A 144,179-nucleotide genomic window follows, 5' to 3' on the forward strand; every position below is an offset into this window, starting at 1 on the left:
TATATCTGTGTTCTGGTGGTTGTGTAAAGAAGAAAAATTCTTTTTTTATTAATTTTTTTCTTTATTAACTTGAGTATTTCTTATTTACATTTCGATTGTTATTCCCTTTCCCAGTTTCCAGGCTGACATCCCCCTAACCCCTCCCCCCTTCTATATTGGTGTTCCCCTCCTCATCCTCCCCCCATTACCGCCCTCCCCCCAACAATCACATTCACTGGGGGTTCAGTCTTGGCAGGACCAAGGGCTTCTTCCCCTTCCACTGGTGCTCTTACTAGGCTATTCATTGCTACTTATGAGGGTGGAGCCCAGGGTCAGTCCATGTATAGTCTTTGGGTAGTGGCTTAGTCCCTGGAAGCTCTGGTTGGTTGGCATTGTTGTTCATATGGGGTCTCGAACCCTGTCAAGCTAAGAAGAAAAATTCTAACCCAAGAATATGCTTGCACTTCTGATAAAGGGAGTTGAACATGAAACCTACTGGGCTGATGATACAGAGGAGAAAATTGATAACTCTCTACAACCTTTCTTCTTTTCACCTTTGCATACTTGTCTTGAAGCTTGAAGAACTGTCACATTCCAGAACTTGTGTAAACTTTTTGTTCAGAGTAATAAGTAGAAGCATGACTTCCTGTGCTAAATACAGCATTTATAGATATACCTTTACTGATTTTCCTGTACGTATTACATGTAGATGAGAAAATGACTAGAAAGTGGTAGGTCTGGTTATACAGCCTTGAGTCCTTGTTGGCATGTGGGTCAGCAACCAGTGCCAAAGACCAAACAAATAAATAAATAAACAAAACAAGTGATTTATACTACTATCTTAAATTCTATCCTTATTTTTATGAAGCAGGTCCAGTGATATGATAAAAATTATTTGTTAAAAGAACAATTTTATGAAAATCTTCACTTAATGGGGGATGAAGATTTCATTAACAAAAATCTTCCATTCCAAAATACCGAACTACCAGTATAATAACCATGATTACATTTTGTGTAAGAACTATTATTGTTGTTTTTGCAAATGACAAGAGAAAATCAAGGTTGTTCCATAGCTGATACAAGGTTTTAAATGTGTGTTCTCTTTAGTTCTTGATATTAGATTTTTCTGTTTTGCTGAAATGTTGTTCAGTTTTGAGGAACAGGGTGCTTAATTTTTGGAACAAAAGGTACAGCCCTTTTTTGTTTCATAAATTCATCTTTAGATTGATATTCATGTGAACATCAGCATGTAGAACAAACCCACTTAAATATAGAAGAAAAGATCTTTTGGATACAACTGGACTCACAATTGTGTCCTACCAATAGTGGTAGGCTTTCTTCCTGTCCTTATGTATATGTATTCTGTATATGTGTGTGACTGTACAGACACTGATGGTGATGACCTTGCCTGTGCATGCACATTTGAAGACCTAAGGCTTATATGTCTACCTATATCATTTTTCCATTTTAGTTTTACAGTGTCTCTCACTAAGCCAGGGAGTCCCTAGGACCTTCTGGTCCCAACTTCCCCAGTCCCAAGTACACGGTTGCAGACATATATTCCCATGCCTAGCTCTTACTTGGGAACTCCTGTTCTTAAGATCGCATAGCTAACCATTTTACCACTAGCCCATCTACTCAGTCAAAGTAGTATACTATCTAAATATTTTTTGTTTGTTTTGAAGCAGTTCCTGCATATTTTATTTAGTCTAAAATTATTGAATGATTTTTCAGAAAAGAAAATTTGGAGAGCATTGCAGTGTAACTCGTAGATAATGATTTCCCCCATAAAGTAACACTTCTTTTTGTTGTGGTCCTATTATCTTTAGAAAGTAAAAGACCAATGTATTTCTTGTCATCCTTTATATTGGTTTTCCATTCTTTATTTTACTATGATGCTAAAATTAGATTCAAGGCATTGTAATTATGCCATAATTACCATGATCATATTTTTCTGTCATTGAAAATTAGCACTGAGTTTGATTTTTCTCCAAAACTACAACAGCTGCTCTCTTTCTGTAGCTCTATAGATTAATACCAGAGCAAGCAGAAACGTAACAAGCCATCATCCTGAGCTGGCAAGGGGTGTGCCGAACCCACTGTTTCATTGAAGTTAATTGTTTCCCAAAATTATCATTTTTATTGGTAATTTTATTGCAGAGGACCTACATTTTCTCTAATTATACTGCAAGCTGTTGTATTCTTAACGTTCAGAATGGAAACTTATCTAAAAGGAAAAAGAGCTACCCTGAAACCTTGTACTTACAAATAAGATGAAGAAATAAAACAGAAGATGTAGATAATTTTGTCCACAAATTCTTGTTCTTATATCAACCTGACTTAATTATGCTTAAGCCTCATAAGGAAAGATTGTAACACCAATTCTAGTTGGTCACCTTGCTACTTTTGAGCAACAGAGGATGAGAAGAGAAATGGTAAACAAGTTGATATTTGTTAGAACTGACCAGCCTAGAGTGTGGTGGAGGATAGGAGATGATTGCTGATGTAGACTCTGGAATGCTACTGCCCTCTTCGCTAGATGGTCCCTGGCTAAAAAGAAGCAGGACAAGACATTAGCTATAATCCATTCATGTAACAAATACTGACAACTTTTTGCATACAGCTCCTGAAGATATAACAGAAGACCAAATTCCTGCTCTAGCATCACTAAGGAAGAAAATGACTGTCCATTCCAGGAACATGCTTACAAGGTTCAGTTTTATTTCAAAGCAATTGTTTGACAAACACGTTTCATTGGTTATTTATTCTTTCCTGTGATCAATAAACAATGGAATAGTTTTTATCTCAAAAACTCTCAATGTAGGAGGGTAAGTAAATATTTAAGCAGAGTTCAAGTAAGAAGGTGAACATAAACAGTCATCTGTGACATTAATATTTAGGGCGAATGTGATATGTATAGTGATCTCTAAATAACTGGTTAGTTAGGAGCCTGGAGAAATGGCCCCTTTAAAGGTTAGAATGTGAATCCTGTACCCAACTTGACCAACTAAGAATTGCTTATAATTTCTCTTCCTGGTACCTCTGAGTATCCATATACAGGACATATATGCCTATATCCAATCCTTCCCGACAGAAATATTTAAATTTTTATGTATACATTAGTATGTACCAAAAATTATATACACAAATAAAGATATGTGAAAAAAGAAAAAGAACTGCTTAGCCTTAGAGAAATAGTCCACGTTTATAGTCCAAATACCTGAGGGACTGGATCAGGAAGATTGAGAGCTTAAAACTAGCTTCATCTTCCTTCTTCCAAAGGGGGGAAGAATGAAATATTTCAGATAGAAGAGAATTTTTGTACAAAGATCAGAAATTTACCATTTTGTGTAGGCACTGGATATAAGGAAAGCAGTGGTAAAAATCTTCAGTTTGAAAAGATGTAGGAACAATAGGCAAAAAACTATGAAAGACAAACTAGAGATTTGAAAAGCCAAATCTCAAGCCAAAATGAAGTAATTATAAAAACAGCACTTGCAAGACTGCAAGACTACCAAAAAGGCCTACAGATCGCTCAATCCATGTGTATGCTACTTTGATTTTGGAAAGTTCAACAAGTAACCAACGATTATATTACAAAGCAATTTTCCATGGTATATATGGAATATTGTTTGTGGAGGGAAGCATATAACAATAAGTGCATGTATATGTGACTGTATGCACACTTGTATATGTGAAAGTGTGTATTGTTTATAAGTATGAAAAAGTGATGGAAACAGCGGAAGAAAAAGAAAGAGTAATAGTGATTAGCTCCTAGAAAATAGGTTAATGGATTAACTTGTAAGACTTAAGAGACACATGAACCTAAATTCTACAGGTTTCTACAGAACAGGAAAGTTTTCCACAACAGAGAAAGAGAAGGATGTCCCATCTGGCTACAGGTGGTGGCCACTTCGGTCTCCATATGCCCAGCTAGTGGGAGTCTCAGTTAGGGTTACCCTCATAGATTCCTGGGAGTCTACCCTGTCCAAGGTCTCCAGCATATCCAAGAGATGTACCCCCCAACCAATGTGCTTTCTTTCCCATCCCTCTTTCCGGACCATGATCCCCAGAGTTGATCCTCACCCCAGTTTCACTTCCTCCATCCACCTCTAATGTCTATTTTATTTCTCATTCTGAGTGAGATTCATGCATCCTGCCTTGGACTCTCCTTGTTATTTAGCTTCTTTGAGTCTGTAGATTGTAACATTGCTATCCTGTACTTTATGGTTAAAGCCCACTTATAAGTGAGTACATACCATGGACATCTTTCTGTGTCTAGATTACCTCACTTTGGATACGGTTTTCTCATTTTGTTCATTAGTCTGCAGATTTCAAGATGTTTTTATTTTTTAATAGCTGAGCAGTATTTGACTGTGTGAATGTACTACATTTTTTTTAATCTTCTCTTTGGTTAAGGGACATCTAGGTTGTTTCTAATTTCTAGTTTTTATGAATACAGGTTTTATGAACATAATTGAGCAAGCGTGCTACAGTGGGGCATCTTTTGCATATATGGCTAGGAACAATATAGCTGGGACTTTGAGTAAAACTATTTTCAACATTCTGAGAAGTCACTAAATTGATTTCCAAAATGGGAGTTCAAGTTTGCAGTCCCACCAGCAATGGAGGGGTCTTCTAGTGGAGGGTGGACACCAAATGCCCCAAAAAATGTTCAACCCAAAATTTGTCCTGCCTACAGATGTATAGAATAAAGATGGAGCAGAGACTGAGAAAATGGCTGACCAATGACTGTCCAACTTGAGACCCAGGGCCCATGGGAGAAAGCCAACCTCTGACACTATTATGTTACTCTGCTTTGCTTGCACACAGTGGTCTAGCATAACTGTCTTCTGTGAGGCTTCATCCAGCAGCTGGTGGAAAGAGATGAGATGTTTGAGATGTTTGAGAGCCAAACATAAGGTAGAACTTGGAGAGCCTTGTGGAAGAGTGTGGGGAAGGATTGAGGGAGGCGAAGGGGTCAAAGATGCTTCAAGAATACCTACAGAGTCAACTAACTGGGCCCATGGGGATCACAGAGATTAAACCACCAACCAAAGAGTTGGACCTAGGCAACCTCCACATCTGTAGCAGATGTGCAGCTTAGTCTTCATGTAGGTCACTTAACAATTGAATCAGGCAATGTCTCTGACTCTGTTGACTATCTTAGGATCCCCTTACTTTAGCTGGGCTGTCTCGTTTAGCTTCAGTCGGAGAGAATGCACTTAGTCCTACTGCTACTTGATGTGCGAGAGTGGATTGGTACCCATGGAGGATTTCTCCTTCTCTGATAAGGGAAAGGTTGTTTGTAAGGGTGGGGCTAGGTGGAGAAGAGGTAAGGGAACTATGATTCGCATGTAATGTGAATAAAAAGTTAATGAAAAAGAAAGAAAGAAAAGGTTGATGAATGGAGAGATTTTTTTTTCTCGGACATCAAACTTTCTTACTACCCATCACAATCTCAAAATCTCTATCTAAAGAACCAGAAAGTATTCTTCTAATTTTACTTCTATATACATCACTATAATATATAAATATGTGTGTAGTGTAAACCATACATGTGTATATGTATGTACATGTATATACAAGTTAACATGCATATTTATTTAAAACCATGCTCACAAGTAAGTAATTGAACCATATAACATGGTTATGGGGAAAGAATATGAGAATGTATCAATGTATGATAATTCAGAAATGTAATACTTAAAACTAGGGCAGCAGGTACAAAACTGTTCATTCATCTGAGTAGGATCAAAGAAATGATGCTATGAATATATTAGTACATCTTAGATATAGAGGGTCATTGATCTTAGTGAGGGGTCCTTTCATTTTGTGATTCATTTCAGACTTTGAACCAGCATTTATTCTTCTAATCTCTGAAGTGGGGATACAGGCTCTATAGTAAGAAGTGATCCCTTCTCTCTGCAGAACTGACCACCTAACTACATTTTGTGTGTCATTGGCCAAAAGCTACTTGCTAAGGCATGAGAGCCATATTTCTTTTTTCTTTCTTTCTTTCTTTTTTTTTTTTTAGTTTTTATTCAGTCTTTGTGGGTTTTACATCATCTACCGAAACTACTCATCTTCCCATCTCTCCCCTTCCAATCTTTCTACCAAATAATAATAATAATAAAAATAACAAAACAAAAGCACCTTGCTATGGAAGCTATAGTATGTGAAGGGCCCAAACAACCCTTTTCCACAAATAGCTTTACTTGTGAATTGTTCGTTGCAATGAGCCATTGGTCTGACTCAAAACCTCTAGTTTCTGCTACACTATCAATACTGTATCTTCATGTGGACTCCTCTCAAATATACTGCTGTTTACCAGTGTCATGGAGATACTGAAGCTCTGGCTCTGTAATATGAGCTCTAGCAGTTCATAGACGGTGTAGATGCTGGGTAGACCAACTCAAAGGGCTGGATCTGGACCTGGGTGGTGTCAGACTACCAGCTCTCCCTTCCAGTGCCACAAGGGACAGATCTCCCACTTTGCCCAAGTGAAGAGGGGAAGGACCAGCTCTCCATCTTATAGTAAATCATGATGGATGGAACTGGCTCTCCATTGCTCATGCCATCTTTGCCAGATTTCCACACCCACACCACCAGGACCAGGTTTCCAGCACCGTCTTAGCTAGAGGTCAGGCCAGCCCTCCTGCTCTCATGTCTTCAGAGCTGACTTTCCTATACCAAGCCACCAATATCATCTCTACCACACCCCCCAGGCAGTATCAAGAGGCATATTTCTTAATTGTTCCTGTCAGGATCCTTGAGGCTAGAGTTTAGGCACAAAAATGTCCTTTTATACATCAGAGCTGTACCTAGTCACTTATGCATTATGCACCTAGAGTCACTTATGCATTAACTACAGATTGATCTCCTACCTTGTTGTGTCCCCACCAGTCAGAAAGCAAGATCAGTAGCCTCCATTGTTGATAAGTTATGAAAAAAGGTAGAAAAGCAGTACTGCATAGACTTAGTACAGTGTATAATTAAATTCAACATGCCACAGGAAATGGGCTTTTTGTTACAAAAGCCTATCACATTTCTTAGACACAGTAACTCCAATTCTTATGTTGATCTCTCTTTCTTTCTTTGTCATAGAGTATAGATACTTTACCTGATTTTTTTCTTTAGCTGTTGCTATTGTGTGTTTACCCATGTCTCTTTGCTTACACTTCTCAGTGCCATGTCTTTAAGTTAGGAATTGCTACTAGGTATCTTGACCAACCCTGGTTTAGACTACAAGTGAGCCTGGAATGCTAGGTAAGAAATATTTTGGAATTAGATGTAATGAAATCCTCCAGTTATTGAGTTGAGTTAGGTTTTCTTCCTTTTTCATAGAACAGTGGCAATCATAAACACACACACACACACACACACACACACACACACAAGGATGTTTCTTTAGATTTCTTAGCAAAGTCTCATAATTTTTATCTCTGATAGTTTGCAGACTACCAGTTAGAGATGAAAACTCTTCACAAGTTTAAATATGAGGAAGTGAAAACATTTACATTATTTTAAAAGTTATGATTCTTGATCCTCAGTCTTTACAGTTTTTCAATAGTGAATAGAAGTGCCAGTAGTTTTATAGCATTCAATTTGGGGAGAACTTACTGACAGCCATTCTACACAATAATGTCATTATTCACTTTTTAATGAAATCTTTAGTAAAAACTTTAACACATTTTCTTCCAAGAAAATACCCATGTCAACCATAAAAATAAAGTCAAATTAAGAAGTAATAGTCTTTCATCTCAACTGAATAATTTATAGTATGAAGATATCCATTTAAAGTTATTCTTCAGGTTCAAAGATTTGGAGTATGTCCTCACAGTCCTTGGTTAAAACACTCTGGGAAGTGATGACCTAGACTATGGTATAAAATATTGCAAATTAGTGGCAATCAATATAGATAAGGTCCCAATGAATTTTGAAGCTAGAGCAAATATAATTTACTATTTGATCAAAAGAATACTAAAATAGAAACATTCAAGTTTTGGCTTAGGCAATTAAATAACTGAATAAAACTTAAAGAGCCAGAGAAGATATGATGTCAATTCAGAATACTTAAGGATTAGTTTTTCTTCTACAAAAAACTATTTTCTAGTAGCAAAGTATGATTGTGTGTGTGTGTGTGTGTGTGCGCGCGCGCGCGCGCGTGCGCACGCATGCACGCATGCTCACACGCATGCGCTTTTGGGTTGGTGTGCAGAAAATCAAGTTCATATAATTCCTGGAGATAATCTTGAAGGATTCAACTTACTATCCTCGAATAAGTCTCTTACCTGTATGTAGTGTAAAAATATTTTTCTGCACCAGGCTTTTACAGAAAAATTCTCAGACAGAAAATGAACAACTAAATGACTCCCAAAATGCTTTCAGAGACCTGAAAGATCTTGAAAGTCTGAAATGACAGTGGTAGGGAGAAAAAGGTTTAAAAGAGAATGGTTTAAGGTGTTCAATTCCCAGAGACACTATTGCTGTTTCAACAATACTACTGTCTCTTCATTACTGGTTCATTGCTTTCCATAAAAACATAAATTCTACTACTGAAATTTCATCATTTTTAGAATTTTAAAGTCATCACTTTTGAGAAAGCAAGAGTTAATGGAAGAAAGAGACCTCAGTGTTGAAAATAACATGCACATCAACCAATCATATATTTTTTTAAAAAAATGAAATAGATACATTAGACACACACACACACACACACACACACACACACACACACACACACACACCATACCATGAAAGTAAAAAAAAAAAAATCAACAGGAAACTGGCCCGGCAAAGGATGCTGGTAATTTCTGTAAAAGGAGAGATTAAAATATTATCAAGCTTACCACCCTGAGGCAATTCATGAAGATGGTATGTCCTTTTAAAGGTAAAGAAATTAATTTTTCAGCAGTTTCGCTAAAGTTAAAATTTTAAATTAAATACACTAATTATGCACAGTAAATAATGTATTGGCAAGGAGAGTTAAGCTAAGACAACAGACCAAAAGCGTAGATTAAAAACTCAACTAAATGTAAACATAAAAGCAAAATGTTAAACATAGTGGTGGTTACATAGGAGAAACAAGAAGTGCATGTAGATAAAATTTTAAAGGAAAGCAAATAGATGCAATGGAAAGAGAAGATCATCAAGTAAGTTAGAAACATTTTCTTGAATTAAACTCTTTACATCCTCTTTAAAGTTTTTGTTTGTTGGTTGTTTGTATTTATTCAGGGTCATACTTTGTAGTCTACATTGGACTCCAACACTTTAGGTAGAATGAGCCTGGCCTCAAACTCTTATAGAATGTTATCACCTTTCATAGCTTTCTGAGTTCTAGGGTCTACACCATCATACCTAGCAAAGATTTACTGATTAACACCATATGCACACATCCAAAAATGTCAAATAATCAGAAAAGAGTTACAGAGGTATCAGAATGCGAGTTTCTGTTCACACATGGATGTTGATCCAATTTCTGTACTCAGTTCATGACACCCAAAATGAGAAATGCAAATTTCTAATAAGAAAGATAATGATATCTCATCATTTTTCCTGGAAAAGATGTTAAAAATATGCATACAACATATACAAAGAATAGAGTTATCATCAAGTTTACTGAGAGGAAAGTACAGAAGCTTGAACTCAGAAAAGAAACTTACCTTTAGTGTGATCGCAACTAAGGCTTCTTCATGTCCTGCAGGTACCTCTAACTCTCATGGCCTTGCACAATTGTGCAGTAAGAGAACAGGACTTTGTGTCCCCAAGTAAGTCCGTTGTCAGGTATGTCCCTGGAGTGAAGAAGGAGCTTCAGTCATTCTCCAGCAACTGGAGAAAAGGCGTAATGAGATGAGAGAAAGGATCCAGACAGAACATTCAGTGTGTTTTCTAATAGGTAGACACGCAGTGACAAAGTTGGTCAAGACAGTTTTCCCAGCTTAGCTTGAATTCACAAATCACAGATTCGGGGACGTTGACATCAGTTGACAGGCATGATTATGGTGAGACAGCCTCATGATTTTCTCTCTCATGCATCTGAGATTCTGCTGTTCTACTTTCTGGCAATGGTGAGCACTGTGTTCTGGGAACATAATTTTACCAGTGATAATTGCTTTAGGGAGCTGGAGATTTGCTTGCTTTCCAAATTTTCTGTGTGTGGGCCAGTGAACATCTGCGTGTATAGTGGAGGAGGTTACCTGCCATATTTCCTTAGTAAAAATGTGTATATTATATGTTAACTATTTAAGTTGTTTGCAAGTTAGTCCAGGAACTTCTACTTCCACAAAATGGTGCAAACATACATTTCTTATACTTGTACTTAAGATAGCAAAAATCTTTTAGGTTACATACAAAGCAAGTGCAGGAAGACTGAAATGAAAAGGTGTATCTGCTAACAGCATTGCATTGTGAAGAGTAACAAAGAAGCCACCACACAGAAAATGCCAATGAATATAGGTCCCTTTGACCAAGAATCTCATCAAAAGTCTTTCTCCAGACAAAGAACGGGGAAACAACAGGCTTACCAAGACCCAAAACATTTGATTAAAAATGATTCTATCCAAGCCAATTATATTAGGGAGCCTTACCATCGATGGAAATTATGCCTGCAAAAGCTAAGCTACAAAATAGACCAAACAAACACTGAACACTATTTCATGAGAATGTAGCAAATTTTCCAAGACATAACTGTGTGATGTCAAAGAGGGTCTGTCAGAGACTACTAACTCACTTTCAAGTATAACACATTCTCCTTTCTTTCTGCCACCAGTGGAGAATCTTCTGGCATCCAATACTTGTACCTCAGCAGCTCCCAATGTATTGTCAACAGAGGTCAGATGGGACATCCAGATCTGTCTTCTTTGAAAAGTAATGGAACAGTGACCCTCTATCTCTTGCCAGAAACATCCACTTAATTAGTAGTGCAATAAGAGATCTGCTATTATACCAGTAAACAAAAACAAACAAAAACTAGGAAGATTTAAGTTAGTACAATGCAGTAAGTAGATTCTTGCACAGAATAAACAATATGTCAGAAAAATCCAGCAAAGATTTAAAACATCCATGGTTTAAAAAACGTGAATGAAGTTTCAGAAGAGGTTACAAACATACTTGGCAAAAATGAAAAAATTGGAACTCTCAGCAAAGCATTAGAAAAGCTCAGCTAGATCAAAAACAATGACTTTATGAAATTCATAGGCAAATGGAGGGAACTAGAAAATTTCATCCTGAGTGAGGTAACCCAATCACAGAAAAAACACACATGGTATGCACTCATTGATAAGTGGCTATTAGCCCACATGCTTGAATTACCATAGATGCACAGAACACATGAAACTCAAGAAGGATGACCAAAATGTGAACGCTTCACTCCTTCTTTAAAAGGGGAACAAGAATACCCTTGGCAGGGAATAGGAAGGCAAAGTATAGAACAGAGGCAGAGGAACACCCATTCAGAGCCTGCCCCACATGTGGCCCATATATATACAACCACCCAATTAGATAAGATGGAGGAAGCAAAGAAGTGCAGGCTGACAGGAACTGGATGTAGATCTCTCTTGAGAGACACAGCCAGAATACAGGAAATACATCGGCGAATGCCAACAGCAAACCACTGAACTGAGAACAGGACCCCTGTTGAAGGAATCAGAGAAAGGACTGAAAGAGCTTAAAGGGGCTCGAGACCCCATATGAACAACAATGCTAACCAACCAGAGCTTCCAGGGACTAAGCCACTACCCAAAGACTATACATGGACTGACCCTGGGCTCCAACCTCATAGGTAGCAATGAATAGCCTAGAAGAGCACCAGTGGAAGGGGAAGCCCTTGGTCCTGCCAAGACTGCACCCCCAGTGAACATGATTGTTGGGGGGAGGGCGGAAATGGGGGAAGAATGGGGAGGGGAACACCCATATAGAAGGGGAGGGGGAGGGGTTAGAGGGATGTTGGCCCGGAAACCGGGAAGGGGAATAACAATCGAAATGTAAGTAAGAAATACTCAAGGTAATAAAGATAAAAATAAAGAAAGAAAGAAAAGCTCAGCTAGGAAACACTAGTAGGAAAGAAATTAAAAGATCAGTAATCAAAAATATAATAACTGAGCTTAAAAGCTCAGTAGGTGAGCCTAGGATGAAGAGAAAAGAGAATGAAAAACTAAGCTGCAAGGATGAACAAATGTGCTTAGTTGTCTTATCAGAAACAAACATGTATGTAAAGAACTAATACTGAAAATGTCAGAGATAAACTTACAAACAAGAGAACCATCATATTATGTGGCTGATAAAAGTGAAGAAGATGACGGCTCCTTGGATCAGATAAATAATGGTTGGCAACATTTTACATATGTCAAGAAACACAAAATCCGGTGTTTCAGGATCCGGAGTGAACCCTACCCAACATTAGCCCACCAAATACATATCTAATTCACACAATAATGAGATTAAATATAAAGGAAAACCTCACAATAGAGAGAACCAAGAAGCAATTATTGAGTTGGCAAAAGTTTCAGATCAGAAGCCACTGATCACTTGAGGAAATGGCACAGAAAGCTCTGGTCCAAATGGAAAGAAATCAAGGGAGATGAGGTCCGCATAATTGACCAAAGGAAATTCATCAAAAAAGGCCAAACTGCCAAAGCTGGAGATGTTGCAGGGAAACCACATTACTTATGCATCACTCACATACAGTGGGAACATACATGTGGAATGCAGTGTACTACAAACTGATGAGTACCATCAACTGGAAGAAGCTTGGCATCTCCTCTTTTAAAAACCTAAGCATCCAGGTCATTTATCACCCACCTATGATATTGCTGAGCGTTTGTGTCAGATGAATGAGTACATATATGTATTCGAAAACTATATATAAATAGTGTGACTTCTTGGCTTACCATCTAAATCTTCAAACGTTCCAGATGTCCATCAACATAGAGATTATTAAACAAACTAGAATGCGTCCGAAGCTGAATAGTCCCGTGCAGTAAACAATCAACTCATGATTACAGAAAACAGGACTATATACCTGTGCTTGTAGGAACGAACACATACATACACACAAAAACAGACATACACACTGCACATACACAAACACACATACACACACATATGTGTGTGTGTATATATATACATACATATATACATATATATATATATGTATATATATATATAAATTTATAAAAAATTTAACCTTACAGGTTTTTTCCTTGTATATTATGGTTTCTAGTTTTGTGATTAACGTCCCCTTTTCTCTCCCCCCCTCTCATGTTTGTCTGTGTATACATGTACTTTTTGTTTGGCTGCTTTGTTTTGATTTGGGGGTTATTTTTTGGCAGTCTTGCTGTATTCAGGGTTTTTTTTTTTTTTACTTAATTTTATTCTTTTAACAAGTTTTAGTTGCCTATTTATTTTCTAATGAGATAGATCAAGAAAGGGTATGGATTTGGGTAGGAGGGTATGTAGGGAGCATCTTGTAGGGGATTGGGGAGGGAAACCATGTCCAAAATATATTGCATATAAATCTATTTTCAATTAAAAATAAAGAATATTATCCAAAAAAGAATCTTGATAACAGAAAGAAAACTTAGGAAATACACTCTGAGCTGTGGAAAGGGCATACGTCTTTTTGCAGCCCTTTTTGCGGCTTTTTTTCCTGAGAAAGAAAGCATAACCTGTCTTCTCTGTGCTCCTGACAGCACCCTGTGTGAGAAAGATCACTCCAGTCTATAGTAGGGCGCTTGACAAATGAGTTTGCGTAACAGTAGTAGTATCCGGCATTAGAAGTCTATTAGTCCTTGTTCTATATTTAGGCCTTGATCAGTAATTAAGGAGCTTTTAACAACCTCATTTGCTATCTATTTGGTATATCTTTTACTGTCTTCAAAATATAGGTAATGAACAGAGGCTTTCAGCTGAGAATTATTTAGGTTTCCCAGTAAATAACAGATTTTTAAAACTTATATTAATTTCTACAGTTACCATAATAATATATTAAATTGGTGAGTGAAGGCAATAGAAATAAACTTTTTGCATGTTTCTGGAGAATGGAAATCTAAAAACAAGTCATTGGTAGGTTTGTGGATTTGTGGACTCTCTCTGTGCCTTGCAGGTTGATATCTTCATGTTATGTATAACCTCACATGTTCTTTTTGCTGCTTAATCCCATTCCTTACAAAATATCTCTTCCTTTCATAGAACATCACTAATACTGGATTTTTGCTCTAATTCTAAGACATCATTAAACTTCAATTACCTCTATAAAGACATTGGGAGCAGGTTAGGCCTTCCACGTGTAAACTTGGGGTAATAATCCAATCTGTAATATATTTCAGAAAACAAAAAGTTCAATGTAGGTTTTTTAAACACATAATCAGATAAGAGTTGTTAAAAGAAGGGAATCTTAAGCAAAACAAGAAAAGGTGGAGCAATACGAAGCATAAAAATTACACAGAAGCTGACAGTGGGTAAATAAGTCTATAGTATTAGTGATGCTTAGTAATTGAATATGGCATTAAAATTGGTGGTTATGATGGAACAAAATAACAAAGATAACAGAGAGTGTCCTTAGTAAAACACGAAAACAAAACTTGTATAAAAATATAATAGAATTAATAACTAGCAGTGGAATCTTAAAATACACATAGCAAAAGTTCTCAGATAGGCACGTAACAATTGACCATGAAAAATCACACTAGAGTTTTGCTCCATTTGTCACACGGATTAACACTGGAAGCTATCCAAATATGAATAAAATGACAGAAAAGCTCATACTGCCAAAACACGTTTAACATACCATGTCCATGGTAGAAGAGACTACCAAAGTAGTTATAAAGAATCACAAAGGATCAGGAGGAGTTGGGCCACTATTTTGATGAACACAGGGTCTTAATATGTGAGAGACAGATAAATATAGATCTTCCAAGAAATAGTACTGAGACATGCTGTCACCTGTCTGGAAAAAAATAGTCTAGTTAGATTTACGTTCTATATAATATCCCCAAATAAATAGCATCTCTATTATAGCTCTGCGTGTCAATATTTAGAACCTATGGAAGAAAATATAAAGGATGTATTTATGAAGTGTGATTCCTAGGCGAGCATAGAGATATGCAAATTTAACACTGGACCTCAGATGGCCAAGTCAGGAGAAGCAAACTTTCCAGATGAGACTGGTCTATGTAGGAAGCCACTATTTCAAAAAGAAATAAGAATGATAAACAAAACTAGGCTGGTAATTTCCTTTAGGAAAATAAGCAAATGGTTAAAAATATGTTTAGAGTAAAACTCAAAAAGTAAATAATAAAAAATGTCAGTCTTAGGAAGACACATGTAAGTACTGAGAAGAAAATGGATCTGTATCTAGAATGTGTAAGACCCAGAATACCTACATGCCAATTAAATTCTGATTATGTGCAAAAAAAGAAATAGTAATAAATTTAAAAATAAATGTTGAAATGGGGGTGTAGAGCTCACTCCTCACCAAAGAAGCTGCCACTTTTCCTCCTCTTCAACCTTCTCCTCTTTCTCTTCCTCCTCCTCCTCCTAACTATCAGGAGGAAGACATTATAGAAAGCTATACTATGGAAGGATACTCATGATTGTTCTGGTTTTTCCACAAGGCTAAGCTTATATGCTCACAGACATCTATATACTTATGAAAACACATTTCCCAGTCTTAGTCCATGAGCCTACAGCAGAAGTTTTACCGTCAAGGTTCAGAAAACATAGCAGAACAGGGGGCTAATAGACTGTAAGAGCCAAAGGACCAGGAAGTCTTCTGTAAGATTGTCTCTTCTAGCTATGATGGGAAAGCAGCACCCAAGAAATTTCAATAAGTTCTAAACAACTCCAACACCAGTTGACAGTTGATGTCCCAATGTAGGTGAGGGAAACTGCACTCCTAGATGCAGGGCTACAAACAACTAGCAACGGCTGAGGTAGAAGAAAATAGTCTTCCACAAGGATGAGACCCCTGGTTTGTTATCCAATACAAAGGAGTAAACCCTGAGAACATATATGCAGGCAACACTTAAAGGACTCAGCAGTTTGTATTTTATGTTGAGTTTTAAAAATATTTATATGCAATAGCAATTGATAAGGGAGAGGAGGTGACAATATCAGGAATGGTTGACAGACATTGGAGAGGTAGGAGGAGATATATATATATATATACATATATATATACATATGTTAATAATCTGAGGAGGTAGCTTAATGATGAAAACACTTGTCTTTAGGTAGGACATGAGATGATCCTAGAACTAAGGGAAAGTTCATGATGACTTGTGATTCCAGGGAGGCAGAGAAAGGCAGGTCGCTGAGACTTGCTACTTAGCCAACATTAGCCTATTAATGGGTTTCAGGCCAGTGACAGATTCTGTGTTAAAAATCAGGGGGATTGAGCCTATGGAATGATACTCACAATTGTTATGGGACTTCCACAAGTCTTTGTATGTATGTTCACACATATTCATATGGAAACACAGAAAAGAAACTGAAAAAGAAGGAATCTTGGGTGACAACTACACATGAGAGGAAAGTAAATATTAATAGCCATTTGATAAGTGAGCATTAAAACAAGATTCACTACTGATTGCTGAAGAATAAGTCCTGGAAAAAGTGGACATGGATTCCATTTTGAGGATAGTACTGTAAGTTTACAGTTTGTAGGGTGCTATCAATACTGGGAAATAATTCTTCAATGTGAAAAGTTAATTTGCACTTTAGTCTATGCTTAGCTTTCAGTTAATGATGAAATCCCCATAGTTAAGCTAGCCGAACATCAGGAGAAAATTAGACTATTCACCTGAGAAATCAAGAATGTTAACTGAAAGCATCAGGAATGTTATAAGGTTAACAGATTTGAAAAAGAGGGAGTCATCACAGGCTGGTTTTGATTTCTGTTCACAACCAAGAAACTTATGGAATGATAAATGGAGGGGCTACCAATGTCCCCCATTGGTAAATATACTCCTAACAGGCTTTCTAGAATCCTCAGGACATATGCAGACCAAAGAGTGCGGTATCCTTCAAGAGCTTCAACAGTATGCTTCCATGAGACTATACTAAAGGAAGCTTTCATACAAGGGACATTTCCAAACTTTTAGCAGTTCTTGACAGAGAGGTGTGCAAATCAATTGCTACATAGTTTATGACAATAAGAATAGAAGCAGGGGAAATGCCCAATGGAAGAAGGTTGTGTTTTAAAGTTGTAGAATATAAAAACAGCAATTAAGATGCAAAAACTGTGGTACATTTACACAATGGAGTACTACTCAACTATTAAAAACAATGACTTCATGAAATTCTCTGACAAATGGATGGAATTAGAAAATATCATCCAGAGTAAGGTAACCCACTCACAAAAGAGCATACATGGTATGCACTCACTGTTAAGTGGATAATGGCCCAAAAGCTTGGCATACCCAAGATACAATTTACAGACCACATAAAGCTCAAGAAGGAAGACCAGAGTGTGGATGCTTCTCTTAGAAGAGAGAACAAAATATGGAGACAAAGTATGCTGCAGAGACTGAAGGAAAGGCCATCCAGAGATTGCCCCACCTGGAGATCTATTCCAGATACAAACACCACACTCAGACACTATGACAGATGCCAAGAAGTGCTTGCTGACAGGAGCTTGATATAGCTATCTCCTGAGAGGCTACCAGAGTCTGGCAAATACAGAAGCCGATGCTCCCAGCCAACCATTGGACTAAGCATGGCATTCTCAATGGAGGAGTTAGAGAAAGAGCCAAAACAACTGAAGGTGTTTCCAACCCCATAGGAAGAACAACAATATCAACCAACCAGATCCCCGAGAGCTCCCAGGGACTAAACCACCAACCAAAGAGTACATGTGGAAGGACAAATGGCTCCAGCTGCATATGTATCAGAGGATGGCCTTGACAGACATCAGTGGGAGGAGAGGCCCTTGGTCCTATGAAGGCTCAATGCCCCAGTGTAGGGGAATGTCAGGATGGGGAGGCAGGAGTAGGTGGGTGGGTGAGTGGGGGAGCACCCTCTTAGAAGCAGGGTGAGGGAGGATGACCTAGGGGTTTCCAGTGGTGAAACCAGGAAAGGGGATAACATTTGAAATGTAAATAAATAAAATATCCAATAAAAAGGGGGAAAAAGGAAAAAATGAGGATAATTAATAACTGATATTTAGTATAATGACTGCAATTATCACAACATCCTATGATTTGTGGCAATAATATATGATTTAGTTTAACATTTATATTAAATGAAAAAGGAATTTTAAGTTTGTTCTGTTTAAAAAAGTAATGCCAGCAATTGAAAGGGGAGCATGGTCTCACAGGCTGTATAAAGGAATTCCAGTTCATTGTAGGAGAAACGTGGGCTGCAGTGTAATTGCTATCCATGGACTGCATGGGCAGATTACAGAGACAGAGCGAATGACAGTGGGATTTTGGTTTTATTTAGAACACTCTCATCCGAAAAACAATAAAATTGGAAGTAAACACCATGCCATGTATTATTTCCTAACAACAAAATTTCACAAGGTCTGATGAGAACAGGACATGTCAATTCCCAGTTTAAAGAGATTAGCTCTTTTGGTTGATACATGGGCTCGTTCATGACCCCTGGCACAGATGTAGCAAAGGACTTCCTTGTCTGGCCTCTGAGAGAGGACATACCTAATACTGTAGACTTTTATCCCCCTGCAAGGGGGATGAGGCAAAGGAGAGGAGGGAATGTTTGGGTGGGTGACAGGGTTGGAGGAATGGGTTGAAGGACTCTTGGAGGTGGGATGGGGAAGGAGGGCCACATTTGGATTACAAACAAAACAATTTTTAAAAACTAGGAATTAGCTGGGTGGGGTGGTACTGGTTTAAAGTTAGAAGAATCAGCACAAGTTCAAGGTCTGCCTAAGCTACCCCAAAAGACAAAACAAAAGGAGAATCTACATCATCGTGATAGTACAGTGAACAGCAGGAACTCAAGAACAGTGTCCCCAAGCTGACTGACTGTCCCCTAAAACAGCCTTTCCTGTTGTTACCAGTTATCCATCCCCTCTTTGTCTCTGACCTGCTCTGGTTTATAGAATGCTGTCTTTTTTTTTTCCTGTAAAGCAAGTTATGAGTCACTCAGAAGGGCACAAGCCTCCTGTACATTTTTTTACCATGTGTCATCAAATGTCACACAGCTTAACAGCAAGGTATTTTTCTCATAATGATAAATGCAAAGTTGGGGGTTTTAGATTTTTATTTCTGTTAATCCTGAGACAATTAGTCAACTCAGAGAGCAAAAGCCATCTTCCATGCACAGTGAACCCCATACTACTAAACTCTCACATCTTCTAGATTAATGAAGTTTCCAGTATTATTTTAAAAGAATTTTACAATGCATATTTCAGTATCTATTTATAAAATGAAAGAGTTATGAATGTCTGCAGTTAAAAGAGATGTTTCTATTTCCTATGAAAGGAAAATTCATCATTGTGTCTGGGCCATGCCTATATTCAAATTCAAACTCACATCTTCTGACCTAACAGAACAGTCAGTAACAATGTAAGAAAACAAGGTGTTTACTTAGAGCTAACTGCATATCATACTACACTAATCCTCTCTCCCATTTTAACTCATTTATTCTCTCTGTGAATCAATGTCACTAATTTCCCCCTTGGTATAGACAAAGGAGATGGGAAAGAGCAAGAGGGAGAAGAGTGGATAAAGTGAAGGAGTTGGAGATAACATGGAAATGTAGAGGGGAGGCAGGGAGACAGAGAAAGAGGAGGAGAAGGAGGGGGAGAGGGAGAGGGAGAGGGAGAGGGAGAGGGAGAGGGAGAGGGAGAGGGAGAGGAGAGGGAGAGGGAGAGGGAGGGGAGAGGGAGAGGGAGAGGGAGAGGGACTGACTCCCCTCCAGCTATAGGGACCAGGCAGCTATTCGAGTCATTTTCCTCCAGAAATCATTTGATTTAAAACAACAGGAGTCTTTCATTTTCAACTGGAGGAAGGTGTCCAGTTTTGTTAAGCAATCAAGGAGGCAGCTTTTCTGTTCATTCTATGAACACTAAACATAAGGATTAGAAGGAAGAAAGATGGTAATTATTTGACCAAGAAAATGAGAACAAAACCAACATTCCATGGTCTGAATGTTAGATGATGGCTACTTCAGGAACTGTCATAGTGTGACTTGTCTACCACTCCTGGAAGTCTACCTGAAAGTGATGGCCATAGGAGATGGATAGAGACAGAGAACCCACATTTGCTGTTGGAGGTTCCTGTAAAAGTGAATTCTTCATTTTCTCAGTTCCTACATTCTGATTCCAGTTCTGCTCAATGCCTACAGTGTGGTGTCTCTTCCCTCCATTTGTTCATCATTGATATGAAGTTGGAAATGCACATTCTCAGCTCCCTTATGAGGAATAGAGATGACTGATGGAGTTAGTATGACATATTTATTCTTTTTTTTCTTAAAAGTATCCCAAACTTAGTTCCTGAGGCAAAATTACAGTTAACACTAAAGAAATTGTTCACATTTTTATGTCCAAGTATACACATGACATACTTAAAGACATTTCTGGAAAACAACATAAGAAGTAGTTACAGACTAAAGATTATATACTCTGGATATTTCTCCTAATATACCTGTGAGAGCTCATTCTTCCTGGCTTCTTGACTTCCTATCAAGGACTGCAGATGTGATGCCAGAGAATAATCTGTATATTTAAATGTTTGGCATTTCTCAAGAATTTTCAAGCCTTATCTGTGCCAGTTCTAAGTGCCTTATGTCTGACCGAGTATCTTCTTTCTTTCTCTCACCCAGGGCCAAAGATGAAGCTCTGACTTCAGGAGATAAAGTAATTCCCTTCCACAGAAGCTTGTTAATGATTCCTTGAGTGAGGCACCAAGCCAGACTCTACAGATGATAGATTTTTCCCTTGGAATTCATGTAATAGTGAGAATAGAGAGATTATCTTTGAGTAAAGTACTTGCTGTGCAAACATAAGCGCCTGAGTTCTTAGTTTCCTGTAAAAGCAGGTGGTGGCACTCGTCAGTAATCTCAGCTCTAGGGGTTAGAGACAGGGGAATCCTTGGAGTTTACTAGCCAGTTGGAGAATTTCTGGTTTAGAGAACGATCCTTTCTCAAAAAATTAATGTGAAGAGTGATTGCGAAAATTGCACTGATGTCAATGTTTGCTCCCAAACGCAGGAGCAAATTCCACACAAGTGCATACATGAAAACATTCCCCACATACACAGGATTTAAAAAGAAAGTCATCTAATGTGGAAACCCTGCTAGCTGGGTTCTTCTACCCACTCTCTTAGCTACCAGCAAATTCTGTACACTAGATTCAAGTAGGCCAGCAACAGATCAAGTTGGGACTATTGGCCCCTGGGAAAGGAAGGATGTGGTCTCTCAATGAAACTGATGGGATGAGTGTGCAAGGCTTCTGTGGCTTCAGGATTGGGTTATTGAGGAGTGATTTTTTCATCCAAAGATGGCCTTTCATTCACATTAGTCATCATGTCTTTATCACCAAATGTGTGTGTGGGGGGGGAGGGTTGTGTGTGTGTGTGGTTGTGTATCAGGGTGGCTTTTGTTGTTGTTGTTGTAATTGTTTTTGTTTATTTGTTTCAGACAGTGTCTCATTATGTAGTGTTAGCTGTCTTGAAACTATATAGACCAGGCTGGCTTCAAACTCCCAGAGATCCACCTGCCTCAGCCTCCCGGGTGGTATTAAAGGTGAATGCTACCATTCCCAGCTAACTTCATCATCAATGTTAGTGAGGATTGAGGTTCTGAGGGAAAAGGATAGCAATTTATCAGCAAATGTACTAGTTTACTGAGCCATTATCCTATTCTGCCTAGAGTTAAAATGTGAGTAGTTCAGGCAATCTCTTCTTAAAGCAATTTTTAAATTAATGACGGTACACATTTAGGTCAGTAATAACACAACAAAACTTTAAGATAACCCTATTCCTAGAACTTGAAGTTTTTCTAGAAAAACTATTACTAATTTATAAGTCAAGTGGTTTTAAACAACAAAATATAGTAATATCAGAATTGCATATAAATAGTGTTAGTTAATAAATGAGCAATATCTTGAACCTTGTCATTGTTCATCTGCCCCAATATCAAATAGGATAAGACAAAATAACGGAGAAGCACAGGAAAGGGTGTTAAATCTGCCCGGGAAAGCTATTTTTAGAAAGAATAAAAGCTAAGTATTTGGCACAAGGACAAACTGACAAAGAGTAATTTCGAGCAAATGACATATATTCAGTATGTGTTACCTATTATTACTATAATTAAAGGAAGTGTCTATGTAACAGATTTTGATAAAATGAGACTAAGGGGCAAAGGAGGAGGCTTAGAGGCAGGGAAATCTATTGTGCAAAAGAGAAGGGCACTGTACTTCATTGTGCCACCACAAAATGAGTAATGATCTGGGCCCACTGCAAGATATGGTGTGCAAGAAGCTGAGATGGGTTTGCCACAATCTTAAAGGCCTTTAGGATAAGGCTAAAGAGTGTATACTGTGTCCTACTGACGTCAAGAAGTCAATTACAGGGTTTAAGCTTTTTAGGGATATGATCACTTTTGTATTTTAAGATTGTCCCCAATGTGGCAGTAGTCAAAAAATTGTTAGTGAATGGTAAGGGGCAGAGAAAATGTGGGAATCCCTGTTAAGTTTAAGATAACCCAGAACCTGGCAATGCTTTTCATGTGGTGGGGGCAAGGCTTTCTCTGTTTCTCATGCTGTTCTTTTATTCCTGGGTTGATGTAATCTATCTGCCTCAGTCTCCCTTGTGGCTGGATCACAAGTGGGCACCACCACCCTAACTTAGCCGAAAATGTGACAAGCTATTTTTGAAGTTTATGTTTTAGAGAAAAGCAAACAAAATGTAACCTTGTTCTTTGGTTGCAATATTGTCTGTAACAGAAAAAAAAAAAAAGGAGCAAGGCATCATCAAACATCCAACTGCAGTGGCAGGATTGTATGAACAGCACTACTTGGTGAAGGCATAAATAGAATATTATGCATCAAAGTTAGTGAGTGTAACTGTACCTAAATAAGCAAGGTTGATCCTAGAAATGGATTATTAAATTAATCCCTTTCCAGTTTTGGAAATATTGCTGCTTGTGGACACATACACACAAACACAAATATGACTCTTTCCTTTTGACTCCAGCAAGCTCCTCTTACAGCCAAGAATGGGATAGGAGGGAGTCATTGCATTCTCCTACGTATCAACTTTTCCAAGTAACATGAAGGCTTTTCAGAGATTTTAAGTGAGGGAAGGAAATGAGACCAAGAACTGCCTTTGAAGAGGAGGTTTCAAGGGAGCTAGACATGGGGTAGGTGTGATAGCCCAAGATTAGGAGCAGGAATTAGTCAGTCTTGAGGCTTCACGGAAATGGGACAGTACCTTTGTGGCTCCTGTCAAAAATTTCACTCCCCCTCATACCTCCTTTCACAAATACCTTTAAAACAGTTTTGTAAGAGAGGGATGGAAAATATTACCTTCAATCATATATGTTTTGCTGTTATTGAAAACTTACACTGAAAGACCTTACTGAAGAGGGACATAATAATGTAACAGACCCATAGTTGGTCAAAGGGCAGAAACTGTACAGTGCTTGTCTCTAATGGAGACATCTTTATCACACTCCCTATTCCCAAGGTTCAGGGAACATTATGGAGGAGGGGGCCAGAACACTATAAGGTTCTGAGAAGGTGGGGACCTACAAGGAAACAGGGATCTCAAGATAAAGCAGCATGATCACACAGACGAATTTACAGCACACTAGAGACAACACGCACACATAAGCTAAACAAAATCTCAGCATGCAGATGGGAGGTGGACAGGAAATCCAATCTCTAGGTTAGGATCTATTGGCACCTTGTAGCTACCAGGCTGGAGCAGTCTGTTTTCTCTAAGGGTGGCCTCTGGTGAGTCGACTACACTACAGTTGAAGTCCACGTATCAAAGAGTAGATAGCATCATGAATTGTACTTGATAGGTTAAAAAAATTAAAAAGACGCAGATTTGGGAGTGGATATGGGAATTGAGGAGGGTGTGAATATGATTGAAATATAATGTATGACATTCTCAAAGAACTAATAAAAATGAAGGGAAATACTATGACTAAGATATCCTCTTAAATATTTTGAGCTATCAGTTCAATCCAGGTCAGCAGCCATTGTGTATTTCCTTTGCCTACTATACTCTGAAACTTTTCACAAGTTAACTAGAGAGAGTATAAACTATAAGGAAATGCCTTCTTTGCAAATGTGAATGTTTATAGCCTAAGTGAAAGATATCTGTAAAGCAGTCATCTGAATCACCCTTTCCAAGGCTCAGATAACATTACAGGGAAGATGGGGGAAGAACGAAAGAACCAGGCGATGGGGTGCTTGGTTTCAAAAAGTCATCTGACCTGAACATGGCCAATGTATTTATGAACTCAGTGAAACTGTGATTGGACATGTTCTGCATAAGATTTGGCCTCTCAATGTTTCATTGTGGAAAGGGGAAAGGGTTTATGGGGCCCCATCTATTCCTTGAGGATTATCAACAGTTAATGTGTCTGTGGAGGGGTGTATGACTTTTTTCAATGCTTTAGCCACTGAGAGTTACCTATGCTTCTGTAAATAACCTCCTATCTATTCACATTCAGACCATTGGAGTTAAGCTCAGTGGAATGGACACTACACACACACACACACACACACACACACACACACACACACACACAGAGAGAGAGAGAGAGAGAGAGAGAGAGAGAGAGAGAGGAGAGAGAGAGAGAGAGAGAGAGAGAGAGAGAGAGAGAGAAGACAGGAGGTAAGAGGGGACATTTTGGGAAAGAAGGCTTGTTTCCTCAGTGTAAGGGAATGTCAAGGTGTTAAGGTGGGAGTGGGTGGGTGGCAGTGGGAGCATCTTCATAGAAACAGAGGGAGGGGGGAGAGGGATGGCAGAGAGGGAAAGGGGATAATATTTGAAATGTAAATACATAAAATATCCAATAAAAATAAATTTAAAAAGAAATGAAGGATATCAGGACAGGTAAACCAAGCTGTGAACTTTGTGCTTAAAAATAAGACCTAGCTTAAAAGACCTTACTACTTCTTCATTTATAGTTCTTGTCATTCCTCTCCATTAACATGTTTTCTATTCCATTCCATTCGATCTTCTGTCCATGTATCACACTTGTGAACATTGGAAGTCTCATATCTCACACTCCACCTGAGTTTACTGGCAATAGAGATTATGACTACAGTATTCATAGGGCATGGTGGCACTCAGTAGATTTCCAAGAAGTAGCATGAGTGGTCACTGATTCTTTCTATATAAGTCAATTCTTCTTGGCATTCTAAGCACAGGCACCACACTGGTACAATTCTATATATAGTTACCAAATTAACTTTAGAATAAGTAAAAGAAAAATTAGGTTTTCACAAATCGCCTGGTTGTTAAAGAGACCATGATAGACTAACTGAACAAATTCATTGGAGCTCTTATTATATCACCATATATCAACCTTTTCAACTATAAAGTGATTGATTCCACTGCAGGAATCAAAACATTAAGACAAAATGAAAACTTATTTTAACTGTGAGTGATTAGTGCTCCCTTACTGTGGTTTCAATAAATATTTGCTGACTGTGTCACAGATCTTATTGTAAAGAACCAACAGATATCACTTCAAACATCAGTCACCTGCTCGTGAGTATAAAACATTTCAATACATTGGCTTTAGCAATCAGTCAATGCTCATGATTCTGTGTACTAAGAAATTAAGGTATTCTCAGATGGGAGGTACTTCTGCTTGCCTTGCTTAAAGTCAGTTGTTGTGAAGACCAGTAGCTCCACAGGGACTGAGAGGTCCAAGCTTGCTCTCTTGTTCATGCTTCAGGCAAACAATGCTGCTGTTGATGGATTTCTCAAAGGTCTTCAGGTCAGATGTCCTATCTCCACTCTGTGTTACTTCTGTTTTTCCATAAAGCTGTCCTTCTTTATGGGAGAATAGAATCATTACCAGAAAAAGAAAACAAAAATTAGCCTAAAATCTACCCCAGATATTTGCAAGTGGTAAGATGTCACTGCTGACACATTCAGCTGTTCACAAAAATCTTAGGAGCTGCCTTAATTCCATGGTAAGGGAGATAGTCATAATTTGAAATATAAAATAGTCAGATGTAGAGTGGGGAGATGGCTCAGTGGGGAACAGTGCTTGCAACACAAATGTGTGGGCTTGAGTTAAGATATCCAGAACGCATAGAAAATCCAGGCATATAGCATGAACAGCCATAATCCTGGTGGTCCTTCCAGATGGTAGGAATTAGAAATGAGAGAGCTTTAAGCTCCTGTGGAAGCTAGCCTGGGGTTCACAGCAGAAAAGTAACAGACACTCTGTCTCAAACAATGTGAAAAGATGACGGCCTATATCTGATTAACACACGTGCACATACACACACACACTAGCAGCACAGGTATACTGACATTAGCATATACACAATACACGCTTGTACCATATGTACATGCACAAATGTACATACACATAAATGAAATGGTCACATTGCAAAGATATGAGAAACTATTGACACCACCTTTGCAAACTATGTGCTAAACTTGGTCTGTTGTCCTCTGACAAAGAACACTACACGTCTCCTACTGGTTTGCCTCAGCAGTCAATGATGAACTAATGAAGATCTCAGTCTGGATTTCACAGAATTCAGTCTTTAACAGACCGAGACTGTAACAGCGAAAGATTTCTCTGATACTGTTCATTCTAACTATTCATTTGCTTCCTCCCAGCAATATACACACCATAAGCTTCGGATATAAGGACCTTTATCAGATAAAAATGGTGAATTTTAATTATCTTCTAAATTATCATATCCCATAAGAGACTCCCAATGTGTAGGGATTTTTCAGTACTCCATTTATTTTTGTTAAGATATTGAAACTTCCAGTTAAATTTGACAGGATAGCATCCATCAATGTTACCACACCTATAGGACTGATGTGAGAGTTCTATCTGGCAATGCAGAGCAGTAAGAATTGTTGTTAGCTCCAGGGAGCTTTCAGCCTAAAGAGGGGATTGATTTATGCATGATGATAAGTACCAGAGTCAGAATATGCAACTGCTCTGGGTTTCACATTGCGCCATGATCTATGAGTCAACACTGACTGACTCTAGTATATTTTTCTTTTTAAAGAAATGTTGTGCACAGTTGTGGTGTGTGCAGAGCAGGTGTGCATGAAGGTTTACGTGCCAGAGGTTGACATTGGGTACCTTCCCGCAGTTACTCTTGATCGTAGAATTTATAATATAATATTCTGTGAGAATTGTGTATATGCATACAATATAGTTTGATCAAATTCACCCTCTACTTGTTCGCTAGACTTATCCTTTCTTTCTAATGTTGTGCTTCATGTTTTTTGTTTTTTAACACCCGCTAATAGCAGTTTGTGGTTAATTTACCAAAGACTAAATCCCTAGTACAATTCCACATTAATCTTTTGAAGCAGAATCTTTCACTGAACCTGGATTAGCTAGACTGACTGAATAGTGAGCTCTAGGAATATGCCTAAATTCGTGTCACCATGCTTTTCTTGTACATGAGTATTAGAACTGAACTCAGGTCCTCAGGGAGGCAGGCACTTTACCAATGGTACCATCTCCTCAGGCACTACGTCCATTGTTCTAATGAGGTAGTTTATAGTATCAACTTGAAATGCTGCAAAACTAGTCTTTAAATATATTTTTCTGCTATTCTCACTCAGAGGGCTGTCTATGCACATGTAGAAATATGAGTAGTGGAATAGAGAAATAAACAAAGCCCATGGGGAAGTAGATATCAGTGTGTGTGTGTGTGTGTGTGTGTGTGTGTGTGTGTGTGTGTGTGTGTGTATGTGTGTGTGGTGTATGTGATAAGTCTCTCATTCGCCAAGTTAAAGCTAGACACTTGGAGATAAGACTGAACAGTAGCCTTAACTAAAGGCAACTCTTATTGTTTGTAAGCATATCATCTATTTTAAGCATATCATCACTTGTCAATTTCATTGTGCTGATTTTCAAATAACACAAGAAGGAGGCAGAAGTATTAGTGCCAGCGAGAGAGCTCCGGTGCTCATCTCTCCATCTGTTGGACAGCTGGACAAGGCAACAGCTGCCCATTAAAGCTCCTTTGCCTGGCATGATTACATCCATTGGCACCCAAAGCCATGTGCCAGCTGGCTCCCACCCTTGTTCAATGGACCTTATTTGGGCAGAGTATGTCTCCAGTTGTTATACAACACAGTCAGGACCCTCATCTCACTTCAAAATACCAGGCTTGACATCAAAACCAGAGAATGAATCGGAGTCATTGCTGAGGAAAATTTACTTGGGGTGGTGATCCTCAGATATGGCAAAACACTAGTCCCACATTTAACATCTCTTACTTGGAAGGTTAACATTTCTTTGTCTGCAGGGGAAACAGCACGTTTTGGATGTTTCCTACAAGTGAATGGATGTCAGGGAAAGGCCCTTTTAGTGTGAACCGATAGTGAAGGCACCGAAACTCTGGCGCTTGGGAAATTTCAAGAAAGGAAGTCTCTGGAGTCATCAGTTGTCAATTCTTAATTATCTAAAGCTCTTGAATGAACTACTTTGCAGAAGTCTAGTAAGATTATATGCAAATGAAGTTTCAAAAGTTTCCAAAAAATAAAATTATATTGAAATTTGTAACAAGTTCCATCACCTAGAGAGCTGAGCTGTGGAAGAGTAGGGCATCGTTTTATACATACACATGTGGTGGCTTCCTGGGAGGAATGTAAGAGTCATCCTTTATATGCCACAGAAAAGACTGTCTTCTGTTTCTGTTCTTTCATTTTGCCCTGTTTCCTACCTTCACGACTCAGGCCATCCCCTGCTCCAAATGTATTGTACAGAGATGAACATGACTGATAAATACCTTTACCTTGAATAAAGAACACATATTACAAAGCAGTGCATGAAAAGAGATTGAGACAACATGTTAAGGAAATTATCAGGCCAGAGAAGCAATGAAAATCCACACACGTTCATCCTGTGATAAGTACGTGCTAAGTCACTGGGGAAGTATACTGTTTTCTTTATGAAACTAAACCCCTTTGAAGCCAAGGAAATAACTTCACCACATCTATCTCATGAGCAATTCTTTTGCCAATCAATACATTTGGCCTGAATTAGCGTCCTAGGGCTGCTATTCAGCAAATGGCTTCAAAATAGACAGGCTTTGTCTCACAGCTAGACGTGTTCAATGTCTAAGATGTAGGTGTCAGCAATGTGAGATATTCTGAGGACTGTGCAGCAACTTTGGATGCACACGTCTCCCTGAAATTCCTCTGGGATTTGCGACATACATACACATATACACATACACATATACATGTATATATTTAAATTTCCTTTGCCTGTGGATGTCATCTTCTGATCTCTGCCTTCATCTTGCTTTGAGGTTTCCAATGTTCTCCTCTCCAAACCTGAATTTTTTTTCTGATATGGACACTAATTGTTTTGTATCAGGCCCTACATACATGATTACATCATCACCAACAACTATATCCAAATAGGTAGAACTTTACTGATGCACTTATATGCCACGGACTATGCAAGGCACTTCTGTCAGTGTGGGAAAACACGTCATAGTGAAGAAAAGTATAACCGTTCATCCTCAGTGCACAGAGGAGATATTCAGTCCTTAAGTAACATATGTACCTTCTTACAGATTGAAAGGCACTTAAAGGTTTAAAGAGAAAAGAAAAAAACTCACCTTACTCAAAAACCTTGTGTGGCAATTTTATCCTCTTTTGACTCTATTTTTTTTCACAAGGAAATTAAAATACAGCCTCACTGGCTCAAGGTGAAAGTGGAGTGTGGTAAGGATTTTTCTGTAAGCAGCCATGTATAAAGACAAACAATTTTCAGGGGAGAAGGAAGTAAGGAGGAGGAGTAAGAGAGAATTGATTCAAAGAAGGGAAAATACTTAGCACTACCAAGAAGGTAGTAGGAAGGTGGCGGTTGTTTCTCACTCGCTTTCTTCAGGTTACATGTGGCTGTAATACAGAACAGAAATACTGTGGGTGGCTGTCTATATGCAGGTGATGGCAGGCACAAGATCAGGCAAGAGCCTGTGATTGGTCAGTGAAAAGGAAAGGTGGGCTGCGAATTTTAGAGACAGGACAGAGAGGATGGAGAAGGGAAGGAAGGAAGATGGAGGAAGAGAAGGACAACCGAGATTGTGTGGCTTTAAAGAGTCACGGGCAGCTATGAGTATCCTATAAGGGATGGATTGTCACGGGACAATTTGTCTAAGTGGGCAGCTCCAAGTATGTGTGGATGGTTTGTGGAGTGAGAATGTACGGATATAAATCTGACTGATAATTTACAAGCCTCTAGAGTTTTGGTTTCACTGGGTTATAGAGATTTGTGACAGCTAACTACGAGATGGGCAGTCACTACATGGGGCTGGCCATGGAGGCAGCGAAGCTGCCACCTGAGCCAAAGAGTAGCCGATGCTAGTATGAGATGGTGCTTCATTTTTTATTATTTAACGTGACAAAATGCAATTCAAAAAATCCTGTTTCCTAGAAATGCACTTGGCCCTCCCTTCAGCAGGGGTGTGAGGGAGAGCACCAAATGTTAGGGTTTGTCTACCATAGCACTCTTGCATTGGTCTTCACACTGTTCCTAGAAAGGAAATGATGGTAGGTGAGTTAATTAAAGAGGAAATGAAGTTGAAGTTGCTCTGTGACACTGACAATGCTGCTGAATACCCATTGTTGTTCTGTGACCTGATCTCAGAAACCTATCTGTGAACCTGTTGACCATATAAGAGGGCTTAAGATGTCCACTATGCACCATGTAGAGGCACATTACCAGCCAATATGCCCTCTTCCAGTAAGGACACATTAACATTAACTTAAAATATCTCCTCCTTTATTCTAGTTTTGATGCTAGGGATGTCCACTTTTAATTTTTTAATCACAGTTCCATGGTGGAGGATTACACATTGCCCTGATCATGTTTCTCTGTATCCATCTTCTTCTATGCATTCACTTGTCTGGCATTTGCTGAACATGTGTGTGATAATTTTACTCACTAATAATAAAGTTGTTTGATATGAATTATCTTGCAATCAGATATATAGAGTTGTAAAGTATCTAGGGAAAATATTTTCTATTATTATAAATTTAAATCATTTAAACAGCAGCTTTATTTAGACAAGTTAGTTATTCAATAAAAATCTCTATATTGTATTAACAGGGATAGAAAACAACAATAAGATACTATACAAGTGCTAGACACATAACTACTCTAAATATACACTAAAGAGTGTTAATAAACAACCCCATTGGGCTTTGTTAGAAGTCCTACTGAAGACATATAATTTAGGGCAAAACGTGATGGATAAGCAAGCAAGGGGTAGTCTGAAACAGAGATGGCTGACGAGACTCATTACCCAGAGTATAAAGGAGAAGAAAGACCCAGATGAATGAGAAGACACAAGGAAGAAGAAAAGGGCTTGAGATACAGTTGGCATATTAGAAAAAAACAGAATCATAAAAGTAACCCAAACCAATAGCATAGCTGCTATGTATCCTGAGAATAAGAGGACACAGTGCATAGGAGAGTCATAGTCAGAACTGTAGATAAAGGATAACAGTTGCTAAAAGAACAGAAAGGAGAAGGAGAGCGTATGTGTGAAAACTTGTTAGAATACTTTGGAGATCCCATGATATCTTGAAACAAAATTATGACTGCAACGCTCTAACTATGTGATGAGATTTAGAAAATTGAAAATGTTATACTGATATTTTACTAGTAATTGGATATACCCTTGAGGATAAAGAAGATGCCCAATATGATTGATGGATAGTTGGAAATGCTATCTGGTGAGATAATCACTGGAAAGGTATATAGCTGATAACTAGGAGGGTTTGGGGGGTATGTTAGCTTGGAGTTTTCTATAAGACACCTAGACATCTATGTCACATCAATGATTAGATATCCAGGTAGGGATCTAGATCTCACAGAAAAGATTTAATTTGGAAATATGAGTCTGAAATTTATAGCATCTGAGGTGTTAATGAATACTCTAACACATAAAATATTAAAGTGGAAGCCTCAACCAAGAAGGCACAATATGCCTGAGTTCTAATGGTTTAGATGTCAATTACAATGATTGGGACAGGCTCTATCCAAAGTCACAGTGGGCTCCAACTGCATAGGTAGCAATGAATAGCCTAGTAAGAGCACCAGTGGAAGGGGAAGCCCTTGGTCCTGTCAAGACTGAACCCCCAGTGAAGGTGATTGAAGGGGGAGGGAGGTAATGGGGCAAGGATGGGGAAGGGAACAACAATATAGAAGGGGGAGGGGGAGGGGTTGGGGGATGTTGGCCCGGAAACCGGGAAAGGGAATAACAATTGAAATGTAAATAAGAAATACCCAAGTAAATAAAGATGGAGGAAAAAAAGATATGAAAAAAAAGAAGAAAAGGGAAATTGAGAGATTAAGCAATTCAAAGAGTTGTCTCAAGGAGGCAGACATCAAGAGTATTCAAAGTTTGTTGGATGTTGCAAAGATCACAGAGTGCATGGAATTGCAGGATTAGGTATCAGTGCAGTTCTATTGGTTGCTAAGAATTTACATGCAGAAAAAATCAGAACAGAATGGGAGATAAGCAAATGGTAACACACATGCAAAAATCTCTTAAAGCACAGTAAAAAAAGAGGAAGAACAAGAATAGCTAGAGTGGAATAGCATGTTTCTGACATCATAGAAGGAACCTTTCTGCACTACCATTTGATCCAAATTACTATTCCCTCCAAAAATCCCACCAGTGTATCACATTAGACAATACAAACATTAATAACTGCAAATGTTCCTAACTTTTGAAAGAAAGCTTAAAGATTAAAGTTAGTATAGTAAAGTATTTGCTACGTTCAAGAACTACCCACAGGAAATGGAGGAACTGTTTGACTGGAGGTCTAATCAGAGTAAAGGCCAAGGTCTTGAAAAATTGAATATGTGATATCCTTGTGAACAGAATGACTAAGTGATCAAATTGGGTACAGAGCTCCTGGTAAGGGACTCTCCTCTGACTGGCCAATGAAACCACCAATACAGAAAATTCTCATTAGAAATGATTAATCTAGAAAGTAGAATGGTCCAACAGTTAGAAGCCCCTAGAAGGTTCATTGTAACAGTCAGTATTGAAATGATCTTTCTCACCACGTAGTGCTAAGAAATTAGTATGAGACCAGAAGGAAATGATTTAAATCCAGACAGAGTAAAGATGAAAGTGACTTGTACCTTAAGTTTCTCAAAAACAGTGTATTAGGTTGATTGCTTAGCAATAGACACCGGGTTACTGGGTTTCAAACCTGAGGCTGGGAAAGTTCGAGAGTTTTACTAGGTTGGTGATCTTCGTATGTGCCTAACTTTAAGTGACTCTCCAAATCTGTACAAGAACTAGTGTGTACAACACCATGCTTGGTAATCGAACATCAAGACCTTCAACTAAAATTAATAGGGCTAATAAACAGTCATACCCCATATGCCTTGAAATTTGTGGTTGTTTTACTTGATGCTTAATATTACTAAGGACAGTAACCATTCACATTAACTTAATGGTTAGTGTTTTCAAAGGTTGTATAATACTTAGATCAAAACAATCTCCAGTTCACAGAGAAAAATAGAGGTGGACAATGAGTTGATTGAGATTGCATATCTGATAAGCACATCATAGGCATGATAAGCAAAAATAAAGCTACTTATCAGTATTTCTAGTGGATGCATTCCCAGCAAATAAGGGGTATTTGGGAAGGAGTTTCCATTTCTAACAAAGCAGCAGGGACTGGAGAGCAGAAAACAATATTCACACATATTCTCATCAGAATCAAAGGAAGATGTATATTTAATGGTGTCTCCCTTGAAAGAAGAAAGGTGGAGGGGGGGAGAGGAAAATATGAAATGCTGCCAGTTTGCTCCAAAATTATCCTTTTAAAAGATATTCTGTAGAAATCTCAAATGTCAAGAATAGCTGTGTCATGAGCCAGTGAGGTGTTTCTTCCTATGTAGAAGATCCTTAGCAAGTGGCAAAATTACATAAACTGGTCATTTCACTTTTTGTATATTTAAAGTATGATTTGAGGCTTATGCTATGGCTGGGCTCTGCTTGCTTCTCTTCAAAGAGCTTTGATTGGGATCATCTGTTTAGACTGCTCTCTTTGATAAAATCTTACAAGTATCTACAGTGCCCCAGTGCTCCCACATTGAGGACTCTGCCAATACTTAAAACTGACAGTTTTTTATCAGGTATCCGTTCCTCTTTGTCTGTCTGTCTGCCTGTCTGTCTTTTCTCTCCTTCTCTTCCTACCCCCCATTCATCATTATCATTTTTGGTCTTTGTTGTTCTTGTTTTGTTTGTTCCTCAGCCTTCTATAGTAGAAAAGAAAATCAAAGTGAATACACTAGGACAGGCACATTATTTGGTTGATACAGAGGAGGCCACCTTAAGTCATTCTGTAGCTTCTGAGAAGCTGTGCTGGGAGAATTCTGAGAGTTTCCTATGGAGACTTTTAATTATAAATTAGCAATTTAAAATAATTATTAAATATTTTAAGAAAACTTTAATATAGTTATTTTTAGTATTTTAAAAATAGACTTAGAAAATGCTCAGAAACCTTTAGAAATTATGTAGCTAATATTTTATAGATGTAGAGCAGGAGGAACAGAAGTTAATATAGGAATGGGGCTAGGAATATATCAGTTTAGGATACTGCTAGATCATTTTAATCCCTGGCTATCCAATTGGATCAGTTTTATTCCTCCATGTTCTTGATAGCCTGTCACCTGCCATATATGGATTTAGCAACTGATACAGAAAGTATAGAAGAATATATATATATATATATATATATATATATATATATATATATATATGGTTTTTCTGTTACTAGGCATGAATAAAAGCACTGAGGAAAAGAAGATGAAGGCGCTCGCTTTTCCTTCACAGAATTTCAGTATAGTAGTAGGAGAGGTGTGACCATCACGAATGAGCCATGTAACCCAAACACATTGAATCTCTTGCATAATTATTGTGGTTTTTCCCATCATCAGTGCATAGGGCTGATGATGGGAAAAACCTCTAATCTTCAGAGACAGCTAAATCTTCATCTCTGTCCCTAAGAATTTTCTAATATGTAAATAATTTAAATATTACCACAATAGGGATACAAGATTATTTAAAAGAGCACTTTCTATTGTTATTAATAATATTATTATGTTAATTATAATCTAATGTATTGCTGAATGTTGAAACAGAAATGTACAGAATCATGTGTGCTCTAGAGCAGGTAACAAGGAACTGTGGAAGAAGGAAAAACCTTGTAATCCCCAGGCTGTTCTGAAGAGTCCTCAGCTCTCAGGAAGGGCTTTAGAACTACTGTCAGGGATCAAATGACAGAGCAGAGTACCGCACTTCAACCACAACTACTCCCTTCAGTTCCACCCTTTATGTTTGAATTGGGATTTTTATTTTATCTAGGAATTCAGTGCTTTACAAAGTACAAAGACACAAATCTAACTGACCCTTTAATTTTCAAAGTTAGGAAATTTGAGATCAAGAAGTTAAGTATCTTGACTAGGTTCCAGGGCTGGTTAGAAGCCATTTGGAGTGAGGGAAGCACCCTGCTTCCTGTGTGGTAGCCTTTCCACTAGGCTTCCTCCCTTCCTCACTGGAACTCATAGTTCTTTGTCAGAATGTGAAAACCAGTGACCCTCGTCCCCACACATGAGGGTGGCAGATCTGTATCTCCTACAGAATAATTCACCTCTTGAACCATTAACAGAGCTAGACTGACTTTCACTGTGAGTTCTGTGCAATAGGACAGTTTCCCTATTCCCGGAAGAATTCTCTGAATTTCTTCAAAGTTGATATCTTAACAATGAGAGCACACCCATTTCAGGTAAGCTGTTAAAGGTGATACAGAAATACATATGAGTAACATTGCACAGAAGGAACAGGTTGAATTTAGGAATATATGTGTATATCTATATACATATGTGTATATGCATGGAAAAGAGGCCATAAATTGAAATACTGCAAGGGGAGGGTATATGGGATGGTTTGGAGGGAGAGATGAGAAGAGAGGAGTAATGTAATTATATTTTAATCCTATAAATAAAACAATGACTGGAAAATATTGTTTTTACTTCTCTAAATACAACAATCCCAAGATCACAATAATCAAATAAAAATAAGAGTAACTTATGAGGTCATAATCAAACCATGCACACTCCTACAAATGTTCTTAGGAAATTGTCTATGAAAATGAATATACAACTTTAGGCACCACAGTCAACATGTGAGCATGGCATTATCTACAATAAGATAGAAGGCTATGAAAATTTATTCTTTTGTATCCTGTCATTTTGTCTATAGGTGATCATCTGTGAACATGATAATCCATGCATGAGTTTTACATTTAATCTTGTTTGTTGGAACATATAGACTGCCATGTGTAAACACATGCAAAATTATTAAAATTGGCATGTAAAATGTTTCCAGAAGACTGTGTGTTTAAACATTCACTCCAGCTATAGACACTCTATGGGGAGATGTGGGACCTTTAGAAGGTGGCACCTGGAGGAAGAATCAGGGATGTCATGGGGTTTATAATTTGGTTCCACTTTTGGGTTTGTTCTTGTTGTTGTTTTGTTTTGTTTTGTTTTGTTTTGTTTTCTCCATCTTTATTAACTTGAGTATTTCTTATTTACATTTCAATTGTTATTCCCTTTCCCGGTTTCTGGGTCAACATCCCCCAACCCCTCCCCCTCCCCTTCTATATTGGTGTTCCCCTCCCCATCTTCCTCCCATTACCGCCCTCCCCCCAACAATCATGTTCAGTGGGGGTTCAGTCTTAGCAGGACCAAGGCTTCCCCTTCCACTGGTGCCCTTACTAGGCTATTCATTGCTACGTATGCAGTTGGAGCCCAGGGTTTGGGTAGTGGCTTAGTCCCTGGAAGCTCTGGTTGGTTGGCATTGTTGTTCATATGGGGTCTCGAGCCCCTTCAAGCTCTTTCAGTCCTTTCTCTGATTCCTTCAACGGGGGTCCCGTTCTCAGTTCAGTGGTTTGATGAAACCATCTCTTGCTTCCTGATCAGGTATGATGTGAACAAGCTTCTGTAGACACAGTTGTGAGCTGCTCCGACTGTTATGCCTACTCATCATGGACAGGATCTCCTTAAACTAAATCATACATCTTTCCTTCTTTCAGTGGTATTTTTTGAGAGGGACATTTTATTATTGCCGTGAGAAAAGTTACATATATAAACATACAGATGCAAACAAGTACATTTTATGAATGATTATGAATAATTACCAATGACCATGAGTTCTTTTTAGAATTCTTTTTATAGGACCAACTTTTAAAATAATGGGGTTGTTTTTGTCTCTGGAATGTTGTGTATTTTAATCATTTTCATCCCCCTCTCCCAACTCCTAATAGATTCCTTACTACCTTCCTTTATAATCAACATTGTATTAATTTTTAATAAACAACCAAGCTATGCAGTCCAGTTTGTGTTAGCTGGTTGCTCTTGAACATGAGGCTTTCCCCAGAGTGTGGTTGATATACTCAATATCACTCCATTGAAGAAAACTGAGTTTCTTCTCCTAGCTGCTATCAATTGTCAATAGCTGAGCCTGAGGCTATACATGCCATGGGCCCTGGGGGAAAACCACCTACTGTTATCAAGAAAACTTTTTAATGACAATTATAATTTTTAAGAACATAAGGTACTCTTCATTTATTTCCAAAAGTAAGATGAATTTAACCTTTGTGCCATAATCTACAGACCCTTTGATATAGAGTCCAGAATGTTTTTTTTTTATCCATAACATTAATGGCTCTCTGGGGAATAGAATAACTTGCTCTTCTGACCAGGAATGAAATGGGTTATCATGGCAAATACTAAGTACTGAGTACAATAGATTTACGTTGATCAAATATTATGGTTATTTGGATGGAGAATCTCAGAGATTTCAAACTCAATAGGGAGATGATAGATAACCTTTATCTCTAAAGGTTTGTATGTTTCTCCTTTAATACTCAATATTTGATAATTTGATACAGTATTTAAAATTAATATTTTTTATTTATAAATTGTAATTCATGTGGACATAGCACATAAACATTGTCTTCACAAAACTCATAAATGTTTTAAATTTATTTAAATTCAGAATGCTTTAAGATTGATGATAGCATAGCATTTTATGCTCAGCTTCTGAATAAGGTAAGATTGCTGCCTTTCACTCAAATCATTCAATAAATGCCTATTAAATAGCAATGAGTGCTGGACACAGTTATAAGTATTGGCCATACAGCACTAAATAAAGGTGATGTTCTCGCTCTCAAAAAGCCTACATTCTAGGTTCCTCAGTGCATTGTTTAAAAATTGATAAAGACAAAATTAATCACTATAATACATAATTACAAGTGACAGAGAGGCAAAGTAACAGTAGCTTGATGGCATGGAACATAAATAAAATTAGTCAGTCATGAAAAATCCAGAAGAAAACTCATCCAAGTCCAAGACTATGCCTAACATAAAGACCAAGAGTTAGAAGGAAAAGGAAATGCTAAAGAAAAAAAATGAAATTTCCTCATGGCCAAGCTATCACTAAGATGAATTATAGCACAGAGCCTTATATACCATGGTTGATGGCTTTGATATTATTTATAGTCTACACATAGTATAATAATCAGCACAAGTCTTTTCTTCAAAGTGTTCTGAGAAGCCACCAAGGAGTCTGAATGTGAGTGTGACAAAGTCAGCTTTATATTTGCACAACTGTTGCCTCTACTTTTGCCAACAGAAATGAGTTATATGAAATAAACTAAAAAGCAAGCCGTCCACTTTCATTTTGTTACAAAAAATCCTAACAAGGTAAGATGATACAGAGAATCCTGGAGCTTGAGATCAATGTGAATTCAGCTACATCTGTCTGGGATATGAAGTTGTCAATGCTTGCATTTTACAGCATAAAGGAAATAGGAGCTTCAGTGAGCAACTCCAGTCTTCTCACAGGAGGATTTATATAGCTGCTGTCAGATGAAGATATCCTCCGTAATGGCCTTAGTGCTACTTCATTAATAGGCCACTTCTGTTTTCTGTTATTGTTTCCTACAATCTTACCACTCTGTCTCCCATTCTTCTCTATGAAATAAGGACAAAATATCTGTCTTAGTTCACCAACAAATGAAATATTATATATGCGCTTTTAATCTTCATTGTTAATTTGACAGCACCTCTCTGTATACCTATGAAGTGTTTCTAGAAAGTGTTCTTTGAATAAAGATATATCCTCAATGTGGCTGACACCACTCCATGCACTAGAATCCTGCACTGAATAAAAATGAAAAATATGTCTAAGATCCAGAAAGGCTATACCACGGTACAGCTTTTAAACAATGTTCATGTGGGACTAGATTTGTAGGTATGAAAACATGCATGATTAGGAATTCACAGAGCCTTGTGCCAAAATTACGGAGACATACTGTTGCAAACGGTGGTAGGATCAGAGTGCCTGCAAGGATAATCCTCAACAACACCACTGTGTAATGATGTAAGGGTGGAGCTTAAATTTTAAAGGAAACCATAATATGTGGGAGATAACAAATCAATGGATTATCTGCTTAAGAAAGCGGCCAACCAGGAGTGAACTAGTCCAAGATAGATGCTATATCTGTTATAGGTAGCAGATCTGAAGAGGTTAGGGCTCTCCTCACCCTTCAAATCTGACACAATTCCATGACAAGTCCGACATGATGGACATGAAACTATCGAATCTAGTATTTGCCCATCCAGCTTTCAGTCTTGTTTGTCCTAGTATAGTCTTGTTATACTTTCACCCCTCCCGTTTGGGATAGGACTGCTTACTCCATGGCAGTGTGTGTTGGATGGATATACTTTATTCTGTTACTTTATAGGGCTTCACAGTTTAGAGATTGCTTTACATCATTTGAACTTTTGAAAAGTATTGGCCCTGTAAAAGACTCTGAGGATTTATAGAGGCAGACCAAGAACTTCTTGCATAATAAAATGAAAAGATCTTATGGGGAAGGATTATTAGTGATCAGAAAGTGTGTTAGGTGAACAAGGAGATTTGTGATCTTGACTGTCAACATGAGAGGACTTAGAATCTCCATAGAAACACTATTATGAGTGTGTCTGTGAGGAAATTTGTAGAAATACTACAAGGAGATGAAAGGCACATGATGATTGGGAGCCTCATTGTTCCTTAGAATGGGTATCTACACTGAACAATAAGGAGGAATTGAATATTGCTAGCAATTTTCTTTACATATCCTTGTACTATGGGCACCATGTGACTAGCTACCATCCCTTTCCCAAAATGATGGACTGTACCCCCTTAAACTATGAGCTATTTAAACTGCATCTTACTGGCTATTGGTCACAGCAATGAGAAAGAATAATTAAACCAGTATATTACATACTTGACATATTGCCAGATACAAAAGCAGCATTAATTACTAATTACTATATGTTTCTTGGAATTAACTGAGCTTAATTTTAATTTTAATACAAATCATTAAATACAAATTATGCAAAAGTAGATGTGTTAAAAATCTTTATTTTTCTATTTCAAATGGCCATATAAAATAGATGTCTCTAGTTCTTCATTGTATATGACACAAATAGACCTGAACCAATGATTATTTTACATGAGGTTAAAGTTTGACTATTACTCAACAGAAGAACTCACCTTTTATCATTTGTATGTCTTTTACTTTTCCTCACAAAAGTCCTTTTTCAAGAATAAAATGTCTAGTGAAAATAAAATTAATTACTTTAAGTTTAATTTTTATTAAATTATTTATTTACATTCCAAATGTTGCCTCTTTCTAGTCCCCCCTCCATGAGTTCTTCACCCCCTCCTCATTCTCCTTTGCTCCTGAGAAGGTACTCATCCACCCCCAACTCACCCCTTACCAGCGTCCCCCTTCCCTGGGACATCAAGTTTATATGGGATAAAGTGCATCGTCTCCCACTGAGGCCAGACAAGGCCATCCTCTGTTACATATGTGCTGGGGTATGGGGACATGGATCAGCCCATGTATGCTCTTTGGTGGGTGGCTTAGTCTCTTTGAGATTCCAGGGTCCAGGTTAGTTGCTATGGTGTTGCAGTCCCCTTCAGCTCCTTTAGTCCTTCCCCTAGCTCTTCGATAGGAGATCCTGACCTCAGTTCAATGTTTAGTTGAAAGTATCTTCATCTGTTTCAGTCAGCTGCTGGTAGAGCCTCTCAGAGACCAACAATGCTATTATCCTTTCTGCAAGCTTAACATGGCATCAGTAATATTGTCAAGGTTTGGCGCCTGCACATGGCATGGATCCCAAGTTGGACCAATCATTGGATGACCTTTCCTGCAGTCTCTGCTTCATTTTTGTTCCTGCATTTCCTTTAGACAGGAGCAATTCATTGGAAAAATAACCACTTACATTGTTCTTTTTCTTAAAATAGAGGGGAAGCCATGTTCAGTGGGAGATTGCAGCTTCAAAGCCTTTGCTCCATCTTTGGCTTTAACAAAAGGAAAGGACCTGAGTTTGCAAAGGGTAAAAAGTGAAGGATGGATCTAGGAGGAGTTAGGGAAGTAGTGGGGTAAAATGATTAAATACACTGTATTCACATATAATGTTCTCAAAAATGAAAATTTATATACATATATCATATATATTATATACATGTAATATATCACATATACTATATACATATATTATACACAATATAATATATTATACACAATAATATGTAATATAAAATATATATAGTATATATATTATTTGAAGATCTCAAATACTTTTCCTCTTGTAGGGGTCAAAAAGATATGTCAGACAAAGCATCTACCAGCTAATGAGTAATTACTATAGATGAGAATTTAGTCCATGAGTAGAGTGTTTGCCTGGTTTAGCATGCATCCAAGTAGGAACCCTGAGAGGGAAGAATGAAGGGAGAAAAGTGAGGAAGGAGAGAGAAAAGGAGGGAGAAAAAAAGTGGAAGAGGGAAAGAGAGTTTGGGGTTTTTTTTTTTTAGTTTAATACTATAGAATTTAGGGGAACTGTGATTTTATTAATCAATTTCAAGGGAAAAGGCAGTTGTTTGTACAATCAAGGTAAAACAAAAACAAAAGATCCAAATCTCCCTCTTTGTTCAAGAGTTTTGATTAAAACATGATTAACTTTCTCATTTCAGTTGACACAAAGGACGAGAAGGGATGGAATATTTTAAAGATGTATGTGAACATATACATTATATATGTATGTATGTATGTATGTATGTATGTATGTATGTATGTATATGGGGTGGGTTTATGTGTATATATGGGTGCAGGTATCTGAGTAATCCAGCAGAGGGCATCAGATCTCCTGGAATTACAGTCCTAGGTAGCTGTGAGGTACCTAAACATGGGTGTGGCACCTTCTGCTAGAGTAATGTACTTTTAAATGTTGGGCTGTTTAGTCCTAGCCACAATTTTGGAAGCAATAATCTAGAAAAGAACTTTAGACAAAAGAATTCTGGACAAAATGTGTGCCCTTCTTTGAAAGAAATCTAAGCAAACTTAATAGGACAGTTGTGGCTGGAATTTGTGGTGTAGACAGAGGCAGACACTGTCTGAATCTCATTAGTAGGCAATGGTGACAGAAGCCTCTCAAGCTGGGGGCCTTGAAGCCTCTCTGACATCTTGTTACTGGCTCACAATGAGAACTTTATAGCATAAAGGACAAAATACAAAGTTCTTTGGTGAAAGCTCACCCTCATACTATCTTCTTAGTCTCTGCATATTCTGAGATGCATCAGTATCCAGTGACTTCCTTTAGGCAGATAGACGGTGATGGTTTAGACCATCATGGTTTCCTTGGTCTAAAAGCCACTCTCATCTACTACAGTTATAGTCACACAGCAAAACCATCTCCTCACACACAAAAAAAATATAATTAAATTTGTCCGTTCTTTCTTTGTTAATAGCGTTTATGTTTATCTCAAGGGGATACTTGTTTTTTGCAGCTGTGCCTACTCAGAGCATGAGTCCCTCCCAAATTTAACTATAAATTTTTTGAGTAAAGACACATTATAGACATCTTTGTAACCTATACAGACAGTTGGAACACAAGAAATGTTCAATAAGTCTCAATTACTTGGCGATGCGACTTGTTAGGAAAGTGTCAAAACTATGTGAAGAAGTTCAGAAAGCTGTTTGACTGTTCTCTGGATGTCTGCCCTACCTCAGTCACCATCTGTGTCAAAGAAGCTCTAGCTGGATGGAACATGAGAGGATTAGCACTGCAATTAAGCCATAGCATAGTCTCAGCCAAGGAAAGTCATGAAAAAAACCTTTAAATTCCCTTGAGCTCTTGAAAACATAGCAAGTTGATTTTTCATTTTCGCCCCTTGTTCCTGGAGGATTTGCTTCTTGCCTGATTGTTCTGACTTTTATGATTTAAAATAATTGGAAACTCAAAAAGTTTGGATGAATTACATATTTTTTAAAGACTATATGCTATTAATCCAGATTTGCCTCACATTTTTCTACTTTTTCATTTTTCTCCTATTTTCACATTCATTCATATTCATTCTCTCTCTCTCTCTCTCTCTCTCTCTCTCTCTCTCTCTCTCTCTCTCTCTCTCTTGCACACACACACACACACACAAGAACCTCATTTGGTATATACTTTAGACAAGGTTTGAACTCAGAATTATCCTTCCCTTAGCTTCTCAGTTCCTGAGATATCTGCTGTAACATTCTCCTCCTCCTTCTTCCCTCCCTCCCTTTCCTCTCTCCTTCCCTCCCTCCCATCCCCTCCCCCCTCTTTCCCTTTCTCCTGCTCTGACTCTCTCCCTTTCTTCTGTCCTTCCCTCTCTCATGAAAGAGGTAATAGTAAGCTACCAAAATCCTACACAAGCATTTCCTAAGAACAAAAACACTGACTTTGAAACAGTGAAAGACATTCATTTCCATGTCACTGAACATTTAAGAAAAATACTACGTTTAACAACAACACAGCATTTGTAATTGGCTAACAGATTATATTTTGATTTCACCAACTGTTCAATATCTCCTTCCTTCCTTTCTTCCTTCCTTCCTCCCTAACTTCCTCCATCTCTCTCTCTCTCTCTCTCTCTCTCTCTCTCTCTCTCTCTCTCTCTCTCTCTCTCTCTCTCTCTCTCTCTCTCTCTCTCTCTCTCTCTCTCTCTCTCTCTCTCTCTCTCTCTCTCTCTCTCTCTCTCTCTCTCTCTCTCTGTCCCTCTCTCTCTCTCTGTCTCTCTCTCTCTCTCTTTCAAAAGGTTTCTCTGTGTACCCTTGACCATCCTGGAATTCACTAAGTAAACCAGGCTGTCCTAGCTTCACAGAGATCTGCCTGTTTCTGCCCCCAAAATGCTAGGATTTAGAGCTTAAACTATCTATAGCTACCATGTATGGCTATTAATGTTATAATAAGTTATTCTTGGTCTAGCATTATATTGTGATGCTGTGTACTATATGTCTCCTCATGTTCTTACTTGTGAATGGTCCCTAGTCCATCCTGATTTTTTTTCTATCACTGGCAGTGTGTGTGTGTGTGTGTGTGTGTGTGTGTGTGTGTGTGTGTTTGTGTGTGTTATGCATATGTGGGCACATGTGACTATCCATATTTCATATGTAAAGGAGAGGTCAGTGTCTCCTTCTATTTCTTTCTTTTTTAGAGTCTCAGTGAACTTGGGAGCCACTGTTTCAACTGGGGATCTGTCTATCTTTACTTCCCAGTGCTGGAACAACAGATGATCATCACTGCTCCCAGCTTTAGATGTAGGTACTGGTGATCTTAACACAGGTCTCTATGCTTACACATTAGGTCCTTTACTCACTGAGTCATCTTCCCAGACCAACACCGACACTTTTAAAGAATACTACTTTTTGTATACAGCTCCTCAGTTGACCTTGTCTCATTTTTTTTTTTAGCAACTAGATTTCATTTACACATTTTGGACAGAAACATCCCCAAGCAATGTCAACACATCTCATTAGGAATCACCTGGTATCCGTTCATTCCAACTGCAGCATTGTTTTCTAACAGATAATTTAATAAATGCAATCAGATAAAAAGGGACTTTGCAGTGATGAAATCTGACACCACACTTTATCCAATTACTCAAACTTAGCATTACCAACAGCTGAGTATTTTTAAAAAAATTTTTTTTAAGTAGTTCATTTATTTTAACAACTTACTTGACACCCAGGAAAATAACACATTATGAGAAAATGCATGAAAAAAGTGACTTTCATGTTTGTATGAATAAATATTTATTTGACACTCAGAGCATAACACAGAAAATAAATTTTGTTGATGTTCAATTAACTCTGACTCCTTACTAATAAATGACTCGCTATCAACACTTACATATTCCTAAGATCTGTGTGCAGATTAAAAGAGCAAGAATAAGTTGGCAAAGATCAAAAGACTCTAATTCCTTGTTAAAGACCAGTTCCCTTCTGTCTTTGCCTAGTTATTCAGAAACAACAGCATCATGGGTAATAAACATTGGAAAGTCATTGGATGAAATTTATGTTGAATGTTGGAGACAAATTCTATTGGTAACACCTTATTAAAATAGTAATTCAGAGACAGAATATGTAGAAGGCTGTGGGACTAGAAAATTGAGGTGAAGAGTAACCAAGGCCCATGATTAAAAAAAAAATTCACTTGACCTCACATAGTCACAGCCTTCTAACAAGCCACACAGGCTGTTCTGGATGCAAGTATTTTTAGTGACTACCTCAGCTTGCAAGCCATAACACCATTTTTCAGAGAAAGCAGGAAGTTCTATTTCTCTGTAGCTATGAACATAAAAGCAACAGCTATATATAGTACTTTAAGAAAAGCCTCCACAAAAGCACCAAACTTCCTTTCTTAATCATTTTTGAAGTTCTAGATAACCTTCCTTTTTTGGCGGGAATCTCATTAAACAAGTTTTCATAGTAGATGCGATGAAATGGAGGTCAGGATGACATATTCAGAGCATTTCCCACAAAGATGATGTACTGGGGAGCCAGAGAAACAAAGGGAGCTGGCAAAGTCACCCACCCATTCTTCTTGAGCTGGTTAAATGAGAGTCTCTTTCTTTCATATTAGGTCTTCAGTACACCTCACCTGCTCATGTAAAGCTAGAGAGTGGGAAAAGATGTTTTGCAGTTTTCAATATTGTTTATTACTGGAAGTGACTGACTCACTTTAGTTGACACCCAATTAGAGAAAAGATGGATGGGTTGAAAAACACCTTTCAAGGAGACTAAACCATGAACACAGACAAGTTATTGGAGTCTAGGGAAATGATTCGCAATGCCTAATAGAAGTCAATCATAGAGTCTGTAGTTTTTTACCTCTCCGCCCTTCTGAGAGGACATTTCCCCCTCATTTTATTTCTTGCCTTTCCTCACTTCTCCATGAGGTAGTAGAGTTTTTGGGAGTAGAGATCAACCTTTCCGACTGCCTTTGACACACAGGGCAGAAAGCAGGCAGAAACTTAGACTCTGCAGTCAAGTATACTTAGATCTGAACACGGGTCCTCATTTTGGAAATGTTTGTGATCTTAGCCAAACAAATGCCCCAGTTTCTTTATCTGCAAAACTGAAACAATATAACTGTCTCACAGAAATGTATACAAAATTATTAGACATAGGCAGCTCTCATGATGCCTGTAATGCCTATTATTCTTAAGGGCTTCCTAGTCTACATTGTGGTGACTGTCATTGTCATCTCCAACACCATGGCCTTCTTCAATCGTTTTTGAAGAAGAAAACAGAGGAAATGAATGAGTTTGAAGATTTTAATATCTTATTGTCACTTTTTATTTCTTTAGAAGTAGATCTTGATGCATTTCCTTAATGCTAAAAAACAGAACAAACAAAAAAAGACAACAAAACTTATTTATCAAGAGACTTATTTGCTAGAGGTTTTTTTTTTTCAAGAGAGAATGTGAATTTGCATGAATGAAGTACTAAGAAAAATGTCTATGCATCCCTACCTCAACAGCTGGGCTAGCTGGGCCAGCTGGACAAGCTAAAGGCCTAGAGCAAACCAGGTAGGGGATTGCCACTTGTGGTTTTGGAAGTCTACTGATTAGTTTCTTTTTGCTAAAGGCCCCTACTATGAAGTGTTTAGCACTGTGCCTTCCTTATTCCTAAGAATATAGATACTAATTTCTTAGTATGCTCTAAGCCCCAGGTCACTCTATCTAGACTACAGATGCCTCTAGAATAGGCTTTGCGTCTTTTCTGATCCAAGTATATTGCCTTGCCTGGCATCTAGAAGGGAGAATTACCCGAATTAGGGTCTGTCTACCTTATCTGTTCTCAGTCTCATTTTTCTGTTCCTCTTTCATCACGGAAGAGTCAAATACATTGGAATAGAGTCACCAATGTAAATAAACCCTCCTAAAATATGCACGTAAACACACACACACACACACACACACACACACACACACACACACACACACACACACACACACACACACACACACTTCAAAGGACAAAGAGATAATCAGTTCCAAGAGGTACTGGGGTAACATTATGATGTTTAGAATCTCTCCTCAAATGAGCATGTAGTAGCAACAGGATTCAAATGGACTCTAGGTCCTCAGCCCTAACATGGTTCTTCTTCTACTGAAGGACTTACAACCCTGGGTGTTCTTGATCTGGGGAAGCCCCAGACAGGTGACTCACCACAGAGAACTACACTGTTTCCACAAGAAGGATCGCTTGCAGTCTTCTCTCAAGCCTTTCTTGGTGAAAAGTACAAACACCTCCTCCCCTTGTCATTTACAGATCTCAGGGGTCTTCCCCTTTTTCTTTCTCCAACCCTAGTTTTATAATGTTAGTTCATTTTGGATACTAGTAAAATGCATAATAATTCTAAGAAAGCATAGTCTATATCCAATAGTTGATAGATGAGTCTTCCATGTTGTTGTATTGTCCTTTGTCTCCTAGATTAGATTTATTCTTCCCAAAAGAACCCTTGAAAAGTGTTTGTGTTTAGGCTAATGATTGATGAATATTAGGTCTAGGAACAGACACAAATTACATATTGAGATCTTGTGTGTGGGCATGTGCACTTGAGGAAATAGATAGGATCTTGGTACCAGGCATCATGCAACCCATTATATAATACTTTGTGTGTGGAGGGGGGGTTTGCACACGCGCATGCAAGCATGTACACATTCGTCTTATTCATCTTTGTGTTTCTCTCTGTGCTGATCACTATCTCAGTGATCTTTTGGGCAAAGGAAGAGATAGGTTTAGTGATGGAGACATGTTGTGGGATATGCATGCCTTGACAAAGATTTCTTTATTTTTATTTATTTTTTATTATTTTATTTATTTACATTTCAGATTTGATCCTTCTTCCTGGTTTCACCTCTGCAAACTCCCTATCCCATCCTCCCTCCTTCCTGCTTCTCCACCCATCTACCCACTCCATCACCACCCTAGCATTCCCCTACACTGGGGCATTGAGCTTTCATGGGACCAAGGGCCTCCCCTCCCATTGATGCCAGATAAAGCCATCCTCTGCTACATTATGCAGCTGGAGCCATGGGTCCCTTCATGTGTATTCTTCAGTTGAAGGTGTCTTTTTAAAATTGAATATCATTAATTTGTTTTGTGATGGATCCACGCATGGAAATGATACATCTTGGGCAATAGAAGTAAAATAACCAATAAAAAATAAAATGAAAGGAAAGAATGAAAAAAAAGAAATTTACCTTTGCAATTTGACCAGTTACAAGTCTCTACTTTGACTACTGCTCTTCATAGAGAGACGCCAAACCTCTCTTGCCAAGGATGAAGGTAGCCATAGTCTATGGGTGTAAGCCTAAATATTTAGATGGCAATTTGACGACATGTGGTTTAGCAAAACAAGAGTAGTTGATTCCTTCTTCTCTGACCTCCTGAGTTCTAGGCTTTTGACAAGGTTTACAGTAGCAGACCTGATTTCATTACTATGGAAACCTCAAGTCCTTTTGCTTCTCTCCGTGGTGATCACTATCTCATGGATATCCAAATGTCATGTGTTACTCCTATAACCTTCATGCCACTATTGTACCAGCTAGCAGACCTTAGCTAGTAGGTCTGTAGATTACAGAGTTGACTACAGGGTTGCCATTGATGGTTTTGTCTCCAATAGTGGCCCGCGTAGCACTACAGAAGTTATCCACTTAATAGGAAGTTATGAGGTTAGTTCCAGTCTTGCTTTTCTATATTCTACAATAGAAATGTATTTTATCTTCAGCAATAAAGTCTTCCCATCTAATTCTGATTGGCAACCAAGAGCAGTGGTAATAGTTTGTGTCATCCAGAGGGGACTCTAGGATCTTTCTGACCTATGGTCAGAGAGATGGTAAAATATCCCAGATAGGGTATTGAGTTTTTAATTTACTAAGCCATGTCAGCTAGGGAATCATTATGCCCTTGCAAGTGCATGTGCATACAAGTGCATACCCCAATTTTTAAATTATATTTTAATCAGTTTAATAATTTTAAATTATATTTTAATCAATTTTAATTATATTTAAAAAGTGTGTTTCTGTTGAGGTTTTATATATTTGTTTGGTGTATTTTAAACCCATACCCACTCCTCCTCTTCCTTTACCTTTTCCCAGATAACCACTTATAGTCGTAATTCCTACTAATCCTTCCTTCATTTTTATATCATATGTTTATATATGTTCTGTTATCCTTTCTCTAAAAAGGGTTTCTTTTTATCTCTTCTTTCATTTGTTGAGAGGGGGATGTTGAAACAGGGTTTCTCTGTTTAGGCCTGACTGTACTGGAACTCTGAGACCAGGCTGGCCTCAAACTCAGAGCTCTGCCTGCCTCCCCCTACCTAGTGCTAGGATTAAAGGTGTATGCCATCACCAGCAAGCTAAAGAGAATTTCTTAAGGGGTTCATTTAATGGATGGTTCCTTGGATCGTGGAGTATATGAATTAGACTATGAGTAAAGAGAGTCAATGTTTGCTAATCTATATGATGTGTTCTCTTTTGTTTCACATGCCCTGGCTAATGAATTCATGTCATCTGTCAGTGATCATTTGCAGATATAAATCTGGAGGAGAATTCAGGTTTCAGTGCATTCTGGGTTGTGGTGGAGACCAAAGGGATGCTTAGAAATGAGAAAGAACCTCTCTATATTTTATTGTCTACAAAGGGAGAGCTCATAGTCAAGAAAGGTTTTCCAAGTCTAGCCTTCCCCTTACTCTGACCTCTAAGGATCATCACAACCTTGTTCTGAGGACAGTCTGGCAGGGCTCATCCCTCTCTCTTTGCTTACAAGGACTGCTTCAGGAGCAATAACGATGATGTCTGACCACACTGCTAAGAATATTGAGCAAAAAGCTTCCCCTGTGCAGCCTGATGCTTTCAAATATCATAATCCTGTCATATATAACAGTGGTTATTCCTGGAGTATGTGGGTTTGTGGTATGTGGTATGGGATAGATGTTTCAAATAATAACTATTCTAAGAATATACTCCAAGAAGAAAAGCAGTTGAGAGTCAGCCGAAGCAAAAGTCAATTTATCTAGAAATCAAAGATGCTACAGGCTTCTCACTTATAAACCATTCCTAGACCAAATATGCATCATGCATTAGCCTAAAACAAACACATTCTAAGGCCCTGTGTTGGAAGGATGAACTAATGTAGGAGAAAAAGGACCAAGATGGAGGACTTATACTCTCTCCTACAGAGGGACATGAAAACAGTCTTCCGTTCAGTGGTATTTCTGTCTAGTAATCCCAGTCTTGGAATCTACTCTCTATAGAAATTTCAAAAGTAGTTTCTCGTGAAAAGTAATTAGTGAGCCAGATTTCTTACTCTTTCTATTTATTTGTAGAAAGAGAGTGGTTTGTGTTTATTTATTTGTTTGTTTATCTATTTATTACTTTTGCAAATATTGTCCTCCTTCCCAGTCTCCCCTCTGTAAATACCACATCCAATCCCTACTTCCCTTTGCCTCTAAGAAGGTACTCCCCCACCCACTTACCCACTCCTGCTTTATCCTTCTAGCATCCTCCTTCACTGGGGCAACAGGCTTTCACATGACCAAGCACCTCCTCTTCCATTGGTGCCAGATAAGGCACTCCTCTGTTACATGTGTAGTAGGAGTCATAGACTCACCCATATATATTCTTTGCTTGGTAGTTTCATCTCTGGGAGCTCTGAGGAGTCTGGTTAGTTGATATTGCTGTTTTTCCTATGGGGTTGCAATCCCCTTCAGTTTCTTCAGTCCTTCCCTAATTTCATTTCTCATAAATATTCCTGAAATATATCTTTCATTTCAGGTATTGATGAACTACTTTTGAACCTGAAAATTAAAAACCTTAAATTCTTCAGACATCAGTCTTCTAAAGATAACTGAAAAAACACATGGGGGGACTTAGTATATTACTGAAGACAATGCACTGAAGTCAAGACTCAAAATACCCAACAGAAATGACTATTCTGCTACTAACATTGTGTAGATTCTATATTTTTGTCAGATTACGTACCAGTTTTCTGTCAGATTCTTTTGCTTGTTCTGAAACCTGGCTTTTAAATTCTGTCATCCCAAATTACTCGGACACTTAACAGATCCTGTGAGTCAGTAAAATGGAAGTTGATAGTCTGTGTCAAAGAAGAAGACAGTGATCAGAACCAGGGCCACACATAGCATAAGGATGCTCCAAAGATCCAAAGAGCTGAGTTACCTGTTCTAGAACCAAGCTTTGGGTGTATCATTTTCAAATGACAGAAAAAATGCTTAGTTAAAGAAAAAACAGGAAAGTATATCATTTACGTCATAGAGGTAGAATTTAGGTGTCCTTGTGAAGGAAGAGAGACAGCTGCTTTGGGAATAACTGATGAAAAAACCTCATAGTCATAGGGAGGTTTAGAGAAAATGATGTTTGGAATGGAATGTATGTGGTGAGTACCAGCCGACATGCTCCCACCTGCAGAATGCAGACTGCTTGGCCACTTGGTGGAGGTGTTGGAGAAGGTATTATGTATCACCATAGGGTTGAGCTCTGTGACCTGACAGTGCCTTTGAACTCTGAGATATTGTAAGCCTACAAATTTATATCTAGCCTATTTTGGCTGAGGAGCCGTGCAATGTAAGGTGGAACTTTCAGTAAAAGAAAAACAAAACCCAAAGAAATGGTCTTTAATACCAAAGACTAGAATCACTGAATGTTATAGCTACTAGAGAACTTACCAGAGGTCTCCTCAATTGCCCCTCACTGTTCAAATGCTCATGCACAGGCCTTGAGAGTTTGAATGACCTAAGCAAACTGACATCATGTTGGAGTTCAGATTTCAAATGAGAGTTGAGATAAATATACATATGTTCCTCAGAACGCTTCCAGGAAACTCTATTTTAAGAAAGCTGCAATAAATAATCCACTCTTCTAATATTTTGTTTCCTTGTAAAGCACACTTGGCCCCTTTTGTTCAATTTATCAATGATCCATGATAATCAAAGAGTTGAGAAGCTCATTAGAAACTGTCTTCATGTAGAATGATGCCCTAACATTTCAGAGAAAAGTTTGGGAGTTTGTTCAAGTTTGTTTTTTCTCCTGATGTAATAAGACAGTCTAAGCAAAAGAAACTTAGGGGGTTAAAAAGGTTTATTTGATTTATACTTCCAGGGTACAGTCCATACTTGAAAGTCAGAGTAGGAACTGAAATCATAGAGAAATACTACTTACTGGTTCAGTCTCTGGCTGTCTCACCTGACTAATGATGGTATCACTCAGTGTCCTGGGTTCTCCCACACCAATTATTAACTGAGACTGTTTTTCACAGATTAGTCTATGGTTATATCTGAATGAGGAAAATCTTTAGTTGAGTTTCACTGTTCCACAGTGACTCTAAGTGCTATCAATAAAAACAATAAACAATACACTAACCAGGACAGGAGTGAATCAGGAAATTAGCAATATTTTAGATTGGCTTCAGACAATCATTCTTAAATTTGCCTGGAAAAGCAATTGGTAGCATACTTGGGGAATGGAAATGAAGCAAAAAATCTGATTACAGGTAACGGTCATCCCCTCTTGGCATAAAGCCAACATAAAAGCCTTTTAATAACTTCCCATACCCACAATGGGGCAGAGAATAGAGGCTTTACCAGCAATTTCAGAGTGTGAGAGCTATGAGAAAAGTCCCTACCGCAAGCATTTTTGTGGATTTGTAAAACATCTAAAAGCAGTCAGAATATCTATGATGGGATAATCTTGGAAATATCTTTAAAATATCAACTTTGAAATAAATTGAGAAGATTACACAGAGTCCTTAAAGTCTCTACACTAGAGGGAAATGGTCAGTTTGTTCTGAGTCCCATCATTCTACTGTGAGCTCACATCTATAAGCACTGCGCTATGAAGCAAATGCTACTTTTACTAACTTTCTCAGTCAAAGCATATATTCCATAAATAATCAGCATGAGTAGAAGCCTGTCACCTGAAAATGACCAAAGCTCATGTTTCTCAACAGGAGAAAGGACAGGGAAACTCCCAGGTAAAACATAAGTGTATTTCATTGAACTTTCTGCATCAGGAGGAAATAATGCATTCAAATTCATCTTTAATGTTCTACTATAGAGAAGTTCAGGATTGAGATCTTCTATAATTCATCCACGTTTTCCCATGATACACCACACACTTCCCAATTTGAAGTTGAACTGGGATTCTGTGTCATTCCCTCATGATATAGACCTATAAATTCATCATATTTTTCTCCTGCAAATACACCCATTGAAAATGGTGTGGGTGTGTGAATGTGGGGTATACAAGTCAAAGTATAATTTTAGAACTGTATCTTTCACATTAGTAAGAAAATTCACTTTGCTTACCCAGGATTTAATTTGTTTAAGTGGAGTGAGAATGTCTTGCATTGGTGAGCAATACTGCCTCCAGAAGACATGGGTTATTAAATGACAATCTCAGTACTAGGCATTCGAGAATGAGGTAGGCTAATGTCATTGGTCTTGATTATCTGCCATAACTAGATTGTAAAAACTTTGGTTGAACACACCACATACTTCAGGTGCAGTGCCTAGAGAAAAAAAAAGCCTTGAATGACCATGAAACTTTTCCTGTCCGTCAGCTTACACAGTGCTAGAAGATGCTGTGTAGGCTGCTGAGGACAAACAAGGAGGGAAAGAAGAGGAAGAAGAGGAGAGAATAAGGATTCCTACAAGAGGCCTGAAGCAAAGTTTGCCATGTGTAAGTATTTAGTTAGGGATATAAGTCTACAGTATCAAAAATTATTTCTTGTTGGTTCTTTCTACAAATTTGAGAAATCACTCGGATGAGTCAAAGTGAAGGGACCTGTGGCAGTTGAATGCTCTGCAGATTCAGACAAGGTTTTAGCTCTAGGAGGATTTACCAATTAACTATAGACTGGCACCAGTGTTACATGTATTCCTGCTTAGACCTGCTCCCCTGTAAAATATCATGGAATATAATTACATGGTTTAATTGAATATAACACCATTTAACTTGGTGAGTAATTTTTGCAATATGTGTAATGTTTTCTGTCACTCCCTATTCTTTTCAATGCAGCTTAATTTAGCCCACAGTTTTCTACCACTACAAGCTTCAGAAATGGGTTTTCCCCGGTCTCTGTGTTTGTGCTTAATTGCAACTTCATGTCTTTGAGAAAGGAAGAGAAATGGAGAAAGGAGGGGGGAGGTGGAAGAGGAGGGACCACAATACATATTACCATTACTATTGTGTATAACTTTTGTTTTTAATTTTTGGTAATTAAACTCGATAAAGATTATATGAATATATACTCTAGAGCAGAAAAAGCAACCAGTGAAGAGAGAAGAGAGAAAAAAGAATAAAAAGAAAACTCATAAAGACCTCTAGATTTAGCCAGTTGTCCTAAGTCTTTAGGTTCTTATTGGCAAGGAGGCGGGGCCAACGGGTCCTGTATCAGTTGAGTGGGAAAACTCCTAAATAATAGTAACGAAATGATCAAGAATAAAAGTACAACTTGAATTAGTGTTTCAGCTTACATTTAATTCCCTTGTTACAGACAGCTTCTCTTACTGAGATTTAAAGACGTGCAAAATGATGCTTTGTGTTTTCTTCGCAATCAGTGGTCAGTGACAGAAAGTCCAACAAACTAGAACAGAACAAGTTCTTAACTTTTAGTGGGAAATTCCATCCTTTCCTTAATTTTGAGGAGTACTGAACATCCATATTTATTCAAATTTAGATAAAGGAATCCATAATAAAACTGAACATGATAAGACTGTATCATTTAACTTGGTAATTAAAAAGCAAACCTCCTCATAGCCAAACTACAAAATCAATAGACAAGTCCTTTTCTTGATCTACTCAATGTGCCTGGTAGATCCTTGTCATTTTATAATTTGTAAAGAGCTTTACAGTTTATAAAGACTTTCTTGTCTGAGAAGGATTAAGAGATAGTCTGACTATGACACATCATATATACCAGGGAAGAGAATTAGATAAAGCTTTTGGAACATGAGTTGAGGAGCAATTACACAATGATTGTTGAAAATACTAGAAATAAGCAAGCCAAATCTAGAGTAATTAGTTCTAGTCCACATTAAAACTATAGATCGACAGCTATGGTCAAGATCAAGATGGAAGAAACATAGAGTGATATTAGGGTCAAGGAAATTAAAAGAAAAAGGAATTCAAGAAAATTTGTACTTGAAAATGGGATATATAGCAACTTGGGAAAATGAAGTCTTTTTGACAAAAATTCTCTTTTGACCAAGAATCAAGACTATGAAACCTCCCTTGAGAGTGGGCTTTGGTGAATTGCCTGGGTACCAGGGCTGCTGGCAAAAGTTTTTTTTTTAAACCCCTTTTTAGTCCTGACTCAGGATAAGTTTGCCAAACAAAAGTCACTATAATAGTAGATCCCAGCCCTCGAGGAATCTATTTTTAGGTGTTATTTCTCAATGACATAAATTTTAACCCATTGCATTTTATATATTTCCTGCAAATAAAACTTCCATAGGACTTATACATACATACATACATACATATATACATACTATATGCATGTATGCATACATACATACATACAAATATATGTCAATAAACACCAATACTAATATTATTCATATTCCCTATTTGCTTTATCCTGGTCATATTCCTTCATTCAAGGAAGTCAAAGTAGGAACTCAAGGCAAAAGCCTGGTAGAAGGTTGCTAGGTGTCTTGCTTTCTAGCTCACTAACAGGCTAATGTTTAGCTAGATTTGTTATATGTCCTTGTACTACCTGAGTAGAGATGGTACTGTTCACAGTGACTGAGTGCTTATTTATCAATTAATAAGCAAGATATTTATATATAAACATGCTCACAGGCTAATCTGGCCTAGAAAATGCATAACTGAAAGCTTTTCTCTCAGATGACTCTAGGCTATGTCAAGTACTCAAATAGAGTACTTATATTATAGACAGGCAGAAAATGGTTAATTCAAGGCCAGATGGGTCTACATAGTAAGATTCATGCCAACGAGGGCTACATAGTGAGATTCTGTCTAAAGTGTGTGTTTGTGTGTGTGTGTGTGTGTGTGTGTGTATGTGTGTGTGTGTGTATAGAGCAGACTCGAGAGAGAATTTGTAATACAATATTATCTCTTATTGTGTGCTAGATTTTTCCCAAAATTTCATTTCCTTATCAAATTGCCATTGATAATTTTTCACAAAAAATGAAGAGGGGTGAACTAATATATATTGAACCTACACTTTTTACAGGTCACCATAATGAGTAGGATATTCGTTGAGTAAAATTATTTATTATGAGCAAGCTGACAGCTCCTTAGGAGCTCATAAGTGACGAAGACACAGTCACACAACTTGTGATATATAGAAATAGGAATTAAATAATCTCTGAAAATATGTTAGGATTTCCCCTGGACCATATCCCTGGCTACCAAGGCATGACCTTGAACACTAGCCATGTAAGGGAGAGAGTTGCCAAGGGACTCAGTAATTCCAGACATGAGTGAGTAAAGTCACACTGGCTGAGGGGCTTGCAACATTGCAGCAACAAATGATCAGCAAGCATGGGAGCATGAAATGGAGAACTCAAACTCCACCAGAGTCTGCAGGCTATGGAAAGTATTTCAGTTCTCATGAGGATTGGTCAATAATTTCTCTCAGATTATGATTTCAATGATTTAAGATGACTCTTTCCTTCAGTTTCTGCTCCACTCTTTGTCCCTGTATTTCCTCTTGTGAGTATTTTGTTCCTCCTTCTATGAAGGACTGAAGCATTCACATTCTGGTCTTCCTTCTTCTTGAGCCTCACAGGGTCTGTGGATTGAATCTTGTCTATTCTGAGCTTTTAGGCTAATATCCACTTAGCAATGAGTGCCTACCATGTGCGTTCTTTTGTGATTGGGTTACCTCACTCAGGATGATATTGTGTTGTTCCATCCATTTGCCTAAGAATGTTATGAAGTCATGGTATTTAATAGCTGAATAGTACTCCATGGTATAAATATACCACATTTTCTGTATCCATTCCTCTGTTGAAGGATATCCGGGTTCTTCCCAGCTTCTGGCTACTATAAATAAGGCTGCTAGATCTCCCAGGACTAAACCACCAACTAAAGAGTACACATGGAGGGAGCCATGGCTCCAGCTGCATTTGTATCAGAGGATGACCTTATCTGGCATCAACAGGAGGAGAAATCCTTGGTTCTGTGAAGGCTTGTTTCTCCAGTGTAGGAGAATGCCAGGATGTTGAGGTGGGAGTGGGTGGCTGTGAAGGGGAGTGTCCTTATAAAAGCAGAGAGAAGGAGTATGGGAGAGGAGGGAACAGGGAAAGGTGATAACATTTGAAATGTAAATACATAAAATATCCAATAAAAACAGAATAAAGGAGATGGCTCTGAGTACCAAGAGGAGAATGGGTGAAAAACTAATGGCATGGCTTGATAGAACCTTAGGATGTTGGTGACTTGTCCTTACTGTAGTCTATAGGGAAAGTGTATCTTGGTGCAACTACAACCAAGCAAGTCAAAGACCTGTATGTCAAGAATGTCAAGTCGCTGAAGAAACTGAAGATCTCGGAAGATGGAAAGATCTTTAATGTTCATGAATTGGTGAGTAAAAATGGCCTTCTTACCAAAAGGAATCTACAGATTCAATGCAATTCACATCAAAATTCCAACACATTTTTTTTACAGATCTTGAAGGACAATCCTCAACTTTATATGAAAAACAAAAAAAAAAAAAAAAAAAAAAAAAAGCTAAACCGATCCTGTACAATAAAAGAACTGCTGTTGAAGGTATCACCATATCACCATTCCTGATTTCAAGCTGTAGTACAGATCAATAGTAATAAAAACTGTGTAGTATTCTTACAGAAACAGACAAGTTGATTCATCGAATCAGTTGAAGATTCCTACAAATATTACTTTGACAAAGAAGCCATACAATAGAAAAAAGAATGCATCATCCACAAATGTTGCTGATCTAACTCGATGTCTGCATGTAAAAAAATGCAAATAGATCCATAATTATCACTCTGCAGGAAATTTTTTGCTCCAAAACTTTTAACTATTCAAACAAGACTGAAGAATTTACAAACTTTGCAGTGACAAATTTGTTGTCTGATAATGGCATATATGTTTATTCTTGCCATCCCAGTGTCAAGGAGCAGAAACTACATAATTCTATTTTCAATGTTACAAAGATATGTGTTTACATGTTTGAATATAAGAATGTGATTGCTGTACATTTGCTTGAAATCAAGCTGTGAATTTCAAAGACAAAACAAGGAGACAAAGAGCTATCTGTGAATCTATGACTTTGGGAAAAATTGAGAATGAATGGAGGAAATAATAAACTAGAAGAAATTGTGAAGCACCTATCCAGAGGAGAGCTATAAATAAGTACACTAGTGTATTTCCAGAATTCTGGATATCTTAAAACTAAGAGTACCTTGTAGCATCCAATATCAGAGCAAATGGTGCGACTCGACATTAGGGAACTTAACAGTGTGCGGTATAACATTTAGAAAGAGGATAAGAAAGGCTACATAATAGGAATGAGGAAGGACCCAGTGCATGTAATAGACCTGACGTAAATTGTGATGGAATATATAAATTTAAGTGATTTTCTAGTTCCAATTATGTAATGGATTTTTTAACATTTAGTAATGAAGAAGTGTAAAAAATATATTTGACAGTGAAGATGTAAAATCTAAAGTGAAGTTCCATCACTTCAGAACAGCTAGTCCAACAGTATGAAAATTCATGGCGAAGTATATAGTTAATTTTGGCATGTGATTTTTTTTTGTTATTTGTATGTCTTTTATTAAAGTTTATGAAATACACTATAATAAATTGAAAGAGACACTAGGAAAGCCTCTAGGGCTTCCATGGCCAACAATTATTTAGATTAATGCTCCCCCTCAAACCCATTACCCTTCTCCCTCCTTAAACATTTTCACTCCCAGTCTTCTCTCTCTTCCATTTCATTTATCCCTGCTCTGAACCAGATAAGAAGACCCTACTGTTGATGATACCATCTACACACTGACTGCATGATATAAAGAAATCAATCTGAGCTGGAAACTCTTCCCTGGACTATCTTTCATGGTTCGAGAAGGCACTAGGTATAGTTCTGGTGGAGAAAAAAAGCACCAAATGTCATACGCAACTATTAACTCTATGGACTAAAGGACCATCTTACCAGATAAAACATGCATACTTGTTCAGTGGTGGCAATACTGTTGTTTGGAAAACCAACTACAGGATGAGTTCCATCCCACAGCATGGAATCTCTACCTGGTATTATAAATCTATTTTCAAAAACAACATGAGATGAGGCCATAAGGCACTAGTTCAGAAGTGAATCTAATTACCCAAATTGGCAGAGTGTCAAGATATGTTTTAAATATTCATGTTGTATTAAACATGTATTCTCTATAGGAGAATACTACTCTCTGCCTTAATTATAAATGGATCTATTTCCTGTGAATGGCAGTAAATGCAAACACTCATAGCAGCACAGGATGCTGGAGATGAGTGGTGAGTGAGTGTGCATTCCCTTTGAGGCCCAGAGAATATTATGGAAGAAGTGGTGGAAAGAATATAAGATGCAGAAGTCAAGAAAGCAGCTGCAAAATGCCATCTTCTGGGAAAGACACAGTCATTTCAATTATAAGTCCACAGCACTTGCAGAATTCTGTACTGAGTCGTGCAAGTGAGCCTAGTCCATCAATAGTCACACATGGGTACAGGAAAGGCTCAAGGGGCTTTTATCCTCAATGGGGAAACATTTGGTAGTGATAACTTCAGGGAGAGCGGGACTTGTTGTCTTCAATGTACCCATAGGTGATTCCATAAAGTTCTAATGGATGCTGCTAAATCAGTACTCCAGAGGATCCTTGTTCCAATAGATCACAGACATACACACACGCACATGCAGATGTGCACACGCACACTTGGACGTGAGAGAGTCATAATTCTGAGGACAGGATTGGTAGAAAGGATGATAGGAGTGGTTAAGACAGGTTGGGAGGGAGAACGGAGAGGGAGTACAGAGAGAAAAAATCTAAATGAATTGGACATGTACATGAAATTTGTAAAGAAAAAATAAAATTGGCAAAAGTCAAAAGAAAACCCGCCCAATGTTTCTTGACTTATTTGTCATTTCTGTTCAACCTTTTCCAGAAACTTGAAAATTATATACTATTTTCCAATTATTTTAACTTTTTGATGATTTTTTGTGAATTTCACATCATACACCCCAATCCCATTTATCTTCCCCACCCTTCAGACACACCTTCCACCCTTGCCAACTCTCCTTCAGTAGAGGGAAAACAATCTCATTGTAGAAGCTGTAGTGTGTCAAAATGCCCCATGCTGTACCCTTTTGTCCACACTTTCTTGCTTACAAATGTTCATTGCAATGACTCATTGGTCTGGTAAGAGATCTCTGGCTTCTCTCTTACTTATCAATACTGGAACCTCACTGGAACTCTTCTTACATACCCTGTTGTTGTCATCGAATGGAAGTCCTGTAGTTTTAGATCTTTAGGAATGGCCCTTTTGTGTACTCCAGCAGTTCATCTATGGAGCAGTTGTTGGGGTAGGCCAATTCAAAGCCCTAGATCTGGGCATGAGAGGTATCTAAGTCAGTCAGCCCACCAGTTCTCCCACTTTCACACCCTGGGGCTGGCTTACTGACAACTTGGCAACCAGGACCAGCCCTGCTGCCCAGGGAAGGTTCAGGGCCCACTTTCATCAAGGGATATGGCCAGTTCTCCTACTCTCATATTCCTGGGGTCACCTCTCCTATCTGTCATGGATAGTAAGGGACAATGGGAGGGGAGTAGAACATCACTCCCTCATCTGTACCACAAGAGGCAGTGTGTGCTCTCCTTCCCTCATGCCCTCAGGGCTGGCTCACCTGCAACCCTATCATCCAGGGCCAGCTCTATTGTGCTGCCCAGGCAAGGTGAAGGATACTTGCTTTGCTGAGTACTGGAGATGGCTAGGAGTAGGATCAGCTCTTCTGCTTCACACTCACAGGGTGAGCTTTGTGTAGTGCTCATGTGAGGGGTAAAGCCAGCTCTGCATGACCTCAGACACCAACATATCCCTAGGCTGCAGCCCAGACCAGGGACATCTTCCCAGTGTTTTCGTGGTAATAGACCACTCCTGCTATGGGACTATGGACCCAGACATGGCCTGTGGTAGAAGCATAGGCTAGGACTCCACCATGGTCCTAGGTGTAATCACCGGCTACTCACATCAGGTTGCTTCTCACTACCCTCAAGTCTCTAGTTCTGCCTTTCTTCATTGTGCTCACATCCTTCTGTTTCTCTTTCTCTTCCATTTATCCACCACTTACTTGCTCCTCTAAGTGGTACCCAGGGTCTCTGAGTGTTTGGTATTGTCTGAGGAGTGCTCTGGTGCATTATGGAGTCAGACAGAAATCATCTTTGGCATGGTCTGTCTTTACCTCAGAGGCCCGAGTGGCACTGGATCAGTGGCAATTTCAGGCTTGCTCCTTGTTTGGGCCCATGCAAAGGTCATTCAAGTTTACTCCTGCCCAGGGACCCTCAGTTCCAGGCTGGGCGCTTCCAGTCTATAGCTCCTTCCCTGCCTCTGGAGCCCAATGGGGCTCATACTACATCAGATGAGTGGTCCTCCCAGAATAGCTTCCTTTCAAGCCCCTTGGTGTTAGACTGATGGTCATCTCGGGCTTGCTTTTTTCAGGAAATGTTAAATGACTAATCTTTCAATTGTTCACAGGTCAGAACACTCAGTGTAGCTATAGCCTCTCTACTCTCTTCCAACTACTGAATAAAGGACATGTGACACAGAAGCTACACCCACAATTTCATTAAGGGCATATTTCCCAACTGACTTAAATACAATATTTTCCTGAAACCAAAGACATACAAAGAATTAAAAAAGGGAACAGAACTGTATTACCCTATCAATGAAGGACAAGCATTTCCATGACTCAAACCCTCATTTATGACAATACTTATGAAAAGACATCTAGTAAAGGGATTTCTCTACTTAATAAAGATCTCAAAGGAAATATACACAACATCTCCTGGATGAGAGATGCTGTCCTTTTACAATTGTGATTAGACCTCACACTTCTCTTCATCCTGTAGCTGGTGATTCTAGCCTGAACTTTAAAAACAAGATAAAAGAAGTGTAAGACCCATGCCGGAGACAAAAACTTAAAAATCTAAAACTGTCCTTTTGGAAATGGCATGGTTGGCAGAAGAAAATCCAAGGAATCTACCAGTTCCTAGCACTAACAGAAAAGTTATCCCTCTTCAAAGTAGCCTAAAACTCTGCAACCAGTCCACCAGCACTTTACAGTTTCCATTCTCATCAACATTTGTTGTGAATAGCATTCCACATGGTTCATTCTAACATTCTTCAATGTGAATATGCTAAGAACATTCTCAATCTTCCCATTCCGGTTCCTTTTCTAGAAATAGTTTCTTCTTCATTGTGTAATTTTCCTTTTACAGGTTCTTGTATGTGAACAGATAATCTAATATTTTACTTAGAAACCCACTGTGTTAAATATCTAGATTCAAACACTCCACCTTCTGTAGAATGTAATTTAACCATGTTCTTTGGCACTCCATAGCAAGTGTTGCCTTGCTTTAACAATGTGTTCTTCATTTCCATCTGAGATTCACCTCCTGATTTTTTGTCTACCATCAGCAATTTCAAGGGATCCTGGGCATTTCTTACATATTTATAAAAGAAGCCTACAGATGATGTCATTATGCATGTGAAGGCAGGAACAAGACAGAACAAGGCCTTCATTGGATGAGAAGGAAGGATGGGCAGGAGAAAAGTTTTATAGAGATGGAGGAGACTGGAGTAAGAAGAGGAAAGCAGCTGGGAGAACATGGAGGTGGACGTTAAGATTCCTCTCCATACATTTACAGTCTGATATGAATAATCTTAAGGGATGGATTGTACAGGGCTTTGTATGTCTTGGTGGGCAATTATACATTATCAATTGCATCAGAGGTTATTGTGTTGAGTGTTCTTTCACGTGGCGATTTAATTGAATTCAAGAGAGTATGTGGTGGCTGGAGACACTAGGCCACCATGGAACTGGGATATATATGTCTGGCATGGAGGCAACCTGCCTTGGGAACTAGATGGGTAGAGAGATTGTTGCCAGGTTCAGAAAGTAATCATTGGCAATGTGATATGGGATGGAGCAAAACAGGTGAGATGCTTTACTGACCAAGATGAAGATATCTACCAGATATCTGGGGGCACTATGGTGGCGGATCTAGTACAGGATAAAAGACAGCATTTATTTTAATTTTATAGCAACAAAAGCCAACATATGTTAGACTGTGCTAAAGCACTTTCCATATTCTTGACATGTGTTACAGTGGAACTCACTTGCTGCCATCAAAATTCCAATTAGTTTCTTAGTGTTCTCACAACAGAATACTATACACTAGTTTACCTCAGTGGCATGAGCTGACTTTCTGAGCACTAGGGGCTGAACATTAGGTCACAAAGCACCAGTAGGGTTAATTTAGCCGCAAGGTTTTCAAGTGTCTTTCTGCACACTTCTATGTGGGGAGCAACTCCCAAATGTCTTTCCTTGGGTCAAAATTCCCTCTTTGTAGAATGATACTAATCAGCAGAGACATAATTCCACCTGCTTGCCATCCTTTTTTACACATTTGCTTCCGTAATAACCATATCTCCAATTATACTCACATTTTGAGATCATGGACATTAGGGCTGTAGTATTAAGACTCAATTTAGTACATCACAGGAGAGTAACATTGTTTAGCAGGTGATACTGAAATGGCAGTATCATATATATATATATATATATATATATATATATATATAATTTCCTATTTCCTGTTAGGAAATTCATCCTTTAAAATGTTGAATAACTACAGTGGACTAAATCCACAGAAGGATAAATAAAGGTAAATTTAAAAATATAAAACCATTAGATGAAAACATCTTGAATTTATCAGGGTCAAGTTTTCATTTATGCAAAACAGGAGAACAATCTCATGACAAATTACACTTGGTCCATTCATACAGCAGGAACTAGTATGTATCGTACCACCAATACAGAGTTTATATGTACTGCTGGAGTATACTTTTGTTTAAAAATGGTATTGTTGGCCTCTTCATAATTCACTACTGTGCTTTAAGATACTTCATAGCATTACATATTATAATATGTAGAAACACATTAGTGTTATTCAGACTCTTGTAGCTAATCCACAGTTGTTGATATTAATCATATGTCTCACTTGGTGTAGTAAATTTACTGATCCTACTTGTTTTTGCATATCTCATAATGGTCCAGTTTACACGGAAGCATTTGTAAAACTAAGTATCACAGAAATGCAAAAATGAAGGGCTGTATTAAATGACTAAGAAGTTATTAAATAGTGGCTTTGTGATAGTTATCCTGTGTGACATGGGTAAGTAAAGGCCATAGCCAACATCTTGTCAGATTTTATAGTAAACAGTGTGTAGAGCAGACTGTAGATATCAACCACCCAGCCTAGAACTGGGTGTCCTGTCTCCACACCCAGTTGATTACAAGCTTATATCTGTGTTTGTTTGTTTGTTTGTTTGTTTGAGACAGGATCTTACTATGTAGCTCTGGTTGTCTTAAAACTCGCCATGTAGACAAGACTAGCCTTGAATTCACAGAGATCCACCTGCCTCTACTTCCCCAGTGCTGAGATTAAAGACATGAGCCACTGCAACCTCAAATGGTAAAGGAAATACTGACACAAAACAAACTAACAACAAGAAGACCGTGAACCAGGGCTGAAGAATCAATACAAACAATGTGAACCCCAAGGGTAAAAGGCTTAAACATAGAGGATATTAAGACAGAACACTTGAAAAACAAATACCCTTGCTTCTAAACCAGCTCCATTACTGACAGTGCTTCAAATTTGGGGAAATAAATAAATTCTTCTGAGCCTCAAGACCAGTTAAAATGTGAAATACTATTTTTTCTTATTAGATTTGTGAGGGTAAATATAGATTAAATGAGATTAATTAGGTAATTTATCTAGAGTAGCATGTGCAAAAAGGAGAATGAATAAAAGTTTTCCACAGTCTGGTGGATTTAGAGACATGACCATTATCCAAATACCCTTCCTGTCAAGTTCATTACTCCCAGAACCCTTACCACCACATCAATTGTAAAACAGGACAAGATATAGACATTATGCAAGGTAATTAAAAAATGTAGCCAGTCATTCCACATGTAGAAAAGTTAAGAATGATTTAAAGGTGAAGTGCATTATAAGTGTTTCCTAATGTCCAACAATTTATAGCAAGAACAACATTAATGACTTGGGTTTGTGTATGTGAAAATGCTTTAAAGTTCATGCTCTTGGTTGGACTGGGATCAAGAAGACAGGTACTGTTTAGGCAGTCGCCAGAGGAAGTAGAGAGGAAAAGGCATCTTCAAAGGCATGCTGGTCCTCAGGCACTCAAAAACAGGGCCGGTATTCTGTAGCTCAGTGTAGCTTTCTATTGTAAATATTTCCTCAAATGAATCACAAGGTTACATACAGAAGGTGGATTGATACTAACTTTCAGAAGGTATTTCCACCCTGACGCGTGTATATGTGTGTGTGTTGGGGGGGGGTATTCTTGTTGAATGATTCTTGAACAGACAGAATGCTTTTTATTAAGGAACCCTTCAGCCCTCACTCTGGTGAGGACATTTTGGTCTCATTGAATTGCTAACCTGTTCTTTTCATCAGTGGCTGTTTCCTTCTTGGCTCAGTTTCAGGTCCTGATCACCAGTAAGGGGATCCTTTTGATAGGTGGCCAAGGCCATGACAGAGTTTGTCACAGATGATTTGGTTTTAAAGTATGGTTTATGAATGAATAACAATTTTTTAAAAGCACTTCCAACTGACCTGTTCTTTGGTCTGGGAGTGGGAAGTTAAGCAAGAAGAACAGGGGCAATTAGAAAGAATAATGAGGAATACATATTTCAGAAGATGATGATGTGTCTAACAGTTGCTTCTTATACTCAGTGGATCTCCCTTACTCTGGCCTCATTCAGTCTGGAAACATCATATCCAACAGTACAAAACTATTTGCAGTTTCCTGGGGACACTGTGCAATATCCAAATCTTTACACAGACACTTACTCTGGTTGTATTAGAATTCTGACCCTTCACTCATGTCTGATTTCAGCTGTGAGGCTTACTCTTTTTCTTCTTCAATTAGCAATACTAATAGTGTCTTCCTTGAGCATTCAGAAATGCTAATCTACTAGACTGTTTGTTTATTGGACTGCAGGACCTTATAGATATCTAGAGATGCAAAGATCCACAGAAAGTGTTTCATGCACTTTTGTGTTCAACAGTTATACTAGAATATTTTAATATAAAAGTTCTACGAACTAGAAAATAGTCCTATTATGTAGAGTGCTTTAGTATTTCTTAAAATACGAAATACGATTCCCTTAAAAACCTGTACTCTTATGCCTGGCTTCAGATTTCATGTTTTAGGCAATCTCCCTTGGGCTTTGGTGGGAACATTTGAGAAGCAATGACAAAAACTTCTGGGATTGCTCACCTCTCCTATTTGATATATTTTCTCTATATTTGTATTAATGCAAATGGTAGGAAATACATTTAGTAAATCCACACAGTGGTGTTATTAACATCTCACATATGAGATGAAAATTCATATTTTTCAACTTCAACCAAGATGAAGTAGGTAAACATTTACCATGTGTACTATGAAATGATGACATTAGATAACAAGACCTGTTCTGTAAAGTCCTGGGTCTAGATCCAGCATAAAATGGTGGAAAGCAAATCTGGTGTATGTGGTTGTCTGTCACATAAAAATTTCCATCAGTTAATGTGCCAAGGTGATCTTCATAGTGTAAGCATCAGCATTACAAGTTAGATTTGATCAACTCTCATTTTGTAAACTATTAGAGCTGACCATGAACTGAAAACTCTACTAGTCCAAGGATGGCAAATGTACATGCGTATATGGGCACTTTATTTATTTATTTATTTATTTATTTATTTATTTATTTATTTATTTATTTTTGAGATCCTGATAGGCATCACTAATCAATCCCGAGAGCCTCTTATCACTAGGAGTCATTACAGATACAGGACATTTATCCAGGAAGGCACATCAAGTTTAAATGCTGGCAAAGATAAGATCATCAGTCTTTGATTGACTCCAACCTTAAATCCAAAGAACTCAGTGACATTCTGGAGAGGAAGATAGAAGGTTTTTAGCCATTTCTAAGGTGAAACATAATCTTCATAGCTCATTTATTGTACCCTCACTCTTTAATCACTAATAAATATTGTTCGTAATATAGTGAAAATAGTTCATAAGGCAATTTATATAAAGCAACCCTAGATGTCAAGTATTTTAACCTTTACAACACTGTCAAATACAAATTGCTTGCCCCATTTTGTAAATAGGAAAATCAGTCTGTAAGACAGAGCTGAAGAGCAGGTGCCACATAGTTTAGTCTGCTAGGTGTTTTTAAAAATAAAATTGAGATGACATTTAAAAGTCAGGCAATTCTGTGTGAAAATATGGTTTCAACACATTTTATTTGAGAGTAATAGTAAGCCTGTTTTTCCATGTGGGTACAATTTGTTCATTCTTCATAGAGACTACGTCACTTCCATAACTGTATCCAGTGTGCCACAAAGAGTAAAGAGTGAAGCTCGTCTACAATTCACTAGAACCGTTTATTTTCACCTGCTGTACTTATTTGGGACTGCATGTGAACAGATTTAATATTAACCACTCCAGAGTCCTGCAAAGCAAACTCTGCTCTAGCTTTCTCCTGTGGCTTTTGCTCTTCTCTCTTATGTGCACACTTTCTGATTCTATTCCTATATTGCTGAAACAATGAAATTGCTATAGGTGGAGGAGGGGTAGGGCTCAAGGGATGTAAGGCCTATAAGCATGAGTGTTGCTACTTGAGGGCTTTACATGAGATAGTTACTACCTCACTCTGGGTTTCTTTCTTCTACTCTCAAAGCACTCACCAGGTCATATACATATATTAAAAAAAAAACCCAGAAACACAGTAGAGTGCTATGGAAGCTGATTTATGCTTAATTATACCACTAATTTGTGACAAGACATAAGAATGTATAAATAAAAAAACCAATAAAATTAGAAAAAAAAAGATTTCTCACTTATAAAAAACATGTTTGAGTTAACATTGATTATTAAAGTTCTGGAATATTAGGAAGATCTAGATCTGTTATTTTCTCTGCAAAATCTGTCATTCTACTTAATTTTCTCAATAGGAAAGTCTTTCATTAATCAAAGAAAAAAATGTATGTTCAAAAGCTTTGTTGCAGTGGTTGAACATAATCTTGTATGAACGTTTCATTGCAGTACAACTATAAGATCTTTGTATGTAGAAGGTTCATCTGTCTGATATCTGCACTAAAGTTCATATAAAGGAAAAACAGCTAGTTCCCTCACCCAGAGACCCCATTCATACACTAGGTAGAAAGCCACTGGGTGGCTTTGGAGAATTTCCCAGATGACTGGGGCAGAATTGGGAAACCCCCTGCTGAATGTCTGAGTACAGGGCCTCAATTCACCAAAACTTCACAGAACTTTCGACTCAGATACACTACTTCTATTATTCTCTCTGTGCCCATCTTAAATTGCCCTCTCCCACCCTCATCATACCAACCATGTCAGAAACTCTGCCAGTTCCCACTTGTCTCTTGGAAGGGTGAGAAGGAAGACTATTTTATCTAATGATAACAAATCTCAAATTCAACTTCATAACCACACTGAGCAAGGCTGATTCACAAGAGCTTTTTTTCTGTATGGGCAAAGATCAATGTTAAAAGACAAAGGTTTGTCACAGGCATTAGATGGTCAGCCTTGGTGTTCACTTAATATGACAAATTTCACATGAGACTTTAAATAGACATAATGATGGGGAAGCTGCAGGTTTTAGAGATATATGTCCACTATCTTTTAATACTGAATTATCTCATGAATAGTAAAATACCATTCAAATCAAATCAAAGACCCTACTAAGTAGATTCATAGGCTATGCTAATTCTTATTTCCCAGGGCATTAAAAAACATGGGACTAGTTGGATAGAAAAAAATTATTCTATTTGTGTTTGTTTCTGTTACTGCAAAGTCATCAAGGGAAACTGTACCTTCTGGTCCACCAACATGAATATTATTCACCCCAAGAATAGGATGTAATTTACCAAACATTCAATGGTTTATCATGGACTTACTTTACATAGTACAATTTTCATGCTGTTTTTATCTCTTGATTTATTAATAAAAGCCAAGAAAAACTGACTAAAAATGGTAGAAAGTTTTGTTGTCTTCAATCTTCCCACATTCTATAGGACTAGGAATAGAAGTCATTGCTGTGGATGAAGAAGCACCTGCTATTCTTTGCCTTCCTGCATTCTCATTGTAAACTTTATTGAGATATGCTTTACATGAACTTCAGCTTGAGAATCAGAGGGCACGCCCATGGGAGAGGGTATTTCCACAGCCGCACAACCATCCTTGCGATGCTACTTTAATATTATCATGTTATCATATTTTTCTGCTAACTAGTGTGTTTTTCCTTCTTACAGAGATCAGATCTCATTTACAACACACATCTCTTAATATTCTTGCTCAGTTAACTTCTTATACTTGAACAGAAGCATAACAAAAAGATGTATGGGTTTGGGGTTAAACTTTGCTCCTAAACTGAAAAGGGTACAGACTATATAGAAGCTTATGTATGTGATATGATTAAACTTATAAGCCTCTCTGCTACCACCTACCAAAGAGAATAAAAATAAATATCAGAAAGATAGAGGGCCACAACAGAACATACGCATAAGAAGCCATGCAAATCTTTTTTAAAAACAATTAAAATCTTTTTATTTTCTGCTCCAGATTTTATTCCCCCCTGGTCCACCCTCTGACTATTCCCCATCCCATACCTCCTCCCCACACCCTGGTCTCCACGAGAATGTCTCCACGCCCTAGCACCTACCACACCAGGCCTCTAAATTCCCTGGGGCCTCCAGTCTCTTGAGGGTTAGGAGCATCTTCTCTGACTGAACCCAGACCCCACAATCCTCTGCTGTATATGTGTTGGGGGCCTCATATCAGCTGTTTTATGCTGCCTGGTTGTTGGTCCAATATCTGAGAGATGTTGAGGGTCCAGGTTCTTTGAGACGGCTGGTTTTCCTACAGGGTTGCCCTCCTCCTCAGCTTCTTCAAGCTTTTCCCTAATTCAGCCACAGGGATCAGCAGCTTCTGCCCATTGGTTGATTGCAAAGATCCGCATCTGACTCTCAGCTGCTTGTTGGGTCTTTCAGAGGGCATTCTTTTTTTTTTTTTTTTTTTTTTTTTTTTTGAATTTCACAGAGCTTTATTGGGTAGGACAGAGGGCCACATTTCTACCTGTTTACCCACCAAACATTTAAACTACTATTGCTCTGAGATCCCTGGTGATCTTCATGATCTCCATTGGAGCTTGAAGAGAGTATGACCAGGAAAGCTCAAAGCTTCTTTCCTTAAGCACAGGCAATATTATTTACAGTTCACCTTCATACTGGAGATGAAAATCATACTGGAATTTATCTCTAAACCAAATTTACTTTTCCTTCTTAAATGTCTTTGCTACACAGTTTCACTTTTCTGGTGACTTCTTGTTCTTAATTTCTTGGTGTATACAATGTCTTCATCCTTCTTCAGAGTTTTTGCATCTTTCTTGGCCCTCAGAGGGCATTCTTGATAGGTCTCTTTTTGTGAGTGCTCCATAGCCTCAGTAACAGCATCAGGCCACTTTGGACCTGTTGCTGAACCTCCTTTTCCTCAGGTGCTTCTCCATTTCTATCCCCGCAGTTCTTTCAGACAGGGTCAGAGTTTTGACTGTGGGATTGCACCCCATCCCTCACTTGATGCCCTGTCTTTCTGCTGGAGGTGGATTCTACTAGTTCCCTCTCCCCACTGTAGGGCACTTAATCTAAGGTCCCTTTATTTGAGTTCTGATAGTCTCTCACCTCCCAGGTTTCTGGAACATTCTGGAGTGTCCTCCTACCTCCCAAGGTTTCCTGTTTCCATTCTTTCTGCTGGTCCTCAGGGCTTCAGTCCGTCCTCCCTCTCTCCCCCTGCCCCATACCAGATCATGTTCCCCTCTCATCTCCCCCTGACCCTTTTTCCACATAGTTCCCTCCCTCCCCCCTTGTGATTGCATTTTTCTCCCTCCAAGTAGGATTGAGGCATCCTCACTTTGGCCCTTCAGCTTGTTGACCTTTTTGAGTTCTGTGTATACATTAGGAAATGTTTTCTATTGAGAAAAATATGTAGGTTAGAGAAACACACATCTAAAAATGCAGAGTATCTAGATTATCCTTGGCCCTTCTTCCTTCTCCTGAGAACAAATAAAATTTAGATACCACAGAATCCTTTGTGACTCTATGGCAATTCTGGACAATGAGATGTGAGTACGGGTAAAGTAGAACATTTCCAGGACCAGCCCTTGCCATCTCCTGAAGGTTCTCAACACATACTCTCATATTTTCCTCTTGCTCATTTAACGGATGCAGAAGAACCCCAAAGAGGTAATCACGTGGCTAGGGACGGGCATTCCTATGGCTTTGAGGGAAATCTAAGAAACCAATTGTATCTACAATAAGCTCTGATATGAGGACATATTTGTTGTTCTTGTTCACTAGATCACTGAGATTTCATGATTGTTTGCTGCTCCTCAAACATCAGAGAGAATCTAATAATTCAATGTTGGATGTTTCCATAACAAAAAAAGTGAAATAAAGCATTAATTAGCAAGCAAAGGTAATCAACAAGGCTAATACAAGATAGAAGTTTAGGTCATTTGATTATGCAAAATGTATTGTTTCATTCCAACTTGTATGTGTGCAGAGTAGAATTTGCATGGCTAGCAAACCAACATCTTATTCAAAAACTGTAGAAAGAGAATCCTATTACTGTACATTGGATATACACTGCTGCCTTTGGATTATGTTAACACTCAAGGAAAAATATATTTTGTATGTGAAAATGAAAGAGAAATAAGGCCAGAAATATGGTTTTTTTTATTTTTTTAAGTTGGAAAGTTTAACAATACCAGGCCTTTACAAGTCATTAAATGGAATAGCAAGGAGAAACTTCTTACTAACTGAAGAGTACAATGATAAATATGTTTCAATCAATCCATTTAATCCTGAGGACCTCATTAGCAATGACTAAAAGGTAGAGGTATAAAAACTAAAAGTAATTAATTTTATAAAATGTATCTGAGGACTCAGTCTAGGAAACAGATTGGGGCATTTTTATACATGGAATTGACTTATAACTTAGCAATTAGAAAGTAAAAAACTGTTAGAAGTAGCACAATGATGTACATTCACTACTCATTTAAAAGTGTAAGTCCTTTAGACTTAATTCATCTTTAGGATTTTAATCTTAAAAAAGAAACAGGACACAGATTGTACATTAAGAACAATATATACTGGTACTGATTAAAATGTACTTGAAAATAACTATTGTTAAACGAAAGAAAGCATGCAAGGATAGAACCAAAGGTCATTGAGTGTGCATGGTGTGCCAACACACACACACACACACACACACACACACACACACACACACACACAGAGAGAGAGAGAGAGAGAGAGAGAGAGAGAGAGAGAATTTTCTACTAGTGACCAGAATTGAATCCTGAAAAGAAACTTTCTCCAATATTCACATTAACGAGACCTCATCGGACTGATCTGGAATGTCAAGAAAACAGTGGTCAGTGTCTGAACCCAAGGTCCTCGAATCATGACCTAAGATCTGAAAGCTAAGCAAAAAGGGTACTTTAAAAATGCCACTGGGACTCATTCTAAGGAAGGAGGGAAGATTCCTCCTTCAGAGGTATGCCAAGAAAGAACTTGAACCATAAAATATTCACAACAAAAGATTCAGCCAATTTCATCAAAGAGTAGAAGCTGGAAAATCTCTTCCAAAATGTCCCAGTTGGTGCAACAAGCTATGTTTTTACACCCTACATCCATCATGGGACACAGGCTGCTACAAAATAGGTAGTGTCCTTAAATGGCATTTGTTGAAGGAGCATGAGCTGAGAACTATCAGTAACTGATGCTCTTGAAGGAGGTCTGGGAGGAAAACCCAAGCATATATTGTAACTAGTGGTTTATATTTCTTGTACATTTCTCCTTCATAAATGATATTATTTGTTTTGATAAACCATGCAAGGTCTATTTATTGTATAATTGCTGTTGGGAGGCCGGCAGGAAGATTAGGGGCAGGCACCTTATCTTCGTGGATCATCAGTCTGTGAGGGCAGACATCTGGAAGAATGGTGAAGCCTGCACATCATCTGGAGATACAGTTTCTTTGAACAGAACATTAAACTGCCTTGTAGGGAGAAGACCAGCATATATTTTTATTTATTTATTTATCATTTTATTTGTTTACATTTCAAATGTTACCCCCCCTCAGTCTCCCCTCCATAAACCCCCCCATTCTCCTCCTGTTTGCCTCAAGAAGGTGCTTTCCCACCCCACCCACACACTCCCATACGTTATGTTTAACAGGAGAAATGAAGTTGACTGTTGGAGACCATAAAGGATCAATCTGTTTGCTCCTTTTTAATTTCCATTTCCCCTTTATCAAGGACAAGAGAGCCTCATTTCCAGATTCATTTTTAACTGAGAAGAAACATGGAAGAGCCATTTTATAGCTATGTACTTGAACTAACATACGTAAGGGTCTGGAATACCTAGACAATTCTTTGAAAGAAAGTGCTCAACCCATCATAGATGATGATGATGATGACGATGACAACAATGATGATGATTGTGATGATGCTGAGAGCATTTTTTGTGAAATTACTGAGAATAAGAATTATATTTTGGTATGAACAAGAAATAATTAGCCTGCATTATGCTTAAAAATATTGTGATACATTTCTAAAGCTAGGAGAGTAGATAAAATTATCCAGAAAAGATACATAAAGACAAAACATTTCCAACTTCAAAAAAGAAATCAAGTGAAATTGAGACACATATGAATCCTGGAGATATATTTTGTATATAAATGGACAGATAAAGCCAGGAACATAAACCTTAGTATCTCCACTAGCCTTTGGTGCCAAGATCGTACTTTAGATTTTTTTAACCTATTAGTCACTTTCCTAAACATGAAAACCTAGTGTTCTTATATACCTTAGGACTTTAAAATGTTAATATACTTACTTTAAGTCTTCCATCCAACCATACCACCAAAGGCTTCAAAAGGTACTACCTTCCAGAAATTATATAAGGGGTATTCTATGGTCCCCTCTTCAAAGAAAATCTTAAATCACAGCTACAGCATTGTTTTTTAAAGGCAGAATGGAGGTGTCTTTATAGACCATAAAGTTGTATTGATTGCTTCTCTCATCAGAAGAGAAAGATAAAGCCAAAAGGGTGTTGGGAATATTAAGATTTAAAAGCGTAGTACTTTACCTCCCCCTCTTCTCAGAACTGAGTTTTATTAGCAGATGAACTTTGAAGTATCTCAAGGGGAGAGCAGTAGTAATGGATGCTGAGCAAAACCAACAAATGAATTTCCCAGGTTGCACCTGAGTGGGAATGTCCCCAACATGCACAAGTACTAAATAGCTAGCAAGCATACATCACCGTAGATATTTTAGAATCTTTTTCTTTCCTTTTTAGAGCAAAGCAGGTGTTTAAAATAATCACTTGCTCAAAGGCCTAGAAATAGGAGAAAGCCACAGTTTCTCTGCTTTGAAAAATCAATTGCTCAGAGGGGGAAAATAGCAGATTAAAATTTTATGCCATAATTTTACAATTGATCATCAGTGCCATGGAGGGCATACTACGAAGTTTATTTTCCAACCACTGGAAAAATGAGATGTGTCTTGAAAGAGGGTATTTTTAGCATAAGTGACTGTGTGGTTAAATATAGATTTTGTTTCACTTTCTTCCAACTGTGAATGTGATTGTGTTCATATGCTTGGGAAATTTGCATATAATGTATGCTATTTGTATCATAGCCAAATCACTTGAATTCAAGCTACACTGCTGGCTGAAATGGAAATGTTGCCCACAGAGATAAATATACTTATCATTCATTTCTTAAGGCTCAAAACCCAAAAGAATATCTTCCGTAATTTGTGAATTCACCCATCTGGCAAATTTGCCAATAATATTATCTAGTTCTTCCTTCTAGAAAAGCCAGCTGCTGGATAAGGAGCAATAATTGTGGTCCGCAGCTTGTAAGAAAACAGAAGATTAAATCCAAAATGTTTGCATATAATATTCCTGGGAAAGTTTGACGAAAAACAAAACTGCTTTGTGAAACTTCATCAAATTTCAGTAGTAATGAAGGCTGGCATATACTTTAATTGAGATATTATTTACACACTATAAAATTCACCCTTGCAATAGAAATCATTTATAGTTATTTTTACTATATTCACAAGTTTGAATTGTAAGTTCTATCCAACTATAGATATTTTCATCATGTTAAAATGTACAGCTAATAATGAAAATCAACTTGGAGGTTCCTAAAACAATGAAAAAGAAAATATCCACAGTTCTCAAAAGAATATACTCAAAAAGTAATATGAACTGCCTCTCAGGATATCTTCATGACCTTGTTTCTTCTTGCACTATTCACAACATTTCATTTGTAGACTCTGCCCAGTTACCCACTACAGGTGAATTGATACAGAAAGCATGGTGCATATGCTCAATGAAGCTTTGCTCAGCTGCTGGGATAATGAAGACCTATGATTTTGGGGAAATGGAGATCATCATGTTAAGTTAAATAAGAAGTCCATAAGATAGATGCACTATATGGTTTTTCCCATGTGTAGCCTCCGGGAAGGAAAAGGGGCATGGCAATGTAAAGAACAGGGTGCTATCAGAGATGTGGAAAAGGAAGTAAGGGTAAAGAGCATCATGCCGTGTAATGGGGGGAGTAGGTAAGACTGAAATAGAGCATGCATATATGGAAATGTTATGACAAAGTAGCAGACTTAGTATAATGAAAATTCAGGCCAGGGTTGGAAGCAGTTCAGTTGATCTGAGTACCTGTCTAGGTACATGAAACCCTAAGTCCTTTTCCCAATATTGTATAAGTTGGGGTGGTGGTGCTTGACTATAATCCATGTGTTCAGGAGGTAGAGGCAGGAGGAGCAGCAACTCAAGGTCATCCTTGGCTACACTTTAAGTTTAAGCTAAAGGGAACTACATGATACCCTGTGTAAACCTTTTAAAATTGAAAAAATAAAGAGCAAGGCAGCCTTTGCTAACAGTTCCTTCTCATTTGGCCCCTTCCTCCAGCCTCTGGACACTACTTATACACCTTGGCAGCACAGATTTGCTTTCTGCGTGTTTCACATAAATAGGGTCATATACTCTATGACCATTTGTATCGGGCTCAGTTTAGTAGCCACAAGGTCTGGATAAAGTAGCTGAGCTGGTGAAGGGGAAACAGATTGTTCAGGTTACAGGGAATTTTCTTGGCATATCCAAAATGAGAACTGTTCAGTGAAGCTAGGTTTAACAGGCCAGTGGCTGTACACTTACTAAAGACTTCAATCTCAAAGGAGATTTTAATCTCTCTGCACATGTCAGCAGACTGAGAAAAGTGTTCGTTATAGGACTCTTCTTAGGTTGGTGTGAAAGACAATAAAGAAGGTGTGGGTTAGTTCCATGGGGAACAGGAAACAGGAGCTCCCCGCATAGCACGATCACATGACAAAATATAGTGTCCAAACTGCCGTATGATGAGCATGGATTCTAAGAAACCTAGGCAGCTCTGTTCCTGAGAAGGTGTTTTTGGAGTTGAGGCTCCCAAAATAAATGTTGAACAAATAGCTGACAAATACATTTGTGTCCAAATCTGAGATTGTCTGCCTAAACACTGTGCTCAAATATTATTCTTCCTTTACCTGGATTAAGTGACTGTTCTATGTGAAATAATGAATTAACATTTATCATCCACCCAAGGTGTCTCTTCATTACAGCGCCATCTCTGAGTACTTACTCTTTGCTCCATGGAATCTGTTTTCTTCTAGACAGCAAAGAGTTCTCTTAAGATTATTCAAATATTCCTTGACATATCTCAGTGTTTTTTTTAAATTCTTAAGTAATTTACTTATGTACAAATCCAGCTTGGTCATAGATTATGGCTGTTCCAAGACAACACAGGAATCACTTTAATTGCAACTTGTACAATAAAATATAGTATCCGTCATACAATAGGTATTCAATGGTGATTGTAATTGTACTGAGTGTAATTGAATTGAATTCAGATTAACAGATTAACATGTTGCTTTGAAGGGCTTGAAGTATTAACAATTTGATCAAATAAAATGAGTGAACTCTAAAAAACTTACAATAAACTTGACCTGTGGGAGAATACATAAATTATCTTTAAAACAGTAAAGAAAATAATTTGACAAATTACTGTCTGGGTTGTGGATGGAGCTCAGTGACTCAATGTTTGTTTTGCATTAATGAACTCTGTTTTCCATTCCTAGCACAGAAAGAATATATGTGAGGAGTGTGTGTGTGTGTGTGTGTGTGTGTGTGTGTGTGTAACAGAGAGAGAAGTTTGAAAGGTAACAGTAAGTAGTGATCATTCAATTACCATTTACATCTGTTATTGACAGGTATGGATGTCCAATAAGGTAAATGTATCTTATGAAGCCAAAAATAACAACACATTCAACAAAAAACAGCATATTCAACAAGTGGTGCTGAGAAAATTGGATATCCATATACAGACAAATGAAACTATATCCTTATATCTCACTATGAACAAAAATCAACAAAAATTATCAGAGACTTCCATATAATACAACTCACAAAAGAAGAGAACACATTACGAGAGATAGATCTACAATAGCTTTCTGAATAGAACATGCTCACTCAGGAAATAAGGCTAAGAACCAGTAACTGGGACCCCCTGAAATTAAAAACTTTGCACACAGCAAAGGAAACTGTCTATTGAGTGAAGAGGAAGCCTTCGAATAATCACTACCTATAGTAAGCCAAGAACTTACAAACTACATATAAGAAAATGAGCAACCTAATAGGTAAATTGTGGAATACAGTGGAATTGAGTAGAATTGTCAAAAGAAGGAATACTATTGGCTAATAAACATCTTTAAAAAGTTATATATTACTAGCTGTCAGAGAAATGCAAATTTAAGTTTCTTTGAAATTTCATTTTTACTAATTTAATATTATTTTATTTTTTATTAGATATATTTCTTTACTTACATTTCAAATGTTATTCCCTTTCCTGGTTTCCTGTCCATAAGTCCGCATCCCCTCCCTCTCCCCCATATGGGCATTCCCCCCTCCACCCCCCTTACCGTCCCCCCCCAACATTGCCCTGCACTGGGGTGAGATTTTCATCTCAAAATTGTCAGAATGGTTCTTATTAGACAAGCAATAACATAAGTCAGAGAGTGCTGACTGCTATTTCATAAAACCTACATTTAATTCAAGCCCCACGGGGCAGCTCACAACTGTCTCTAACTTCAGTCTCAAGGGATCTAACCTCTTTTTTTGACCTCCTCGGGCACCAGGAATGCATGTTGTTGGCATATATAGAAATATATGCAGGCAAAATGTACACATGCATAAATAACAAATTTTAATAAATAAAGCCAATAAGAACTGTTGTCAAAAATACATATGGATGCTCGTCCATGCTGTGTTTACATTAGCTAAGAAATAGAATCGACCTAGAAACCCATCAGCTTATGGAGGATAATGAAGGGGCGATGCATGCACTCATTGGGATTTTATTCAGTGCTGAGAAATATGAGATGGGCAGGAAAATGGGTGGAACTAGAATACAGTGTACTGAGTAAACTAACGCTAGCCAAAAGAGAAGCTCTATAATTTTTTTTCTCTCATATGTGGAGCCTATCTTCAGATTTTTAGATTTCTATTTTTGAGTTGAAGTATCTACAGATGCCTGGAGGCAAGAAAAGAGGTCTGGGGAGGAATGAGATGTTACAGGAGGATAGTACAACACATGTCAGGTGAAAATATTGAGGGGGCAGGGGTAGGATGACTAATATCAAAAGGTTTAAATAGGTGTGGCACTGGGGTAGCAGAAGAAAATAGTGGGCATAGGAGTTTAAACCAAAACTAAGGGAAATGAAAAAGCGCAACAGAAGCGTACAACTTTTAAAACTAACTAAAATTCTAAAGACCTCAAAGTGAGGTGCTATGTATAGGTGGATAATGTTCCAAAAGTCACAGCTTTGTAAACACAAGTCCCAGGTATACGGCCCAGGCTCCTGTAGTGTACAGGTCAACACTCAGGCATAAGGACAGGGAAAACCTCACATAAGCTGAACAATGGGAGGTTAAGAGTGGTATCTTTAGAGGCCCCACAAGAAAAACAAAGGCCCAAGGAGGAACCACTTAGGCTTTGCCTCGGAAGAACCCTTCAAATGTTCAATGTGACAGGTGATGGAAGAAGAACTCAAGAGAGGCTCCAAAGACAATAGAAGCTATTAATAGCCATTACTAAAGTTACACCTATTGCTGAAGTCACAACACAGTTTCGATACAGAATACAGGGAAATAAATGTGGAACCCTATTGAAAAGCCCCTCTCCGCTGACAAGAGTTTATATCACCACAAAATTGCTATGCAGACTGTAAGCTGAAAAAAATCATTAACAAATTTCTTGTTGCGAATTCTGTGTCTGCTAGACAAGACACTTGCTGCAACAGTGGTATGACTGTTTTGAGGGTGACTGACCACTTTTTATTAAACTTAAGTCCTATTTCATGGGAAGAAATACAATATGACACTGTAAACCTTGTCAAAAAGCTTATTTCTGGAAAACTCACAGCCCCATAGAGGGAATTCACTGCTAGTATCTTGCTAAATAGACATATTTTCACACTGCCATCTAAACATTCATGTTCATACATGGACTAATGCTGTGCTCAATGCTTGACTGAGAAGAGCTTCTCTTTGCAATCATCTATGGTTATGAAGAGACTTACAACTGATCAAAGTACATAGAACAAATGACACTCCAGTGCTCAGTCTTACGTGGAAAAATTATTTCACCTCCTCCAAGCCCCGAGGAACAGTGCAGAAGAGGAACTAGAAAGAAAACCAGAGCAGAAGGAGGAGAAATGTGCTATAAAATGCTCTCTTCTGTGTACGATATGACTCTTTATGTCATGACCACATGGAAGCTCTGTATAAAACCAGAAAAAGGTTGTGTACTTCAACCTTCCAACACAAACAAGAAGGATGGAATCCATGATGCCCACTTTTCCCTGTAGGGTTATTGAGAGTGAGCAGTTGTTAATAGGGGCAGGGGTATAATTTCACAGGCAAGCTGCCTATGCTATTTTAAGTTACCCCATCTACGTTCATACATGCAACTCCAAATAGATAAAATTAATTAAATAAAATAAAACAAAATAAAATATAATGTGTTATATTAGGAGGAAGAGTAGTGAAGAAAGAATTTAGAGGGCAAGATAAGTGGTCAGAGAGTTAATAGGACATGAATGTGATCATTATACATTGTATATTTGTGTGAAATTCTTAAAAAGTGATGTTGTTAAAAAGTTAAAGAGAAGCAAGAGAAAAAGACAGTGTCTGTCTTAGAGAATACAGTTCTTCTAATTTTAGAAAATGTTTTCATCGTACACACTTTGTCTCCATTACACAATATTTTGAATTACTGCAACCATGTTTGAGAGGGAAAACTGCCAAAGCCAGATAGGAAACCTCTTCAGATGGTCTATGTGACCTTTGTGTGTGAACCACGTAGTTAAGCCACCAACAGGGCTTTCCAAAGGCCCTGATAGTACATTAGTGCCTAAGACAACAGAAGAACAAGAATATGGGCTATCTAGATGGCAATAAAAATCTGTCAGATTATGGCAATATAATAAATGCTACAAATAACTGATATTAATGTTTGAATGAGACACCAAGCTCTCAAAATACTATAGCAACAATCAAGACCACTACAGTCATCTAACTGTTTATAGAAGGCATCTTTTTCAATAGACATGGTCCAACCAGTGTTGATCTCCTGATTATTTGTGAGCCCTCTTTTTAACTTCAAACTCAAATATCTGAAGGAAATCAAGAAAATTATGTAAGAAATTTTTTATCAGGAGTTTGGAAAATAGGTGTCCCAAAGACTAGTCTATTCCAAGTACTAGTTTCATCTTTCAGAAAGAATTGCTTATCCAAGAGATAGGAATGTTATGTATTAGTCAGTGTTTGGAAGAGGAACAGAACCAATGAAGGAAAATAGAGCAGAGAGATGTTTGTCATTGTGACACCATCATATACAGTCCAAGGCTCAGAAGCCCCACATTCTGTCTTCTGTGAAATGAAGACTTAACTATTATATTTTATTGTATATAATGTCATTTAAAAAACTTCTGGGCACACTTGTAAGGGTGTTGTTGTTGTTGTTGTTGTTGCTTTCTCTCTGGCCTTGTCTATAATAGATTATCTTGATTAGGTCAATTAAGAAGGTAACACACTCTTTACATTCCCAGGCTTGGGTCCAGGGCTGCATAAAGTACAAAAAGTTATGTGGACTATTTGAGTTCCCTCTCTCAATTATTTGGCATTTTGGCGAAGGTCACCCCCATTGAACACTGAAAGTCACCTCCAGGGTCTCTGATACTTTCTAGTACCCCCATTCTCCCTCACCCTGCCTCCTGGCCAGGCTGCATATTTCCATTCATTCTTCTAGTCTCCTGTCCCTCTCTCCTTCCCCTCCCCAGTACCTGATCCCATTCCCCTTTTCTCCCACCCAGGTCCCTTCATCACTCTGCCTTCCATGATTATTTCCTTTCCCCTTCTGAATGGGATTGAAGCACCCTCACTTGAGCCTTTCTGTTTGTTACATTTCTTACCATCTGTGGGTTGTATCCTAGGTTTTCTGTACTTTTTGGCTAATATCCACTTATCAGTGAGTATATACCATGCATGTTGTTTGGAGTCTGGGTTACCTCCGTCATGATACTATTTTTTAGTCCCTTCCATTTGCCTGCAAAATTTATGGTGTCCTTATTTTAATAGCTGAATGATATTCCACTGAGCAACTGAACCACATGTTCTGTATCTATTCTTCATTTGAAGGACATCTATGTTGCTTCTAGCTTCTGGCTATTACAAGTAAGGCTGCTATGAACATTATGGACCACATGTGCTTCTGGTATGGTGGGCCATAATTTGGGTATATGCCCAAGGGTGGATTATCTGGGTCTACAGGAAGAACTATTTCCAATTTTCTGAAGAACTGCCAGATTAATTTCCAGAGTGGTTGTACCAGTTTGTAATCCCACCAATAATGGAGGAGTATTCTTCTTTCTCCACATCTTGTCATCATGTACTATGACTTCAGGTTTTGACCTTAGCCTTTCTGATTGGTGTGAGGAGGAACCTCGGGGTCATGTTGATTTTCATTTCTCTGATGACTGAGGGTGTTGAACATTTCTTTAACTACTTCTTGGCCATTCGAGATTCTTCTGTTGTGAACTCTCTGTTTAAGTCTGTATCCCATTCTTACTTGGGTTATTTGGTTTTTGAAGGTTAACTTCGCGAGTTCTTTATATGTTTTAGATATTAGCCCTTGATTGGATGTAGGGTTAGTGAATTATTTTTTTCCAATCTGTAGGTTGCCAATTTGTCCTATTGATGGTGTCTTTTGACTTACAGAAGCTTTTCAGTTTTTTTTTTATTATTATTACTAACTTGAGTATTTCTTATTTACATTTCGAATGGTAGTCCCTTTCCCGGTTTCCGGGCCAACATCCCCATAACCCCAATCCCTCCCCTTCTACATGGGTGGTCCCCTCCCCATCCTCCCCCCATTACCGACCTCCCCCAATCAGGTTCACTGGGGGTTCAGTCTTAGCAGGACCAAGGGCTTCCCCTTCCACTGGTGCTCTTACTAGGATATTCATTGCTACCTATGAGGTCAGAGTCCAGGGTCAGTCCATGTATAGTCTTTAGGTAGTGGCTTAGTCCCTGGAAGCTCTGGTTGCTTGGCATTGTTGTACATATGGGGTCTCGAGCCCCTTCAAGCTCTTCCAGTTCTTTCTCTGATTCCTTCAACGGGGGTCCTATTCTCAGTTCAGTGGTTTGCTGCTGGCATTAGCCTCTGTATTTGCTGTATTCTGGCTGTGTCTCTCAGGAGCCGATCTACATCCGGCTCCTGTCGGTCTGCACTTCTTTGCTTCATCCATCTTGTCTAATTGGGTGGCTGTATGTATATGGGCCACATGTGGGGCAGGCTCTGAATGGGTGTCCCTTCATCTCTGTTTTAATCTTTGCCTCTCTCTTCCCTGCCAAGGGTATTCTTGTTCCCCTTTTAAAGAAGGAGCGAAGCATTCACATTTTGGTCATCCTTCTTGAGTTTCATGTGTTCTGTGCATCTAGGGTAATTCAAGCATTTGGGCTAATAGCCACTTATCAATGAGTGCATACCATGTGTGTTTTTCTGTGATAGGATTACCTCACTCAGGATGATATTTTCCAGTTCCCTCCATTTGCCTATGAATTTGATAAAGTCATTGTTTTTGATAGCTAAGTAATATTCCATTGTGTAGATGTACCACATTTTCTGTATCCATTCCTCTGTTGAAGGGCATCTGGGTTCTTTCCAGCTTCTGGCTATTATAAATAAGGCTGCTATGAACATAGTGGAGCACGTGTCTTTTTTATATGTTGGGGCATCTTTTGGGTATATGCCCAAGAGAGGTATAGCTGGGTCCTCAGGTAGTTCAATGTCCAATTTTCTGAGGAACCTCCAGACTGATTTCCAGAATGGTTGTACCAGTCTGCAACCCCACTAACAATGGAGGAGTGTTCCTCTTTCTCCGCATCCTCGCCAGCATCTGCTGTCACCTGAGTTTTTGATCTTAGCCATTCTCACTGGTGTGAGGTGAAATCTCAGGGTTGTTTTGATTTGCATTTCCCTTATGACTAACGATGTTGAACATTTCTTTAGGTGTTTCTCAGCCATTCGGCATTCCTCAGCTGTGAATTCTCAGCTTTTTAGTTTTATGAGGTCCCATTTATCAATTATTGGTCTTAGAGCCTAGGCCATTGGTGTTTTGTTCAGGAAATTTCCTCCTGTGCTAATGAGTTTGAGACTCTTTTACAGTTTTTCTTCTATTAGATTCAGTGTATCTGGTTTTATGTTGAGGTCCTTGATCCACTTGGACTTGAGCTTTGTGCAAGGTGATAAATATGAATCTATTTTCATTCTTCTACATACAGACTGCCAGTTAGACCAGTACAATTTATTGAAGATGCTTTCTTTTTTCTAATATGTGTTTTTGGACAGGCCCAATTTAGGATCCATCTGCAGTGGGGCGGGGTGTGTGTGTGTGTGTGTGTGACACTGTTACTGATGCTTGATGTGCTTACAGAGAGGGGCCTGGCATGGCTGTCTTCTCAGAGGACCTACCAGCAGCTAACTGAGCCACATGCAGATAGTTATACCAACTATTGGATGGAAGACTAGCTATTGGGTGGAAGACTAGAAGTTGAGGACCCTATGGCTGAAGGATTGAAGAAGCTGATGGGGCGGGCAACCCCATAGGAAGACCAGCTAATCTCAAATAACCCAGATCCAAGGAGCTCACAGAGACTGAGCCACCAACCAGGCAGCATATAACACACACACACACACACACACACACACCACACATATATGCAGGCTGGTGCGAAGCTCCAGGCACATCTGCAGCAGAGGACTGCCCGGTCTGACCTCAGTGGGAGAATTGCTTAATTCTTAAGATACCCTAAGAAAGGGTGATGCCTAAAGTGGTTGGGGGCACTCTCTCAGAGGCAAGGGAGAAGGTGAATGGAAGTGAGGATCAGGGGAGGCAATGACTGGAATGTAGAAAGAAAGAAAGAAAGAAAGAAAGAAAGAAAGAAAGAAAGAAAGAAAGAAAGAAAGAAAGAAAGAAAGAAAGAAAGGAAGGAAGAAAGGAAGAAAGAAAGGAAGAAAAAGAAAAAGAAAGCAGAATGTTAGCTGTATTATCTAAGGTCCTATGTTACCTGACTATAGATCCTATATGGCCAGATGCCTCAAATGCTTTTACCCTGTAATCTGTCTTGGCAACATTATGTCCTAAATTATATTCATGATTTTCTTTTTGCTGATGCTGGGGACTAAATCCACGGACCATTATGACTGGCAAGCTTCCTTTCATCGAAATATATACCCATCCCCATATAATCTGTTTATATTACACAAAACATATGCATCTTTTTCTGGAGTGTATGACCTAAAAGATTATTTAGAGCTTTACAATTGGCCAAAGTAGCACAGAATATTCATTTGAAATTTGGGCTCGACAAAAAAAAAAAAAAAAAAAAAAAACCATTGTCAATAGAGATTTGATAATATGAATAGTTACCCATGCCCTCTGTTACTCTCGTGGATAAAAATGAAGACTTCTCCTGACAGATCAGTAGAACTCACAGATGACAGAGCAGAGAAGCACATTTCAGGCAGGAGAGTAAGGATTCCTGGTAAATGCTGGTGTGAACAACGTGGTACATTCACCTTGAATCTGTAAGTAGGTCAGTGAAGCCAGGAAGAACAGAACAAGAGTGTTGATTGAGAAATGAGATGGCACGTCTGCCGCGGCAGAACAAAAAGGTTTTCATATGCGGAAAATGAGTGTTTTCAGGGTCTAACATTTCTGAAGCTGCAGCTCCACTCATACTCCATTTATTCCTCAAGCAACTCAGCACCACCCTGCTCAGAAGACTGTTCTTGCCTCTGGTCCCTCTGCATCACATCTGTCAGATCCTGGCTCTTTACCAATTGCTAGACACATCTTTGCAAATTATCACCTCCTAAGAAAGGAGGTGTCTTGTAATTCAATCTGAAATAGAGTCAGCTCTTTCTTTCCTACTCTATGTTGTTTTCTCCTTTGCATTTGCCATGTAAAATTGTCTTGCTTATGGATATATTGATTTATTTATACCCTACTTTTAAAACTCTGTAGGATAAAACTCCGTAGTCAAAAGAATCTTTTTTACTTGAATTACTATTGCATTTCTAACATATTTAACAATCACAATTGCCCATCAAACATTTGTGAAAGGAAGGAAAAAGAATTGTCAAAGAAGACCAAAGGGTCCAATTTTAACTTTGGAAGATAATTTTGGGTGTGATATATGGCCACTTTGGGGACTGACATTTATTTTATTGGAAAGTAGTTCCAAAAGCCTTGTGGTATATTATGTGTGTTGTGGGAGTATTTTTTTGTTTGTTTTGTGTTTTTTTTTTCAGAAAAGGATATTTCTTTCTGTTTGTGACATTATCCCATATTTAAAAGACAATTGTTGGCCGTATTATTGTATTTACTGATGACATGGAAGAAATAATATGAAGAATTTAATAGTTTTCCTGATGGTGATAGAGTATTGTTGTGAGGTTAATGCTCATGGGAGTTTCCACTTTATGAAAAGTAAACTCGAATGCCTAAGTTTAGGAGTTGAAGAAAGAGAATTCGTCTCTCTCCTTTATTTCTTTTGAATTTGCCATGTCCCTTATTATAAACATAGAGGTTTATGCAATGAATGAGATAATAGTCAGTATTTGGGTCTACTTTATGCCTCCCAAACATGATGATTCATTAATATTAATGCAGAAGTTCTTTCAGAATTAGAAGAACAATGTGTTCCCCAATGGACCAAATCTCTGTAATAAAATCTGTCTGTTATCAGACTTCCTCCTTTATCAGTCATCTTGTGCCGACCTCCTCAGTAGAGCACACACCCTTGATAGGGACACTAACAAGCGTGAGCAATGCTCTTTGATTTTCTCTCTTTTCCTTCCAAAAAATAAATGTAAAATTTGAGCAAATTTAAATCATTCATTTAAGCATTAGTTCTTAAATACTACACTTTCCCTCTCCCAATCATGATATCTAATGTGTTCTTTCCTTCTTCACAGCTATTAAGGGGAAGAGTTGAGCTTTCTACTGATGTGTCAGATTCTGTTCCTTGCACTGAGTATGAGTTGTAATTATTAAAAACGCAGGTCAGTGCATCAGAAGCTTCTGAAGACTGCTGGAAAAGGCTATCTGGGGATATTTACTCCCCCTACTCCATTCACTTTAGAACACCAGCATCTCTAGAACTTAGAAATTGAAGTGGTGAATAGATAGACTATGATAACTACAGTTTGGGTTAATACTAAAGACTAAGAGAATGAAGACCGTCTTAGGGCATCTTTGGGAGAGCCCAGTGCTGGCTTGGTACAATCACAAACTAACTATCACTTTAGTTATGTGATCACTTTCTTTATGTGAGGTAGAAAGAATATTTTTCTCTGAATCCATCCAGTGGTTAAGTAGACATGTAAAAGATCTCAACATGTGTTATCTTACATAAATGGCAGAAAAATTCACTGGGTCTATGGAAAAGTAAACACTAACCCAAATATCATTATTTTAATGCCATTTCATAAATCACATTATTTCTCTATTTTTCTTTTCATATAGATAATAAATATTAAATAAGCATACATATCTAATTGGAATTTTTGAAAATGCTAACTTTGGGAAAAAAGCATTTCAGTTTATCAGGCTCAATTGGCATCGAAGAGAAGTAAACAGCTATATTAACCTAGAAATTCATGTATTTTTCATTTCAATGGGGGTATCACACTGTCCACTTAATTTTCAACTTAGGTTGCTATAATAAAAATATTCTGATAAAACACAGCTTGATGGAATATATGGTTTATCTCAGCTTGTAATTCCAAGTAACAATAAATGTTGTGAGGAAATCAAGGCAGGAACTTCAATCAGCTAGTCACCTCACAATCACAGTCAAGGTCAGAGAGAAACTGATCATGCATACTTGTTTCATGTTTGTGTCTGCTCAGTTTCTCCAGTCTTATACAGTTCAAGACTTCCTAGCTAAGGAATGGTACCACCTACAGTGGGCTGAGTCTTCCCATATCCATCTATTTAATTAAGCTAATCACTCACAGACATATCTACAGACAGACAGCTCTAGACCTCTCATTAAGACTCTTCCCAATGCAGGTATAATTTGCATATTTATAGTCAACTCTTTACCTTGTGTGAATGTATCAGAACTCTATATAAGATCTCTGAGACATCATTAAGAGATTAGACTTAAAATGAGTAAGTAGGGAAGGAGCCACGCTATGTGCAAATGCATATGATAGAAAATATATTCAATAAACAAATATAAAACATTGTCCTAAGTTTTGGATTAGATATAATTATCCATATAGATTATTCACTTCCCCTCCCCAAATCAGCGTGATCAGAGAACAACTTCTCCATGTCCTATTGTAATTAACTTTCTAATAGTAAATCAAAAGGAAAGAATATTGGGTGAAAAACTCTCTTACCATGTGAATAGAAGTCCCAAAGCATGTTTGCTTTGTAGATGTATATTACTGGAATACAGACCACACTCTCTGCTAGGTCTAGCAAACAGAATCCACACAGCTGAAGCTAAGCTCAGAAAAAAAGTGCGAGGAGTCTCAGGCACAACCCTCAGTTGGCTAATTTACAAAATCTTCTGCTACGTCATTTTATTCATATGACAGTTAAGGATAATAAATCATATCTCACAAGCTTTTGTGAGAATTTAAGGAGACAGTATTAATAGAGTTATTAGCATAATAAGAGGTAACCATCTATAAATTTCAACTTGGCCTTTTAGGAATGAGGGTAGTGATTCTCAATTTACATGTCCAGAAACAATATTGTGGCATCTACATCATAAAAGCCCTAAGAGCTTAAGCTGTGCTCCAAACTCTTTTATCTTGTTTCTAGAATCCTGAGACAAAAATAAAGACTTTGGGGCTCGGTGCTTGTATAAAAAGAAATCTGTCTATGCCCATATTTTCCCAAGGAGAGTTCTTTTAAAATCTGTAGAAAAAAGTCAGGGAGTTGAATTCTACTCCATTTCCATCCTGGCAAATGAATGAGTGTATGTCAGAAGCCTGCCTTACAAGAATTTGACAGGAGGAGCTTGTGTACTATTTGAGTTACTAATGGAATAGCAAACAGTTCCTACCATTTACTTTGTACTTTGATAATGTCTTGGTTTGAAGGGTCACACAGGCCTTTCCAAACATTAACTTATTTCCCCTCTCTAACATTTTGGAGGGGTCAGAGAAGGTTAACATGCCCTTTCATTCATAGATGAGAAAACTGAGATCAGAACAAGGATGGTGAGTTTTCTACCAAAGTCATCCAACAAGCTGATGTGCTAATCGTCCAGCTGCTTCTGCTTGTGGACAGCCCAGAGCCCATACAGAGACATACATTCAAAGGCATATTTAGATGGTGACTGAAAACTTCCTGCAAATTGATTTTTACTTTTCTACCTATCTCAAACAATGCTTAAAACAACACAAATGTATGTTGCAAAGGTGACTTCTCCAGACCATGGAACTAAAAGGGGAATGAATAACTGCACATATAAGAACAAGACATATTAGCTGCAAGCAAATGTACTTATTGTATGAAGTGTGGGTCTGAGGGATTCATTTGCTTTATGTTTTAAGTATGGTGAAACATCATAGGGAAAATATATATACACTTAGACTGGATTTTAGTGCTTCCAAATACAGGAAATGAACTGATTTAGTTAGGGATCTTTCATTTGTCTTCATTACCTTTTGGTTCCATACAGAGATGTGCTACACATTGTGAAGTGGAGGCAGAAATCTTAAAGAGATCATTTTTTCATGTAATTATTCACAGTCATCTTCCCACTCTTCAGAAGGAAATCTTTCCCTTGCAGTCCAGGCCCCTGCCCCCTCACCTTGTATCTTCCTTTATAGCCCATCTACTTTTACATATTGTTGTTACCCTCGTGCCTAAGAGTGAATTTGTCAGTACACAGTACAATCATGTAGAGCTCACAACACAGTTACTTGATTGCCAAATGGATGAATTTTTGTTTTCCTGCCTACCTCACTCACTCTTTTAGTAGCAGGAAATCACATTTGCAATTGTAAATTTATGTGTGTGCCCATATCATCTCCTAGAAAAATCTGTGAAGACAGGATATTTTTGATGGATCATAAAAATATTTATTACCTACATGATGCTTAGCACAAATATCTTGAGTAGTTTTAATGTTTATTGATTGATTGATTGATTGATTGATTGTGTGGTGCACATGTGCTTTTGAGTGTGTGTATACACACACACACACACACACACACACACACACACACACACACACACACACAGCTATGCCCATGCTATGGTTTACATGTGGAGTTCAGAAGACCAGAAAAGCATTTGGGGAAGTTAGCATTCTACATTGCTGAAGTAAGGAGTTAAGGTCTCTCTTATTTCTGCTACTGCACTGTTTTCCAGGCTATACTTGGACCAAGAGCTTCCAGTTGATTTTCTTATTCCTGTCTCCCATATTGCTATAAAAGGGCTAGCCCTAAAAATGGGTTCTATCACATCCAATGTTTAACATGGATTCCAGGGCTCCAATACAAGTTGTCAAACATTTACATGCATCTGTCTGCCCTGATATTTTACAGTGGAGAAAAATCGATTAGGCAGCTTCAACAAGTTCAAATAATGAGAAGGTAACAACACATCAATATTTGAATATATATATATATATATATATATATATATATATATATATATATATATATATAGTGTGTGTGTATGTATAGTTGAGCAACGGATTATTTTACCATGTCCTAGATCTTTCCAATATAAGTAGTTTACAAAGCTCAACAAAGAGATTCTTATGATTCTGAATGATATTCTACATATTCTTAGATGCTTGAGAATCTCACTGTCTTTTAAACAGATCCTTCTTAAAGACAAACTATGATCTATTTTTCACAAAAGTTTGAGGATTCTAGTATTAATGTTTGTTAATTCCAACTATCTCTCCATCCCAATTTTTAGTAACTTATTAGACACTATAGGTTGCTGTCTGGATTATTTCTCGTTAGCTGGCCTCTCTGCTTCGCCATTTCTTTCCCCAGAGAAAAAGACTAAATGTGAAAATAAACTCAAGTCCTAATGAAATAGAATAATAGAGATTCCAAGCTGGTAGGAAGCTTTCTATGGTCAGCTCTGCCAGAATGAATGGATAAATTACCTTGAGTGTCTGGCTTCTAACTCAGTAATAGCACAGTTCCCTCAGCATTCATGCTAAAATCATATTCTGACTCTTAACTTTGCTTTTAAATGAAGGATAAACATAACTAACATGACTTACAAGTTTGAAAATCTGTGCTCCAGTGAATTCTGTGTCCTATCTCTTGACACACGAGTTATGCTTGTCTGTGAGTCTGCCTTCTTGTTGAAATATGCATTCATTTAAACTCCTGCAACTGAGGGAGAAGAGTTACTTTTATATTGACCTCCATAATACACACATAATACTTAATGATAATGGGTAAAGTTCTCTTTTCCGTTCTCTTCTGTTGGCTTTATGGAAAAGGCTTTCTGCTAGTCTGTCCTTGACAAAGTCCTTCTACTTGATAATGTCCCTTAGTAATGAAAGAGATGGCAAATTCTGGGTAGGAACGTTGAGCATGTGAGAAAGCAGGACTGAATATCATATCACTTACTATTAGAATTCTATTAAATTTAACAGTGACCTTTTATGGAAAATGAGAGGCATCACATTGGCAGATAAAACTTAACATAAGAATAGCAAGACGTAAATGTGCATATACTTGAAGCAAACATTCTAGTAACACAAGGAATATAATTATATGACAACTACTTTATAATACATTCAATGATTCAAGTTTAGGAGAGAATGCCTTCCAGTACTTTTCTTCTCTCCTAGAATGACACATCTGCCATCAGCTCTTTGGCCCCACCTTGCACACATAAACACTCATTTGAAAGAGGGCAAATGCAGAGATCCCATGGTCCATGTGTTAATGTGCTTCCCTGTCATTGTGACACCTAAGCAAATCAATTAAAACAAACTTGGAATTCGGAGATCTTCTGCCTCTATTGACTGGCTTCATTACCATGGGCTTATGGTGAGGCAGAATATCATGACGAAAGGGGCACAGGGCAGAGGAATACTGGCCTCATGTTGTCTGAAGACTAAGGAAAAAGGTGAGTAGGAGGCAGGGTACACCCTTCAAAGGCAATCACTTAGTTTTAAACTGCCGTCACCTAAGTCATACTTTGCAGTCTTTATCACATATCAATATGAAGTAACCAATGGAACTGTCTGTTCATTAGGTCAGAGCCCATTGTGCTCTCAATGTCCAAACTCTTAATATTGCACTGCAACCTAAGTCTTCAACACACGAGGATTTTGTGTGGGGGCGGGGGGGTGGTGAACATTTAATATTCTCACTGTAGCAGTTTATCGGTGAGACCATATTCACTAACACCTCAAATCATCTATATGAGCCTATTGACTGTTCACAATTTCATACTTATATTGGTGAACATACTTTATAGTCTCAGAATATTCTATCTTCCTACCTGTGTCCTAAACAATTCCCATGTCCTTATTCAGAGACATGAGCTGAGGAAATTTCCATCCTCACGTATATTGTCTTTACTTATTCATTCCTATCAGCCATATGTACACTGAAAATACTTTCTTTTTCTCATTTTCACACATCATTTCGTTTATTTTCTTTTCAAAAAATCTGTTTTCAGCTTATCTCAATTTGTCTCTGGAGCTCTATGCAATCTGGACCACAAAAAAAATCATTTCAAATAAGGTCACTAAAAACCTGCATTTACTCAGTTCACTCAGTTGGCCTACAATACACTGTTTGACACCTTGATAACCCCTGTCTCTTTTAAACAGTCTTCAGTTGACATCCAGGAAGCCACTAATGCGGCTGCTTTCCTACTCCAATCTCATTTTCATTGTCTATGTTTGTCTCCGGTACTTATACTAGTTGGGGGAACCCCAAGTGTCTATTTGCATAGCTTTTCTCTTTATTTAAACTCAGTCTTCAGTGGCCTAACTAGATGTAAAGATGTAAATTCTATCTCCATGCTAATAACTGCTATATTTACATCTCTAGTTCAGACATCTCTCCGAAACACAGACTTGTATAGACTCTGTCTACTTAATTTCTCCATCTGGATGTTTAACAGGCATCTCAACTTCAGTGCAGCCAAAACGAAACTTTTAATTCCATGTATCCTTACTTAGCTTTTGTCACAAACTTTCACAGCACAGCTCATGATAACTCTACCCTTCTGTTGCTCAGAAAAAAATCTTGGCATCACCCTCTTCTCTTTCATTATCTATCCAATCCACCAACAGACCTGAACCAGAATCAATGCACAATCTGACCAGTTCTTCATTAACCTTCCAGTACCATCATTCATGCCCTAGGCTATCCTCTAACAACATCAATTTCATCCTTCTGCTCTGGATATTTACATTGCATTCTTAAAGTGAGATTTGAAGTAGTCTCTTTAAAGTGATAGATTATATCACTCCTCTTTTCAGAAGCTTCTAGCACCTTCTCATCTCGTTAAAATGGCCTAACTGGTGTGTCCTCTCCTAAGTCTCTGATCTCAGACCTCACTTTCTAGTGCTGCCTTTCTGTTGGGTCACTGCACTTCTGAATACTTTCATTTCATCTAAATTGTATGATGCCCCACCACTCACATAATATGCAAATGAATGTCATTAATATGAATGTCATTGTATGTTATTATATATCCTTATATATTATATGAACAGCATTATACATTTGTCATTATATATATGGTATACATATATAATTGTATGTATGATATATGTATGCACGTATCTCCTCTTTGAGGTAATAAAATGCATCAGGGCCTATTTTTAAGAATAACACATCTATCATTTTCATGGCACAATTTACATTTTCTGTGATTCATTTCCACCATTTTACAACTATACACATAAGATGCATATATATAAATGCACAGATGCTTTTACACATGCCTGTGTATACACACATATTCATACACACACAAAGAGAGAGAGAAAGAAATAGAGAGATAGAAAGACAGAGAGACAGGCATATAGAGAGAGTATATTTTAACCGGGAGAGTGAAGAGAATGTGTATAAAATACAACAGATAGTATGAGTACATTGCATTTATCTATCTATCTATCTATCTGACTGTCTACATATATACACACATATACGCTGTTTATTATTTATATCTCCCCTCTAGAATGTAAAAGCCATAATGATAGGAGTTTGCCCACTATGTTCTGAGTAGCTGAAATACTTTCACAAACAAAATACACTCTCAACATTTATTTGTTAAATAAATACAACAATAGAACTAATTAAAGAGTTGTACACAACTTGTATTTTTTATGTTCTGTTTATATTTGAGTAGTATTTTTCTGAGACTTATAAAATTTATTCCACAAATACTGATTGAGTACCCCAGCCCCTAGCCCTTGAGCATGGAGAGAAAAGACAGACATACAGATGAATAAAACATATGTTGTAGCAGACAGAGGGAATTACGTCTACAGAATGTAATTCCCCACGTGTTCAGCTGTTCAGGTTTAATTCAGATGTAACATATGTCTTGACCTTGCAGGCATAATTAAGCATCTTTTCTACTTTATTCTCATGATTACCCAGGGGTCTTAAAAGAAATAGCCCTTGATAAGGAGTTGACAAATATTTTTAAAATGAAAAACTATAATTTAAATATGAAAATTTAGCCACTCTGGATTACCCATTTCAGTATAAAGAAAAAAAAAAGAAGAAGAAGAAGACTGAAACTGGTTTAAAAGACTGTAGTCTCTCCCACAGGAACATTCTCTCTTTTCTTATAAAACCTATACTCCTCACTTTGACTTCTCTGTGGGTTTGAACTCTGTGAAAACACGTTGTTTCCACTATTACTGGGATTCCAGTACCTTGCATTATGGTTTGGCTTGACAGATGTCTGGTTGGGACAATTCATTTCTGTACCTGGAATTCTTCTTATTTACTTGATCTACAGTAAATGTTCAACACAGCTTTGCAACAAAAATAAATAGAGTCTTGTCGATCTTGTTTTTAATTTATTTCCTCTAGCAGACAGGCTTTCCTCAAAGGTTATATTCAGACAGACATACTGTCCAAAACAATGTGTAATTGCTTTGAGCCTTTCTGAGAAGTAAAGGAAAAAATAGATTAAAAACAAGCATATGAAACCCTAACCCAGCACATATCACATTAGCATAAATATGAGTATAAACATATATTAAAATTGATCATAATACTGAGCATGTTCGTGAACTGATAAAGGATTCAAATTATTGAATGGATTCTCTGCCATAGTCCCAAGTGTTTAGGAAATATGAGAGATACATTAGGTTTGAAAATGCATCTCCACAATACCAAGTACTAATTGAGGAAGACGAGTCAATTATTTCCAGAAAACTGAGGTTTTACTGTACATTTTGGATATCTGAAAACTCACCCAGTCTGAAAATTTCTAAGTGCTATAATTCTCTGGAAACTGAGAATCATTTATTTTCTCTTATTTTTAGGATCATTTATGAGAATTCATTTAGCATTTGGAATTGTCACAGAAGGTACAGCTTCATAAAGGAAAAAGAAAGTTCTTAACAGATAGGAAATACCTAGAAAATAATCCCACGCTAACAAGTATTTGCATGACAGCTATCTGTGTCAAGCTGCCCCTTCTCTCACTTAGTACTTACTTCTTTCTCTTTTATGCCCCATTATTCAGTCTTCTGCTCCTTAAATGTGTTAAATCAACCTTTCCAGGCTTCATCTGGTTTCTATATATGAAATCGTGTCCTTTTGCTATTGTGACTTTAACAGAATCCTGTATGGGGGTTGTTGACATACTGTGAGACCCAAACACTGCCATAGAGACCACTCCAGTGTGGTAGACTCTCTGTCAGACAGGAAGTGATAGGATCTCATTCAGAGCCCTGTTCCATGCAACTTAACCTAGTTTCATGCTGATAGCTCTGAAGGTTTCACTGCTCACCCACAGCACCCTGTCTATTCTGAAGTGAGGCTCATTGTGATAACTAAGAAATGTTGAAAAGGGTACAGAGGCCATGTTCAAGTTCATATGGTAGCTACCCCCAGGAGTATTGTCAGAGATAGATGGCTCAGTATTTGAAACATGAAACTGATAGCAATGTAAAGATGGCGGTGGAATGAATGGCAGAGGTACTCTGCACACAGTCTGTGGGTCTATTCACTTCTTCCATAGCAGGAGAACACTCTCAAAAATATTTGAAAGTCTGAGGTGAAATGAAGGGTAGGAGAAAGTGTGTATGCAAGCCAAGCGTGAGAAAAGATAAGATTAGAGGAAAGTAGGAAGAGGAAGTTACAGTAACACTAACAGTAGCCATGTTGAGTGAGTTCTGAGAAAAAAGTGTAATAAAATCAGCCTTCTATGCAAATCACATCTAATCCATTCCACAACCCTATGTCTTATGTATTCTCATTTTCATTTTATTAGTGATAAATCTAAAGCCTGGATTGGTCTTGAGCTCATTTGAATTTGTACAACTGTAAAATGAGAGAGGCTAGATATAAACTCATTCTTCTCCAGTTTTTGATTCTATGGCCATAAAGACAGGGAAAGAACTGTTTCTTTTAGAAAGGGGCTATATACATATTATACAAGCACACACACCCATGCACTCAGTTGTCCAAGATACCTTCAAAGCTCTCCTTCACATACCCATCTAAGCCTTTCTTCTTCTGCTTTAGTTTTATATGACTTAGGTGTGAGAAGAGTTGAATCAACGTGGGATTTTGTCATAATACTCTGGCAGCTTTCCAAATGCATGTGTTTCCATTTGCTTCTTGATAGAATGGACATAGTATTTTTTAAAGGTAAATACATCATTAAGCCTGAAAAAAGTAGAAGAAATGGCACTCCTACTTTGGAAGCTGTTGGAAACTAAATAAAATGACAATGAATTGTAAAACAATTCATTTCAAGAATATAACCTATTGACCATTCATCTTTCTATAAAAATATGTTCACACACATTTGCTTTATTATTTGTAAGTATATATTAGTATAAACTCTATGTAGATCAGTGGTAAATGCAATAGTGCCTGTTCTGCTCACAAGACAAGGAAATGTGTGAAAGGTCACAATATTTTTATGAGAGTTTAAAAGAAAACCCCAGGGCAGGCAGGCTGTTAATCTGGGCATCAGCCTAGAAGAGGAAGAGGGATATGAGGAAGAGGAAAGTCATGCTGCTTGCATTAAATCAGTGTCGAGGTCAGCCACATAGCAGGAGGAAGAACTTCAGAGAAAGAATAAGGTAGCCAAAAAGTACTAGAGAAAGCATACATAGGCTCTTACTAGTATCTGAAAAATAGATGAGAAGAAAAGGGAACCATTATACTTTTCAGATTCTGGACAGGTCTTACAAAACCCCATGTCTACTCATAGGAACTACACTGGGGGTTGGTTATATGTAGCAAATGTTTCTTCAGAGATTGAATCAATCCATCATGTAGGGAGACTCATTAAGATTGCAAGTAAGCAACAGGAAGTCCCTGAAACTGATCAGATTCACTAAACCCCTCCCTTCCAAGAGTGTATACTAAATAAAGAGTGCTGAGAGTTAGCCTGAGATCAAAACAGTTGCCTGGAAAAAGCAAAGACCAACTAAGCAGCTTGACAGACACAGACAGAAAGATTAAAATCCAGCTGAGCTGCTCAGCAGAAGCTCTAATCAACTGAGTCACCTGTAAATAACATTCTCTAACCTGTTGGGCTGACTCCAGAATGTACAGTGTGCTTGAAGTATCTCACATGTGTGATATGTCACCCTTGCTAGGGTGAGCTTTGGTGACACTGCTGTCTTTGTGTCATTTCTAATCTTCTAAGTAAACTCTCACCCACGTTCCTGTAAGGAATCCCAATATAAAATTAAAGACACGTGCTCCACTATGTTCATAGCAGCCTTATTTATAATAGCCAGAAGCTGGAAAGAACCCAGATGCCCTTCAACAGAGGAATGGATACAAAATATGTGGTACATCTACACAATGGAATATTACTCAGCTATCAAAAACAATGCCTTTATGAAATTCATAGGCAAATGGTTGGAACTGGAAAATATCATCCTGAGTGAGGTAACCCAATCACAGAAAGACATACATGGTATGCACTCATTGATAAGTGGATATTAGCTCAAATGCTTGAATTATCCTAGATGCACAGAACACATGAAACTCAAGAAGGATGACCAAAATGTGAATGCTTCACTCCTTCTTTAAAAGGGGAACAAGAATACCCTTGGCAGGGAATAGGGAGGCAAAGATTAAAACAGAGGCAGAAGAAACACCCATTCAGAGCCTGCCCCACATGTGGCCCATGCATATACAGCCATCCAATTAGGCAAGATGGATGAAGCAAGGAAGGTCAGGCAGACAGGAGCCGGATTTAGATCTCTCCTAAGATACACAGCCAGAGTACAGCAAATACAGAGGCTAATGCCAGCAGCAAACCACTGAACTGAGAATAGGACCCCGTTGAAGGAATCAGAGAAAGAACTGAAGAGCTTGAAGGGGCTCGAGACCCCATATGTACAACAATGCCAAGCAACCAGAGCTTCCAGGACTAAGCCACTACCCAAAGACTATACATGGACTGACCCTGGACTCTGACCTCCTAGGTAGCAATGAATATCCTAGTAAGAACACCAGTGGAAGGGGAAGCCCTGGGTCCTGCTAAGACTGAACCCCCAGTGAACTAGATTGTTGGGGGGAGAGTGGCAATGGGGGGAGGATGGGGAGGGGAACACCCAGAGAGAAGGGGAGGGGGAGGGATTAGGGGGATGTTTGCTGAGAAACAAGGAAAGGGAATAACATTCAAAATGTAAATAAGAAATACTCAAGTTAATAAAAAAAATTCATTGAGTCATCATCTGGTTGGGTTTTGTATCTGTACTTTGGTCTGTTATCAGTTCTCTATCTGGAGTGAGGAGATGCTTGTCCATGTCTCCCCAGGAATAGTGTTACCTAAGTGAGAATTCTGGGAAAGAATAAAGAATGTTTTTAAGGTTTGGATAGTTATTCCTCCTACCTATTTAGCATGGCTTAAAGTGAACCCACTTTCCCAAAGGACAGTCAGAGAATGACCCAAATAGATGAATCCTTTTACATTTTGGGTAGCATACAATATTTGGTCTCCAATCAGACCAGAAAAATACTTTTCCCTAATGACTGCTACAACATTCAGCCTTCTGAAGGGTAGCCCTCAACTAACTTAGGATTTGATTAAGAATCAGACCCGCACCCCCAACAATTCTGTCAACTTTTGGCTTTAAGCCCAGGTAGGACCAAAGAAAATTCTGGCTTGTGGACAGAAATGTAAATCAAGGTTACAATTATTAATTTTCTTTTGAATGGGCCTAGTTTCTTCTTTCTTTCTCCTGGGTAAGGACGTCAGGTGTGGTAGTCTGGGAACCTTTTCAATGAACTTATCAAGGGAACCTCAAAATTGTATCAGTGTGCTGCATCAAAGTTTGTGGAAGTAAGGAAATCATTTGTCTGGAAAGTGATGTGAGGAAGGAGGACAATAGAATTGTCTCAGAGAAGCAAAATTGTGGAACTTTGAGTAGAGAAAGTATTTCATCCAGCTCGTTGCAGGAACAAGTTAATAGAGAGTTTAACTTTAAAAACCCTCGGCAGAGATACGAGAAGCCAGAGAGAGGGCAATTTAAAATGCCCAAACCAAAGTCTATTAGAATCTCTCAATAGACTCACAAGAATATCTATCTATTAGGCTCCTCCTTCTAGTTTTCTTTCTTTGTTTTCCTACAAGACTCCTGTGGGAAGAAATGTGCCCAAAGCACATTTTTCAGGCCCTTTGGTAGCTGTAGGACTGCCTAGAATCACAGTGTGAGCTGCAGTCTGTGGCCCCTCCCTCCAGATCACTTCTAGAGAGGGATCAAAAGGAGAAATGTAACCATGATTTGGTTTTTAGGTTAAGTAATTGTAAGTACATCTTTCTGCGATGCAAGTCCTATATAAATTAGAACTGCACTATTGAAATTGAGCCAACACAATGATAGCGTTCATGATTTTGGGCACAGCATAGAATCTTCCTGAATTTTATCATTCCCTGTCAAACATGAGAATTATAACACCTGCCTCTAGAGATCAATGAGATATTGAGCCCAACTTACTACTTATCCCTGAGCCCAACTTACTACATATATATTATAAAGGAATCTTGTCGCAGCTGAACACCTGGTGTCATCTCACAGGGGTGTGCACAGAACAGTTGTATTCTGCTCTGCTGGTGTGACCTAGAAGATTCTGTGTAAGTAACAGTATATAATATATGGATGTATTATCTATGACACAAGTAGAAATCAGAATATAGCATACCACTGTAATTATGCTTTAACTGGACTATAATATACATCACCACTTGGCATAGACCCTTTGAAGTCCAGCACACCACCCTGCCTTGCAGGAATGTATGCCGTTACCACCAGAATAATCATTTGGGCCAGTGACACATTCCCAGCAACATCTATTACAGCAAGTAGGGAAGATAATTAAGAAGAGATTTTGATCATGCTGACTTGTGGTGAAAGCAAGGTATCAAGGGATATTAATGTAGAGACAATCAAGTTATATTAAAGTCAACCACTAAAGCTCCCTTTAATATAGGGGTCATGAAAGCAGTAAAAACAAAGCTACTCTTAATTTTGGAAGAAAAACAGCTATCTTTTGGTCTCTGACATAATGTGACAGGTAAACAATGTACTAAGACAAGTCAATCTATGCAATACTTTTCCTTTCTCCTTTGCATTCTTTAATGTGTAACAATATCCAAGTTGCTGTTGCTTTAAGAGGTTTACTCATTGTGCTGATTCCACAAATGTCTGGTAAATGCCTAGCTGACATCTGCATGACACTGGGCTGATGGACCTTTATGATCAGCTGTTCTTAGCATAGTATGGATGATAGAAATACCTTCTCCTCAGCTATGCAGTGTTTAGAACCAGTCAGTTCAACAAAGTGGGCCTTGAAGCAAGGAAACATACCTTGTCATGAGCACGAATAATTAAGGATAGGTGTGTGGTTAGCTTAGAATTAGATTTCTGGAGTAGAAAATTCCAATTCAATAGTTAGTGTGGATTCACCTGAGTCCGTGGAGGAAAGGATGTTTTCTATAGGGGGAAAAAACCCTATGGAAACAAACAGATACGTTGAGGTTTCAGGAGTGGGGATAAAATATAGCTCCACACTATCTTGATATGCTAGGAGGGTATGAGAAAGATTTAAGTAAAGCTGGGCTGGTGTTGTGTATAATGTTGAGTGATATCTTCCTTATTTGGGGGAAAATAGGAAGTCTGTCTAAATTTGATGGTTAATTTGCATCTTTAACGATGTTCCGATTGGATGCTGCATGAAACTGAAGGAGTGTGACTCGAGGTCAGGGCAACCAATTAGAAGGCTGTATTCCCCAGAAGGAAAACCCGTACAGTCTCCTCTGAGACTGACAGGAATAGACTGAATGGAAGAGGAAGTAAACAAAGAATGGGGTGTTTCTTGAGGCTACACGTAGATAACTAAGATCTAAAACAATATTTGGAAAAATTGGATGTTTTTCATTGCTCCTATTTAATGACAAATAATAAAAAAGATTGACTCCATTAATATATGAGATACATGCTTTCTTCTATGTATAGTTAAATTAGTATAAAGTAAGTCATACTTGAATATGGTGAAACATCTTGTGATTTGAAATATTCACTCCTGACTAAGTAAAGATAGTAACTCTTTAGTTTAGTTGGGGAATCTACATTTTTGAATTTGGGGTTTAACTCAAAGTAGGTTTTATGTGCTTATGCCAGTGTCTCCATTTTATTTGTCTAAATATACTCTGCTATACATATAAAGCCTCAAACTGAAGTGACTGGCTATCTGTTTATTGAAACCATTAACCTCATGGGTGGCACAAAGAGTGTTGATGGTAGGAAGATGGCTGGATTAATAAGTAACAGGACATCAATAAGTAAACAGGGAGATGTTGAAGGCATAGATTTGTAAGCTTTCAATAAACTATAAATATTGACATCCTGTAGGAAATGAAGGCTCAAAAAGACCAAGTAACTTATGTAACTTATTTCTGATCATAAATGAAATAGGATTTGTGTCACTTAATAATTTAGTGCCATTTACCCACATCATAATGTTAAAACACTTTCTATAGTTAATAAACTGATAGATGGTAAAAATACTTTTGTGTTTCTTTGGCAAACTAAGGAAATGGTAAAATAAATATTAAGGAGATAATGACAGTAACATCTGTGTGTCTATAAGAGCTAATTTCAAATGATTTTACATCCAAGTAATAATAGGAACAAGGGGGAAAGGAAGAGAATAAGAAAGGGCATCATTGGCATCAATAACTAAAAAGGGGGAGGGGAGAGAAATGAGGAAGGAAAGGAGGGGAAATCTTATTGTCGGTACATACAGATATTGTATCATTGACTATCTACTCAGTCTTTATATATTTTTGCCTTCATTTTACAAAGAAGAAATGTTTGACACAGAAAAGGCCAAATACATTCCCAGCATAATTTGTGTTTGAATGTTGAAGATACAAGTATAATTGGTATCTTAATTATTCCCATAGACACTTCCCAAATTTGGAAATCAGAACTGTGCCTCAATAAGTCAGCCTGACTGCCTTCGTTCAGTGGCAGTGAAAGAGGTTTTGTTTGCTTGTTTGGTTGGTTGGTTGTTTTTAATTCATTCCACAGGATAGGTGCTTGGGTCATTAGAATATTCCCTTGTTTCACAGTGCAGATAAATAATTTTCTTCAAATAATTCCAAATGTTATCCTTTGAAGAAACTGTAGTCCTGGGTGGACATTCGCTGAATCCTCTCAAGTTTTTAAATGTATGCTTTTGAGTGAGTATACAAGGAAAACATCCTACATCAGATCTGTGGTTGAAGCCAGCAGGGCAGAGCGCTAGTGCTGACATGAAGAGTGTGTTTGCCATTTGTACTCCATAATAGATAGCATCTTCAAAGGATAGCAACTGTCCAAGCAGGTTGAGTTTGTCCTAATTATAATTCTAGCTCAACTATTCATCATTTGAATACAGTCACTTTAGAATTTATTGGTGCACATTCATGTAGGGTTGGGTTTTTTTCCCCCCATTTATATATCTCTTAACCAAGAACTATGTAGTGGGTGCTTTTGGCTTGCAAAGGCATTTCTGAAGCATTGCATCCAGAGATTAAGATGGACCCACTTCCCCTCAAATTGACAAGGTTTAACAGACTATTTCTTTGTGAACATAAGTAGGTTATGATAAGACATTACAGCCATTATTGTAAAATTACAATGTAACCCACTGTTTCCCTTTTGAGAGAGAGAATTGCTTCAAGAGGCCACATACCCTTTATACCAAGCCTCAAACACACAAAACCAAAATATGCACTGAAATTACCCCCTTGGCTTCAATCCTAGTAGACCCCCAAACCTGAAGGTTAGCCACCATATTGAGCTCAACCTGCAACAGTCAAATGATAGTGTGTCCATAGGAATAATTGTGTTTTTCTCAGAGTCCTTTTATTTGAGTTTATTCTCATTTGTGAAGTATTGCTGAAATAGCTAACTTAAACAAAATATACTGTTCTAACATAAGAAAGTCTCATTACATGGTAATTGCATTTTTTCCCATTCTTTCTTTTCCCATCTTCTTCTTCCTTCAACTATATACTACACTACCCACTGGTTTCAAGACCACAGAGCCAAGTCCTTCTGTAGTTTTACCTCCCTTCCCCTTCTCTTTCTCTTTCTTCCTTTTCTTGTTCCTCTTCCTTTTTCTTTTCTCCTCTAAATATGCATTAACACTGCCCCATGGTTCAAGAACACCAGATTTATGTCCTAAAGTAGTTTTCCCGCTTCTCTCCCTTTTTCTCCTTCCTCTTCTCCTTTTCCTTCTTGTTTTGACATCAAGAAGCCAATAAAGCTTAGAAATACATTGAATAAATTGTTTATTTTATATTTAAACAAACTTATTTACCCTTCTATTATAAAATAGCACCTACTGTTACATTATAGGGTGAAACATGTAAGAACAGAGACTAAGCACAGTTCATAGAATCTTCTTCTACATATTCGAGCCATAGGGACAAATGTAAAGAATGGTGTTCATTAGGCAATGAAAGTTCAATAATCGTCTTATGTCTTGCAAAGAGGAGGGAGAGGGTCCTTAGAAAAGATTCTCTCTTTCTTAAACCCTGGTGGCTTTTCTTCCAATGGAGACCAAAGTGTTTGAGGACACAGTTGTATGGAGATCAAATGATTCTTAGAAGAACTTTCATAATCAGTACTGTTAAGGTATCCAATCTGTTTCTTTGCCAATGAGACTGTTCTGAATTTCCAGAAAATGGAAGAAGAAAATGTTGGCAATGTGCTTGAGGAGGCAAAGAGGGATTATTTGTTTGTTTGTTTTCCTATTCTTTGTGTTTAGGAAAGAAAGAAAACTGAACTTAATGCAAGCAAATGATGCCAAACAGAAACTTTCAGGCTATATTTGCAGAGTCCACATGAGATGACCTGACCCTTGAGTGCCCTGACCTTTCTCTACGTTATCACTCTCCATGTTAAAAAAAAAAGTACACAAAGTGATATTTACAGTTTTCTGACATGCTATGATTCTATGTGGACACTTATTTTGTGGTAGCACAAGATCTAGGATGCAGTCAAGATTATAATAAAAAGGAAAAAAGAGAATATAAATTAATACCTACAGAAGACCAATGGGAATGCTTTGCTTCTATACCTCTAATTCTTACAATAGTGTATGAGAATAAGTACTCACTTATTTATTAAGAAGTGAGGAAAGTTAATCTCAAATGGTGCTTTAAATTTGGCTTTCTTGCGACAGATTTTGTTACAGCAATTTATATGATAGTGTTCTATCAGGAAATTAATCTGAGATTTTCCTCTGTATGAAAGAAATGAGCGGGAGTTTAACTGAGGGGAAAGAGTAAAGAGAAATAACACCAAGAATATTAAAAACTATGTAGGAAATCATTTTTTGTTTCTTGGACTTACACAGAATATGTATATAGCTATAGTTTTAAAGAGACATTCACACACATGCACATGCACACATCACACACACACACACACACACACACACACACACACACACACACAAATCCTATGCATTATCTAACAGAAAATCCAATAACCAGGCAAGAGAAAACAGGGAAATCCAAGAGAGACCCTCAAAATGATATAAGCTATTACAAGTATCTTAGATTGCATGCCAGAATTTGAAGGGAAGATTATATTCCTAAACACACATACATTTCAGACATGGAACTGAGAAAAATCAAGCCTGGATCTGACCTGAAAGATTCTTCCCTGATAGCTGGCTTTCATACTATCAGAAGGTGCTATGCAAGTTGATGGAGAGAAGTAATTGGTAGTCCTACCCCAATGCAAAACCCATACACGTTCATAATCTGCAATGATGTCAGGACAGAGAAGATATTTACAGGAAACCACAGTGGTAATTTTACCTTGGTGGTAACAAACAGCTATCTCAGCCTTAGGGCCTATTCAACAAGGAACTTCATACCTCATACCTTCATAGTAAATCTAGCCAAAATTCCATCCATGGCTGGAAAAGTCTTAGATATAAAAGAAGAACCCATTACTGTCAGTTTTCTTAGCCAATATAATTTTAACTATTTCTACCTACCTATCTTTATACCCATAGATAAGAGTAGTTCTTAACCTTCACCTATTCCTTTTGTGACAGATAGAGGGTATTCAGTTGGCCAAGATGTAGTGAATAAATAAACAGTGGTGTGGAATATGCAATACCAATTGGTGTATCTGTCACAGAACTTGTACACCAAAGGCTAATGAAAAATTGTAGAAGAGGGGCCATAGCGATTCTAAGAGCCAAGGTCCAGAATATCTGTTGATAGATAATCTCCCTGAGATATGACAGAGCAAGTTGAAATATGGTTTTCCAAAGCATAATGGCATCATTTGGCATGCTAATAAGGCCAAAATGTTTCTATAATCCCACCCATAGAAGAAGAGATACAGGTGTTCAATGGCTGCTGACAGGGAGAAACAGTTCCTCTAACAACAAACTCTCACATAGATTTTCTAATTCCAAGTTGTTATTCCTGGACACATATAAATACAAGCAAAACTAAGAGAAATACGGCTTAATATACTATGTGCATATATGTTAGTATATGCTTATATATGTATATATATAAAAATATGTATGTGCATATATACAAAAGTAAGTATATATATATATGAAATTATATTATTTATATATGCGTACACACACACACACACACACCCATACACACACTAAAATAAAACTATTTTAAAAGAACAGGTTAGGGTAGGAAGAGAAGGCAAACTGTGGTACCCACACACTGGAAGCCCCAACTGATATTCAAAGGAGGTCCTTCTTGAGTTTTCCCAGATTAAGTCAGAGGGCCAATATCTATTCAGGTAATTATACAAGCAAAATTGTTTTTATGAATTCTTTATTCCAATTATTCCTATGGTAAGAATATGACTGATTTGTGTTATTTACTCATTCATACCTTTCTTCACTAATTTATTCATTCACACAGAAACATGTAGAGGATCCCCACTACATCTTAGAAAGCCTATGGAGTACCCATATGACCCACTCATGATGACGTTTATTCTTTGCCATCTGAGGGCATTGCATATCAGTCTCATGAATGTCTTAAGTAAATGAAGCCTTTAATGAAGTGGAATATATACCTTTTACACTTTATGTCAAATTGAACATGAAATTAATCTCCAAGTAAAATTTTCCTCATGGCAGCAGAAAAGTTCCTGAAGGACACTTGAAGACACTTGTATAAAGAAACCAGCACTCCGCCCTACACACACACACACACACACACACACACACACACACACACACACACACATCCTGAATCACACTTTGTGGGTAGAACTAATTAAAGAATATCACTCACTGTCTCATCTCCTCTGTGTGATGGATTTGATTCTGCACAGAGGCCAGAGTATGGCTTGGATTGCTTCTGAATTTGCCTTTGCGCAACTGTCAGTTCAATACTTCTCTGCCACCATGAAAGAAAATATCCTTACAATGAATAATAACCTTTTACATGAAGAAATTCTAAGTGAAATAGATTATAAAATAGGGACTGAGCTAAATGAAAATGTCATAATGGGGAAAAAGTCTTGCCAGTATGCTTCCACGAGGACCTTTGGCCCAGCATCCATCAATATCTTAGGCTTCAAATGGGCAATGTAATTAATATGACATCATTTGCCGAGACCTCAATGGTCATGAAAACCACAGTTCAGAGCATCCTTGCTAGCAGAGAATATAAACTAAGTATCTATAGTTAGAAATGTTTACCAAAGAGAAGCTAGGCTTTTAATCAGTCTGAAACATGCTGCACTAAGTAGAGGGACCTCTACATCTATTGTTTTACCTGAAAAGAGAATGTGATTTCAGGACCCCATACACTGACCTACCCTGTAACATGAAGCTAAAGAGTAGAATTTATTTAGTGTGAATGAAAGAAGAGAAAGCTGGCATTCAAAGACTGTTAAACAGCTTCAATTATGCTAATCAGATTTCTTAGAAGCACCCAAATCAACAAGCTTCTTTGCTAAGAATGCAAAATAGAACCCTCTGGAAAGCAAGCCATTGCTTATTCATTCATTCTCCCACAGCAAGGTCTTAGGCACCCACCATCTGCCAGACACTTCTCTAGGAACTGGGAGTAAAGTTATAAAGAAATGGAGAAAAGGCTTTCTTCTCATGGAACTGTCCTGATGGAGGGGAAAAAAGCTATTTCAAGTCTATCATGAATAACTCAACATACTATTAGATCTTGGCAAGGATTATAAGAAAAATAAAGTGTAGTGATAATACTTTAAAGAACTATGAGCATTGAAAACTATAGCAGGTAAACATCCATGGAAACCTACAGACAGATAGAATTGTCACCAGCAGCCTAACTCTGGTTTGTACGTGGAGCCATATCTTTCGGTGTGTAATCATTTACGGCAATCAACTGTTCCCAACTTTCCTAGTGCTTCAATACGGTTCTTCATGTTTTGGTGACCTCCAACCCTAAAATTATTTTGTTGCTATTTCATAACTCTAATTTTTATACTGTTATAAATCCTCATGTGGATATAGGATATATAACCTTCAAGGGGGTGACCCACCAGTTGAGAACCACTGTGAGTTCATGTTGCTAATTTGCCCAGTTATTAGATACAGCTTAGACGATACAGGACCTTACAGAGCAAGGTACAGATTAGCAACCCATACAGCTGGCAAAACAGAACTGAGATGTCATTGCGTCTTTGACACACCCAAAGCCATAAAGTACTGCTTCCTTATTCAACTGTCCTGCTCACAAGAAAGTAACCTGAGCCAGTCACTGCTCTCCTGGGAATCTCAACCCCTTTTTTTCTACAAAAAAAAAATGTTCTTGGCATCCCCATAGAATCCTTCTCAGTACACTCCCTGTAGCTCTATGAACCCACTGTTTAACGTGCAACTTAAATGGAGAGCCAAAGAACCTCTGGCCTTGAAGATGCCGGCAGGTAATGCTGTCTTGTAATGTTTCGTTTTATTTGTTTAGGCTAAAATAATTAAATCAATTATCCCTTTACACAATAACCAGCAAGTAATTTTTGAGTGCGATGAGTAAGGGAGTGTGGAGACCAAACATGATGGAGAAAGAAGATAGAGGGTGAGCCTGAGCATTTTGCCATGAATAAAGAACACCCTCCCTCATTGACACCAGGCAGTGGCTTACTACATGGATTCCCTGGATTTTAAAGGTTTTGCTTGTCAATCTTAGGACCCAATTACTGATTGTCAGGAATGTCTTAAGAAGGTGAATGATTGGATAAGATGCAATTAGAACACTCATTGAATAATGAACATGTCTCCATTTTCAGCATAAGAAAGAAACATGAATTCACCAGATTAGAGGGAAGGAAACCACCTTATTCTGAAAATGAGCAAGCAGGAGCTCAAAGTAGCTATGAAAATAGCTTAAAATTATTGATTTCCAGTAAAGCAGAACTAGTATCCAGATCCCTTGATTGTAGTTCCTAGAGTTTGCCATGTGTGCAATTCAAGTATAAATAAAGGCATTTAATGTAATATTTACAGAGCATCCCTGATTTATTTTGTACCACCATAATTCCAGCAAATAATCGATTTGTGTAAATGATTAAAAACAGGTCTTACAGCCCCATGCTGGAGTCCAACTGACCTCAGGTTGAATTGCCCCCCTTCATGTCACCTAGGAACATCTAGACATGGAGTGTGTACAGCTAGTAGAGTGCGTGAAGCAACGTTGAGACCAACTGAACAACCTTTGTGATTATAGCTAATAATATTTGAATTGCTCCAGGCAGCCATCTTAAGAGACACTTATACAGAATAGGAAAGAATATCTCACTGGATAATATGACCTCACTATGTTCACATAGTTAAAAATTAGGGAACATTGCTATTCCCCAGAGCATTGCTCTGTCCAACCCCAAATATAATCACTTCCCCGCCACATTTCATAGAGATTTTCATCTTTTTTGTGTTCCTTCTCTGAACCTGTGCAGCTTTAAAAGAGGTCCTGGGAAAGAAGTGAAAATGAGAACCTCAGCGGCTTCTGCTGTGATCTATAGATTTCATTTTTGTGAAGCCTCTTTGTTCTCCCTTAGGGTGAGTGAGTTAGTCATTCCCACACATGGAGTTCTGCTGCAGCCAGGAAAGGAGGCTAGAATCAGCTAAGATCTGTTTCTTGTCTCTTTGGGGCTTCAACCTGTCTAACTGTAGAAAAAAAAATTTCTTATGAGATGCATACATGTAATTGAAAACAAAACTAATTATGCTAATTAAAAGTTGCTGAGTTTTTGGAACTCAATGAAAGACTTTGAAAAGTTGTGATAATTTCACCAAAATAAACGGTCCCATTTAAGAATCAAAACTCTTTCACACTGTATTGTGTTTATAATGGCTAGTAGCCCATTTCTCTGGGTAGATCTTCATGGGATGGGATGGTTTATTCAGGAGCAAATGCTGGTCTGAAGTGTGTGGTTGACAGCAGACTGTCATAGACCAAGCATCTCAGCATTAAAGGTGAAGAAGACATAGGATAAAATAGATAATTGCTATTCAAGAATTTGATTTGTGGAAAAAATGGCATATTAGTTGGGATAAATATTATTGAATTTGTATTTAATTATATTTGCAAGAGCTGGAATTAAAAAAACACACTAGTAAGGTGAGGGTCAACTTAATGCCCTAAGAAAGTCAGTTGAGCTAAATTGAATGACTACAATCATACCACTGCCATTGCTCAGAGTGTCCACTGACTCTGTGCTCTACATTCTGTTTCAGATTCTAAGGCTTCATAGTATATAGGGAGCTGTTTCTTTAGGATCAGTTCCTTAAGACAAAGAAATGAGAATTCCCATCCTTTCTGGGCCTACATTCAGTAACAAAAAGAAACAGCTACTGTAGGCTACTGTCAGCTCTCTTATTACCAGAGATCGACAGTGCCTTCACTTAAACTAACATTGATCCTGAGTGTTCTCCCCATGTTCAGGTAGGAATTACACTAGTGATGGTGAGGAATTTAGATTAAGACACTATGAAAAGTTACAGAGATTCTAAAAAGAATGAGCAGAAGCAGCTATAAGCTTCTTCAGGAGAAATCCAGAAAATATTTAAGGACAAATATTAAGGACAAATACATGCCTCTGTGGTATTTTGAATGGCCTCGTCATACTCATACATTTGAACACATAGTCATCGGGGAGTGGTACTATTTGAAAAGGTTTAGGAGGTGTGGCCTTGTTGGAGGAAGTATGTCCTGAGAGGTAGGCTTTAAGGTTTCAAAAGCCTATCCCATGTAGCAGCCTAGACCTAAAGATCAGGATGGAAGTTTTGAGCTTCTTCTCCAGCTCTGTGAATGCTATCACACTCTGTCATGATGATAATGAACCTAAACTATGAAACTGTAAGCAAGTCTCCTATTAAATATTCTCTTTTATAAGCATTGCCTGGGTCATGATGCCTCTTCACAGCAATAGAACAGTGACTAAGAAAGTTTTGAAGTTGTGGGAAACTGTTTTCTCTATTGACGTGTTTTAGCCTACATACCTCACATTATTTATGTAGGTACAGTTTTGAATTTTAAAATAAGGTGTGTTCTTCATTCCCATTCCTGGTAGTCATGTAGTTAAATGTTGTAATTGTGTTGTGGTTTATATGTGAGAATTTGCATGCAAGCCACACTGAAGTTCATTAGCTTCCAATAAGCTAAACAAAATTCCTTGAACAATATCTGATATTTTGGGTAACTGGTGTATCAGTATAAATTATGTAAATATCAGATCAATTCCTTAGACTGGTGACAAAAATATAGTGATGTTCTTTCTCATCAGGAAGAATTAGCCAGTTGGTTACAAAGCAGCCATATTTCCAGGACCCCAACTAATCATTTGACAATCATCCTGATTATATATGTTTGTAAATAATTGTTATTTATGAGACCCACTGTAGGATAACTGTATCTTTAAAAAGAATACTGGATAACTTGATAAAGTATATCCCTACAGAAAGTATGTATGTGTGACGACTTGCCAAGTTGACAGATTACCTATGTATCAAATGGCCCTGGGCATTTCTTTTTTATTTTTCTTCTTTTATTGGATATTTTTTTTATTTTTATTTCAAAGGTTATCTCTTTTCCCAGTTTCCCCTCCAGAAACCCTCTATCTACTCCTGTTTCTATGAGGGTGCTCCCCTCAAACCACTTCCAGCCCTAACATTCCCCTACACTGGGGCATCGAACCTTGCCAGGACCAAGGGTCTTTCCTCCCATTGATGCCTGACAAGGCCTCTTCTGGTATATATGCAGATGGAGCCATAGGTCCATCCCTGGGTACTCCTGGGGTGGTGGCTTAGTCCCTGGGAGCTCTGGGGGGGGTCTGATTGCTTGACATTATTGTTCTTATGGGGTGGCAAACCCCTTGAGCTCTTTAAGTCCTTTCTTGAACCCCATTCTCAGTTCAATGGTTGGCTGTGAGCATCCGCCTCTGTATTTGTCAGGCTCTGGCAGGCCTCTCAGGAGACAGCTATATCAGGCTCCTGTCAGCATGCACTTCTAGACATCAGCAATTTTGCCTGGGTTTGGTGGCTGTATAGGTGATAGGTGATGGATCCCCAGATGGGGCAATCTGTCTCTGGACGGCTTTTCCTTCAGTCCACATTTTGTCTCCATATTTCCTCTTGTGAGTATTTTTGTTCCCCCTTCTAAAAAGGACTGAAGCAGTCACACTTTGGTCTTCCTTCCTTCTTGAGCTTCATGTGGTCTCCGAATTGTATCATGCATATTCCAATCTTTTGGGCTAACATCCACTTATCATTGAATGCATACCATCTGTGTTCTTTTATGGCTGGGTTACCTCCCTCAGGATGATATTTTCTAGTTCCATCCATGCCTATGAATTTCATAAAGTCATTGTTTTTAATGGCAGAGTGTAAATGCACTACATAATCTGAATCCATTGCTCTGTTGAAGGACATTTAGGTTCTTTCCAGATTCTGGCTATTATAAATAAGGCTTCTGTGAACATAATGGAGCATGTCCTTGTTATATGTTGGAGCATCTTTTGGGTATATGTCCAGGAGTGGTATAGCTGGGTCCTCAAGTAGTACTATGTCCAATTTTCTGAGAAACCTCCAGACTGATTTCCAGAGTGGTTGTACCAGCTTGCAATCTCACCAACAATGGAGGAGTGTTCCTCTTTCTCCACATCCTTGACAACAACTGCTGTCACCTGAGTTTTTGATCTTAGCTATTCTGACTGGTATGAGGTGGAATCTCAGGTTTGTTTTGATTTGCATTTTCCTGATGACTAAAGATGTTGAACATTTCTTTAGGTGCCTCCCAGTCATTTGGTATTCCTCTGTTGAGAATTCTTTATTTAGCTCTGTACTCCATTTTTAATAGGGTTATTTTGCTCTCTGGAGTCTAACTTCTTGAGTTCTTTGTATATATTCGATATTAGCCCTCCATGGTCCCATTTGTTGATTCTTGATCTTAGAACATAAGCTATTGGTGTTCTGTTCAGGAAATTTTTCCCCTGTGCCTATGTGTTGAAGACTTTTCCCTACTTTCTCTTTTATTAGTTTCAGTGTATCTGGTTTTATGTGGAGGTCTTTGATCCACTTGGATTTGAACTTACTTTTTTAGAGTGTTTTCCTTCATAACAAAATAAAATCATAACACATGTCACGTAAAATCACCAGAGAGAATTCACAAGCATGCTTCTTTTTAACGAATGCTCAAATCTCTGTTTCATAAAGAAATAATTGTTGGAAATAATAATAGGAAAGAAAGGAAAAACCTAATTTATAATTTCTGAGTGTGGAATCTGTATTTTTTTTTTGTCCTCTGCATTTCTTTGTAAAAACTCAATGATGGTGCCAGCCTCCAAGTGTTGTATTAGGAACACATTAAAAACAGGTATGCAAATTAAGTCACACAGCCTGTTCACGGAGTAAAGATTGAATATTAGTCTCCTTACTTTCTTTCCTTTTCCTTGCTCCAGTTTTGAACTGATCTAAGCAGAAGACCGTATTAACAGCAGTTCACAGGGGATTCTTAGGTCAAGACCATTTGTTCAGTGCTCATTCCCAGTGCTTAGACTTCTGTATAGACTGGAGAGTTGTCCACCACAGATGAGCTTCAGTTTTCCACGTATGTTTGACGCACTCTTTTAGAGTTTGGTTTAGACTAAAATTCATTTCCTGCATCTGACATAGATCTTTGTTGATAAGAAGAATATATAATCTCATATTTCACATGTGTGGCCTTACAGGAAAGTTGAGAGAGGGAGAGCAGTAGAGAGGGAAAGAGGGAGAGAGGAGAGAGGTATGGAGGGGGAGGGGGAGAGGAGAAGGGGGAGAGGGGAAGGGGAAGAGAGGAAGAGGGAAAGGGGAAGGGGGAGAGAGAAAGAAAGAGGAGGAGGAGACGAGACAGAGACAGTGAGTTTATGAATCTGAGTCATTTTTTTTCCAGACTCCAGACCTGTCTAGAGAAAATATCACCCCTTTTCTTACTGGAAATGCTTGAATGTTCAAGCTGCTACTGAACAAGGCTCTTGTCTGTTGACTCCAGCCCGTCTTTATCTTGATTCACTCTGCTCTCAGCAACTTGACAATTTCCAGTCAAATTAATTAGACTAACCAGAGAGTTTATTTTGCTAGGTACTCTGCAAGATTTTAGCAAACACAGTGAGTAATCTGCTCCACTTTCAATCTGGGACAAGATAACCTTTTCCAGAAAGCTGGCTGATTTTCTTTTCAAAGCCAAGTTGTATTGTACAGTTGAAAGATCAGTTAGGGATTTCCAGTCTGGTCGGAAGTTTGGTAAATGCATGCTAATTTTCATGTACAGGACTGACTTGGACTTCCCTCTTGTAAGGAGATTCTGTTTTGAAGCTGGCGGGAAAACATTTTCTTGATGATTACAAAAAAAAATAATAATAATGCATTCATGTATTTTAAAAGTGAAGGAACCAGGTGTGGTGGCATGTGCTGGTAGTCACAGCCACTCAGGAGACTAATGAAGGAGGATCACTTGAGACCAGAAGCTCCAGACTAACTTAAGTAACGTAGTGAGACCCCATCGCAGATATGAAATGAACAAGTAAAATGAAACCATTTTCAAAATGAAGATTTGGTGGAAATCACACTTCCTTTCAAACCTGAACCTGCTATATGAACTTCCTTAATAAAAATCTTTCTTTTGTTCTTTCATAATTACTTGCAACATAAATGTTAAGCACCTGCCAGACCTAGCATTAATGCCATAATTCATTGTCATACCATTTCTATTCATCATTCCTAGAAATGTATTGGCATCCCCTGGGAGAGCATTTGAAGAGATTCTCTAGCCTTCCAGGATGGTGTTCCTGGAATCCTAATGCAGAGCCTTGAATTTTTGACTACTCTAGCGACCTAGTGCCACAAGATGCGTGAAAGCATTCAAGAACGTATATGTTGGGTTACTTAAACATTTTGATCATAACATCTGGCATCCAGAAAAAGAAAGCAAATAGTGACACAGGTTCTCAATGTGTCTACTGTTTGATGCTTCAGGAAGTATGCCCTGGGAGTCCTTATCACTATGATAATTGCCTTTTGTTACTTTGTTGTTTTGTTTTTTTAAATTTGATTTAATTTTTGTTTTTAGTTATTCACTTTACATCCTGCTCCTTGTCCCCTCCTAGTCATCCCCTCCCACAATCCTCTCCCCGTCCACCTCCTCTTCTCCTCTAGGAGAAGGTAGGGGACCCCTGGGTATTCCCTCATCCTGGCACTTAGGCACATTCTCTTCCACTGAGGCCAGACAAGACAGTACAGCTAGAGCATATCCCATGCACAGGCAACAGCTTTTGGGGTACACCCTGTTCTAATTATTCAGGACCTACATGAAGACCAAGTTGCATATCTGGTACACATGTGGCAGGGAGAGGCCTAGGTGCAGCCCATATATGTTCTTTGGTTGGTAGTTCAATCTGAGAGCTCCAAGGCTTGTTACTTTGTTTTTATTTTGATTCTTTCACATGGGGAAGCAGAGTCAGTTTATGTTGGTAGGCTCTTACTGACAAGCACTGAGGTTAAGACGTCAGTACTTCGTTTGTTATCTCATGTCGTCTTTGAGATGATTGTTGAGATGTGTTGCTGTTACCACGAGCCTCAGAAGCCTGGATGACTTGTCAAAGCTTACTCAGCTGTGAATATCTAGGGCAACCTGTCAGAAAAAGGCACAGCTATTATTTGAGCCCAAGTTTGTCCACTGCCTGTACTTTGCCAAATCTGTATTCAGTAGGAAACAAAATAACATACTATTTAAAAGAAAAAAAATATGTCGTGTGTCCAAAGACATTTGGGAAGTGTGCAATAAAAATAAGTAACTTGTGTTTTAAATATAATATTTTTGGAAAATATTTTTACTGAGATTAAAATATCATTAACTTCACCAATTTAACCTACGTAATCCAGTGTTTCTTTCTTTGCTCACAGAGTTACCATGACCAACTCACTCAATTTGAGCCCATTTTCATGACATCAAAAAACTCCATGATAGAGTGTCTTAGAAGTGAGTCAGGAAGGGCTTGTGTCCAGATTGTACCCCAAATATTTCATCAGTAAAAGCCCGTCTATAAGCAACCACTCACAGGACTAACAAGTGCTGGAAAATGTTACTTGGAATATTTTCAGCTCATCATTGTGTGCTAATTTCTTAGCTTTTTATTGGACCTTGGAATGGCTGGGCTGCTCTTTGCTCATCACACTGACCCAGTGTTCACTTTATTTGAGGCATCACAGAGGAAACACAGACTACAGCCATAAAGCCACTGTAAATACAAAGGTTAGCTCATGCTGAGCTTGTTTCTAATGTTTCTGCTTATTTAAAGCCTCACTAGGATCCTAAGAGGATGAATTTGGAAATATCCTAGGGGTGAGCTCCAACCTCCATATTCTGAGGAGGTGGATTACAGGAGTCACAGGGTGACTTTATATAAGCAGCACTTAAGAGTCATGTAAATTCTGGGAAACAATAAATATCTGTCCTCCTTTTGAATATACATCTGACTGAGAAAAAAGTCTTTAAAAGATGATAAAGATGATTCAGTCCTAATTCAACCAGGAAAGAAAAAGCTAGAGAGGAGAAATTGTAGAAGAAGCCATTTCCAGATATGAATATTGAGTCTCTACATCAAATTGAGATGTTTCATAAGACTTATATATCATACACTTACTAGAAACAAACCCACATTTAGGGTGATGGATCATTTGGACTTAAGGATGTTGGAACAGGAAGTCATGGAAAATAGGTGATCACCTCATTGTTAATCTCTTACTCATTAATAAAATGCAAAGAACAAGTGATAGTGAGTGCCCATCCCCTGTTGATATGTCTATAACACAACCCCTATAGTTAAGGTGTAGAGAGCCTCATAGAAGAAGGGGCAAAAGATTATGGCTCTCTGATGAGAGATATCATTATGTAGAATGACAGAAAAGCTGTATTCAGAAAAAACCTCAACAATAGAGTTACCTGAATAAGACTTCTGTAATGACCACACCAGTTTACATGCCAACAGGCATGGGTAAATTTTATAAGACCTCACTCATATGATGAAGATGAAGAGCTATAGGCAGACAATGGCTGCTGACAGGTAATTTAGGGGGCAGCTATACACACAAGAAAGGGACAAAGAGGATGAGTGAATAAATTGGTTTTCGTAGTAAAGAGTTGCCTAATATGTTATCCAAAACGATAGGAAAGCCCTTAAATGCATGCACACATAAGCAACAGTAAATGAAATCAGTATGTTGCATTTGTGCAAACACACACACACACACACACACACACACACACACACGCTCACACACACACAAAGAGAGAGGGGGGTAAAGAGGGAAATGGGGGAAGGAGAGAGAGAGAGAGAGAGAGAGAGAGCAAGCAAGCAACAATAATTACAGAAAAGATCATGAGCTTGAGAGGGAGCAGGGGAGTACCTGGAAGGATTTGGAGGAAGAAAAAAAGAGATGAAAATTATGTAAATATAATACTCATACAAGTGAAAATTTTCATATGAATAATGTGAGAATAGAAGTGGAAAAAGGACTAAAACTCCCACTTTAGCTTTTTCTGGTTTTTCTTAATAGATGTCGCTGTTGCTTCACTTGTTTTTGCTATGGTGATATACCTAGAAATCTTGATCTGCAATTGAAGTTTCTTCATACTGAGGGGACATAGATCCTGTATTCTGTAAACGTCTGCTTTTGAAGACAGCGGTTCGCACGATGACTGATGCTGGAACATAACCTACTCCCTGTCAAGCCTCTACAGCTATTGGTCCTTGCTATCAGGCTCTTCCCTCCCATCAATCACCTTAACACAATATGGGACCACATCCTCTTCTGTTCTAGGAAATGTGGCCACTCTCTTTGCCTGCTGAATTGAGGAAATGCAGGTGCACGCACACACACACACACACACACACACACACACACACAGAGAGAGAGAGAGAGAGAGAGAGAAGACTATACAAATACATTCTAATTTACCTCTATTGCTATAGTTCAGTGGTTTTCAACCTGTAGATTGTGACCCCTTTAAGGGTTGAACAACCCTTTACTGGGGTCACCTAAGACCACCAGAAAACAGGATATTTATAGTGTGATTCATAAGAGTATCAAAATTGCAGTTATGATTGGTAGTAACAATAATTTTATGATTGGGGTTCACCACAACATAAGGAAATGTATTGAAGGATCACAGCATTAGGAAGGGTAAGAATCAGTGCTATAGATAATGTATGTGAACAGTTATAGGACCTCATTTCTCCCTCATCTACCAACACCTGGTGTATTGATACAGAATGTTAGACTACATCTAGCTATACTGGAATACCAGGTATTAAATTTGGGAAAAGAAATTTATATTCTCCAGGAAACTATTTCCTCATTTGGAAATTGGAAACGGTGAGATTCCTTCACTGTGCGATTATGACATCATTCATTTTAAAAGTCTTTACAACTTGTAGTAAGCAATGAGGTTTTCTTTCTTAGTCATTCGTATAGAATAGACTTAGCAAGAATAAAAAATGAATATATTATGTGAGGGGAAGAAGATCTCTGAATTCTACAATATAATATCCAACCCTTCTCTGGTGAATTCTAAGTAGCATTTCATTGCAAACTTCGTTTTGAAACCTTTATCTCTTGTGCTCAGTAAAACCAAACCCTGGCGCTTTCTTCTCTCCCTCTCTCCAGTTCTTCCATATCAACTTCTTTGGCCAACCATATCCTCTACACAATTTATTAATATAGGAAGAACTTCAGGTCTTGACCTCAAGGAGCTTCTTGGATCTTCTCTCCTTGACATCCTAACCCAATTACTTGCAATTTTAAGTTCCTGTCAAGATATCCAGAATTTACATATCTAGTCGGAAGTTTAACTTCCTAGGTTGAAGAATGTTATTATGACTGACTTATGGGCTTTCACATTAAACATCTCCATGTTGAAAACCATGACCTACTTTTAAAAAATCAAAACCTTATTGTTTTTATTCAAGAATTTCCTCTGCCATCCCCATTAATAGACAAAACAGTTTATCACAATTTACTTATACTTTCTCTAGTTACCCCGACTGGAAGCCTAGCATGAATCTTCCAACTCTAATGCTGCTCTTCTAATGAAAGCCCTCAGTACTTCTAAATTGAGCATCGTCATTGAGGTTCTCTAGTTGACTTCACACGCTCATCTTTTTCTACTCCAAATTTACTTCCTTGCTGAAAACCTTTAAGAGTTTGCCATTTCATTTTGTGGAAAGGCAATTGGCAGCATGATGATGAACCAATGTATTTTATTTCCCAGTTGCATACAGATTGAACTCTTCCTATTACTCAATAATTTTGACCTTCTTTTGGATCATCAGACATACAAACATATGCTTTCCTCCCGCAGCCCTCTCACTTACCTCACATCGCCCTGATTCTCCCCTAGACCCATCTTCACTTAGTAAAGTCCTAATCTTAGATCTATCTTACTCCTTCATTGAGAAGATGCCTTGCCCTGAGTCCTGCACCTATAATAATAAATCCTTGGGGTTTTCTCCCCATGAGAGTTTGCATTTTGCATCCATAAAATTTACAATGTTTCTAATTAGACGGCTTTACTGTCCATTTGAGAAAGCAGTGAATGACAGAAGATACTGTTCTGCTAACATTCCTGAATATACATTTCCCAGTATAATTCCTTGAAAACAGCAGGCTTTTAGGACCTGTTTAGGAATGAGTCAATTAAAAATAATATTTTATCACCTAAAAGGTAGACATGTTGCCCTTGAAATAACTGAATGAAAAAAAATGGAGGATAATTTACATTCATCATTTGACTTCTTGAATCAAATAGATTTCAACATAGTTTTTTTTTTTTGTTGTTGTTGTTGTTAAAGAAGGTAACCAGTGAACAAAAAACTGAAAAAACTAATGAAGACAAACCTTCATTTAATGTAGGTAAAAAAATCAATAGCTCTAGTAGTGACAGAAATATGGCCTTATAATAGAGAATCAGAATACAAGAGGGGGTTTTATTGGCTATAAATTAAGATTGGGTCAAGCCTGGAATACCCTGGACAGGCATTAATATAGATGTTTGCTGCACTGGCAGAACTAGGGCATGGTGAGAGTTCAGTGATATTTTAGATCTCTATTATCTTCCTATTCTACCACCATTGAAGAAGCACTTCTTAGAGCTGAAAGACATCATGAAGATGGTTGACAGCAGAGAAGCCATCTTGTTTTGCTGAGTTGCCTCAACTTTCTTATTTTGATTTTCTTAAAGATTCTTAGTCTAGTTGACCAACTTTGTTGCTGAGTGGCTCGAAACTTCCCTGGCAAACCTCTCCACTCTCATTATCCCTAGGACCTTCTTTGAGGCACGGATCTTCAGAATCTCATGTTGATTCTTACCTTTACTCCACAGTATGACAAACTCAAATGCCTGCTTAACGTTTTCTTTTCTGACTACCTTGCATCAAACTTAAGGTAGTACCTTTCCTTCAGATGATATGCCATTCATAATAGTACCATCTGCTCGTTCTCATCTTTAAAATGGAAAAATATATCCACCTTGCCTTATTTGGGCTGCTCTAACAAACGTGCAGTTTAAGTAATTTATGTTTTAAAAAAATGGACATTTATTTCCTCACAGGTTTCAGACCTGGAAAACCTAAAATCAAGTTTCAAGCAGGTTCTGTGTCTGGTGAGGGCCAGGTTTCTGCTTGTAACATGGTAACTCGAACACTATGCTTTCACTTGGCTTAGTGCAAAGGGATCAAATGGGCCTAGGAAATTTCCTCCAGATACTAATCTCAGACATGAAGGTGGGGACTCTGCCCTTCTGAAGGCCCAACCTCTCATTGTTATTGTTTTGAAAATCAGGTGCCAACATAATTTTGAGGGAGCACAAAGATCAGATTAAAGCCATGGGTTGGCCTGTTTTCTCGTTTATCAAACCTGTGACAGCAAGCTTTTTTTACAGGCTTTTAGAAGACCTGCCTCTAAACATCGAATTCTTGAGTCTATCTGTCAATTGCTGAGGCTTAGGTATTCAGAGATTTAGATTGCTTGGATTTTATGAAAGCTAGAAAGTGATCAGTCTATGAATGGGCTCAGGGATTCTCCCTTGGATAATGCAGCATAGCATTTAACAGTGAATTAATTTCCAGTTGTTCAAGGTGCCATGTCAAAAGCAAAAACCTGGCCCTTTCCAGACACAGAACTTCCTTGACACTGGATCTTAGGCTTTCCAAATTTGAGACCTGTGAGGAAATAATTTTCTATTTTTTACATAAATTACCCAGTTTGCAGTGCTTTGTCAGAGCAGCACAAATGAAGTGAGGCGGGTCTCTTTTCCTTTCCGTTTTGTTTGTTTATTTATGGCTTTTAAAAGTCAGACCCATTCCCACTATCATGCTTTGGCTTCCATTTCTCTTATCATCTATAAGGCCTTCCCTATCCCCACTAACCTTCTCACCTAGAAAGTTCCCACTTTAAGCCACCCCCAAGGCTGTATCTCTAAGGAGACTGCTCTTGTTTTGCTGAACTTTCTTCATCTGTGGCTTACCAGCTCTCTGAGACTACAGCTGTGAAGAAATATGGTAATTTGTTTTATAATTTGCATAGCCTAGGTGATTCAAAAATGCCAACTCCTTTCATTAACATAGAGTTAAGATGTCATGACTAACCATTTCATGATCTAGGGAAATTCCAGGGGCTTCTCACTATCACTAAGATAACTGAGAGCTGGGAGTAGGTTATGGGCTTGTGCCCTTCTGCATGTATGCTGCTATGGATTCTTCATGATCTACGTTATCATAAGACCTTATCACAAAAATGTTTCCCTTTACAAAGGTGCTTAAAATATTTAAGCTGCATTTTTCTCACCTGTAAAAGGTGAAGCTGTAGAATATTTCTTTTGGTCTTGTGAGAGCTAAGTGGTCTACTTCATAAAACGCACTCAGATTGCTTACTACATAGCAAAATCTCTCTAAACATCAGTGGTGGTCACTGTTGTAATCAGTAGAATGAATAGATAAATGGTTGTCTGATTTTCTTCTCACGGGCTTTGGTTCTGAAATTGGTTTTTGGTTCATAATTTTGGTTTCATAATTACATTGAACAGGAGGTGCTGGTTTTTCTTGCAAAGCCAGCCCTGAGAGAAGCAGAGCTTCCCGGGTTTTCAACACACACACCCCATCCCTCACCACATTGGCTCATGTTATTTCCTTACCAACCTGAGTCCTGAGTCTGGTGCACACAAGAGTTTGCTCTAGTATTGGGCGTTTTACGACTTTGGATAAGTTTTTGTTATCCATCCATCCAACATTACAGAAACATGGGAAGGTTTTCAAGAAGCTTCAAACCTCGTCTACCATTCCAACTCCTGAAGACTACAGATCTGAGGTTTTACCTTTCCAAATACCTGACAACACTCAACTCATCTATTACAACGCTTCTCACATTGGCTTTCACTTAGCATATGGTCTTAAGTATGTTCTCTTGCTTTTCACAGCATCATAGTTCATTCCTTTTGGTAAAGATGTACATGTTCCATGGCTTAGATGTATCACAGTTACTTAAATCATACGTATTGGCTTCTTCCATTCAGATATGATAGATCTGAATTACAATCCAGAAGGCACCTACTCGAATTTCCAGGTTCTTATGTCCCAGAACAAAGAACTAAGCAGAGAATACATCCACAGTAACAGAAATGGGGATAGTTTACTGAGAAAAAAATTACTTCCTAGCAAAGCCAGGAAGTAGCGTGAGAGCTGGAATAGCTTAGCTACTCAGTAGTGAGAGGTTAGAAGAAAGGAGAGTGAAGCATGCCTTCTCCCATTTGTACACCCCATGCTGTTTTACACAGAGCACTTGGCAGGGGAGTTAGGGAGGGGATGTCTACTCTTTTTTTACTGCCATTCATTCATTTCATATGTTATTAATGATTCCTCTCTCATCTGCACCCTATTCTCCTGTCACTCATGCCAAATTGTTACTCTAGCAATGTGAATTTTCCTGTAGAGAACATTTCCTTCCACATCATCTTCTCTCTTTGTCTTTCCACCCTTTCTTCCTAAATTCTCTTCTCTTACTTCTCATTGCAAAATTATGAATGCTGCTTTTTCTCCTAGAACTTATATATCTTAACAGTAGAATTTATGATCTTTTTGTTCATCTAAGAGAACGGAGTCCATCGTGTGAAAACACTGAGGTCGTTTCTTGACTGACTTCTAGTTTTTAAAACATTTTCTAGAGACATGGTAATTGACTTGGTAATTAGTCTCCAGCCTTCTCTATTTTGTGTGTGTGTGTGTGTGCATGTGTCTGTGTGTGTATGTTTGTATATGTGTGTGTGTCCATAAATAAAAACATTAAACCTTACTAAGGCAACTATCTGTGCACTACTTTATGTATTTTTTTTTTACTTTATAAATGAGTAAACAGGTTCAGAACGCAAAACTTGATTAACTTAAAAATCATCACTCAGTAAGGAAGTATAGATCAATAATGGTATGGTTTTCTAGTATTTGCGAGGTACAAGTTTCCATCCCTAGAAATACAAAGAAAAAATCATTAATTAGTTCAGTCAGGAATTAAATCGAGTTAGGCCAACTATGAAACATGAGAATTAACTCTTACATTGTACAAATAAATGCATGGACTAATTTTTATCACAGAGAGTGATATCTAAATGCAATTGGCAGCCTAACATTTCTACAGACACTGCTAGAAAATTCTCCTAGGTCATATCTAATCTAGAACCAGTTAATTAAAAAAGAAAGCTATAATGAAAACAACGTTCTCTCTAAGAAACTAATCATGGCTCTTTATAATTTTGTGAAAAATGAGTCAGTATGTTAAACTCCGAACTCAAGCTCAGAGGAAAGACTATTACTCAAAAATGTCACTTACTCATCTTTCTGCTTAGACACTGGGAACTGCCCTGGCATTGTGATGTGCAGTACACATAACTGCAAATTTTACTTAGCAATTCATGTGCTGAGGAACAACTGTGTTATACTGTTGTACTCATTGGGTGGGCTCAGACATGAGCCAGTTTCTGAAATATGAATGGTAGCAAGCAAGTTATATAGTGATTTAGTGAGTTCTGATAATGTGATTAGTAACTAACTGAAAGAAAATATCAAGACAAGAGAAGAGAGGTTAAAGCATCAAAGATACACAAATTTGAATGTATTCTTGACATGAGTAGTTATTGTCACACCAGAGTCTTTATAATACCTATAGGAAAACCCTAATTTTTTTTAATAATAGTGGTACAAATGGATCTGTTCCAACCCTATATTTTTCCAACATAGCTATATGGAAGTCATTTTATGGCTTCACATTAGAATCTAATCCTTACCACCTAAATACTTTATTTAGGCTAAATACTCTTGCAATTAGATGGATGTATAGCAGATCATACACACACACGCACACACACACACACACACACACACACACACGATACATATACATATACTTGGATTTTTTTCTTCTTCTTGACTAATCTATAAGAAGACAAAAGAGTCCTGTGGTAAGCACTCAGTTGCATACTCTCTACCATCTAAGTCCTGTCTTCCTCTAGTCTCTAGTTAAAGCTAAACAAAGCCTTTCCACAAGTCCGTTGCTATTTTCCTAGATTTATGTATATCCATTTTCCTTAATATATACATTACATTCCTTTTACTCCACTGAAATGTTCTCTGTATACTTTGAAAAGAATCATGGCAGCTGCAAGCTTCAAATATAATAAGAGTTTCTTAGTGCTCTTATAATGAGGTCATAGATAATATTTGCAGCATTGTTTGATATAAGCTTTACTCTCACTTTCATCCTCTAAGTCATGGCTGAAATCTTTCTTCTCCTCGAATATGTTAGATTCTCTCCACCCTCCCCAGAGATGTTATACATGCTCTCTTGGCTTGGGCTCTATACTCTTTTCAACCTTACTGTTTTAATCTCTATTTTCACTGCTTCATGGTCCAATGAGCTTATGCTATGTTTCCCAGGTAGCCCACATCACTGCTTTGTAATATTATCTACACTACGTATATTGTTCTGATGGATGCCCCTTCCATTGAACGGTATGACACATAAAACGAGGATTTTTTTCTTTATAAATATCAATGTGTGAGACATAATTACCATATATTTGGGAATTTTCTACATACTTTGAGGGAACAATAGGATTGTTCTTTCTTATTCCCATATGTTAGGAAAGTCAATGTGGACTTGGTAGGTATATGGTAGGTAAGATAAAACACACCACTTCACGTGACATGGACAGTACACAACTCACCATTTTTGTTTTGATTTTTGCCATTTTTATTGCCCTCTTTCAATCTGATTCTATAATCTGGTCCATGTCTGAACGACAGTATCCCATAAAAGAATCCTACCTACCCCAATGCCGCGATGCTAGTAATGGCTTGGATGACACAAGAAGAGAGAACGGGCAATGGCAACTTCACTTTCTAATAAGTAACTGCACTAAAAGAACAAAGAAGGAGGAAAGGAAATCTTTCCTTAAAAGAGACTGCGAGGTAATGTTTTACAGAAAGATCCAGGAAGTACTGAGGAAAACAAAAGAGGGCTACTAAATAGAGCATGTGAGGCAATGACAGAAAATTATAAGCAATAATAATGAAAGGTCGATAAATGTTCATCTCCATAGCACATTAAGTGCTAGGTCCAGTGCAAGCATGAGGCAGAACCACTCTGAACTACTTTTTCAAGATGCTATGCTGACCATCATAGAGTACAGTAGGTTCAAATGAAGAAGAATCAAGAAGACAAATGATAACAGTATTCTACAAAATGTGCATCTCTGTCTAGGAAATGTGAACGGAAAATTCACAGGAAGAAAGGGTTCTTCTAAAGGAATAAGACACCGAGATACAGAAATAAAAGAATATGCAGATAAAGAATGTATGCAAACATACAAAGGATTAAAGAGTTGTTTTGCTGATGCATTGATCCCAAAAAGGGTCAGCAGGCACTATACCAGATTTAATATGTATTGTACTGTGTGGAGGAACTGGATGACATGTGTATACAAAGTATACACAAGATTTAAAATGTCTAGTCTTATCATGCAGCAAATGGAATGTATATATTGCAAAGGCTCAGCAGGTCTACTGTAGGCATTGTTCTCCATCATGCCATAGTGCTTTGTATGTTCTCATTGCACTACTCCAAAATTCCTGAAAGCATGGTATCATTCTTGGTCTAATATTCTTTTATCTTTGTGTCTCTGTCTGTCTGTCTGTCTCTCTCTCTCTCTCTCTCTCTCTCCCCTCCCCCTCTCCCTCTCCCCCTTCCCTTCCCCTTCCTCTCCTCTCCTCTCTCCCTCCCTCCCCTACACACACACACACACACACACACACACACACACACACACACACACACACACACTACAGTTACTGTCTTACTAAGTTATGCTGTGTTTCCTTTCTTGGAGTTGCACATGTGAGTCCTGGTTCTGGGAATATTGCACTTGTGTCTCTCTGTGTCAGTGTTTTTCCAAAGGGGCTTTTATAAATGCCCAGAGATATTTCTGTTTGTTACAATCAGGTGGAAGTAATATTTCTTTCCTGGAGGTCATAGCCAGGGCTGTTGTCAAACATTCTATAATATACAAAACCTCTCCCTTTAAAAAATTACCTAGCCTCAAATGTCAATAGCACATGGTTGAGACACTGAGCTCTAGAGAACTCAACTATTTATCTTTCAGACTTACATGTCATGGTCACTACTGGGGCATCTTCTTTGATCTTGCTGATTGTAGTAAACAGTTCAGGTCAGTCTACATTTCTATCTTTCAGCAATGATCACAGTTGCAATTAATTAATTTTCTCTCTAAGCATCTATACAGCGTGATCAAAAGGGTAGTTTCAAGGCTGTGCAGGGATAGCTCATCTAAAACATGAGGATTAGGAAAATGGTCAAGGTTCACAGAGAAATGGAAACGTTTCATTGCTTCTCTTTTCTGCATAATGTGCTTTCAGTGGAAGTCCTATATTCTTCCTCCCCCTCCTCCTCCTCCTCCTCCTCCTCCTCCTCCTCCTCCTCCCTCCTCCTCCTTTTTTTCCTAAAAGCACCTACTCCAATTTTACTTTGATGATTTTAAAATGCAAAGTCCACACTGGGATTTTCATTTTACCTCTGGATTTTATATTGTCATGTCTGACAAATATATTTTTTAAATATGATTTTTTTGAAACCCAGGCCTAAAGACATGTGGTTCCAGCATGCTGGAGATGGAGGTAAAAGAACCCCTTGAATCTAGACATAGGAAACAGCCAGGGTAACATACTGTAAGCCCACATAAAGGTTGATTCCTTTATTTATATTTAACCTACTCTTTTGTTTCCCTAAAATGGTAACATCATGTAAATGACTTTGCTGTTTTCTGTATCCTTTTAAACTGATACTTCAGTAGGAAAAATCTTAGAATGAGGACAAAAACAACTAAATTCTATAGAGAATTATGCCTATGGAGGAATTAAACAAGACAATGTACAGGCTCCGATTCCATTCCGCAACACTAAATTCAACTCCACTTTTTCTGTACTTTTTATTCACTTCCCACATTGGTTTTTAATGCTGAATTATTGTGTTATTTGCACCGCTAGAACAAAATGCCATAGACTTATATGGCATAGACTTATATGGCAAAATGCCATAGACTTAAATGGGCAGCTTATAAACAATTTAACTTCTATAGTCATGGACCCTGTAAAATCAAAGATCATTTTACCTATAGATCTGGTGTCTCTTGACTTTGTGTCTATGCTTCTAGTCATCTTGTTTTCTGTGTTATTACAAGATGAGAAGGGTGGGAGGTTTCTCTGGCATCACTTTCCTAAGTATTGATCTCATCTATGAGCCTAATTTCCTAAGGCTCTAAAGCAACTAATCATTTCCGCAGAGTCCCAATATCCCAAACCTCTTCAACTAGAACTGCACAAACATTCAACCCACACCACTTAATTTAGTCCTTGTCCTTTCTTATGTTCTGGATCTTAGAAGAATATTCTCTAGTCCCTATAGCATGTCAAAGTTAACTTGTCACCACAGTCACTACAACGTACTCTAAAGTGGCCTTACTGATATTTCTTCTCAATAAATAGTGAAGTCTTTGAGATGAGAGATGATAGCTTGAGTATTTTTACCTATGTCATACACTGCTAAAGCTTCCAGTATGGACACAGATGTCAGAGGTGTTCACTAAATGGCACATATTTATTCGAAAGACTCATCCTATTTTATGTCTTAGAAAAAGTTGTTCGCCAGTATTATGATGCAACTTTGTGCATTTTGAGAACTTCTTCAGTTCCAAGCCTCTGATGAAAATAGATGAAATATAGTGTATGTATGCTTCGAACGGACATGCAGAAAAACAACTGAATAAGAAATATATAAAAATGTACCTCCTCAATACATATCTCACAGATATGTTTCATATAGCCCAGAATAGCCTTGAGGAATTTACTGTAAAACTACGATTGTTCTTGAATTACTGACCCTCATGCACCCACCTCCCAAATTCTGCAATTAGATTGAAGAACCACCACAACCAGCTTCCTTTCTTTCAAGTAAAAGAATTCCAGTGTTGGCAAGTGTAGCTCTATAGCTGTTCTCATTTGTGTTCTAATGTACATTGCCAAAATGTCTTTCCAAAATCAATTCAGCAATAACAAGGTCTTTGAAAACCAACTGATATCAATGTCAAACATGGTTTTCTATCAGTTTCAAAGAACTAATCAGATATATCATAAACTATACCTTTATTTTCTCTTGCTTTGCTACATCTTCTCCCTGTACTTTGTCTTTTGTGGGAAACATATTAAAACGAAAGTACTAGTTTCAGAGAAAGCTACAATGGCAGAGGAACACGTCCTGCTTTCCGACATCAGCACAATATGTAGATAACAGAAATCTCAGTTCTTGGAAAGTCTTGGGGAAAGAATAAAAATGTTTTCATACAACATATAACTCTTTTGTTATATGTTTTGCTGTGGGTATTCTAATACTCTCAGATTTATCTTTTACAACACAACATGTTGACCATCACTCAAGGATCGGGATAAATAACGATTGCTGGGGACTCTGAGCTTTTGCACAGCTGTTGCCAGTTAGACCTCATATCTGAGTCTCTTCATTCAATTAAACTTTACCAGTATGTTTGGGGCCCCTACTATATACCGGCTACTTATATTCCAGGCAGTAAACATGTAAAAAGCACCATGCTTGTCCAGGCAGGGCTCATGATCCAGAAAAAAATGAAAGTCACCCACACAAACAACTATACAGGGGTGGAATATTACCTTTGCCACCAAATACCACAGAATGATGGGGGAGGAAGCAAAGGGAACTAGAATGCCAAGACAACATCATAATCCTTGAAAAGAGTAGCAGAGTCCCTGGCAAAGCAACAGCTAAATGTTAAGTAAATGCTCTTTTAAATCACACTTGATCGAAAGGCTTTATTCTAGGGTGGTGTTATTGAGAGGTAGTAGGATTTTTAAGAGGTGGAGTTCAGACCTAAGATCATTGGGGCATGATCTCTCTCAAATAGGAGAGTAGGTTGTTTTTGCCTTTCTCACTTCACTTCGTGGCACGTGAGCAGGTATGCTTTGTCACATGTCTAGAACGTACCTTACCACTGGGCTAAAAGCAATATGGGCATATGACGATGGACCGTAACCAGTGAAATCATGAGGCAAACTAAACCTTTGCTCTTTTATAAGTTGATTATTTCAAATTCTTGTACAATCATGAAAAAGGTAAGTTGACCAGAGAAGCAGATAACACAATACACAGAGTAATCTGGAAATAGAGAATATGGAAAAGCCAGCAAGAAGACTCAATAACGTGAGGGATTATTTGGGAGAGAGACTGGGATTGGGAGCTAGAGCTCAAGTTAGTAAACAGTGCATCCTTCTATTTTATACATGTCACAGGGAAGATGAAATCTCTCAGCAGTGTTCAAAGAAGCCATTTAGGTAGCACTCTGAGGACAGAGCTGGAGAAGACAACACAGGAACCGAGGCCATGGTCTACAGAAGACTGGGAAGAGAGGTTGTCGCTTGAGAGAAGCTAGCATGGGAGACAAAAGAGACTGCATCTCCACAAAACTTTCAGGATCCCAACTGGGTCTCTTGTTGCTTAGGGCACATAGGGAAGCACTCTTGGAGTCATACAAGAATTCACCCCCTCCCTCACTGTATATCTTCATGGACAGAACAGAGTATCAAGACTTCCTTGAACCCAGAAATAAGCACATTGAGAATTAAAAACCCAATGGTGAGACATGGAGCTTTCAGATTTCTTAAGTAGTATAACCTGGTTGGCTTCCAACCAGTGACTCAATGTCCTATTGCTATTTCTTTTTCATTTGAAGAGAAATAAAAAATTATTTTGGCCCATGAATTGTCAATTTCCTGACATATGCTTACCATATACGGCATGGTATTTTAAAATATGCATAGTTAAATTGACCTAGGTGATACAAGTACTACATTGAAAAGTTATATATTAATGATTATTTCACTTTTTAATTATTTGGCTTCTGTTTTGTTTTGTGTTGTTTTGTATTTGAGGCAGGTTTCTCCTGTCTCAAACTCTCTCTGTAGACCAGGCTGGTCTTAAACTCAATCTGCCTGCCTCTGATTATCAAGTGCTGGGATTAAAGATATGTGCCATCATTGTTGATCTGAGAGGATTTTTAAAATCAATTCTGTTAGCATTCTTCTTCAATATTATTACCAAGAATAAGGATGCTTTACAATATGAATGAAGTAATTCATCTTATGCTATTGAAAATGGATATCTTGACCAATCCCTCTCAACTGATTACTACTGGCAACTGCTGGCTTGCTAACTAAGGATTTGACTATTTCAAATTTCACGTGTGAATAATATCACGTCATTTCCTTTTGTTTTTCTATGTATTTCACTTAATACGCCACCCCTACTTCTGTCTGTGCTGTCACAGATTGCACAATTTGTTTCTTTCCTTGGGCTTGAATAATAATTAGCAGTTATACTTACCACATTTTCTTTAACCATGCATCCATCAGTGACTTCTTGGGTTGTTATCTTTCAGTTACTATGCATCAGTCTGCAGTGTACATGGGAGTGTAGGTGGTCTTTAATATGCCAGTCAGGGCCTTTGCAATAAGTTTCTATCCCACGGTATGTCTGCTAGAATGCAAGTTAGATCTGTTTTTACTTGATTGAAGATCCTGCAAATGATTCTATGTTATCTGTCAGAAGTAGACTTCCATTATCTTCCTAGAGAAAAGTTTCTAGTAGGGTGCCTGGAACTTGTATGGGGCCCATCATCATGCAATGAGAATCTGACCCTTGCTCCTGTCCTTGCTACATGAATCTCCTCAAGCATGCTCTTTAAACTGTGCAATCCTCTCTCTCCTCATCTACAAAATACAGATGTAAGTTAATGTACAGAAATTCTAAAGCCCTTAGTTCAGCATGGAATACGTAGTAAACAATAAGGATTCACTGACAAAACTGATCAACATCTGTTATACATCTTATATTCAGCTGACTTTTACCCTTCCTGATTGCTCTAATACCTGTCATGGATCCTCTGATCGACTTGATCCACATGATCTGGTACTGGCTTCCATTACAAGGAAGGAAGGAAGTGCAAAGACACTAAACACAAGACCTGATCATTTCACAGCAAATACAAACTAACCCTAAGAATAATGTCTTCCGATTAAGTTTCAAGTGCTTTACATTGTGTCACTGAGTCTTGACTCCTTCTGGTCTACAAGTATTTACTCTTTTTCTGTGATCTCCTAGTCCCTGTGATAATCATAGTGATCCAGATCCTGAATTCATTCCTTCATCTCCTGTTAGCATAGTGAATACAGCTACTTAAGTTCTACAATAGAAATTACTATAGAGGCTGACCCAAAGTAAGTTCTTGCTGGATGACTTATCAACAGCAGTATTGATAATAAATTGTATTCATTCTAATACAATATAGTTCAGGACTGCTGTCACAAGAATTATGGTTATTGGGCAAACAGACTGTATTCTTTAGGACCAAGTGTTGCACAAGGAGTCACACATGCCAATTTTAAATCCCAGTTCAGTATGATTCAGGCAGCTCTCTTAATCTTTCTGAACTTCAGTGTCTTTATTTGGAAAACACAGTCAACAATACTGGCCTTGAGGTGTTATTTTGAGGATTGAAAGTGCATGGCTTAGAAACTGGCACACAGGAGGAGCCCAATCAATGGTGGCAATTATGTGAGGCTACAGGGAGAGGGAGAGCATCCATCTGAACTGTGCAAGTATGGTAGGCATGTGGCTAGGGCATCTCCCCAGCCAGAATTATGGCTAGAATAGCCTGCTGGGTCCAGACACACTGAACACAGAGTTCTTTCTCAGACTGGAGATCTTTGCTGGCCTTTCTTTCTCTGAGGAACTTGGGAGGAAGAACAGGTCCTGGCCCTGCAAACTGCTATGTTTCTGCGGCTGAGTCATGTTGACCAGCTCCCAGAACAACTTGTGCCTGTGTTGTTAAAGCACAGAGGTCCTCAGGCGCCATGAAAGCCAGGTCTGCCTTTTTATCCGCCTGCCTACAAAGGCCAGGATCCCACACGTGGGACAGAATGTAAACACACTCCCCAAACCTCTATTTGCTCTCAAATTGGTCAATGTTTCCTGTCCACCCCTTAAACAGACTCCCACCTTCTATTCAGCTTCAAAGAGTAGGAATGTAAATGAGAGAACTCTTCAGGGGTGGCGGATACAGAGAGAAGGTTTCAGCTGTAGCCCAAGATTTTCAAGACTATCTCTGACATTTTTAGCAAAACATAAATAATAAATTTTTGTTTTGGAAAAGTAGGAAAATGTTAGCATAGTATTAGCAATCCTATAAAATAGAAGGATAGTGACCGAAAAAAAAATCACATAAATAAACAATGGAAGTAGGTTTGTCATCTCAACAGGAAAGTAAATAACACAGGCATGTGTTGAAATATTCACAACTCCCAAGCCTGTTAGTTTTAATGACATCAGAAAACTGTTTACAAGCTGGGAGTAGTGGTGCACACCTTTGATCCCAGCATTCAGGAGGTTAAGGCAGATTGATCTCTGAGTTCCAGGCCAACCTGATCTACCAAGTGAGTTCCAGAGCAGCCAAAACTACATAGTGAGACCCTGTCTTGAAAAATGAATAGAAATAAATACCTGAATTAATAAAAAAAATTAGCAAACTGTTTAAGTATACTATATAAAAAAGATTATGAAATTGAACACAGCACAATTTTAATTATTAAATACATATGAAATAAACTGCAAGACCGAAAAGGTTCTCTAGGGATTTTCATGTTTACATATATATATATATAAACATACAATAAATGATAATGATCACTCAAGTTAGAGCATGTTTTAAAATACAATAGTATCACATTCAGGCACTTTTTACAAAGGAAGCTGTAAAACATGGAAATTCAAGAATGACCTGGATAATAAAGAATCAGAGAAAGAACTGGAAGAGCTTGAAGGGGCTCGAGACCCCATATGTACAACAATGCCAAGCAACCAGAGCTTCCAGGGACTAAGCCACTACCTAAAGACTATACATGGACTGACCCTGACTCTGACCTCATAGGTAGCAATGAATATCCTAGTAAGAGCACCAGTGGAAGGGAAGCACTGGGTCCTGCTAAGACTGAACCCCCAGTGAACTAGATTGTTGGGGGGAGGGCAGTAATGTGGGGAGGCTGGGGAGGGGAACACCCATAAGGAAGGGGAGGGGGATGTTTACCCGGAAACCGGAAAAGGGAATAACATTCGAAATGTATATAAGAAATACTCAAGTTAATAAAAAAAAGAATTATCCTTCCTAAATCTCATAGATATAGGCATCATGTAGTCAATCAAATCAGGAGGAAGGTAAGTGAGAGAGTTGCGTTAGTTGCAAAATGGGAGAACAACATCATATACAAAATACTATAAAATTCTTCCAGATTCTTAGTTACCACACTAGCTCTAGCTTATCCTTGCTCTCTGTTCCTCAGTCCATGAATTGGTAAAAGGAGGTTAATCATTCTTCCACCCATCTGTTCACTTATTCAAACACTTTCTCAGGGAACAAAGAAAGAGCAGTGGGTGAGACAGACCTGAGTCATGTCTTCCAGAGACTTGTGCTCTTTCAGAATACCAATCAAATACATTGGCTAGTGTCAGGAACATGAGGAGCAATGGACAGAGTAAAGAGGTAGCATAGGCTTCAAGGTCCCTAGAGAAGGCATCAGGAGGTAGGTCATTAGGTGAGAAAGAATGTCCTTCTGGTAGTTAGTCCTGGGCAGTGTCCCAGCAGAGGGAAGCCAGGAAGCACCAAAGTGCTGTAGCACAAAGGGGTAAGGGGGGAGGACACGGTGGCGCCAGGAGTGATGAAGCATAAACTTAGTGTTTTTTCCCCTACACTTTAACCAAGGTCCACCCCACAGCCAGTCAGCAGGCTCAAAATGCTTTCAGAGCACTTGAGAGCTAAAGTCCAAGGTCTCTGCCCAGGGAGTGAATTGATGGAATTTAAGGGCAGCATCGCCTTGGAGCTTTGAAGGTCCGCTGAACAACTATTAGCTGATCCACTTGACAAACAGTGACGCAGTCACTAGGTATGTTTGTGCCCAAGCAGGTGACGATTTTCTCTCCACTGACTCCAGTCAAGGACTTTCTGCTTCCAAATTTCAGGCACCAGGTGACGTTGGGCACAAGGGGTCAGGTGGGGAGTGAAACAGGTCATGCTCCAGGAAGGCAGCACGGATCTGTACTCTGCTGACGCTTCTAAGAGCCGGCTTTGCGTCCATGTGTCAGGAACACGTTCATTTGAAGCCTAAGGAAACTATGCTGATTCATCAATTTCCAAACCCCATGGAAAAATAACCCATTGTTTAGCTTCAAATATATTTTCCTAACCCCTACAAGGAGAGCCATAGTTCAGGGAGATAAACTGGGATAAAGGTGAGACAAAATGAAGCAATTACTGTCATCTATAATTATAAGCCATATCGTTTATTGTGTGCTAATAGCTGCAGTTCCAAGCAGATGTTATTAATTAGTGAAGTAACAAGGTAATTTGCATTCATCTCATTTCAGAGAAGAATTAAAACCAAACCCAAACCCCCTCAAATCCAACATAGGTAATTCGGTCTCACTGTTTTTTGATTAGTGGATGGGGAAACTGAGGCACAGAAACAATGGGTTCTATAAAAGCATCCTTCCTTAAAGCTTCCTAGAAAGTAGATTATCATCTTGGGTAACAGTGTATTTACACAAAGTGTGAAGGGGCTGGCCCAGAATCATGATAGCATGGAGACAGGGAGATTGGTTAGCCCAATCTGCCAATATCCTCAGCAGTCATTCTGGACCTCTGATCTAATCTCTCTGAGTTGTTCTCTTATCCACAGCACGGGAATCATCAATCTCTGAGCAATGTGATTGTTTTATAGAACAAATGGGGAGCATGTGTATCTTCACAGCAGATAAAGCTTGTGAGATAAAGGGACTCTGCCCAGAGTTTAGGAGAAGTAGTATTTCAGAGGGGGTAGAAATGCCCTACATTAACCTACCTTGTGGCTAGACGGGTAGATGGTTCTAAGAGCAAATCTGGAGCCACAGAAGCAGAAGGCAATTGAAATTATCTCAGAGATAATGTCACAAGTTCAGCAGGAATGAAGCCTGAGTAAGGAACCCATCAGGATCATTGTCCCTTAGAAGTAGCCAGGCAAAAGGGACTAGAGCAGAGAGAAGTGCATATGGACTTAAACATTCAATGATTTGATTTTAGAACTAATGCAATTTGGTGAAAACATTCAAAAACCTACTTTTCCTGGTGACTATCTTAAGAGACAGATGTCTTCATATCTATAAGAAAGCAACTGGCAACATCTATTAAAATCATATTTGCCAGCATATATATCTATTAATTTACTAATATATATTTATTAATACATATTGGTAAAATTGTAGAATTGTGTGTGTGTATGTGTGTAATACATGAATATAAGACAAACATTAACAGCCCTGGTACCAAGAGATTTGTAACATATTCCCTTTGTTTGTTATTTTTTTTGAAAAATATAAATCAAAGACATGATCTTCCAAACCATTCCTTGTGTCTCAAGTATGAGGATACTCACATCAGCTGTACTCAGATGGCATTTAGCCAGAACCCTGGAACCCAGCCTCCCTCACAGTGTTCAAACCTCCTGCCACTTAACTCTCCATGGATGTACCTCTTCATGTCTAAGCCACCTTCTCAGATGATGGGGTGACTGTGGTGACTGTGTTTGAATCTGAAATTTGGACCACCCAATATTGTCATCCTAGAGAGGAGACATTGAAAACGTAGCAAGGCTAAGCCCTCACATTTGGTTTAAAGTGAGGAATCTGGCTGACATCTCGGAGAAATGCCCTTGACTTCATTATCAGTCTCCTAGTCCACTACATTGTTGCTGATGGGGCCAGTTTGATGCTTTGTTGAAGCACTAAGTTGTAAAAGGAGATTACACATAAAAGACACTGATAAATAGGGAAGCAGCACAGAAAGTTTGTTCTTTCTCCATCTACTCCCCTGTTTTTCTCTTGATGCTGTTACTAGTCGTTTTATACTTTGGGTCATTGAAAAACAAGAAAATAGCCTTTTTAGTTCATCTAGAATCTCATCACACATATTCAGCTTGATTTCCCTTCCTTAATTCTCCCAGAATGAATAGAGGAAGGATGGCTTTATACAGCATTATCTTTCATAAAGCAGCATCCTTCATTTTTATCAAACTGAACAGTCCAAATGCAGGATGATGAGAGGCTGCTCTATGTCTGTCCTATTACCAATCATGTGAGGAACCCATGCTTTCCCACATGCTTTTTCCCAAGGGTTGTACTATTCTGTTCTATTGCCTTGAAATACCTGTGATAAGGAGGCAGTGCTGGTTAAATATTATCTAGCTAGTAATACCCTTATTTGTGTAGAACACCTTTTATTCCAAGCTTCACTTCCTTGGCAAATATCTCATCATTTAGAAAGCACATGCTAGCCCCATCTCTCACTGTATTATCTCTACAGACCTGGTTTCTATAAAGGAGGTTAGGTTCTTGGCTGTCTTTCAGAGGCCTTTATTCAAACCTTGTAAAACATGTAGTTTCATCCTTGAAGCAACTCACCTTTCTGACTGGGACAATGTGGTTCGAGGTATTGGTCTGGGAACAGGAGAACCATACTTCGATAGTGTTCATCATGATCGTTATGTGGGTCATCCTTTTGAGCCCTGACCCATGCCTTGCAGCTAAACTACTTTAGTTGCAATGAAAACACTGGTTAGGATAATTTTCCTATTAAATAAATGAAAGCACCAACTAAGAATGTTATAAATAAAAGACAATATTCTCATCGCACCAAAGATGCTTCAGCTGGCTGGATACTTCCAAGTACTGGCACCATGCCTTTGGTATTCTGCCAGCTTCAGCCTGTCGGCTATTGCCTTCAATTTTTCTCTTAGTGGGGAAAAGGAAAGCAAGGCAGATGGAAGTATCACGTTCTTAAATATTAATATGCAAACTCTGCAGAAAGAAATGGGTGTTCCTCTTCAGGTAACCTTTTCATTATAAAAGAAGTTTCCCAGAAACTCCAAAGGGATCATCTCCGCATCTTATAGACTCCATGTAAAGTACTGAGTCATTCACAGTCCAGAGGAAAAATGCTTTAAATTTGTCTGCCAGCATCCAGCACCTTAGCCTTCTACTGAGATGTGCAACACACACCACATGGCCAGTACTGGGGAAAAACCATGACTCTCTTAAAACAAAACCCACCAATTATCCTGCCACTATGAGGGGTCCATTGATGAGGAAATTCTATTTTACCAATGAGCGAGCAGAGGTTTAACAGAGTCATTAACTGTATTCAAGTAGATTAACTATGGTATCAAAGGTCTCTTGACACATTAGTGTCTAAATTTTAAACTTTGTATCTTTCACTCATGCAGAATGACAGGTTAGAAGGGTCTGAAGTTATTCAGTAAAAGGGATCTACCATATGGATCCTTAAAGACCTATATCCAGAGAGGGCAGAATGAGGGCACATTGTGTCTCCGTTGGGAGAGTGTTTGCCTGACATGCATGAAGTCCTTCTTTTATTAATTGAAATAAAATTTTTATCATATACTACATCTGATCAATTTCCTCTCCCTCATCTCTTCTGAGATCTCACCTACCTCTTCACCACTCTGTTTCTTCCTTCTTTCACTCTTTAGGGAAAAAGGATAGAAAAATGTATGAAAAAAAAAAACAGCATGAAACCAAACACACAGAAAGCATTAAAACAAAGAGAAAAAGGTCCAAAAACCACATATACATGTTCCCCCCACACACACAAACACAAACCCAAACAAAGCCTGTAAAAACACAAAATTAGAAACAATAATACATAAGCAAAAGAGCAGTAAGGTTAAAAAAAATCCCAAGATCCAGAGAGAGAGAGAGAGAGAGAGAGAGAGAGAGAGAGAGAGAGAGAGGAAAAAGAAAAAGAAAAATGTATTTAAATGAAAGAAAAAAATAACCCAAAATACCAGAATTCTGGCCACTACAGTCGAGCAAGTCAATTTTCCAATGAAGAAAAAACTATTTTTTCCTTTGCAAACAGTTGACACTTTGAGATAGCTTCTGGGTTAGAGATGGGAATCCCTGGCTGTTCAAGATGATGCCTCCAGTGAACCTCTGAGGGACCTGACCACCAGAGCACTTCCAATGTTGATTCTACTATTATAAGTTATTTACATGTGCATTATTGTTAGTATTGCTCCTGCAGATGTCTTAATGTGTGCCAGGTATTATGACAAATACCTTTTTAAAAATGTATCTTCAAACCTCTGGAGAACTGAAGCGATATATTTCAGCATCGCTACCCCTTTCACCCAATTAAAAATTAGCTGTTTTGGAGTGAGACTACAAATGTCATTAAGGGATGCAATGTGAGTGCTGAGCAAGAGTCAGCTGATGCTAATTCCAAGGCTGCCAGCCCTAAATTGCTTCTGAAAGCTGTAAGCCTGAAAATTCGCTCTCTGCATCCCTGAGCCTGGCAGAGAGCAAAGCATTTGGTAAGTATAAACATGCACTAAATTTACACCCTCACACTCCACAGCAAACAGCTCCTCTTCTGCTCCAGATCTATCTCCCAGGTTCTTTCTATTTTTCTTAGTGACTTGTATTTAAGTGGTTTCACCATTTCTGGTATGCCCTGTTCCTCAGGGACCTACCTCAAAACAATCACAGCTGACAATTTTGAAGCACTGGTTATGTTCTAGAACATTCTTTATTCCACTCTAACCCTAATGAAGAGAACCTCAAATGCTCTCCTTTGAAAGTCTGGACAAGGAAAAGAACCTAGAAGTGAGCATTCCCACCCATCAGGGTTTATTACCTGCGACAATACCTCTAAATACTTTTCTCCGTAGAGTCTGTATTTATTTCTTCTTTAGTCCATTACCAAACCCCAGAATAGATTCTCAAGAATATGGTTATAAAATAGTGTCTTTTCTAGGTTACTATTTCCTGACAACATAGTTAACTCCTTTTAACTATTATCAATTAAGTACATTATAATTAGATCCATTATCCTGTGTTATTTTGTCTATTAATATTAAAATCTTTCCAAAATCTTTCTTCATTGGTTTCTTCAAGATCGAAGACCATGTCTACCTAAATGTGATGGTGAGCTTTGATTTTTCAACTTGACATGAACTAGAATCAATTGGCAAGAGAGTTACAATGAGGGACCGTCTAGATCCGATTGGCCTACGTGCATGCCTTTTGGAAATTGTCTTGATTGCTTAAAATGATGTATGGTAGTTTGATACATATGGCCCTATAGACTTGTGTGTTTGAATGCTTGGCTCATAGAGAGTGACACTGTTAGAAGGTTTGGCCTTCAGAATACAGCAAATACATAGTCAAATGCCAGCAGCAAACCACTGAACTGAGAATGGGACCCCCGTTGAAGGAATCAGAGAAAGGACTAGAAGAGCTTGAAGGGGCTCGAGACCCCATATGAAAAACAATGCCAAGCAACCAGAGCTTCCAGGGACTAAGCCACTACCCAAACACTATACATGGACTGACCCTGGGCTCCAACCTCATAGGTAGCAAGGAATAGCCTAATAAGAGCACCAGTGGAAGGGGAAGCCCTTGGTCCTGCCAAGACTGAACACCCAGTGAACTTGATTGTTGGGGGGATGGTGGTAATGGGGAGAGGATGGGGAGGGGAACACCCATAAAGAAGGGGAGGGGGAGGGGTTAGGGGGATGTTGACCTGGAAACCTGGAAGGGGAATAACAATCGAAATGTAAATAAGAAATACTCAAGTTAATAAAGATTTAAAAAAAAAAAGAAGAAGGTTTGGCCTTGTTGGAGAAGAATGTCACTTTTGGGGTGGGCTTTAAGATCTGCTATGCTCAAGATCCACCCACTGTGGAACCCAGTCCCCTTTCTGCTGCCTTTGGATCAAGATGTAGAACTCTTCACTCATCCAGCACCATGTTTGCCCGCCAGCTGCTTTGCTTCCTGCCATAATGATAGTGGGTTAAAACTTTGAAACAGTATCCTAGCCTCAATTAAATGTTCTCCTTTGTAAGAGTTGCCTTGATCATGGTGTCTTTTCACATCAGTGGAAATCCCAGTTAAGACATAATACTAAAGGTACTCCATGCTTTAGATGCCACCATTTCTTGAGTTTGTGGTCCTCTGATATAAAAGGGAGGACAAAGTCACATGAACACTACAAGCTGTAAAGAGAATGTTTTGTGTGCTGTGTGTGCTGTATGGATAAATCACCTTTCAATTAAAAAGCCTAAGGCCTATGGCTTAGGCATGACATAAAGGTGGGACATCTGGGAGGAGAAAGAATTCTAGGAGAGAGAAGGTGAGTCACTGAAAAGATGTGACAAGACAGACACCTGGTACCTAAGCCCAGGTAACCAGCCACATGGTAGAATGTAGGCTAGGATAAATGGGATATTTTAAGTTATATCTAGTCAGAGAAGAGTCTAGGTATATGGCCAAGGTATTTATAAATATATTTTGAGTCTGAGTCTTATTTCTGGGAGCATGGAGCTTGGGGAAGAACTAGGGCTTAACTTCTATGACCAGTAAGTAAGCAAGCAGCATGTAAGCATTCATTTCTCTTTCCTTTTGAATATAGATATGATGTTACTAGTTGTTTCACATTCCTGCTGCATTGACTCGCCATCAGGGATGGACTGTATGCCGAAATTGTGAGCGTAAATAAATCTTTTATCTATGTTACTTTGTGTCAGGGTATTTTTATCACAGCAATAGACATTAGAGAAGCAGGTCATATCTATCATTCTCTTCATGATTTAAACTTTGTGGGAAATATTAACTGAGGCTTGTAAAGTGTCCACACACTGAATGGGAAAACAGGTGTTCACCGGCCGTGGAACACCATCTGCCAAGGCTATTCCCAGTGCTTTACCAATCCCTTTCTACTCTGTTGGCTCATGAAAGGGACTCAATTGATGCTCAGTTTGTGGGAAGTAGCATGAAAGTGGAAAGGGATGCAGACCATTTATATAAGTGCTGCTGATAAGTAAGCTGAGTACCTACTCTGTGCAAGGTTTATTGCAACCTGAAGGGTTGCCAGGAGAAATAAGCAAGGCATAAATCTTGTATTTAATGTCATGCCAGAGTAAATGATCCCTGATATATAAATGTTAATCCCCTTCCTCTTGAACAAACACGTGTGAGTGAATGCTCCTAGCTGTTGTCCATTCAGAATTTTACATTCTCTAAGCCAGGATATGTGAGTCCCATAAAGTTAGCATCTGCATGGACCTTCTTGATGGTTGGTTTTTCCATGGTGTCTACCAGCTCTGCATTTTTTTCTTTTTGATCAACATTTGTGCCATACACTGGGCTCGGCCCTATGGCATCAGTGCTATATTAGATTTCTAGCACTTCTCAGGGAAAGGAAGGAGGATGTCCTAGTTAAGGTTACTAATGCTGTGATGAAACACCATGACCAAATGAGCAGGTTAAGGCACAAACGGATTATTCAGCTTATATTTCCACATTGGTGATCATCACTAAGGAAGTCAGGACAAGAGCACAAACAGGACAGGAGCCTAGAGGCAGGAGGTAAATCAGAGTCAATAGAGGGGTGCTGCTTATTGACTTTCTTCTCATTGCTTTCTTAGCCTACTTTCATATAGAACCCAGAGCCCCCAGCCTAGGAATGGCACCACCTATAATGGACTGGGTCCTCCCCAATCAATCACTAGTTTTCTTAATTAGTGATATCCTACATCTGGATCTAATGAAGTCATTTTCTCAATTGTGGTTCCGTCCTTTTGTCAGTTTGATATAAGACTAGCCAGTTCGCAGAAATAAGTTTAGGTAGTTCAAGGCGTTATGGGAAACCCTACTCAAAGCAAAATATGTATATGAGTATTTCATAATTCATCTAACGTACTTTTCCTATCCCTTATTAAATATTGGTCACCTTAGGCTGCTGTTGGGTACAATAATAAATAATCACTGCAGTCAAACATTAGAGTGATGTAAAAAGCACCAGACAGGGGCTTGGTGTTTGTGAACTTATTGATCAATTGATTCAGACGACTAAAAATTCCAGGTATAATTGATTTTAGGCAACTATTCTTTGGGGCATTTAAAACAGGGCCTGGAATTGCTTTCTCTATATTTTTCAACATCGATTGCTCAGCAGTGAATCCACTATTGTCAGGCTTCTTCTCTAGAGATATTAAGATGTTTGCCCTTGGCTGATGAACATGTACACTGCTGGGCTTGTGGATGACAATCAAGAGCACATAAAGCGAAAGTCGTGGCGTCTGCTAATTGATTTTTGCTGAATTCGTGTGGCTATTTATGGAAAGAGAGTTATATGTCGTCTATTCACTCTTATGCCTCATACCTCACTCTCGATATAAAAATAAAGTCATTTTTTTCCTAATGGCCAGATATAGGGGGCAGAGGTATATCTCATGGACATCTCTTCAAATTTATGACTACAGCAAGAGAGTGGGACCAACTGGTCGGCAATAATTAGAGTTATCAGAAGGGATGGAACTTCAGTAGCAAATGAAGATCATTGTGATGATCAGCAGCAATGGTCTGCATGACAGGATCTAGAATTCTCTGGGGAATAGGCATCTGGGACATGCCTGTTTGGGATTTACCTTTATTGAGTTAAATAGAGTAGGATTATTTTGTTGTATTGAAATCTTGGTAT

General features: G+C 38.2%; 1 non-coding gene across 1 annotated transcript; it reads right to left on the minus strand.

Annotated features, from left to right (window-relative positions):
- Window positions 1–62,307: 62,307 nt before the first annotated feature.
- On the minus strand, window positions 62,308–62,443 carry LOC116890583. The gene has a single exon (XR_004386745.1). It is a non-coding gene; the product is annotated as a small nucleolar RNA SNORA17 (small nucleolar RNA).
- Window positions 62,444–144,179: the final 81,736 nt, after the last annotated feature.

The sequence above is a fragment of the Rattus rattus genome, chromosome 1 (assembly GCF_011064425.1).
Source record: "Rattus rattus isolate New Zealand chromosome 1, Rrattus_CSIRO_v1, whole genome shotgun sequence".
Taxonomy (NCBI): domain Eukaryota; kingdom Metazoa; phylum Chordata; class Mammalia; order Rodentia; family Muridae; genus Rattus; species Rattus rattus.